This window comes from Hyalella azteca, unplaced genomic scaffold (genome assembly GCF_000764305.2).
Source record: "Hyalella azteca isolate HAZT.00-mixed unplaced genomic scaffold, Hazt_2.0.2 contig4152, whole genome shotgun sequence".
Taxonomy (NCBI): domain Eukaryota; kingdom Metazoa; phylum Arthropoda; class Malacostraca; order Amphipoda; family Hyalellidae; genus Hyalella; species Hyalella azteca.
In genome coordinates, this window is record NW_025934377.1 from 328,785 (window position 1) to 453,534 (window position 124,750).

The following is a 124,750-nucleotide window of genomic DNA, read 5'->3' on the forward strand; positions in this document are numbered from 1 at the left end:
CTTTACTCATGAGGCTAATAGAACTCATAGATGATAATATCGTATAGATATTAGAACTCATAGTTTTTCTCCATGTTGTTATGCTGTCATGTTTTGTAATGCACATTGGTTGACAAAATATTTGCGAAAGTTTCAATAAACAAATGCCTAGTACAAATTCTTGAGAAAAAATCTGTTATCGTAGATCCAAAAAAATACTAAATTTCTGAAAGTTGTCTCTCGCAGATGATTTTCTACAATGGGTTGCAGGTTGACAGAACATTTTAAACGACAACAAACTTATTTCAAGTACTTCCTCCGTTAATAAATTTCGAATTTTGTGAAGGTAAAAAGCCACGGAGGCTTCAATTGACCATGAAATGAGACCGTTGCAGAGGAGTAGGCATGATCTGGAGTCCTCAAGTAATCTGAGTTTACGAAGATTACACTCTGATTAGGTTTCCATCTTCAATTAAATCGTTGCAATTAGCATGCTGGCGCATCATTGACAGAGAATCATACAACGCCTGTACATGATGGCAGAGTAATGAAGCTTCCCTCATGGCCGCCGCTGGTCAGCAATGCTGGTCGGTGTAGGGAGCTTGGGCCGCACCTGAGCATTAGGAGCAATCATGCAAATAAGGCATCCGGAATCAGCCAGCAGCGCACTCAAACAAGTCGTAAGTCGGTCCACAACCGCCTGAGCCGTCCAAACTCTCCCTTGCAAGTGATGCTTCGCCGCTATTGCATTGACTTCTTCTCTGTCCATCCACGGGCAATGCCCAAACTCTCCCCTACACAAATGATGCTTCGCCGCTATTGCATTGACTTCTTCTCTCTCCATCCACAGGCAATGCCCAAACTCTCCTCTTTACAAGTGATGCTCTGCCGATATTGCATTGACTTCTTCTCTGTCCATCCACGGGCAATGCCCAAACTCTCCCCTACAAAAGATGCTTCGCCACTATTGCATTGACATCTTCTCTGTCCATGCACGGACAATGCCCAAACTCTCCCATACAAGTGTTGCTACGCCGCTATTGCATTGACTTCTTCTCTGTCCATCCACAGGCAATTAACTAATACCTTTTACACGCGGCCTGTCGCGAGAATGTGAGCTCGTAAGCTCAGGAGAAAGTTCATTGCAAGCGAGATGCGGGCAAGAATGCTATATGAGAGGCTCGGTAATGGCCCATTAAACACATAGCGCCTGCACAGCTGCGAGTTTCCAATTAAAGCTTTTAATTTGTAGTGTTTTTTGTTCTAGTTTGAGCGCTTTGTTTAGCGACTGTCGGACATTTTTGCTCCTTATAGAAGCTGTCAACAAAGCGCTTTGATTAATATGTTGGTTGTGCTCGACTCATTATTTTCTTGCGCTATCAGATGGTCAATAATTGTGTCTAACAATTCACACTGGCATAGTTCTGATCAGCTCTAAATGGATCGCAAATGATACGATGGCAGCAAAAGACTTAAACTCAAGCAGTCTCACCGGCACGCTTCATTACAGGGCAAGTTCTAAGACGTCAAATTTTCAGCACCTGAGGTAACAATTGGATGGGAACTTTACGGTGTGTCAGACAAGCCTGGCCAATCTTGAAGCATGAAGAATAATAATCAAAGCGAACTGAATTATTCGGTCAGTAAACGCTGCTATTTATATATACCGCTGCGCCTAGTATAATAGGCTGCAAATGATCAAATGTTTGCACATGAATATATGCACTTTTTCAACGATTAATATGCTTGTCCAGGAACTGAAGAAATAAAAAATTGGTCAAAAGTAAGTTACTTTAAAAATTCGAAACAAATAAATATAATTTTAATATTACACTCAATGCTAACATGTAAATGACGATTTAGAAAGCTGCGAAGGCTGCTCCAGGTGGTTTAAAATCATAAAATATTCCATTCTTAGACCGATCGGAATTAAACTACCGAGTAAGAAGCACTCCCATTCCACAAAGAAAATTTATATTTTTCTTATTGGACTTTGACCATCGCAGCTCAACTTATGTCGGGTGTAAATAAGTTCCTTATTAAGGACTTGGATTAGGATGATCGGTAAGCAGAGAAATAAGCGTCATCGAGGTCGTTGACTCTTAATACCAGAATTGTAGCAGTCAACGTAAAAGGTCATAGATTATCACAAGTGCATCGTTGATCTTACGACTCCAACGAAGCTTTAATAACAAAACTCGCCAACCTTCACCTCAATTGCGGGAGGTCTTCATTCCCCTCATCTCAATTTCATTCATCTGCGTACATGTTGTTCAGGAAGGTTTGTTTTATAGTAAGATAACTTGAAACAAATTCTTTTTCTTAGCTCGAGATCGGCGATGCTACCAAATCGCTTTGCAATTCAGTTATGCAAAGAAGAGTTCAGTGATACTATGCATTTGTGTCACCAAATAGGCACGACCGAATTTTCGGTAAAAATGTAATGTCGATGAAATTTCGAAATCGTCATAAGCAAACTACACATTCATAAATAGGACATAAAAGTTATATTTCTCATCTAATGTTGCACGGCATATACTTTTTTTCTTCCTGTGTATCGCATTCATCTCCATAACACATGAAGGCAAACATTTTACGAAGAACGTTACGACTTCCAAGACCGAACGGAGTGTTAACATGACAGGTTGCATTCAGTGTCGTTGTGCACCGGTAGCAAATGAAGTGAGTTATGGTGGGAAGGCTGTCTAGCTACATTATCTGCACGATGAGATATTTCTTGCCAGGGTCGTCGCATACAAATTATGATTTTATACTAAATATAATGAGTATTATCACTATTATAAAGCCAACGGTGTGACACAGCTAAAGCTGGAGGTCAGTGGGTTGGACTCGCACGAGTTTAACGGCACATAAATATCGAATGTCTTGCGCTTGATGATCACAAATGATAATCATCAATCGAAACTCGATGATTACCTCATTGTTCAACAAGTCATATGAATACAAAATATAAGATTAGACGTTACAGCTTGAAATCACTGTGTAAGTTGAGAAGATCTTCAGCCGTCAACTGTTAACGCGGCTATGGACCATGGCTGCAAGAAATTATATCATTATATTCACTTACTATGAAATGAGTCAACAAATTTTTTTATTGAACGAGGGCAAAAACTAGGGGCCCTGAACGGAAGAATCGTCAACATGTGCTGCAGTGATGTATTAATAGCAACAATTATTGAAGAAAGCTGCACCGTTAATTACTCCGTGCACTGCATGCCAGTCGCACGGTGGCCGCTGTTTCAATTAAGATTCAAATGAGAAGGAAAATTAATATTTGCACGACTGTCGTGGCCAGAGAGTGCGAGCAGTTCTTACAACTCTATAGGTTCCTCAAGCGGTCCGTTCTCGGGACGAAGGGCTTTTTAACGCAATAAGAAATACATTGAATTTCTGTTGAAATTTTCGTCTGACGGTAAGATTGTGCATCACCACAAACATGGTTATAAATGCCGTGAGTTGATACCATGCAAGCTTTGCTTGTTTTCGGTACTTTCACATTGCTGATAAATTTAAAGAATAAGATTTGGACGGTATAAGAACACCATGTTCGATGTACAAAAATAATTGAAGTAAGTGTATTGAAGTATTGACAGATAATGCATTCTCAGATTGAAACAATTAGATAACGCTTGCCTGCAAACAATCATTGCATGATATCAAAGACAATCGGTTCACCATTAACGTTATACGAGACAATTACGACAGAAACTGTCATCTGCAGGTGTTTATGTGCTAGTAAATGGGATAAATTTTGAGGCCTTTTATATATTTTACAAACCCTCGTTTGCGATGATAAATACCCTTCCCGTAATTGCAAATTATAAATAAATTCTTATCGTCTTACAGTCAAAGCATTCAGTGGCCATATACTATAGTATGAAAATAATTTTTAAGTTCGGTCACTTTTTCCAATCAAACCTGGAGAATGCGTAGACAAAAATCCACGTTAACGATGAGCCTTATAGGTTATAAATTACAGCCGTCTTTTAGACGGTTAATGGCCTGCAGTCGGCCGGCGCTCTAAGGTTTTAAATTTAAACGAAGCTTGCCATGTAAACGAGCGTTTCATGAACAAAGTCCAATTTCCTGCTTCGGAAATTTATAAATTCGGTGCTAGCGAGCGCGTCAGGCTCATCGGGCACGCCTAGAACTTTGTTCTCTTACCGAGAGTTCAAGAGCAATTAGTTCTTGGCGTTAGGGTAAAAAAGTTACGTGCTCAGCAGACTTACCCCAAAACTAAACTTAGTTCATGCAATTTGTCTTCAATCATTGACTATTATTGTGTCGAAATTTTCCCGATGAGAAGTTAAGGTTCTGAGCAAATTACGTATTATTAAGACACGAACGTTTAAAGTCAGTAAATGGTAGATGTTGTATGTCCATAAACAATGCTGAATTAAAAATAAAAATAAAAAATGACACATGCCATTGTTTAAAATGCATTAACGCAAAAAATAACACGTTTTTTCTGCACAACCAACCTAATATTTTTATGTAATGTGCAGAAAGGCTCACATAAAAGTTAGGCGAAAACATAAAAAATTGAATAAACTCAAACCCCCGAAAAATCCCTGTAAACAGTAAATTTCACTCGACCGTAAACTCGGGAGGCGGCGGCCTGCGAGATCCTTCCTTTGATGTCGCTTCCGGGCGCGGCGAGCGGAGCTGGTCAGAAAATGAATTTATTATAGTGTGCAAATAGTGACACACATTCTGCACGTAACACTAATGTGCCCTTTTGCCATGCCAAAAAAGGCCAGGATATCTCACAAAATGACGAAAATTACATCGCTACTTGTAAAAAGTATCACTCATCTCCCCGAGAGTAAAGGTCTGCGAAGATCGGCTATAAAGGCCCCGATGTTTGCCAACCATTTGGGCTACTCTCATCCCTCGTTCGACCGCAATCTGGGCATCATTTCCTCCCTTGTGTTGAGGGACATTGTCATCAGAAATCACATCCTCTCTCCAGATCAAACTTCCTCAGAATCATAGTTAAGATAACGTGTTTTTTTATCTATAAAGAAAGACGGGAGTCTTGCAACGGCGCCACGCAGGGCCGAGTCGGACGATCACTGATCGAGCACTCTGGGAAATGAGTGAGGCTTTGTCCGAATAGCGAGAAACTTTTTGCCGAGTAGTAGCGAGACACCTTTTTTTAAGAACGTATTACTCAGCCCACTACTCATGCTGCGGGTGAAAAAGTGTCTCACTATTTGAACAATACAAAACAATTATTTTACTGGGAGCGTTTAGATTGCTCGCCATTGGCGCGGCTTCAGTGAGTTTAGGTGAACGAATTATGAGTATAATTGTGTGTCTGCTGCAGGGCTCACACGCGTTACTTTGTTTACAACACTACTTACACTCATTAATATGCTTGCATCAAACTTCGTTCTCTTCCCTGCTTGTGTAATCAATACACACATAAGTAATCATCAATATACACATAAGTATAGGGCACCCATGTCTTTGTATATTTCCTAGCTAACTCTTTATTGTATAATAGGTTTTTTATTCATTTCAGGAGGACATATTGTGATATTTATTCTCTTATAATACGATCAATTTTTTTGTCTTACCGCCATTAATTAAGGTGTTCACTCTACATTGTTTTAACATGTTTTTTTTTCTCTGAGCAATTTGAGCTATAGCATCGACCATATATACTAACCCACCAGGTAACTGACGTTGAAAACGTTTAATAAACGTTGAAGGACGTTGAATAAACGTTCAAACAAGTTCGAATAAACGCTGAAACAACGTCGAATAAACGTTGAAACAACGTTGAATAAATGTTGAAAAAACGTTGACTAGACGTTGAAACAACGTTGAATAAACATAGAAATAACGTCAAACAAATGTAGTTTCAGCGACATTGGCCTGGAACGCATAATAAAATGTTCGTGTCTGGACAGACGTGAGCTACTCAGATGAAGGCCCTTCGTGGTGCAGCAGTGCTCTGTGCTAGCCATGATCCACTCTAGCAATTAAATTATAGGTTTATTGTCCGAATATCAATGTTCTTTTTAACATCGCGTGGGTCATCTTGACCCAGTTTGCTCCTAATAACTTCATAGTATATATCAGTGCATGATAAGTTCTATCTTTGCTCGTGCTGTGTGTAAGAAAGTGTGTTGCTATTTGACCCATTTATTATGTTGAGTGAACTCTCTTGTCGCGGGTTGCCACATGCAGTCCTCGATGTTCACGTACGTCACACTAAATATAATCAAATATTCTATGAAGGCTTGTAATTTTTTAAGTAAAGTTAGGATAGCCTGAAAATATTCAAAGACCGCTTAAAAATTCTGAATATTTTTTCCATCGTTCTGAATCTTTTGCTTTGATTAAAAAAATCTCTCTACAAGAATTAATTTAGTCTGTGCAAAATTATAAGAAACCCTAGAACACCAAACAACAGAGGAGGTTCGTAAAGCAATAAATTTCGACACGGCAGGAACTTTGGACAGCGCAGCGGCTTTACTGCTCTTCTAAATCATGTACATGCACGATTCCTATTTGTGCTACGGTACAGTACACGCAAGCCTTTCTATGGCTTCATGGCAAGTATTTATTTTCTGTAGAGATTTTTGAGCTCAGTGCAAGTAATTTTGATCGATTATTTCCTCCTGTTATATTATTTTCCCCTCGATTATTTCAATCCTGTACCTCACAGTTATATTGTCATATCTCGCTGCCTGGTCATGAGTTTAAATATCGGTATGTAGACAGATTGACCTGCGACTGGGAGATACAGGAGCGATAAACCACAAAACAAAGTAAAGCTATTGTACTACAAACTTCTAAAACTTGAGAAAAACAAGAATGAAATAGTCTGCAAGAGTTACTCTCTGGTCTTCAGCAAAAAATTCATTAAAAAACACCAGCAGAGTTACACCAATTTATTTGGTACATACTTTCGTGAAATTCGAGTAACTGAAACGTCTCACAAATGTCATCCTCCATTGATTTAGGGATATGGAATTTAGAAATAAAATTTGTTGGCTGAACGCAGCAAAATGTTAATATATAGTATATTTACTATGAACAGTTAGAATCTGGAATTACACAGTATTCAAACTGACCACGATCGATGATGATGTGCCTATATACGGGTGAAAGATAATAGAACCTTCTTACGGCCCGTAGCCTAAGTGTGCACCCTCTTACGGCCCGTAGTCTAAGTGTGCACCCTCTTACGGCCCGTAGTCTGAGTGTGCACCCTCTTACGGCCCGTAGTCTAAGTGTGCACCATCTTACGGCCCGTAGTCTAAGTGTGCACCCTCTTACGGCCCGTAGTCTGAGTGTGCACCAAGAATTTAAACATTAAGAACTGATAGTATTCTTTACGTTTTTGAAGCGTTGATGGAGATTGGCTCATAAACACTTTGGATGATTTTTTAAGAGAATTTATTTGGCTTTTTATTTAAATTCTGGTGACTTTGCAATTTAAGCAGACTAATAATATTAGACTGACTGAGGTTTCATTTAACCTATTATATATTAAATCATATACTATATATTATATGTTTATTACGTAAGATCCCGCTGTTTGTATTTCGTTCAAAGAGAATATTTCAAGCAAGATATAAACTTCATTCAGACTTTTTTACCCTAAATATTTTGCTACAAATTCTAACAGTGCCGGGTAAACACTTACTGAGTTAGTATTACAACGTCAAAAGGTGCACGTCTGTACAGAATAATGAGGACGACAGATACAAAAAAAATTTTGTGCTCTCCGCAAACTTAAGATGAAAAATGATGTCAAGTTGAATGTTTCAATTATTTTATGCAGAAAAATTTACCGCTAAATACACGCCAAATTGTCTAACTCAAACATTGATATTTTAACAAAAACATTTCTAAAAATATGGTAGAGGTCTGTTTGTTTATCACAGGCTTTCCTTCTACTCTATTGCATAATTTTTTGTTAATTCGGTTACTCGAAACTTGAACGCAGAGCATTTTCTGTTATCTTGTTACCAACATGACGCTCTGGAATATCAACCTCATGCCCCGGAATACCAACATGATGCTCTGGAATTCCAACATGAATTTCCCGGTATACAAACATGAGTTTCTGGAATATCAACATGATGCCGCGAAAAACCAACATGATGCTCTGGAATACCAACATGATGCCCCGGTATACAAACATGATGTTCTGGAATATCAACATGATGCTGCGGAATGCCAAAATGATGACCCGGAATGCCACATCCGCAATTTTCCTAAATTCACTGTATTCGTCACTCATGACATGTATCCAGCCATTAAGTAAAAATACCAGGAATAAGTTCTGTACGCTGTTGAAAGAGAAGATTTTCACGAGGTATTATGTTCTTTTCATTTTCAATCGCTTTGTACTGAAATAATGTGCTCGATTTGTTGTGTACGATCTAAGTCGGGTGAAACATTCAAGAAACGTAAAAAATATAAAAATATTCGAACTAATGTGTTAAAGTAATTGTCGACTGAAAAAAACGATATTCGTGATCTAGATTTTTCGCAACTATATTTGAAATCGAAAATTTTAATGAAAAAAATGATTATATTGTATAATTATAGCAATGAATTATATTGGAGTCATTAATTAAGGTAAGGTCTTGGCATGTGGCTAGATCCTATGGTCCGCGGACAGTATGTGAGACTGCCACTCCGAGTCTCCGAGTCCGACTCCGACCGTCCGAGTTCCGAGTTCCGATGCTGATCCAGCTTCAGTTGCCTCATAGATGTGGTGGTGGATGTTGTGCGTCGCTCCTCAGTATCTCCGACACTGGTTGTGGAAGGCAATGGTCTAGCACGCTTGTGCTCCTGTGAGTGTGGCCCAAGCCATCAAAAGGATGCTGCCATTCATGTGAAAGTTGTTTGTGTGGCATGCCTCTGTAACCTTTTCCAATTACTCGGGTGGTTATATGAATTCCATGATGTTTGAAGTTTTTCAGGTTAATTGAAAGATTCTGTAGACATCAAATGGAATGCAAGTGGCCATAAATTCCTGAGTGACGGTGATTTGGTGGTGTACCTACTCCTGCTCCTGTATACCGTTCAATTTTACTCATGGAATATTAGCCATTCTAGAGTTTTTTTAACACCGATTACCTTTTCAATGGGTTTTTGTTCTACGTTTATTGACAGCTTACATTGGCGTCGTCAATCAATCCCGTCAAAAATTAGAATAAAAGCTCGTGCTATGTTTTTCAAATGTTAACATTTTTATTGAATATTCCATTGTTTGACCCGGTGTTCTAATTTTGTTAACGTGGCAAAAACCAGTAGATTGCACAAAAAATGATTTTTAATAATATGGTTTCTTTTTTAATTCTATTGCTTGTAATATTTGCAGACGAACGATCTGTTGGTCTCAAATAACGTAATTTTTAAAAATAAATTTAAATAATTCATTGTCAGATCCCAGTATTACACGCATAAATAGCAGCCATACCAATTTTCGTTCATGCACATACCTAAGTAATACTTTACAAATTCAGATCGGTGTGATTAGTGTTGGTGAGGTGCATAATCAGCGTGAATATCATAGGTTGGTGGTGCCAGCAATGCTTCGCGCTGATGCTCTAGAGCGAGATTAGTGATCGCAGCGAGCATGGCGTGCACGCGTGGCTGGTGAGACGAGAATCTGCCGGCACGCAGTGATGCCTAGCACCAAGAAAGCGGCACAATATCTGCTCAGAACTCACGACATGGAGCAAAGTGACCCTGAAAAAATGCTCCCTGTCGGCAGCATGCACGATGCTAAACTAGGGGCTACCTCGCTCAGGGTGTCCCGCTGTGGTGACAATGAAAAAATAAAGACTGAGCGTGCGTCATCCATGTGGCGCTCAACGCTGTGGGTTGTGGTGTTTTGTATAACTGTGACCGCCGTGTACCGACACTTAACACTATATGTGCAGCTAAATAAACTTGAAAGAGACTTGACGCATCTCATCGACAACTTTGAAGCTAAAGTGTACGATGTAGTTCGGAAGAAATACTCCATGCCTTCGTCGGATGGAATGTCCTCTAACTTCGATTCTCGAGAGACGCTGCCCGACTGGAGTGCCACCTCTAGTCGGGAGATCCGACACTCGTTCTTCGACTCCGCCAACGACTCGTCGGCTACGTCGCTGCCCGAGAACCGTACATCGCGGGGACGCTTCGTACGCAGTGCGCCCGTCACGAGCACCGAGCCCTCTGTCTCGACCATGAGCTGCCTCTGCCCCCCAGGTGCGTGGCCTCCATGCTATTTTTTTCTGTATTGCTTCAGTTGGTTTTTGCGTTTTACGTGTATTAATCGTCAAACTTAAAAGATATATGTACATATACCTACGTGTACTAAAAATTGATTAACTTTTTAGTAAACTTGCGATTTAAGCAAACAAGTGACATCAATTACATATAGGTACGTGTAGAAAAATTTTCATTGCCCCACCATGAGCTACCTCTGCCCCCTTCCAAGTGCAGTGCCCCGTGCTCTTTCTTGTGTTTCTTTTTAGCTTTTGTACAGTTTTGAGTTGGTTTATGCGTTGTACGTGTATTAAACAATAAACGTGAATCTTAAAACACCTACGTGTAATAACGCCTCATTGCTCTTGGCATCGTCAGATTGGTGTGTGTATATATGTTTCATCCATACCGCAAGAAACGGGTTTTCAATTCTACTTGTAGAGATCTCCTGTATTACCGCGCTTATGTTGAAAATTTATGCATGTGGTTCTTTATTAATTTATTACAATTTTTGTGATTTTCTGGCGTTAGTTTATGCCGTTTTTACGATTGCTGTTGATTTCTCATCTCTACCAGAACCTGGGGTAGAACTACTACTTCAACCGTCTCAGTCATTTTAAATTAGTGATAATATACCTAATTTTATTTCTGAATTATAATAATAAGCTTAGGTTTAATTGAAATAAAGTTGTAAACACTCTGTGTCTTCGTCTCGTGTCCGTAAATTTGCCTCGTTACATGTGTTTTCTTATTTGAAGAAACATGTATCTACATGTTTATTATTATATTTGCCCCGCTACATATTTATTCTTTCTATCTGTGTTGACTTTCTTTATCACGATGAACTATCCCAACTTGTAAACCATTATTAGTTATTATCACAAACACCACATTTCTCGGACGTGACATGATGAGGTACGATCACACGAGGACTTACGATAGTCGTAAAATTCTCAGAATGACCGGGATCTTAGCCGCTGAAAAAGTTTTGAGAGACTCGCGAAGGTGAAAAGTTCGGTCATTGTAAACTTTGAGACGAGATTTTTTCCATTAAAGATTCTCTTCTTTCTTAACGTCTGATCCTGTGACGCTTGTGCCGACGAGGCGAAATTGCCGCTGATGTGTTTGGCTAGCAATTAAATTAATGTTATACATTTTTACTGGAGTTGATGATATTCCAACAGTCCGCCGTTCTCCCGTAACTTTCTTATCGAGTTAGGCGTTAATGATTTATTTTGGCGCAAAGTAATTTGAACAAGAGTATGAGTGTAAGGACCTTGAATTACAACGAAACATATACCGCATAATCATGCCAAAGCTCTTCTCTTGCTCGAAACAATTAAGTTAGTGTGATTGTGTCTACTGCTGCCTGAGAGGGGAAATAAAATTTCGAAACGCTAAAAAATAGACAAGCGTAGTATTTGCATGTAATTAATAAATTATTTAAAAGAAGCATGCTCTTGAAAAACTTCCGAACTTTATAAAAATTTTACATGGTTAAATTTGAATGAATGTTTCTGTTCACGATCTGCTTTCTGGAGATGGACGAATGACAAGCGGAGATTAGAAGAGGCATCACAACGATGTCTGCAGCGATTATAAGATCATTAACTAAATATCAGCTGGAAGTTGATAGAAATTAGGTGCCACAGTCGTGACACCTAATTGCAACCGTGCACGCGACGGCTGCTGAGTAGCTACATTACTATATTCTTAATTCACTAGATACAACTAGAGCTGCATGCAGCAGCATGAAATGCAAGCTATAACTAAATAATTTAGGAATAAGAATCATGGGAATGCTGCTGTCTGTGCAGCTGCATGCATGAGCACCAGCAATCTTAAGCTACTTCTTCTTCCAGAAGTTAGATGCATGCAGCAGCTGCCGAAAGTTATTGAGCAGCAGCAGCATGCAGCAAGGTACAGTAGACTGCAGCAGCAAGCTGTAGCTATATTCTACAGTTATATGTTAGAATTATACGCCAGAGCAGATGAACGTCTACTCAAGAGGAAGAATGGATGTTCACACAAGCGTGGGCGCAGGGTAGCAGCGATTGATTTATGATGTTTTGTATGCAGCGACTTTTTGTTGCAAATGTCAGGGTGGCTTCTGTGGTGGCGGTCGAGTCTTGGCCCCGTAATGTGAACGAACCTTATACGTCCACACGACTTGCCCCGCGCCAACATCTAAACTCTATCCAGTCCCTGTATTTAAGGCTAGTTTTGTGCTCGTTCCACGAATTTAATATATTTGAGCGGTAGAAGACCCGAATGCTTTTACTTGCAGTTATACCTGAAAATTTCTGTGGGTCTTATCAATCCTGAAAGGTATATGAGAATAATTATCAGTTTTCCTGAAGAATGATAGTTTTTTTGCGTAATTTATCTGTCGAGGCCGACTTAAGACCAGGATTTTGGTGGGGAAGCGACAGAATTTGTTAACACCGAAAGAGAGGCCCACGCGTGCTATTTCAACCATGCCCTAACTTTGATGGCCTCAAAATTACAATAACTGAATTCTAACGTTACCCTAAATAATTTTCATAAGCTCAAGTCTTTGATGTGAACTTCAAAGACGTAGCCAGGCGGACTGCGGCTGGTGCTTCTCTCTCGCCCCAGGCGACCTTTTACCAAGCTTTATCATGCATCGCCTGCGCGCTCTATGGAAAACATACCGCCGCTCAAAAACCTGGCTTTTTTGCCCATTGAGTTCCTCTCGGTTTGTGTTTACGCGCCCCGCTACATCAGGTGGCGCAATGCTGTGTTGAAATTCCAGCAGATTCATGTTCGGTCGCTTGCGCGAGGCGGCGGTAATACGCTTCGAATTTTCGATATGGGATGATCGCTCTCTCACACTGTGTAGGTATGACTCATAAATTTGTCCAGCCTTGATTTTAACATAAGCAGTATTAATGCTGTAACTTGCTTGGCTTGCAATGCGCGCTTTCACTTCAGTTTCATACAAAATTTTGGACACGTGAAAGGATCGAGTTCAGAATGCCCATCTACGATGAAATTACTTAATTTTAATATTACTTGTAGACTATAAGAAACTTGTTATGATTTTAGACAGTTTTTCAATGTTTAGATTTGTTTCGGCTATAACCGGAATATCCTATTTGATCCGGAACGATTTGACACATTTGTTAAAGTATAAATATTAAATATATTTTACGTTACAGTTCTTGATTATACAAGAAAAAATAATAATAAAAATGACAAAAACATCTTCGCGAATGCAACGTACCGTACGTAAAACGCGGTAAGAGAAATGCATTGAATAACAAACGATACCATGCATTCGGATCAGAAGACGGCTCAAGTTGAATCACTGAATCCTAAAATGTTTCATAAGCATTCAGTATTCATCGAGGTTATTTATGCACGAGGCGATTGTAATATTTTCATTGCTGTACCTGTAATTTTCATACTATAACGTAGGCATATTTCTGCCGATTTCGCTCACCTGCTTTTTTGAACATTGATTTTGATGATTGATTTGAACATTTTTATAATAACATTGATGGTCGTCGCGGGATGTAGATTGTAGGTGCTCCAATTAGAAAAAAGAACTTGAGCAAAATGTGACTGAATCGCGATCGCTTCTGAGTCTACCTTCTTCATCTTAACTTTCTACGTCTGCAGTTGAGTAAGAAGATGCCACTTCTTTTTGCGATACTTTTCTCAGTTCTACACAGCGTGACACGATGTTATAACAGGAATTCTAAGTGACTTCTGTTATTCCCTCTTTATTTATTATAAGAAGAAATACATTAACCGAAACTTCCTAATCAAAGAAACTGTCGAGTTTCTAAATGTGAGATACTACACGTAACGCAAACGTTTTCTTCCATTGACTCGATTGAAAATTGAACGCAATTATTTGCGTATTAATGGAATATCCTAATAAAATTTTTTGGCAAGGAATTGCTGAAGCATCGGCTATTTTCGTCGCGTGTCAATGCCTTCAAAAAATGGCCGATTTTTGCCGATGCCGATTCCAATATATCTGGAGTGGTGAAAATTATTTTCGTATTTGCAGTGAACCTGCCAAGCCCAGGCCGGGAAACCACAATTTACGATCGTCCTGTAGAACTCCCGAGGCTTGCACGGAGTAATGCGAGACTTTTTCATATACACCTTTTGCCCTTGTGCCTGTCATCCTGCAGGACTCAGTTTGGCATAAGGGTGTATCTGTGATACGTCCGATCTGCCCGTGCTGTGGGTAAGAAAGTATGTCATTATTTGAACAATTTTAAACTTTATTTTTTCCAGTGTGTTTGTGAGTAATGTCTCCTGTTCGGTGCCGCTCTCGTTTGGTTTGTTTTGAAATTAACTTGTCCATTTTGACGTGATAAGCAATCGCAGCTGCCTGCTGATGGTTTATGGACGGAAGGAAATCCAGCATAATTCCTCCTCCCAGACTGGACCAACCGACCCTCATTCTTGCTCATAAATTTATGACGGGCCGAAATTTCGGCTCTGCGCACATCTTCCTTCATTCTTACCATAAATTAAGGCTTTATTCGGCGCCAATTTTTTGTGTGATATCGAGGCTTCAGGTTGATGGATGGGCCGCGGCGCTTAGCGAAGACTCGATTAAATTGTTGCTGGAATATAGACGAGATAGTAAAAGAACCTGCTTCTTTCTGATCTGATTTCGATCAGCAATTACAGCCGTGCAGACAAGAAGTTTTCATGTTATTAGATTCTAATACATATGATTTAATTTGATTTTAGATTGAAAATATAACGTAACTTATTTCTATTGGATAGTCCTATAGGTATTCAAATATGTCGCCCGTGATAATATGTATCAATAATTGCAGTAAAAAGGCTTTATTGCTGAGTAAGATGCGACTCCCGCGTCTGTTACGTCTGCATAATGAGGGAGCGTTCTTGCCCTGCCTCATTACACGCTAGGGGCGGCGGCCGCGGCCTGATCCCACCGGAAAACAATTTCATGCTACGACCGAGTTTTTGCTCACAAGTGAGCTGCTCCCTCTATGTTTGCTCGGCACTTTTCAGACGATTCTTCAGAGCAATTTCCGCTAATTGTTGACTGGAGTTGCGGTGGTGAAAGTTTGCGCTTTTTTTCCAGCAACCTCCTAACAATACGTTCCTCAATCAAAGCTAGCAACTGGTATGCTTTGCTTCATAAATCTCCGGTTTCGGAAGACCTTGCCTGTTTTTTGACTTGCATTTTTTTCGCGCGAGCCTTGGATTTGTATGCATGATTTTCTCGGGTGGGATCCAGAGCTGCATTTGATTGGCGCTTTCTCGTCTGCAAATGACTGCCGTTGGAATGGAATTTCCCTTATATGACGAGGCTGAATGAAGTTTGGTTTGCGCGAGGCAGGCTTTCGTGATGAGACGAATTTTTTTGTGGAAATTAATTTACGGTTCAGTTTAATTAATTGAGAAATTACTTTGCCGTGAAAGTTCGTGACGGCGTTTATTCGGCTTATAAATAATTTATGACTAAGCTGACCGATGCATATGAGGATATTACACCCAGAAAGGTTGAGCCATGCAATTGTGTCTCACATATTATAATGACAGAAAAAAACATTTATTCATTAGTTATTATTCCTAGGTCGATGGTTGCGCTTTTGCATGGTGCAAATTCCATCCTACGGACTCGTCTACGTTGCTGTTATGGTGATTATTGACAATATTGTAAAGCTGCAGCTCAGGTAGCGAATTTCTACGAAAACAAGTCCTAAAAAATGCTCGCCTCAAAATTTGAGCGATTTTCTAATTTTTTCGCGTATTCTCCAGGGAATGAAATACCGCGCTCATTTTTTTTGTTATATTCCCGCTAGAAAATAGTTGGTGCTTTATTAAAGGACGGGCTGAGATCATGGCGGCTCTTACCCGAGATTGAAAGGCGGCATCAAGAGCTAAGGGCTAATTAGGGTGGCACTTGCGCTAAATGCCCGCCATACAGCGTGCCTAAGTCAAGAATTAGAAGAAAAGGTCTGCTTGCATGTGAAATAACCCAGCCGTGGCTTGTGATTTCAGTAAGCGCTGTCCATCATCGAGTTCATTTTTTATTGCTGGACTTTGACTCAACCTTTTTTTTCTCACCTGCAACTATCATCTTTAATATTATATCATGGTATTTTTTTCTGAAATTCTGCTTTTTCAGCGTCGTCAATGCGGCTAAAAATTTATATCATCTAAAGTGATTTTGGTTGCAACAATTTCAGTTTATGCAGACTTTTCGTTACCAGGCTCCTATTTTATGAGTGAGTAGTGTCTAAACTATATTGCTAAACTTTATGAAGCTAGGCCTCCGCCACAGACAATGCTATATTGCGGCCCCCTTTTTAGGCTCAAGAGCTCGGCACCTGTTAAAATATTTGGCTCATTATCAATGGGCTGAACTGGCGAGCGCGACCATGAAAGGGATGAGACTCATGAGTGTTTACTCAGAACTTGAGAGGTGGAAGAGGGCACGACTTATTGTTCTAGCTGAGGAACCTCTTCGCGTGAGTCAACTCCTCATCCTTGTGTAGCGTTGCACGACTCTATAGCTGCTAAAATACTTCTGTAAATCTTGGTCGGGATATTGCTGGCCGCCCAGACAACGATATTCAGACTACCCTACTAAGGTCTTGGTAGTAAGTGTTACTTTCAATGCTGCTCGAGCTCTTCATCGTGGTGCACTCTAAACATTAAAGCATATCATTGTGCCAGCTGTTCTTTTAGGGAACATAAATATATATGAGTAGGTACCTTCTGCAAAAACAATGCTAAATTGTATTTTTAATGTAAATTAGTGAGAATAACTGGAAAACTTATTTGTTCTTGACGATTTGTGTGCCGAATGAAAGCCAATATTATTTGTGAGAAGGCGGCATTACGATTCTGTACATATTATGCGGCTAATTAAATTTAATGGAGATATTCCTTCCCGCCTCTTGGCTTTTAGCTTTGCATATGCTTACTGTACGTTTTTACCGCGCCATTACAACATTTATTTCCAAATTCATAAATTTTTCTTAGTTACTGCAATAATGCATGGCCCTGATCTTTGAGTGATGTCGCTAATTTCCCCGTTGTAGCGGCAAACACGTTTCTGATGCCGCTATTTGTACCCGGCCCGGCGTCGTATCTTCCTATTAAGATGTAGCGCATTTTGTCATCAAAGACCCGGCGTCATGTCAGGAATATCATATTGTGCTTCTTGCGCGGCGGCCCAAGATTTTAATCAAAGTGTTGACTGAACGACGTTCAGAAGTTAAATTTGAAATTTACGAGCGGCCCTGCTTATATTTTAGGAAATCTTCGCTTCTAATTCTGTGGCCATTAAATGTTTTCAATTGGTCGCCGTTATTCATCCCATTAATATCACCCGTATCGCATAATCTCGCGAAAATACGGAAGCCGACTTTGCAATTTTAAGTTAAAAATGCAATAGAGCTCGGCACTCGGGGATGGGTTACAGTAGTTTTGGAAGAGAAACTTCGTATTATTTCACGCTCCAATCAACGCTGACTCTACAGCCATAACATGAATCATGACCAGCCGAACGTCGGCCCTTGATTTGCCATTTCTCTGCTGTATTTCTTGAGGCGACATGGCCCGGAAGTTACCGTGCCCCGATGATTGGCACCGTATTTGACTTTCGTAATCACTCATTTTATGTCAATTCCAATGTGTGCTTATTGACGCTCTAGTTCATCACACGTAATTTATTTCTCAAGTTTTCATATTTCAGCTGTCTTTTGATTTAAAAAATGAAACTGAAATCTTGAATTTATTCCTTACGTACTCCAAACGAGTTGAAATTCCCCTCAACATGACTGTTGCCCAGTCAAAAGTTCTTGCCCTTACTGAATGGTCGCCATGTACGGACTGAAATTAATCTTCGATTTGCTGCAGCTGAATATTAATGTTGCTCACCGCATCTGTCATTTGATCTTTGGCGGAGCGGATCAGGTTGCGACGGCTCCCATGCTGGCAGCCGAGGGTGTTCTTTTGGACTCCGATGGATCAGATGGGAAGGAGGGTCTCATATGGGCGGTCAGGAGATTGTTAGTGTCGGTCTCTCCCAACGTGTCATGAGTTACTTATTTACGTTCGTCTAGATGTACATGTACATGTGCATCTAGATCTATATCACGCGCATAATGATCTACATCGAGTGCATCTAGATCTATATCACGCGCATGAAGATGCACATCATGTGCATTGAGATCTACATAACGTGCGTAAAGATGCACATCATGCGCATCTAGATCTATATCACGTGCATCTAATCTATATCACGCGCATGAAGATCTACATTCTACATAATGCATGTGCATTGAGATCTACATCACGCGCATAAAAATCTACATCATGTGCATCTGTGCATCAAGATCGACATCATCGCAAATGATTAGTCTCGGTCAGTTCTAAGTACCTGTATTTCCAATGTGTTGAGTCGCGTGTCTCGGGAGTGGGCAGGACTCGAGATCGTGTGTCTCGAGCTTATCATCGAAGAAAGCTTCGGACGTGCTCTGAGGATCAGAGATTTACCACAAAGTGTTACTTGCCACGGAACGAACTGATCGTTTGTATGAAGCCGTTAGATTTGGCATTATATATGCCAAGTGGTGCCACATGCATCTTGTTTTTCCTTGTACATATTTTGTCACTTGTTTCGTGTTCAATAAATTGTTGCTGTTGCGGTCCACGTAAATACAGGAAGTATCTCACACCAGTAAAAGAATCCGAGCAAGCACCAGCTTCTTTACACTGGTCGATATTGATATCTACATTATTTGCATCGAGATCTACATCATGTACGTGCATTCTAACTTGGCAATACCGAAGCATTTGTATCATAATCTGCAGCATTGGCGTCATGCTCTTACCTTTTCAATAAAAATTGTATATTCTTGATTATTTACCAGTGTGGGTTACTGTTTTTCTCTCCCATAATTTTGCAATTGTACGTCCAACTCAATATGCATTAACTGTTTTTTATCGGCTTGGCTTGTGTTAATAATTGCTGAGTCATGACCGAGGGGGCAACGCATTTTGCTGTCCTGGTTTCATCTATCGATTTAAGAGCTTGTTAACCTCATCGATCGCGTGCATGGTTTTCCCAGGGGCGTCGGTCAGATCGAAGGTTGCATTTCCCATCTGAGAATAATAACTGAATCTCCGCCGGCCAACCACTGACCATCCAGTGGCCACCCATATTTAGCCTATTGTGTCGAACTAAGATGTCTGCGCCGCTGCATCATTAAATTTATAACAGTGATAGAGTAGCTCTGTAAGCAGCCATTGCTTGGAAATGCTAACGTTGGAATATTGGCAACACAAGCCTCGTTAAAAGTTCTTTCAATGCTACACCAGCGAGACTGGCATAAAAGCTCGGCCATAAACGGCTTCTGCCATCAGATTACGCGAAGAGAAAGTATCTCTTTTGAGAGAAGACGATGGCATTCAAAGCTAATTTTATTGTAGCTGACAACGCATGGTATCATGACTTTACATCGTTTCCATGATGTTATATTTTGTTTGGTGGTTGCATATCAGATTTCAATACTTGGCGCGTGTGTGTCGTCGAGGATATTTCAAGTGGCCAAGATATCGTCGCGACAATTGCCAGCTTTGACATTTCGTTTCGGGTCTGGTGATTCAGACAGCCTGCACTCGAGTGGAATTCTGAGATGTGGCTTTAGAATGGCATGTGCACCCGAATTACTGCTTGCGTTGGCTGACGTCTAGGAAGCCTTTTGGTCAAATACCGAAGGCGGGACATTTCAAGGAGTCTCGAGGGAGACAAATTTCAGTGAGCCTTTCACTCTGAATAATGGTACATGGATCAAAGTGATATTTGATTTATTTCTGACTAAGATCTAAAAAATCGTATAGACATCATTTTTCTATGATAACGTACGATGGTTGGTTCACGTGAAAAAATACCTAAGACTTTCTTACTTTCTATTTGTAGGTTGAGGAGAGACATCCAAATAGCTTGCCTAGCCCACTCCTCGGATAAAAATCTATCTCTTTGATCCCTACTGAATTTTATTCACTGATTGAATGGTTCCAAGAATGGTAATTGGCCTCAGTGATGCAGGCTGAAATCGGATAAGTACCATCAAAGGGATTTAATGAGCGGGGAATCGAAGTCAGACCAGCAACGGGGCTATACATCGATCGTAACTGTTGGCGGCGAGGCTGCAACCTGAGCGACAGAGTTTGCCTGTGATAGCATTCAATTGTCTGGGCGCTCGAGAATTTCGTTCCAGAAAGCGATCAATTTTACGGTTTTACCCTAGTATTGGTGGTAAGGCGGAATATGATTATGATGTATTTCTGCACAAGATCGCCTTGTGTATTGTAATTTTCTGTGCTAAAAAATTCAGTCTCTCGCTCCAGCTTGTCGTCTTTTTATTATGTGATTTATCACTTTATCACTTAAATAGTTATTTGTTAAACTATTTATTTATCACATAAATAGTTAATTTAAGACAAAAATAATTGTTCATCATATAATTGAGAGTCTGTATTTGAACACTTATTCTTGAGGGAATAGAGTCCCACAAACACAATTTGAATCGATCACAACTTGTTTCTTTATTAAATAATTGCAATTTGTTCGCTCGCTTGCATTTTCAAGGTGATGTTTTATGCTTCTTGCTTTCTACGTTGGATTTTTGTCAATAGTATTTTTGTTGGCTCTTGCTGCGTTACAGTTCTGGCGCTTGTGCAGCGCTAATTCAGTCAGACTGTCGGCCACTCTGCCGGATGGGGTAGCTTCGAAGCAGCTTTCGCGTGGCATCCAAGCATTCAAAAGGTGAACATTGGCAGCTCTTGGCAGGTCATAACACCTGTTTTGTTGTCTTGTCATTGCCCCGGACAGTTGGCAGATCCCTATCGTTAACCAGGTGATCGGTTACGCCCCATCTTTGTCACGTACCAGATCATGCCCGTAGTTTTCAGTTGGCAGTTCATACCTCAGGGTTGACGGGTGATTAGTCATGCCCCGCCGTTGCCAGGGGGTTGGTCATGACCCATCGTTGCCAGGGGGTCAATCATGTCCCATCGTTGTCAGGGGGTTGGTCATGCCCCATCGTTGTCAAGGGGTTGGTCATGCCCCATCGTTGTCAAGGGGTTGGTCATGCCCCATCGTTGTCAGGCGATTGCGAGTGTCAGGAGCTACCTATACTCGCCGATGTTACTTGGACGTCGGATAGTTTTGCCCGTCAGCTGTCCGGTGATCATCGACGTCGCTGTACGTATTTTGATTATTCTACCAATTTATAGGTTGTCGTGCTTCGTGACTCGTGTTTAAAAGTGGATTTTAAATACGTGCGCGTGAGACGATTATACTGAATTATACGTAGATTTTAATATTTTTCCTCTGAAAGTGTGTGCGTTTCAAATATTGATTGTGTGAATGCTTGTCTCTTAGGATACTTTCCTCTTGTTTTTCAATATCAGTGGTTCGAGACGCTCAACGTTGGCTGCTCCGAGCAGACTTCCTGGCAGCGATAACTCCTGGCTAAGAGTTCCATGTTCGGCTTCTCCTCGGACAAGTTAAAGGAAACTTCGGAACAGCTAATGAGCTGCTCCAGATTGCTGCGGTTGATAACATGCAAAATAGCCGCCATTACAGCAGGAAGAAGTTGTAGCCAACGAGTGCATCGACTAATCTCCGTAGTAAAAAGCTAAGCGGCTATAGAAAGACTGGTATCTGGTCACTAAAACATGAGGTGGGTCAAGCCATTCATCTCGACGCAGAAAGTTGCGAGCGATTAGGTGGGTGCGGTATCAGCGTCGCTTCACTAATGGATCTATTTATTGAAATCTTCTATGTGAGATTTAAGTGCTGCTACGAGGAGTATCGTTACGAGGACTACTTTAGTACTTTAAGCATCATGGCCTATTATAATAGAAGTATGGATCAATGCACTGTATGCAGTGTATATATAATATGGCAGCTTGTTTTGTACATGAATGCCATCCTGATATGCGTACACTATTTAATGAGTGCAGCTCTCAGATCTGTGATGTTCGTTTTAATGGAATGCAATTTGAATGCTTGTTTAAAAGGATCAAGTTCTTACACGAGGTAAAAAACACGATCTCGTTTGTTAATCTGCTGTAAGAGACGCAGGGTTCGATGAATGAGGTTATCGATCAGCATCGCTAGTGTCTTCGATTACTTATGACTGGATAATTTAGCCGAGATTACCAATGCCAGAATTAACGTCTCGTTAGACTTTCTATGCCGAATGAATTGAATTGGCCTTGTTCGGCTTCGCCAAATCGGCACGGGCAACCTAAGTCTAACTTCTGGATTACGTTCGGCGTCTTGTCTGTTGTCTTCACATAACTCAATAATAGGCAACTCCTTGTTATGGTTGCATCCATTGATGTGAACGGGACTTCTGTACCATAGTTTTAATAGATAGTGCTGGGCATGCAATTCTTCCTGGAAGCGAATCGAATCCGTATTAATCCGACGGCAAAATTTCCGCATGAGATTAACACCGCAATGTTCGACTTTATTTCTGGTATGTTTAAAATTATTTTTATTTCATAGGACAGTCACCGTTCTTAATTGAGAAACTTCAAGTCCCAAAGCCAGTGCCTCGTACATCTAAGAAGCTGACGAAGCAGCGTAACTACTTAGAATTCTTTTATTCCGATGAGACGTTTAAGTCATGTACATCCCGCAAGATGAGAAACGTTGTGAAGTTTGAGAAAAGACTTTTCCTCGGATCAACATACAGTAAAACAGGAAGACTGGGAGAGGACTATTTAGCATTTCTTGTATTCCTGCATGAACGTTCTAAAATTATTCACCCCGGTACACGAAATGTAGAAAGGAGTTCCTCCTCTGGCCAACATGCAGTAAATCAGAGCAGCGGCGTGAAGTGAAGAGCGAGACAGTCTCACGCGGTTCTCCCCTAGCTCAGGCCATCCATTACCTGGCGGCCGTCGCAGCGATTGTGTTCTGTCTTGCCCGCTCTTTCATCCGCCGACTCCTCGTCGACTTTGGCGCTCTGTATGGGCCTTACTAAGAATCATAAGAGGATTAATGGAGGCCACTTGATGGTCAGCACGCCATGACTCACCAATAGTTTTTTTTTTCTAATGAGACCAGTTATTTGAAGTTGATTTCGTTTCTCAGATAAAACTCTCCAGTTCTAGAGTTGGTTATTATTTGGAACTACGGGCATCAAAAATTCAATTTCTTCTGATTTATATTTTCTGTAATATACTACAATCCTGTAGTAAAGTTCGTTGCTGCATTAATGGCCAATTCTTGTAACCTCTACGCAGGCTTCATTTGTAGACATAACTCTCAACAAGGTCGCCTAATAACTTAAAATGCAGTGGCGACTTTCCGAGAAGTCCTCTAAATGAGAATAAAACCTTGGCTGTAAGTAGGACACGGTGTGCCCAGTTCAAGTGTATTCTATTGAATTGTGCAGAGATTGATGCGACGTTGGCAAACACACCAAATCTATTCACAAAAATCGGGCACGGGTGGTCTGTGTTTAACTACGGCTTTTGTTGCCTCAAATCATCGCTTGAAGTGGGTTTAGCTTGTTGGAAAAGTGCCCGCTTACAGGGTGTCGTTTGTTTGTACAAGCGTCTGTAGACTATTCCCCGTCTTCTTATCTGGGAAATATCAACGCTGCGAGACCTCGTACTCGCCTAGAATTCTGCAAGAGTTTAATCTTTTAGAGAATTTTCGTATTTTGTCGTTTCCCCCCAAGCCCTGAAGCGCCGCGGATTCGTGCACGCATTTACTTACAAAATCTGTAATATTTGGTTTACTTGATCCTAGTTCACATGCTGTTAATATTTCGCCGATTTCTCTGTTTAGTTTTTAATTTAGGTGAGTATGTCTCTGTTTAAAGATGAGTGTTAAAATGCCCTGTAAAATTCTTATCTCGATGAAGATATTGTGGAAGGGGGTTCCAAATTCAATACAAATGCACTTACTGTTTGCTTCGTTGGACTTGAGGTTCTTTTGTTCGGGAACTCACCTCAGAAGAATAGTTTCCTTTTGTTCTATAGACGTCGCTACGCTGCTCGAAAGTTTTCTCGCTTGCTTTGCCGCTTGCGAGTTGATAGCTGGGACGAGATGCAGATCTGCCGCACAATCGAGTTTACTCGCAACTGCTTGTAGTTTGAACTGAAAATTGCTTACGGCGCGCGATGCATGTAGTCTGCTCCACAAAATTGCCTCTCACGCCTCGCTTGGGTGTCTTATATTTTCTGCTCAAGGATCCTCCCGTTCAACAGGAGTTGCTCCGGTTTTTATGTGATAAAGTTGGTACCTAGTTGATGCTTTGCAAATCTCAACTAAATCCGCTATGAAGAAAAATTAATATGATAAGAAGGGAAGTCCTGTTTCAATTATTCAATTCCAGGTTGTTTTTGATGATATTTTTGATAATATACTTGAAATTATTCATTCATCTAATGCGTATTTTTTTAACCAGTTTGTCAAATGATTTTATTGTTTTATCATAAATGGCAAATCTGCTCCATGGCAAATCAAAAATGTCACTAAACAAATGTGCAAGAGTAACAGTGAAGTCTTTCAATGTTTAGATGAGAAATAAGATTTAATTTTTTTCTAATAATCGTGTAGTATATTATCTTTCTTTTTATTTGTGTGAGTGCGTCTTGAAATAAATGAGTCACACTGTTCACATAGTGACACACTTTCTGCAGTTGACACTGATACACCCTTTCAACGGGTCATATTGTATGAGGATGACCCTACATGGACACAAAACACATAGATATTTGAACCAATTATTACTATCTTTCCTGAGGTTAGGATGCAAGCACGCAGCGAAGGTGGGCACTGGCCGGGCAGCGTTCGTTAAACCCATTATTTCGGGTACGTGTGGTTGTCGGACCTTCTTTCTCTTACCGCTCATAATGCGATTTAAGGAGCGGATTTAAATGACTTAAGGTTTCTTCCAGGTCTCATGTGACGGAAAACTCGAATTCATGCAATATTTTTGCCCCGAACGACTGTTCATTTTACAAAAAATACGTTTTTGCAATACTTCTGTCACTATGGGCGGAAACCAAATTTTCAATTGTTTTTGGATTTTGTGGTAAAATTCCATATTGCTCGTCCGCAATCATTTTCAAGGCACCTCAAACATTGTTCTCATTATACCGCGTATGAAAACATATGTTGGGATTCAATACAGCTTGGGAGTGTTGAGACATTGTTCGATTGAATGTTAATGAATGATTTGATTCTTATTTAATTTTCGTTTATAGGACGCATGAAACTATCTAGCCTGGATTTCCATATGATTAGTTCCCATCATAAAAGGAAACTTGTGCCTGAAGATAAAAAATTTGTTTTCAGGGAAATAATAAATAGTGAATTTAATGTTAAAATGAAGCCTGGATGTTGTTAAATTGATTAAACATTTAGAAAAATAGACTATTCAACCTGTGAAAATAATGCCACACTTTGTCCGCGTGGCACTGATGAGCTCGTTTTCTGGGCCAAACTTGGACAGAATTACATACACTGGCGTGCAAAGTGTTTCGCTATTTGGACGAATACTCACTCATTTGTCTGAGTGTAGGGCGTTAATCTGAAGGGAAGAGCAGGAAGGGCGTGTGGCATTCAGCTGTAGGATTAACTGCGCCTGGCCTCCGGACGTCCCGCCACGATCAAGACGTGTAAAGGCGACTCAGTTTTCTCTCTTATTGTTACTGCCTAGTAATATTAACTCGGCGTACATGATGGCTATGCGTAAACTCGCTGGTATTGTATTTGAAATTGTATTTTCATCTCTCAATCGGAAACACATCGATTTTTTGAGCCATAAATAATCGTTAGCCTTAATTTACGTCAAACTATTGTTTATTTGCATTAATTCTAGCATAAATCATTTTGCAGCGCAGCAACAGTGGTCGTCAAAGAGCAAATAGCTCTGCATGATATTTGCACCGCACTTCTTTGTTCTGCACTTTCGTATAAGTTTGTCGCAGCGCTACAAAGGACTTCTCGCGCGAAGTTCGCCGCGAGAATTTCTTAGGAGAACTTGCGTCGCAGGCTCAAGCTCGCATTCGCGCTGTGTTTCGATGCCTGCGCTGAGGGGTAATGTCGCTACCAAACTTCGGCAGGAGACTGTCGTCGTTGTTTATTTTAGCTCACTTGTGTGTATCCTAGATATTCAAGGACATCAAGAGTAACTAAACCTGTGATGTGGGTGTTGAAATGCTCATGGTTTGCGAATGTTTGAGTTTCTTGCATAATTTTAGACGGAATTTGTTCGAGTCTTGACGAATATGATATTTGTCACTACTTGCTTTGGTAAGTTCATTTCTTCAGTTCTTGCATCCTTGACATAAATTGTGAAGGCTTATTCAAAATGTTTCCCGTCTATTTCTCATTATTTGACTCTTATATTTTTTATATTTTTGCGACTTGACGTCTACTTTACACTGTTGAACTATTGAGTGTAAGTCTTCCACTAGACGTGTGCCCCGACGTGGCTTGGACAGCTGGAGGCGAGAAGCGCGTGGCTTTTTCTCTCGCAAGCGCCGGTCTGGTTCAGGAGAAATTACACGAAATATCGGGTATTTTCTTTTAATAACTGTAATTACTGGACCACGCTCGGCAGCTGTTGTGAGCCCGCACCCCGCTACGACTTGCGACCGGGCGATGCCTACGGCTGTCTTCTCTTCAAGAATTAAGCGTTCTTTGCAATGTTTATATTTTGAATGTATCTTATATCTCATCGGTAATATTAATTAGTAATAATATGGTCACTTGATAGTAAACTTTTGATACGTAAGGAAGTATTGGTTGCAACAAGTATTCCTTTCGAGCATCCCTTCACTATGACCCTTGCCCCCGTGTACTGTGCTCTGCTTCATGGAGGATATTGAAAGGATTACCCGGTGCGAATTACCCCCAATCAGTCAGTTTAGGTTTCCAATAGGGCACCTGAATCACCCATGCATGCTCTCGGTGAGTCATATTATCTATATAGGGACTCACTTTCTAAAATTAGAACAGATACACCCTTTTGCCGGGTTAAACTGTGTCAGGATATGTCCCTACAAGGTCACTAATTGCGTATGTATTTGGACAAAGTCTCACTTATTTCTTTGAGTGTGGAAAAAAAAGGAATTGTGAGCGAGTTTTAAAGTTTATTGTGCTTTTCTTATTGCGGAACCGTAGATCTCAGTTAAAAATTAACTCAATATTTCTTAGCGGATCTGAAAATGGTCTTGTGTCTGTGATTCACGGAAATTTTTAAGAATTATCTCCATTTGGAACATTGTTTACCTGCAATTACGATTTAGTTATTTTAGTATCGGCGAAACTGCTACGTTGTATACAGGTAGCCAGCGTCGGTGTTGGGTGCGTCTGCAGTTGCTCTTCCCACGAATGGAAATTAGCGTTTCTGTTCTGCATGTAAACGTCCGCTCATTGTGGCTAATTCTCGGTGATCTTTTAATCTTCAATTGTTGTGGTGGACCTTTATTGATTAAATTTATTTCCGTATCTCGGTACAGTTGTATTATGACCTCATATTACTACAGTCATATTAATTTTGGCCGTACTTTACTACAGTCCTATTACGGCCGTACCTGAGTACAGTCCAGCAGTTCGTTCCAGCCGTCTATATCGCCCGAGCATATGGTGAGCGCATGTCAACTCGATCATAGCGACTCAACAGCTAATTTACTTTACTCTCGCAAGCCTATAAAGACGGACTTAAATTTTTCGTTTCAAGTAAACATTTGTTCAAGTGCTCCTTCAAATGCTTGTTTTACGGTCTCACTCAAAGGTCCTTAATTTCCTTTACAGCAAAACAGAATCAAAGCGAAGAGAAAGTTCAATTATTCGTAATAGATGCTCGAGCCTTGAGTGCCTCATTACATCCATTACTATTATAATAATGGTAATTGCAGCAAACCATAGTATTTTCTTTAGGGTGGAAGGCTAAGTCTGAGTTATATACGAGTAGAAATATGTATAATTGAAATACATCAATACGAAGCGACGTCGTCGCTGGTCCCCTCAGTCAGACCCTCGCAATGTATGCATCTCGATTGCAATGCTGTAGAGAGGGTCAGCGCCCGTAAACATTACAGCTTATAGATAAGTGCTCGGTGTTTGTGAAGCACATGGCTGCTTCTCATCCGCCACTTTCTCCAATGCAGTGCAATTATTCGCAATGTATTGGCGCGCATTGCATCGGTCGCACGCTCTAAATTATATCACAATGCCCGAAGGGGTCATTTCCATTCAATAGACGCTATTATTTATTTGCTCACCTCGACCAGTTATTCGTGAGGTAGTTCTGTGCCGCTTGTCATTTGTTGTAGCTCACGCTTATTGATTAAAGTTGACTGCTGTGCTATACTTTTGGAATTTGAGTCCGGAAATTTATTTGGCTCGATATGTCGTTCAGTGGGAATTTAAAACCCTTCTGCAATGAGTACAATGAATCTCTCGGCATCGTGTCCAGTGTACACTACTATTAAGGGTATTCTGTATTTAACATGAATGTATAGGTTGATTTATAAAATTTGGTTGTTCATCATGTAAATAAAGTGATATCTAACAAAGCTTACCGCGTTATTAATTTCTTAAGCTTTAAATGTTTCTTGATCGCTGAAATTTACGCATCACACCAACGATCGTACGAAATCTTACCTTAAAATTGGTTTATTGAAATATTTGTGGCGACAAAACTTGTTGCAAGCGTTGAAGTTTGTCTTGACGTCATCGGCGACGCGACCTTGGTTCAGGTTTCATTTTGTGAGGACGCAACCACGAATTTGTTAAGGAGATCCATATGGTGTCCGCGCGGTCAACTGGTACAGGCGTTGGACTACGACGCGGAGAACCTGCGTTCGAATCCCGGAGCTTCAGTCGACGTTTGCAGATAGTTCATAGCGGTGAGTAATTTGATGTGTATATATCCTCGATAATTGAATTTGCTAGATTCTAAATTACGTTGCTAAAGTCAATAGGATGAGAATGTCAGTAACCAATGTCAATACAACCTGTCATTGTAAGAGAGAAGTCTAGGTGATCTCAGAGAGAGAAGGAACAAATTTTTTTCAAATCGTTGTTGACAAACGGTGACGCGTAACTGCAGCGTACTCTGCCAGAGCCGCCCCAGAGCAGGCGTTGGGCAGGTTTGAGCAGGCGGTGCTCAGTAAAGGCTGCGTGACGGCAGGACAGAGCACACCTGGGCAGGTACTCAGAAGCTAATTAGCGCTGATACGCGGCTGGCGATATCGTCTCTAAAGCGGACATTTCTGCTCTATCGCTGCTCTGTCGCGTCTCTACGTCGGCTCTGCAGCCGGCGACGGCCTGCTCTATTCCCTGCCCTAAATTTTAACTGGGATTGGCAGGCCCTTCGTGTGCTCCAACGACCAGGGCAGGTCGCGCGCTGTGCCAAGGCGCCGCAATTGCCTTGCTTTGATACCCCGGCCTTCCATGCTTGCTTCAGCCTCTTAACCATTACCTGCTAGGAATATCGTCACTAAATTGTGAGAAAAATTTTCATTTATTCGTCTTGTTCGCGTTCTATTAGGTTAAATTTCTAATTATATGAGCTTGCTCGTGTTTCTGCCGTAACATTGTTCGTCTACAAATAGTTAATTAGTTGCCCGTAACTCAAAATTACCCAATAAAACGCAAACGCTTGGAGGTAATTTTTTTGCGTGGGGAGTGGGAAGGTATGAGGAGGCACTCAATGCTCGTTAAACTGCCCAAAGAGTCTTTCAGCCCGAAAACTTGTTAATTTCGACTGAGGAAAAGATTTAAGAGAACAATTAAACTTTTACGAGTGTCTAAACCTGCTCCTAGAAATTTGTAGGCCATTTCTGCAACGGAGTGAACCCAAGTGCACGCGCACACTACTCGGCGCATCACCACGAAGTCGTTGTTCCACCATCCATAAATTAAGCAAGACCAGTACTGAAAAGCTGGGATAATGAGTTTCCAATAGAGTGGTTGTTTTGATTATTATGAATATAGTAAGTTTGGGCTCGTGTTATTCCTGTTTTCGAGGTTATATACAATGCCCCACGCGAAATTGAATCTGTCATATACTTACGCATGCACGACCAATTCTTTGGTTACGATATCTTGGTACGCAATGGCTGCGTAAGAGTTTACCGATGTTGGAACGATCTCCAGTTGTTAAAGCTGTCGATTTTTTGTACTAAGAAGCCCCTAAATACTCTATCTCAAATGTTTTCATAAAACACCTCGCATTTTCCGAAGTAAATAATTTGTAGAATATGCCGATATATGCTGTCAGACTAAGAGAATTAATGATGCATCACCAATGTGATCAATAATCCATTCACTTCATGCCGGAAGAGGTGAGGATTACAATAAACCGGAAGATGATGGAAAGCTTTCCTTCCATTGTCCTAAAGATGTTATTATAAAACTCCAACTCATTCGTGCTCATAAAACTCGAGAGCGACGATTGTTTTCATAGATTGTTTTTTCATGAAGTGGAAAGGGAAGGGCCGACTTGCGGGATTGGTTTGACTGACGACTTCCGCAGACTTCCTCGAGCACTTCCTTGAGCACTTCCTTCAGCTGTCCCCTTCATAACGGATGCACTCCGCACCGCTGAGTAATTAGTTCCTTTGACCCACTGAAAGCAGCGCCCGTTCCCTCCTTTCCTGCCCTCCCCGCCCGCCATCCTGATGAGGTCATAAATTTGTCGCCGCAAACTCCAATAAATTACGAAATTTTTTCGCTGACCGATGTTATTCGATAACGGCCTCCCTACAATGTCGTCTTTGAGTTGAGTAAAGTTTGAAAATTATTCAACTTCTAGGTTAAACCTTCGAAGCTGTACTAATGGTTCAGAGCTGGAGGGCTTTAGAACCAAAAGAAAAATACTGGATTGATTGATAGACTGTCAATCTTCGGTTATTTTCGATGGAAAAGCTTTTAGGAAACTATTTTTTGTTTATTTCTTAAGATGGCAGATTGTATTTGAAGAGTTGGCAGGCTGGGTGGTACTGAGCTCAGCACAGCCTTATCTCATACCTTGTGCTGCAACCCTACGTAATTTTTCTGCATTACATGCGTCATTTTGCTGCTGTATACGCCATACATCATTTTACTACATTTCTTATGTCATTTTGTTGCATTCAGAACGTCATTTGCTGCGTAAATCTGAGGCCGTACTTCCCTATAGAGGCGTGGCGGGCGTTGCTGCGTTTTCATTAATCAGATCTCTAATGAGAGATGCCCTACGTTTTCTGCATTATGGCCATGATGAAAACCTTGCTGGACCAAATTTTTCTCACTAACTTTATACAGCAACCGCTAGTGAAAAATTCCTTAGTCTGCCGTTTCAGTGAAGCTTCAATCCTCATATGCGAGCTTGATCCGCTCACGCCAGCGAAGCTGCAAATTAAAATTGCACCTCTAGCTGCTGGAAGCCTTTTTGTTCATTATCCCAAATGCTTGCGATTTGACTTCGAAAAATCCAATTAAAGCTCGTGAAGCTCAGCATGGGCCAGAAAATCAAGATCTGACGTCTTTTCAAGCAGACGTGACTTTGATGTGATGTTAATAGCACTTTCATGTGCCCAATTAGAGCTCGATAAAATGGCTTCTGAATTCCATTCCCGAGTGTTAGAATAAAACTTCAATTCCTAATTGATTTTTCGGTCCCTAGTTAACGAGCTGATATTGGAAGCGAGATCAATTTTTCTTTCCAAATAAAAAACTGCATCAATTCTGTGAGGATTTTAGTTCACTATGTTGCTGTCGGGCCTCGTTTCACCTTTGTTCAATCTTAGTAACTGAATTTCTTTTCGGTTTTGAAAAGTCACGTTTTTATGGTTATAGCCTTATTTTGTGATGCAGCTTCAAAATACGGTGTGCATTTGAACTTAGTTAATCGGTTATATCGGTGTTTTTCTGTGTTGAAATTTCGATCTTACATTAAAAACGACATGCGTAAATATTAGAGTGCATAGTTCATTAATTTCATATCTTCTCGGTCTGAAATAAAAACTTATCGCGGGACAGGGACAGGGAACGGAGGCAGCGAGGCGTAAGTGTTATTGCATTGCCCTGTGTCACTGCTAGCCAATCAGCCGCCATGCACTTCTTTCCTGTCCGATTTCAGTTTTTATTCTCACCGCAAAATTGTCGGTTTTGATGAATGTGGAGCGACTTGGTGAGCCCTGCATGGCGTTATCAATTGATGAAGTAGGCGCCACGCGCCCCATGATTCACATCAACAGCCGCATGAGGCGGCCGCGTATTGACCGTCTCGTGTGGATGCCGAATTCACTCCTCAAATATGCAGGTAATGCACCATCGTCGATGACGCCTGAGTCACCGCTCTCTTATGGTAACTATATTTTTTGGCAACACAATAGAATATAAGTTTTCTCGCAACATTCAAACAGATTTAAAATATCCGTTTACTACATGAGCACAAATATTCGTATTTCGGACCAGTGTGAAATGGTTATTATTGGTGGGCGGGTATTACGAGTGCGTTAACCTGGCGACTTATTCGGCATCGACGGTAATATTTTTATTTATATAAAGCTCAACCCGCATTCGTAACACACTTATATATTATTATTTAAAAACCGAATTTTGAGGTACATTATCGATTTGTGCCGTGGTCTCGAGGTCCCTACATATAGGAACGAATTTTTCGTACGGAAATCATGTACTAAAAAATTAACCGTTATCGCAATAATATGCTTCTCCATCCGTAAGTCTGCTTCAGGTAACGCAATTAGCCATTTCTTCACACTATAAATGTGCTTTAATGTTTCCCTATCAAAAATAGCAGCCCATTTATGCTGCTATTTTTGTTTCATGTTCTCGCTGTTACATTTTCTCGTAATTCTCGTAACCTCACGCGCATTCACGAGGTTAACGGGGCAACTAACATAGGCGGGTCAGTGCGACTCATGGCACGGAAGTGCGAAATAAAAATGTACAAGTATGACGAGTCAAGTTATTCGATGGCAACGCCAGACGGAAGCTGGGGTCTGGTCACAAGGGTCGGAGTCTGCCACTAAGTGCCCATTACGTACTGTCGTAATGACCTCAAGTGTCGTCAAGAGGGAGACACATTCGACCAGAGGACCGTTCCTCCTTCATGGCTACTCATGACGACAGTTTATGTTTGCGATGCGCAGTTCCCAATCTTCTTCTTCTCAGTATTGAACAATTCGGGAAGATCAATCGCGTGTGTTCCTGGGGCCTCGAAGTATGCAATTTGTTTTTTGTTGCGTCGGAGATGAACTGAGCATGACGCGACTTTGATCTGTACAAAGGCAGCTTTTAGGCATGCGTTAGAGATGTAGAGTTCCAGGTTTTTTGGTCTTTCGACGAAGATTGCCCCAAATTGCCGTTGCTGCACCTTTTGAAGAATCTCGTGCATGGTCAGGGCGAGATTTGAATACTACGATTTCAACGCATTCTTTCACAGTAGGAATTCTCGAACCAACAAGGAGAGCTTGAAATGAATTTTGATTTAAATGAAAATCAGTTGGACACTACATGGATATAATTAATAGACACACTAACTAAGCATGACTTTTCGTACGTTCTCCTTGGCATGTTGTCTCTTTCTTGGATTTTTTGATTCGCATTTCACTATTATTCGTAGAAAATTAACGAACGGATCATTTCAAAGTTGTCAATTTAGTAAATCACTCCAAGATTGTACGATCGGTCGGAATTCTCGAGCTTGCAGCGTTCACTTATGATGATTAATCATGTTGAAAATGATATTATAAATCGAAAAGCACCTGGTAAAAATTTTAATTAACATAGTCATTGGGATTTGCACAATGTGTGTAAATGGCTGGCATGAAATAAGTTTTGTCACAGAGAAAAATCTGTGTAAAAACAGAGTTGAGTTTGAAAGAAGCCTAACCTTGTGCCCAATTGCTTGCGCGTGAGTCTCGTTCACTTCAAACAAGTGTTGTTAATTTGTGCCTCAACTTGAACTTCTGAAGACGTCGGTTAGTACACACGGTGCGTCTTGAGTGAGCGTGAATAGTTGTGCTGTTATTAGGACATTGCCATGGCCTTCTTATAGGAGCCGTGTTGGCGTCTCTACATTGAGTGGACAAACACTGCCGTCAATGGTGCTTGTTTTGAGAGTGTGTTCGACATGGAACTGTTAGCATATCGTACTGATTCATTGGCCATGGTGAATGTAAGGAGCACTCGGCCGTGCTCTACCAATGCCCTCACTTGACTCGAGAGTGTCTTCTGACAATGATAACTTCATCTCTTTATCTCAATTCCTTGAGGTGCTTTGCTCTGACACGCTTCTCATGTCACCACTTTCATATTCTCCCCATCACAGAGGGCGGGATAACGGGTGACCAACCTAACTTGCTACGAGCTAACACGCTTTTTGTTTTCAGTTGAATTAGTCGTCGGTTAATTATCTCTCTGTGTGAACTTAATTTGATTTAGTGAACTTAATTTGAATGTAATTATTCTCCATGGCTCGGGCATATAGATTTTTGCTTCAAAACAGTTAACGATCTGGTGCTTCAATAAGCCATTATGCCACCAAGTGAGAAGAAAGATCTTGTTGGTGAGGCTTAGTGAGATCAGTTATGTTTATAGTTGTTAGTGTTTTATCTACAATGAAAAGTCAGAGTCGAAATAAATCTTATATATAATAATGTCTATGAGTTCCACTGCCAATACAGGGACTTAACAAAAAAAAAAAAAAAAAAAAACTCTACATGCGCTAGATTGTTGGGATTTTTTGCCAAGGGAAGAGTGAATTACAAGACACTTGCCTCTTGCTGATGCCTCTTTACATTGTTAATTAAAGGCCAACTCCACTCCCTTGGCAAGTTGTGTGGGCTCAGGCAGGCAAAGACGAAAACCCTCCTACTGAGATTTTCTGTGGCAAACTATACACAAAAATTGATGAACTATGTATCAAGGTGCAGATTTTAAATGGGGTAAAAATATTAGGGTTGCAGTCACTTCAAATATTATTACAATTCTGCTTGCAGGTGTCAATTCGTATCTGATCACCAAACAAGGAACTACCTGAAGCTCACGACAAGTAACGAATTGGTCTTGTCCTCTATTCACTTATTCTGGTTTATCTATTTGTGAACGGATACTTATGCTGCCGTCAATGATATTTTTACCTAATGGCCTGGTAACAAGAGATACCGCCAGCAGACTTGGAGATGGCGTAACGAATTGGGCTGACACATGCGGTTGCGTGCCACCACCTTGCTGTCGGAATTAACTGCTTTGGTGTCGTGTTTTTGTTCCAGTTGTAAAATACTGGAAACAGTGTAATTCCATTTTTTTGCAGGATTCTCATTGGAAATTGTCAATGTGTGTGCCGTTACCGAAGTTTCTCAGGTATAGTTCATGAAAAAAGCTAGTGGAATTGTCACTCTTTCAAAGTGGCTCAGTACAGGAGTCATATTTGCGAGTCTTCTAATGTCAGTGTCGATAAAATGAATGATTTGAGGAGAAGTTTTCTGAAACATCTTCATGTATTCACTACCGGGACTTGAATATTGAAGTTGACAACGGCCACCTCGTCTGATGTGTCATCTCCTCGCTGTTCTGGATTTTTGATATTCACTCCAACGGAGGAAGTCTCCGACAAGGCGCATTGTTCTTCGTATTTGTTTGAGTGTGCGTGTGGCCCGTGTGGTGAAAGTTTCATTTTCGCCGTATTGTACATCTTATTTATTTGAGTGCACTTGTGGTAAAAGATTCCTTTTCGCCTCCTTCTTATATACATGTTAGTCACTTCCTGTTGCAATAAAAATATTTTCATATTTTATTGTAGCCACTTTCTTTCAGGATGAATGACTCTAGCGTGGATGTTGTATCCCAGTTGATGATATCCTATTAAAGGCTCCGCTCCGCGCTGAAACTTATCTCACATTACCTGCTGTCTAGAATCACTGTAGATTCCTGCCAACCCCATCTTGCATGTGATTGATTCTAGTATGATAGTTATGAGTCAAGACTATTGATGTATATTATACCGTATGTATTTCAACTTATTTGGGCATGTATCTAAAATATTTCTGAGCAAAAAAAAATAAAATTTTCCCCACATTTTGCGTCTTGCGCCACACCTGTCTTGTCATCGGAGACTTGACGGCACCAAGAATCGCGCGAGTAATCCGGCCCCGGGTTCCTCTAATGGACGGACGTTGTCAGTGCCATAAAGAACAAACCCTTCGACAAAAACTGAAATTTCGTGCTGAAGTAGCGGCAGCTGCAGTGCCAGTGGGTCTTTGGAGCCCTGTTCGCATTTTTCCGTGAAGTCGTCGAGCTGTTATACCAAACCCGTGGAAACTCTTGCCTTTCACCGCTGTCATTCCCTAGTGTGACCTTCAGTTCTTCTTCTTCTTTCTTCAAATTCTTTACCTTCTTCCCGCCTTCTGCCCAAGCGAATATTAAATGAAAAAAGCTTTATAGAAATTTCGCGTTATTCCACTTGAGGTTGATTCGTGGTCTGCGTACTTGGTCGAGTATTCATGAGAAACATGAGATTTCGACGCGAATTTTATCATTTTCAGTATTTTTCATACTATCAATCTGCCCGTTTGACCATTGTCAGCCTGCATAATTTGACAGCGTTTTAACCATACTGAATTTATGCACAATCGTACCTATGTAATCCGGCCAAGATTTAACGACTGTCTGACGTCACTGCTGTTCAAAATCAAATACCATCCATCTTTCCGTCTCTACATTTCGTGTTTGAAATTCCTTTCGTTACCCAGTGTAAAATCACGCCCGGCCTCTGGTGGCCGTTTATCTACCACCAATAATCCTCGCCGATTTTCACCTCCTGAAGACTAGAACGCGTGTCAGACTTTCCGGCCGTGACAAGATCATCTGTTTGCCTTAACTAGACTTGGCCAAATCCCTCACCTGGCAGTCGTTTTTTAGCATTCGCAGTCCGGGTTTTTGGAGGTTTTGTATTTTTGAGATGACCGTATCAGACGTTTTGTTAATCTTGTGCAACGCCCGGCGATGTCTTAAATATCTGTTTTGCTCTCGTGATAAGACTTTATATGTTGGAGACGAATAATTTTTTGGCCTAATGGTGGTGGGTGTGGACAAAAAACGATGGAGCATTGAGTTTGTTTTCATACTCCGATTTTTAGTTATATTAAAGTTATAATCACACCCGGATATATTATGAATTGCGGTAAGTTTATCAATTGTTGCGTGCAGCTCACTAATCTTTTTATTAGGAATATTATCAAATGTTTAATACAGGTTCATTAGATATGTAGAAATTTCTATTTATATCATTTCACTGTATTACAAAACTGATTGTACGTTGTTTCCTGATAATTATGTTGTTATCTCTTACTTTCTAATGGTCTAACTATATATATAAATCTGTTGGGATTATATCCATGCATTGTGTTGATGGATCTTCTTTGCATGGTTCATATCACTTAGTTCGTTGTGATGGATAACTCGTATCACCATATCAGAACAGTCAACAAAAAGTTTTTGTTTATGCCATGGAGATGACATTAGTCAGATCTCGTCCCGCTTACCGGTGCGTACATAGGTATTCTATTCAGTATATTGATTATCACCTTCTTAAATGTCTTAACATACAATAACTGTTTGATCTGAAGTAGACGACGATGTTGCAATTTTGAAGGTACCATCTGCTCTTGAAGGTGAGATATGCTTAGTCAACAGAGACTTGAAAATCTATGGAACAGCGTGGCAGTTTTTTGAAAGATGTTTTCATTTTTAAAACTCATATTTGCGTTCTATAGTCTGTAGTTTTGCTGAACTCTGCGTTGTGCTCACACACGTTTGATTTAGTTAGGTTAGTCATACAAGTTGTCTGTACTATCGCTCGTACTCGATTTGCTCGTAATTCAGAATAATAGTACCTAATCGAGACACAATTACATAAAATGATCAGAACCAATTGGTCGTGCTGGGACGCGCCGAGTTGGATATATTTATGCATTGACGCCATTAGTGTAGCAGGGCTTCACTACCTCTGTAGTGTAGAACATTTCAAATCTTATTCTAAATTTGCCCGATGCACTCGCCTGCTCCATCAAACCGCAGCTCGCTTTTAACTGTGTTAGATTTTACAGGAGTCCGGGGCTTGAATAACGGCAGCGTAGCAGCATCAGCTTGCCATATCTCGCATGCAAATGAGTTGCTACTTAAACTGCTGGTGATATTTAAATTTTACTTCCCTAAGGGGTGACTTTAGAATCCCGACTTGGCGCTCTCAAGAGCCTCGGGTAATGTGTATAATACGTATATATATGTATTCTTGACGAAACTTATGTCTGGAGTATTTCAGGAAAAAGTTCCAGAACCTCAAGAACTTCTCGGTATCTCACTTTGAAACGCCTCCTCAATTCCCTCTGTATGCTGAGCACGCAACTCTGCGTCGGGCTAGCCGCCGCTGCCTCTATTTTTCGCGTATTTTCGCCCCCGAAATTAATGTTATTCCAGTCAAGTTTAGTGGCACTGAAAATCTCATGCTAATTTTCCGTTTGAAATGTGCTGAGTGTATCCAAATGGGGCCTAACGCTCGCTTAATTTACTGGGTATTGCTGGACGGGCGCATTTGAGAGCGCAGGCTTGCCCCAGTAACTGCCTGCAGCTCCGGCTGTACAATATTGCAGAATTGACTCGTCTTTATTGCTTCCTCAGGCTGTACGCTGTGCCTGGTCTTATGTGCTGTGCCATGTGCACCACGCTGTGTTGACTTACTGCAGCTTTCTTGAGTGACTTGCTACCTCGCAAGACACCGTGCTAAATGAATGGGTCAAATTGTTAAAATTGTGATCACTCCCTTTCCTACTCACAGTACGACCCGAGAACGGATATGACATTGCTACTCTCTATTGCCGGGCCAAATTGGGTCAGGATTATCATCACGATGGCAAAAAGTGCATCGCTATTTGGACAAAATCACACTCATTTGTCTGAGTGCAGACACTCCAGTGAGTGTGTTTGCTGAGATTTTCTAAGGGAGCTGCTGGTCTCAAATGCCGAGCCTGGCCGGCGGTGCTCCAGCGTGTTTGGCCTCCACCTTCTTATGCGGTCAAGATATCATGCAGCGTTTTTAAGCTTTCTTACGTTTTTAGGCTTTCTTACGTTCAGGGGAAGCAGGCACTTTTAACCGTTAAAGTTTGCAAGTTTAAAGAAACTCGGGAATATGTTGTTCATTGATACACAATCGAGTAATACATTAATTTAATACGTTCAATGTTAGTCCTAAAATGTTATATCCTTACTAATATAGTAACTCAAGACATAGTTAAACTTCAATTAAAAACATACGAAAACAGCATTCATAAGTTTGAACCATTGATATTAATTATTTCAACAGAACAAATTAGTTCTACTCCTATTTAATTTTTAAATGCTCCTATTACTCCTGAAAAGTAACGTGTTCAAGGAAAACTTTTGTATCATTATTATTAAGCACATCTCTCGGGTATCGTCTGTGACTTAACTTAAAATTAGATCGCTTCCCGCTTCGAGGTTGCGCAGATTATAATAAGCGCTGTGGGGCGGTGCGGCTTATCAAGTTTTACTGCTAATTGCTGTGGCCGTGTCTCTGCGGTGGTGACTCCAGTACAAGTCCCTGAGCAAGTCGATGCGGTGGTGACTCCAGTACAAGTCCCTGAGCAAGTCTCTGCGGTTGGGACTCCAGTACAAGTCTGTGATCGCGGCTGACCGAGAATCAAGGGGAGGTGTTAAAAGATGAGCTCCTAGTTAAAAAACTCAATTAAAACTCTCGCTTTGTCGGCTGTAGCGCCCAAAATGGTGCGTGCGCTGAAGGTGATAGCTTGAGACAAGACTGTGAAAATGCTTGCATTTGCCAGTTCACACTGTATATGAAGTGCGAGGCAAAAATTGCTTTTTTAAGCAGGGAAAATCACTATCTCGTGTTAGTTAAGTGACGAAACACCATATAAATTTTACAATAAGGTTATTCCTGCTATGAGCTAAACAAGTGATCATAATTATATTCTAGCCTGTAATTTGAGGACATTTCATATCCTTAAATAATTTGATTTTGCGACTGTCGTAGTACTTACGATTGCTATAAGCAATTGTGAAAATATACACTTGTGCCCGAAATTATTCATACCCCTTCAGAAATATAATAAAATTCAAATCTTAATGAACAATAGAGATCATTTACAACTTATTCTTCTAGGAAGGGTTGTCATTATTATGTACAACAAATTTAATGCTAGAAAATATGTATATAATAACTTTCGATAGTAATTACTTTGAATTTTGTGAGTAACTAACCGTTCAGAATTAATCGTACCCTTTTATTCCAGATCATTTATTATAATATTTAAGAAGAACTATTAATGAAAATAGTAGTAGATACACAATAATTGTATTACAAAATTTGGTGTTACTAAGCATTGTAATATTTTTTTCTGCAAAGTTTGAAAATATAATTTTTTTCACAATTCAGGAAAAAGCTAAAATTTTGCTAAAAGTTTGAAGATGGCAAAGAAAAAAGAGCTTAGTAATGATCTCGGAAGCAAAATGATAAATTCCCGCAAAGAAGAGATGAGATATAAAGCAATATCTAAGAAGTTTGATGTTCCTACGTCTACAATACAGAACATTATAAAAAAATTCAAGTCATTTATCACGGAGGATAACATGGTTGGTCGAGGAAGGAAAGTACCAATCTCCCCTAGATATGCTAGAAACATAATACGCTCCATTTGCAACAATTATAGGATCACTAGTAGGGAAATTCTATCAAATTTTGGATGATTTTGATATGAAGGTATCAAGACAAAAATTGCAAAGAACAATGCGTCGTAACGGACTGAAGGGTTGTCTTCCCAGGAAAATCCCTTTGCTAACAGAAAAGCATGTGAAAGCACGCCAGAAGTTTCCTAAAACTCCTGTCGATTACCAAACCCCATTTTTATCCAAGATTTTGTGGAGAGATTAGACTAAAATTGAATTATTCGGTCATATGAATGTTGCTTACGCTTGGCGAAAAAAGGTGAGGCTCATAATCCCAAGAAAACAATCCCCACAGCTAAACATGGCGGTGGGAATCTTATCTTTTGGGGTTCATTTTCTGCCAGGGGACCTGGAAGTCTGATCAAAGGAATCGGAATCATGTAAAAAGAACAATATTTTGATATTATCAAAAATAACTTCAAGCATGATGCAGAAAGTTTTTTTCTTGGTCCTGATTAGATTCTTCAGCAGGATAATAATTCGAAGCACACATAGAAAATAGTCAAGAAGTGTTTCGATGATTCTCACATCAATGTCACGGAATGGCCTAGTCAAATTCTCCATCTCAATCCAATTGAGAATTTGTGGCGCGTACTGACAATAGAGATGAAAAAGAGACAACCTAAAAATTTGAAAGAATTGGAACAGTATGCCTTGGAAAAATGGACAAAACTTAGCGTCGATACATGCAGAAACCTTGTTGACCATTACCCAAAGCGTTTAAAACAAGTTAATATCACGATTAAAAAGGCCATGCTATTAACTATTGATTCAGGGTACGAATAAATTTGGTCACGAGTCAGTTTTATGTTTCCTTTGAATATCTTTACAAAACTTAAAAAATAATGTTTTTTTTGGTTTCTAAATACATGTTACATGGTTCATAAATGGTTTAATCTGCTTTAAAGTTTTAGATAATTATTTTTTGGTCTATTTCTCGTAATTTGTAGAAATGACGTTAGGGTATGAATAATTTCGGGCACAAGTGTATACCGCGGGTAAAGGACTTCCTACCGACTTTTTTACTACACAAGTTGAATGGTAATAAGTATACAATATCAAATTAAAAATGAGGTTTCAGGACGATAAGGATGGAGTGTTTACAATGGTCGCAGGATGCAGAGCTTCATATCCCGGTGATGTCTGAACGGATCATGACTCCCATCGTGACATAAGATTGAAATATGTCGTGATACAAATATGGAAGCGAGCATATATCTGGAATATAGTAAGCAGGATATTTTTTGATTGGATACTATTAATGTTAGATTATGAGAGAAAGTTCTGAGATTAAGCCTAAATTTTATTACGAGAATTACATTAAAGCGAACGGATTAGCTGTCTCCTATGCGAAATTAAACAGTACAGTAGGGTAAGTTTGTTGTGCCAAGCTGCGGTCATTTATAGTTTGGTTGTTTGTGGTCACTTGAAGCACGTTTGTAATTTTTATAATATTCATTCTTGGGTCGGGTAAGTGCTTAGACGATTGCAAGAGGGCTATGCAGGGCATAATTCACATGAGCGAGTGGCTCGCCACGTACGATTTACATGTTTAGTTACGGTAAGGTAAGTGCTAGAGTGATATACAATCGCCATACCCATGTACAGACTGGCGGGTTCGTAATGTGTGTGACCTCTCAACCCGTATTGAAGTGCCGATTGCTTGCTCTGTCGTCCACTGAACCGCGGCTCGAAATTATATCCGCACATGAGACGGCCGGCGAATGAGCATCGAACGGCCACCTTCTATTCGTCTGAAGGATTTAATAAGGAATCGTTTCTATGGCTCTTATCTATGCAGTGCATCGAGATTGTGTTCCTGCTAGCGTGCATGTAAATTAGCTCGAAAATCGCTTCTTCTCCTGCAGCCTTAGCGGCTCAACGATAAATGGCAGCCTCGAGGCGTCGAGTCTGCTCATTGTCTCGCCCACTCTGGAAAAAATGATCACATGGCGATGAAATTTGAATAAAATTAGTTTCTAGAGACGGCGTAGCAAGCAGTTAATCCTTGTCTGTTAGCATGATTTTTTCAGTGTCACAATCGCACACAGTGTCGGTACATTTGTACACATACAGTCCGACAAGTTTTAAATGAATAATTTGACTCGATTTGCACACGCAGTTAATTAGTTTGTGTTGTTAACGACGGAAATGTTTAAAGACTTCATTGTTATACTGCTGGTACTGGTGCATTATTTTCCTTCCTCACAAAGATACACTAAAGGGTTTCGATGTGCTATTTATTTGATTACTTTTATATGTAGAGCATTTCAGGTACTCGGGTCTAAATTTCTGCGGGCATTCTAATGAAGAGGTCTGCTGCGTGTTATTAGTAGGTATACTATGGATTTAGGTGGCGCTAGCCAGCATTACGAGACATGCCCGCATAGTTCTACTATATAAGTTTGATTGAACATTCTAAAGTGGGTTTTGTTAATAATATCTTTACTATTCAAACCCATTCTTTGGTCTTCAATAAAACTTGTATATCATAACAATTTCTGACATCCTATACTAGCATAGTTCTACGGCGGGTGACGCTGGTCGGCACTATGGTGCATGCCCCTATATTTCTAGGTATGCCCTGGAGTGGGTGACTTATTAAGCCGGCATGCTAGTCACGTTCTCATTAGGCGCTTAGGATGGCGGGTCCGAAGCCCCGGACCCATACACAAGCGGGCCACCCGCCGGGACCTGCTACACCTGCTTGCTGGGAGCGCTTTAGGTGTATTTCTGGTCTGTCACCTGCTTGCTGGGAGCGCTATAGGTGTATTTCTGGTCTGTCACCTGCTTGCTGGGAGCGCTATAGGTGTATTTCTGGTATGTCACCTGCATCGCTGATTATCCGTCGGCTATCTTTTAATACGGCCATGCACCTGGGATGAGACCTATGATACGTAAGAAATAATTCTCTGCGATATTGTTTTTATGTTTTAACGGTTTAGAATTATTGATCTAGTTAATAATTATTTTAATTAATATTTTATACATTTTTCTTAGAAGTTATCACGTATTATCCACTCGGTCGCTTCGTCCGGTCGCTGGAAGCCGTCGGCCTGCTGCCACTTGAGGACGCTGGCCTGGAAATATTACTTACTGAATCAAGGCCTAATGCCGTGCAGCCCGAGAGATTTGCTGCCTGCCAACGAGGCTGGGCACGTGCTTTAGAGCTTTGCATGTACCTTCAGGGCTCTGCACATACCAGCAAGTCACTGCATATGTGCCACCACGTATGAGTGTATAGCCTGGAAGTCTCTTGATTAGGTAATAATATATACGAGTATGATGAGCCACGACTGATACAGATAAGAAGGCATTGGTTGAGCTTTATTGCCATTGGCTTTGGTGGAGCTCCATTGTCATCCCTCAAAGATTGCTGAGGTCACAGGACTTGTCGCCGCAATTACTTGCCACAAGTTCATCACAAGTAATCCTGACAATGTATGTCCCGAACACTTCTGTCGAGCGTCATGATCTTCGATTCTATAGACCTTTGGTGCCCTAGCAATCGAGTAACACCAAAATGTCTGCTCAAATTAGTACGAAACTTGGGCCAAATTTGATTTTTTATCAATCAAAAATTGGATTTAAATGATCATAATTAGAACGGATGATTTCAAACCAATTACGCTCACAAGCACACACATTTATTCATTTTCATATATTATTACTATAAATTGTTTATTGCTTATTTACTACTGTTATATGCAAATAATTATCACTCGATAAACTTTGATGAAGTTTCAATGAAATGCTCTGAAAGTTCCTTTTCGTCATCTGTATATTATTTATTTCTATTCATATGTTTAAATTGTAAGGTGCGTTCCTTTAATTATTAAGTTGTACACAAAGCGGCCTCGCCGCCTCTGTACGCGTAGCGGCCTTTGTACAATTGTAGCGGCCGATTTCTCATCGTCGTAATTTGCGAGTTTAGCTTGAAATGCAGTCATTAATAGGCTGTCGGAGCAACTAACTCGTAACTATTTTAGATATTACGACCCCTGATGAGTTTATTGCATCAGTGATTGTCTATTTCCGCGTAAGCTTTGCACTCTATCCCACTTGGGATGAGGCGATAACCAATTATTATTATTCAATAAAGCTATTACCGTGGCGTCTGGTTCAACCAAACCTCGAGGTCACGCTACACATAAGTTTGATAGTTAGCAAAAAATAAACAGTTGTCAAGCAATACAGTGGATCACCTCAAGTGAAGGTGGTCGGGTCGACAACCAATTACTACTATTCAACAAAACAATCGTCCAGGCGTCTGGTTCAACAAAATCTCGAGGACACGCTACAAATAAGTTAACAAAAAATAAACAATTGTCAAGCAATACAGTGGATCACCTCATATGGGGGTGGTCGGGTCGCTCTGTTCCCCCAATGCAGTGCGCGGGTATCAAAGAAGCATTAGCTGCACGCGGCAGCTGCTGTAGCCGACGCTTCCATTTGTGCATTGAAATAGAAGGCTTAATTACACTGGGCGAATTGAAATCTGGAACGATGGTTTCACTTAACCCAGGCAGGCTTAAACTGTGATTTTCTGTATTTTAAATGAAGAACAAAGTTATTTTTCCTGCATTTTTTTGGAAATCACGGAAATATATAAATTAGTATCCAAGTTTCCCTTTCCTTTACTGTGCAATTTTTTACTTCATTGTTTGATGATCAGATTAATCATGGTAATGTATTTGTTGTTTGTGGCGGCTAGTGCCACATTTTGTTTACCAAGACTTGAAATTTGATACACCGAAACGTATATTTCTAGGTGTGTACACCATACACCGGCACCTATTATTTGAGGTACAAAAAAGAACCATCATATTATGAGGTGCCGAGTCTCTAAATTTTAGAAACAATTACTTAAATTTGGCGTACTAATACTTGTAAAATGTGGAGTGACGGTGTCGAGATAGATTTTGACGTTGTCCAGTCTACCAGCTGTATAGAAATGTGAATTGTGTGCTAATGCATAAGTTGTTTAAGAGCTTTTCCGATTTGTTATTAAAATGAGCATATAATATTATATTTATTTTTTATACAATATATATTTGGATATTATAAGCGTATTCTATAATTTATTAGCAATATTGTGCGTAGCTCAACGGACCTAATTTGTAAGAATAATTCTCAGATATTAGCCTGCCTTCCATTTAAGTCTCTAGCACAGTCAGTAACTGTCAAGACTGAATTATTGCACGTACTTGATAATTCTTATCTGAAGAACCAGTGTTACCTCTGCCGTATTAACCATTTATGTCTCCAGTACCATCAGGAAATATTATGGTGGAACTAATGCTACTAATTTATTAGTCTTGTCTGAAGGATCAGCGTTACGTCTGTGGGATCGCTTTGCAGTTAACAATTCATGTCTCGACACCATCTGCAATTGTCATGGCTACAAGATTGCATTCGGTCCTGACTCTTTGGCTCGTCAATGAACCTCATTTTGCCACTCCGCTTCGCTCGAATTTCTTCTTCTCGAAGTCGATAAGGAATGCAGGCTGTTCCGATTAATCGGCGGGATCAATTCGCTTACATCCAATCTTGCTGGGCCCTCGACTGATTGGTCGTCCCCGGTAACGCAATTTAGACAGTAGCTGTGTTTTATTATAGGCCATTTCCGCCACAATTGCTAATCAATACCGAAACGTGTGTGCTATTTTGTGCCATTTATTCGCTTTTAGGCTGCGCTTTTTCTTAATGAGCGATCTTGGCTGATAACCGTGACGAAGAATCCTTGCCAGTGACGGGAACTTCGGTCATCGTGAGTTATTATAGTTAACGTATTATTATTTACTAGTGTTATTAAGTTAGCGTATCGTGTTGAGTTACTTTATCGTGTTTATATTGGCACGCTCTGGTGATGCTTTACAAGATCCTTCCTTCTAGTAATTAACCAATGAACCAATCTAATTTCAATCCGAAGCTCCTTTATTTTCATGAATCATTTATATTAGTGATTTAATTTGAATTTTAGTTGAACTTTTTACTTTTGGCTCTGAGTGTATATTGATATGTAATTAGTTTTAGATTACAAAATATGCTGGTTTTATAAGGTACATTGATGACCAGAGAATTCACTCTGTTTCAAATGATTTACATTTAAGCCTAATTTCTTCTTTTAAAAGATAAAATTCTATCAATTATTGAAACCAAACTTCTTTCAACCACTGAAAAGATTAGTCGCCGGGAGCCCGATGAATCGGAATTTTTCAAATGTCTCCTTCACGCTAAATCTCAAAAATCGAACCCTATCTATTTTTTTTTTCATTTTCTATGTAAAGAACGGCTTCTGTGGCAACGTTAATGAAGGTCGGTCGCTCCACTTCCTGCGTAGGTGGGTGGGCATTGGATCTGGACTGAGGACGCTGTTTTTCACGCGAGCGGCCGCTGCTGCGAGACGCGCGCCTGAACTGATCATGATTGCCTCTTGTTTGCCGCTGCCCCTTGAGACGTTCTTCTCAGGTCCTGAGGGCGCTTCACTATAATTATTGTGCAGTCGAGTCGTTCCCATAAAAAATTATTGTGAGATTTGAAATTTTAGCTCAGAAAGTCAGGGTATTGTGGTGAAATTGGAATTATTTAATTCTTTGATATTCATTATTCCCTACATAATATTTTAATCGAGTTCACCTTGGTTGAACTCTTTATGTAAAAATATTTTAAATGATGCTCGGCATTATTTTAATTTATTGAACTCCATTTTATCTACGTTTTTTCATAGTGTCACTGGTAATGTATTTTTTCCGCACAGAAGGTACCAAAATTTTTCGGCCTAGTTAGGTTTCATTCATTTCACAGAGATTTTAATATGAGATTTATTTTGGAAATTTGGAATTTTGTAGGTAAGCGCGTTGCTGCCAGCCCCCACTGAGCTTTGTTTCATTTCAATGGCGTCTGAAGAAGCAGCAGTCGAAGCAGCACCTGCACTGGAAAGCTTTGCTGCTGCCTCCAAACATACCACCAGAGATCAAAAGAAACTTCCCTAGTATTTATGAACGTGCTCTTGGCTGAGCTCCTTTTGTCGGTCCTAACTGTATTGAGCAAATATTTCTGCACTCGATTTCGTCTTCGAAAGAGAAATTCCTTGTTGGACTCTTAAGAAGCGAAGAGTGTTGCTCGAGGTAGTTTTATATTTCTTTTATCCTTTAATGTGATTACTTGGTGTGCTGTTGCCTGAGCTTGTTATGAAGCAGCTTTGCTGCCATTGATGAAGTAACGAACGCTGCGAGCGTCCGGTAGCAACGAAGCAATCAAAAGTCCTGTGATCTACGGTATTGTGGAGAACTGATCTACGGTATTGTGAATAACTGATCTACGGTATTGTGGAGAACTGGTCTACGGTATTGTGGAGGACTGATCTACGGTATTGTGAAGAACTGATCTACGGTATTGTGGAGAACTAATCTACGATATTGTGAAGAACTGATCTACGGTATTGTGAAGAACTGATCTACGGTTTTGTGAAGAACGTCGATCACTGCTGAAAATATATGTTACCTCTTATGTGTTACGTTGTAGGAAAGTTATTACATTTTTCTGATTAATGTGATTACATTTGCAAATAAATCTGCTCTGTAAATAGCGAGACATTTTTTAAATAATTACAGATTGACGTAACGTTTCAAAATAAACGGAGCGACACAGAAGCTCAAATTTAATTTGTATTGCAATTTTTGCCAATTCTACGAGGGAGACTCAAGTATCATGCACTTTGGTGAAACTTATTAAATTCCGCTGAATTTTGTCTGCTTCGAGTCTCTGTCACTGGCGGAAAAAAGAGCGCTCATCCAGAATGCACTAATAGACTTTCGTGTCGTTGCGCTCTTTATAAGCGCTTCTTGTCAGCAATGCACGAAACCAATGTTTTTATAGTATGTAAATCAGAGAGGTAAACATAAAGGCGAAGGAGTTCCGTTTCTCAATAAAAAAACTGACACCATGATAATAACAACAAGGATAAAAAATGCTGTGGCGCAGAACTTTGGCTTCTTAGCAGCTAACTTTATACATATTGAGTGCTCAAGTAAAACTCTAATTTTTCAGTTAGCTATACGCCTGGAACGAAACACAGAACGAAATAAAGAACCGTGAATGGCGGTGTGGACACGTGGTCGATTTTAACTTGACCAACGTTCCTGCTATGATTTATTCTTCAGGTTATGCTGTTAAATTTGTAGATCAAACCACATGCTCTTATAGTGTGAGAGTGAAATAAATAAGTTGCATCGACTATTCTGCTATGGATTTGACCTCTACCTATGAATAAGCTAACCTATACATTTTGCCACCTCATACAATGCCTACTAAATGAACACTCTACCTAGATACTCGACACTCTTGAAGTTACAACTTTTGTAAATTACAAGTTTACAAGTGAGTTGTAACTTGTAAGTTACAACTCAAGTAACTCTTGAAGTTACACCGTTAGATATCAGCCTGATTTATCAACCTGATCATGATCAGGCTATCCTGATATTAAGAATTTAGACCTCTAACGATGGAAGTAAAATTAATCTCTAATAATAATGGTGGGCAATGGCGAAGTACGAGTCATGCTCATTGTAGAGCGGCTTGAATAGCAGCGTCTGAGAGATGGTATCAGTGTCATCATTAGTAGAGCTGCGAGACCTGGTATATATTATATAGCAGAGCTGCGGGACCTGTTATATATTATATAGCAGAGCTGCGGGACCTGTTATATATTATATAGCAGGGCTGCGGGACCTGTTATATATTATATAGCAGAGCTGCGGGACCTGTTATATATTATATAGCAGAGCTGCGGGACCTGTTATATATTACATAGCAGAGCTGGGGGACCTGTTATATATTATATAGCAGGGCTGCGGGACCTGTTATATATTATATAGCAGAGCTGCGGGACCTGTTATATATTATAAGTTATGTTCTCGCGCCGGGTCTGCTATCTCTGGCCCCTCGTACCCACAGGAAAATCTTACATGATTTTTGCTAGGTACGCAATCGCCGAAAGGAAATCTACATTTCTTATTCAGGTAGATAGTTCATGGGGTAGCTAGCATTTAACTTCAAAAGTTCCGTGCTAATAGATAAATGAATGAATAAATACATTATTAGTACATATTATTGACTGTTATTAATTCATGCGTTAATATTCGCACCCTCACTCGCTGATTGTAGGGAATTCACTAAACATTCTTGGTGGGCAATAAATAATCGATGTTTTGCCGGCTCTGCGGCGTATATGTCTATCAATAAGCTTAAGTATCCAAGCTTAGGGCACCGTGCAGGCCATAAGCATTCCGTGTACGGTCAATTTGATCTTGATCGTCGCACTACACCAAATATGCTCAATATTTGTAGCATCAATTGCTCAATGGAAGTGCGGGTAGCCACGGTCTATTGTTAAAACGTTCATTGCGCTTCCCCTATTTCGGTATTAATTTCACTTAATTATAGTTTTAAATTGAGGTTGAGGCCTAATTTAATTAAATGAATAATTCGGCCCTTTTAGCGTTTTAGCGCATTTTCTCATTTATGGAATAAAGGCGCTATTGTGCTCGCCATGTCCGTCTGTCCGTGACTTCACGTTTTCGTCGACGAGAAAATGCGCTCTCTGTCACTCACTGCAGTGAGTACTGAATTTTCTTTTTTTTCTTTTTATGAAATACGTCCCCAACGATATTAAATAACCATTTGGAAATGTTTGCACATTGCGCGGCAGAGGCTCGTCAGGCGCTCTATATCTGAGCCTCATTAAAAGTTCCGAGCAAAGTTACTGAAGTGACAACGTCGTAGAGCGCCTCATATTTATTTCAGAACGCCGGGCGCAAATTTTCCGTGAGCCTCAGTGAACGCCGGGGTTGTGGGAGCCTCAGTGAACGCCGGGGTTGTGGGAGCCTCAGTGAACGCCGGGGTTGTGGGAGCCTCAGTGAACGCCGGGGTTGTGGGAGCCTCGGTGAACGCCGGGGTTGTGTGAGCCTCAGTGAACGCCGGGGTTGTGGGAGCCTCGGTGAACGCCGCGCCGTGGTTGTGTGAGCCTCAGTGAACGCAGTGGTTGTGAGAGCCCCAGTGAACGCAGTGGTTGTGTGAGCCTCAGTGAACGCAGTGGTTGTGTGAGCCTCAGTGAATGCCGTGGTTGTGTGAGCCTCAGTGAACGCCGTGGTTGTGTGAGCCTCAGTAAACGCCGCGCCGGGAGTTGTGTGAGCCTTAGTGAACGCCGCGCCGTGGTTGTGTGAGCCTCAGTGAACGCCGCGTTTTGGTTGTGTGAACCTCAGTGAACGCCGTGCCGGGATTGTGTGCGCCTCAGTGAACGCCCCGCCGTGGTTGTGTGAGCCTCAGTGAACGCCCCGCCGTGGTTGTGTGAGCCTCAGTGAACGCCCCGCCGTGGTTGTGTGAGCCTCAGTGAACGCCGCGCCGTGGTTGTGTGCGCCTCAGTGAACGCCGCGCCGTGGTTGTGTGCGCCTCAGTGAACGCCCCGCCGTGGTTGTGTGCGCCTCATTGAACGCCCCGCCGTGGTTGAGTGCGCCTCAGTGAACGCCGCGCCGTGGCTGTGTGAGCCTCAGTGAACGCCGCGCCGTGGTTGTGTGCGCCTCAGTGAACGCCGCGCCGTGGTTGTGTGCGCATCAGTGAACGCCGCGCCGTGGTTGTGTGAGCCTCAGTGAACGCCGCGCCGTGGTTGTGTGCGCATCAGTGAACGCCGCGCCGTGGTTGTGTGAGCCTCAGTGAACGCCGCGCCGTGGTTGTGTGAGCCTCAGTGAACGCCGCGCCGTGGTTGTGTGCGCATCTGTGAACGCCGCGCCGTGGCTGTGTGAGCCTCAGTGAACGCCGCGCCGTGGTTGTGTGAGCCTCGATGAACGCCGTTCCTCGGTTGTGGTGCGCAAGGCACTTGGTTCTTATGTTTTAAAGCGTCTACTTTTAATTTTGTATGTTGCTCGCTTTTTTATATATTTGTTTTGAGTATTTATATGTCCCCAGTGATTTTTGATCGAAATTCGTTATTAATTTTCATGTGCACGAATTTATCAGAACAAAGTTTTAAGTATTTATAGCATATAATGACATACGTCGAATAGGAAAAAACAATACCTGCAAGATCGCGTAGAATGAAAAGCCAAATAGTTTTTGGAGTTACAAACACGGCTCCCGATCGCCCCACAGCTGTTAAAAAGCGGCATGAACGTAACGTAATCGTTTTAGCCGTTTAACGGCTTTTCCGGACATCGTTCTTCCTCGATGGCCAAAACTGGCACCTCTCCCTCGTGCCCCGTAGCCGGCTTCTTCCTTTCTTCGTGCCTCCTATCCGGCTCCCTCCCCTCTCTCATGCATTCATCTGGCTCCTACTCCTTCCTCGTGCTCCGTAGCCGACTCTTTCCCCTTTCTTGTGCACGCTAGCCAGCTCCTTCTCTCCCCCATTCCCTCTGCCTCCCCTCCCCTTGGGGACTCCAACCAACACCGCCGTTATCGCGCTGCCCTCACAAGACCTTCCCCGCCCAGCCGCAGCCCCAAGCCACATTCCCCAGCCTGCCCTGGGACGCGAGTTAGGCATCACAGCTCCTCCCCCCCCCCACGCCCTTGCTTGTCAGGAATTCAATGTGTGCTGATGAGTCAGTCCCTGCTTCCATATCCCACCAGGCAAAGGGACGTTGAGGCAACGTTAATTCAACCAAACGATGTTTACTTCAACGTTGATTCTACGTCAGATGCCTGGTAAGCAATGCAGACTCCGCCATCCAATCGGCGGTAAAGCGCGAAGTGTTGCGTTGCGTTGCTTTGTCAGCAACCGCATACCTCATTTTTTCACGTTGGTATTCTGAATAATTTTCTTCGGAAAGCAGAAACCGCGTGCCTTGACTCTTTCGTGGTTGTTTATTCTTTTATGTTGTCCTTCGGAATAAGATTTATGGCAAACAAGCGGGCTATAGAGTCTCAGTGTCCTGAGCACTCCATAAGATTTGTTGATGGCTGATGGCCGAGTTAAGATCATTTTTTTTGTGTATTCCTTACCTGACTATACTATGAACTCCGTTAATTTGATAAAAATATACGAAAATTCATTCTAAACAACATTTATGTGAGTAAATCTTAGAACCATTTATAAGTAACTTCATTTTCCTCTATATTAGCTCAGGGCACGTCCAGAGCTATTTACCATGAAGCTTAATGATCATCCATCTCAATCCTCTCTTTCTCTAGCTCTACTCCTCTTTCGTCATGCAATATTTCATCCTTCTCGCTTTCCGCTCCTTCACCATTCAAAATATTGATACCGAGAATGCCGACTTCAGTGTACCTTTTTTACTGGCAAACACTAAAAAACACGGTCATAACACTAAAAAAAGTCGCCTCTCCACCACTGCTGTGCTTATTCCAATATATTTATTATTCTCGTTGTGTATAAATTCATTATGCACAGATATTTTTATAATTAAATATTTTATATTCTATTAGGAAGTTTAATCCAAACGAATATAAGAATATGGAATAAAAGTTTCTATCGAAAATGCTAATTTGACTCTTTGAAACAACTGTTGAGTAACTGTAAGAAAATCGCAAATTTTGCAATGATTCTCACTTTGACAAAGCGCACACACACCGAGAAGGTCAAGATTATCCTGACTGTCGATGCTAGTCACAAATATTAAATTTTTTTTACTGATTTACATGATCACAAGCACGTATTTTTCTTCTTACAACACTTCTCATTAACTTCACTTCTTGTCTTTCTGTCTGTCTGCTACAAATCTTATAATCGAAATTTAACACACAGTTCTACTTATCCTATCGATCTGAAATTTTGCACACTTGTGTGAAGTCGGAGGCAATGCATGAATCAATTGACAGAATAAATAATTATGAAAAAAATGTTTATATATTAAAAAAATTGAACAATTATTTTTTTAATATTCGAAAATAAAATGAGAAATTCATTGTACATCTGTAACATTGGAGACACTGGATTCTTTAGAAGAGTTGTATTTAAAAAGTAATTTTTAAACGTATATTATTTTAGTTTCCAAGTCGCGAACTAAGCTCCCGCCTGGAAGTTTAGGTGGTGATTTACTATAACAACCTTATTGCCTTCCTCCATGCAAAGGTCGTCGAAATAATGTCTATTGCAAGTTGATTTTTTAAAACAACATTTAGAACTTTAATTTACTTCTCCGTCAGATACCTGGTGGGAATTTCATTACATTTCGATCGAAGCTCTCGTTCTCTGTGCGTAGCTAGAAGACGTCTGTGAGTTAGCCACCAATATGGCGCAAGTGATTTGAATGGATATGCTGATGGTATTTTGGAGCAGCTTTTACGAAGAGCTTTTCGTTGAGATTTCTGCAATTATTGCCACCCCAGCGTGATCCTCGGTAGCGGTATTGCACCGAGTATGCACCACTACGAATATATTAAATGCACCAAGTCATTTTATTGTGGTTATTGCATGCTTGATAAAAAAGAGCTATATAGGCATTAGTAGTTAGGTGTCAGCTGGTAGACTGTAATTCGAAGTGTTTCTCCGTAAATCATGTTTCAATTATCAAAAGAAACGGAAAATTTTGATCAATAAAAATATTAAGAAAATATGTAATGTCGGTAAAATGTGATGTGATTGACATAGCTACTGTGCGGGCCTTATCTTTAATTATTACTTATTATTAACAATTGCTACTCATTATTTGAAGGGCACAATGTGTATCAGAGGTCGGATTTTCGGAAATTTTTATAATGATTGCTAATTCTTTGAGGCTCGTTACTTTTGAAAAACTTGAAATTAGTATGAAACTTCTTATATCAACACTTAATAGTACGATTTCGCAATTTTTTACCGCAAATCTCGCACCCGCAGATCAGGTCGGCAGGAGCGTATCCGTGCTACCGAGCAACACCAAAGATCGAGCAGTCGTGACCTGACTCTGCCTTGGAAGGTTTCGTTCTACAGGACTTATCTGCGCCTGCCTTTCTGTTTGATTTGAGCTCTGCCAGGTCCTTTTGTAGCTTTCGCCCAGACTGATCGCTGGCGTCGTTCTTTACTGCTGGCATGAGGTGAATTTTCAACTGGTTGCCATATAAGAACTGTGATTAATGGTGTAAAAATGATGCTGGTAAAATGAGGCGGATAAAATGTCAAGTGAGTTTAGCTTTAAATTTATTTCTGATATTTTAGTTACGCTAAGAAGATATTTTTCATGTCATTGCTATTAAAAAAGACATTCGAATTATTATTCAAGTATCTTCGAGATTTCCGTATTGCCTAAAACTGAACTACTGCAGCAAGAACGTCATAATGCCGTTTTATCGTTCATTGAAGCTGTGGTAATAAGCCTCGAGAGTTGAACTATACTGATCAGATCTTAAGTGGTCAAGATCAACTCTGGCTTGTATTGCCCAGACGTGTTAGTACGCCTTCACAATTTATTTAACGAATGTATGACCATTTCTGGCGGTGCGAACATAACCAAAAACTGGACAAGTCTGAATGGATCGCGTCTGCGTATCTCTGATACCGAGGAGCACTTTTTACAGCTTCTATTTTATAGCATGGGATTGAGTCATAAAGGTGCTGCTTAATCGCCGGTGCAGCGTGGTTGGTGCAGCGACATTTTAACCTGGATGTAATCACATGCCATTTATGGGGCCAGATTATCCCGACCGTTTAATGGAGTTGACCTGGGCACGATATGGCGTCGCATCGCGATCCCTACCAGTACTAAACTTTCAAAGTATTCAAGTTCTTTGAGAAAATGGAGGCTGCACGAGTTTTTGATATGCTTTAGACGTTGTTGTGGGCACTCTAACGGGATTAAATAATGTAAATAGTCAACCATTAATGTTTTTTTCTCGATGTGATAGATTGATAGAGCTTATTGTTTTGTGCTGTACACAAACATGTTTTCGCCAGCGGTATTCGGTCATTAAAACGATGGTCCGTTCATCGTCATTTTAAAGTCATCATCGTCTTGCAGCACATGACGACGAAAGCCTTTCGATATCGCCCCTTGGAGCGCCTCCAGCCAATGTAATCCCCCGTTATCGCCTTGATCTTCATCATGAGCTCTTTCATGACGTCCAACAACGCGGAACTTCTAGCTGAAGACGAGAAGCTACGACAGGCGCTGGCACAAGGAGGCTACGACAGGCTCGGGCGCCAGCACAAGGCGGCTACGACAGGCCCGGCGCCGGCACAACGCAACTACGACTGGCCCGGGCGTCGGCACAAGGCGGCTACGACTGGCCCGGGCGCCGGCACAAGGCGGCTACGACAGGCCCGGGCGTCGGCACAAGGCGGCTACGACAGGCCCGGGCGTCGGCACAAGGCGGCTACAACAGGCCCGGGCGCCGACACAAGGCGGTTACGACAGGCCCGTAGGCCGGCACTAGGCGGTTGCGACAGGCCCGTAGGCCGGCACAAGGCGGTTGCGACAGGCCCGTAGGCCGGCACAAGGCGGATACGACAGGCCCGTAGGCCGGCACAAGGCGGATACGACAGGCCCGTAGGCCAGCACAAGGCGGTTACGACAGGCCCGTAGGCCAGCACAAGGCGGTTGCGACAGGCCCGTAGGCCGGCACAAGGCGGTTGCGACAGGCCCGTAGGCCGGCACAAGGCGGTTGCGACAGGCCCGTAGGCCGGCACAAGGCGGTTGCGACAGACAACGAGGTCGAGCAGCTGAGTAGACGAGTTGCTTGCGGGTTGGCTGCAGAGAGAAGACTAGTGTAGGTAGTGAACGAGGCCACGAATAAGGTTCTTATACAGTCGGTTGTACACTTGTTCTAGTTATGAAGTTTCAAAGTGCGTTCGGATCCAGTCGTTTGGTTGTTGATGTTCTCAATAAAACTGGCATTATTTTTAACCAAACATGTATAAATGAAGGGCTCTTCCCTAAATATACAAATCTTGAGAATATATAAATAAAAATGACGAAAAGAAAAATCTTCTTGAACGGCTTTCTGGTGCGACTTGCGTTGTTGCCTTTTTATCAGCATCAAACTCACTGTTGTTCTGTGCTTCGTGTTCATATTTGTTCATTTGTGCGAGATTTTCACACTGTTCGTTCATGTACGAAATTTATTTATTAACTTCAAACTTGAATGACCCCGATTACATTATCGACCTTGTTTGATTAAACTGTTTCACTTGGTTACACCTACCTACTCTATCATTCTAACTTTTACATCCTAGCGTGATAAATCACATATATATCGAGACCTCACGAAAATACATCGAGACCTCATAAATACCTCCAGACCTTCGAAATACCTCGAGACCTAATAAATTCCTTGAGACCTCATAAATATCCCAAGACCTCATAAATATCTCGAGACCTCATAAATAGATTGAGACCTTATAATTAATTCGAGACCTTATAAATACCTCTAGAACTCGTAAATACCTCGAGACCTCATAAATACATAGTGAACTCATAAATACATCGAGACCTCATAAAAACATAGAACCCTCATAAATACATAGAGACCTCATTAATACGTAGAGCCCTCATAAATACCTAGACACCTCATACATAGAGCTGGCCTGCTGTGGACCCAGCTTCGCTCTTCTGATAAATACTGCCGAGCGCCCCGTGAGCGCTCCTTAGTTGGCGCGGGCGATTCAATTTGTTGACCACGCAGACGTGTGCGAGACTCGACCGCCGTACAGCTCTTACCCGCGACCGACGCCTGGTTCATGATCTTCACCATGTCTCATGATCTTCACCATGTCTCATGATCTTCACCATGTATTATCATAATCAAAGAAATCTCAACAAAAAGCCCCTCTATAGCTGCTCCCCATATACATAGTTAAAATCACTGGCGGCCTATAGTCGGGCAAACCTCACACTTCTTTTTAAAAGCTAGGTTAACCTATTACTGGAAAACAGTTTTGTACGCATAGTTGCTGCCGGGTTATTATGGCCATACCTTAAATGTTGACTCGCAACTAATGGAGTAACGTTTATCCAGGCGTATTTGATATCTGCTTGGCTGCATTACGAGCCGCTATACACTTGGTATTATTTAATTCAATTAATCTTGCATGATAAATTATAGAATGGAGGTGTAAATTTTCAAACAACCAAAATCATGATCGTATGTTTTTCGATCGTAAAAATTTGATTTGTGCCATTGACTGACTTTTGTTTAGATAATTCAATAGAGAGTTCTTGCCGAATAAAAAACATTTCCGGAATTTTAGGAACAAATGAGCAGAAGGCTGCGACGTGAAGCTTTGAGCAGCATTGTTGCGGTAGCCTTCTTTTGTGCGACGCGAGGATGGAGAGCGTCGCACCAGGGCACTTGCCTGGGCAGCGAAGAGCCCTCAGGTGCTGCCCTCACTTTGTTCTTTACGCGGCAAGTTTTGGCAGCAATATTGCCCTGACGCGGCGTCTTCCAGAGGTCTTGGTGCCTCGGCCTATACACGTGCTGCTTCTCTGCAGCCTCTCAGGCTGATGTTCTTCGATGCGCGAGGAGGCTGTAGCTGAAATGTATTTCAACATGTTTCTTGCTTCTTCGTCGTTGTTAGTTGTTTAGTTTGTAGTAGTTCATAGTTGTTTAGCCGTGGTTTTTGTTTTGTCGTAATTTTGTTTTTGTCTTAGTTTTTGCTATGCCGTATTTTTGGTTTTGCCGTTGCTTTTGTTTTCTAGTAGTTTTTCTTTTGTCACAGTTTCTATTTTGTCGTGGTTTTGTTTTGTCGTAGTTTTTCTTGTTGCTTTGGCATTTTGTTTTCGTGTAATACTCACGTGAAAATTGATCAATGAAATAAATGCGTTCAGAAATTATTCCGTTGTCACGTTAGTTAGTGGAAAACTATACTCATACTCTACAACTAATACTGTTACAGTTATTTTATCTTGCTTTGTCTATGTTAGCTGTTCATAATTGAAACTTTTTTCGCTGGAACGAATTTACAACCTTTAAACAACATTTAACCTCAGTTTCATTAAACCTCAGCTGCTATCATGACTTCAAGTTTCATTTATTGCAAGTATCAGCTTATCTTAGTCGCGTTTTTAAAAATGTTGTCTTCAAAGCTAGCCGTTCATGGCAAACAATTTGTTGCGCTGCGCAAATTGCGTGACTCTTCTTATGAATTGTTAGCGAGCTCCTGCATGGTTAAGCTGAGAACTGTCACTGCACGGAAAAAGTTTTATACGTCGGCGCATTTTAGGTGCCGCTGCTTGCGCGGTCAGTCCAAGATATACGCCGCTCTTCCTGGCTATTGTGGTGGACTCTGATGAAGGATTGAGTTATTAGAATGATAGTTAATTATCCTGCTCCTCCATCGTGAGCAGGATAATTGAGTGGGCATCGTGATCAGGATAATTGAGTGGACATCGTGAGCAGGATAATTGAGTGGACATCGTGAGCAGGATAATTGAGTGGACATCGTGAGCAGGATAATTGAGTGGACATCGTTTGAATGCTATAATCGCTGATGAAGGTAAATGTGTTATGTGTGTGTCATGTTAACTCATTTGGGTTTGACAGTAGGAATCTATATGATGCTTGTTCGCACACATTACTTCGTGTTTATTTCAGTACGATCATAATATGAAGTCAAAACTCTAATATAATCTACTGGATGATGATGCTGATACCTTCGTTAGCTGGCAAGAGGGTCATGATAAGTTTAGAATTTATCGTTCTATAACAACGTTTAATATTATATACAATTTTTTATTTGTTTATTTTTTCATGGAGCACCAAAATAAGCCAGGATTTGCGCGATTCAACCTGCTAGTTTACTTGTTCATAAACGAGTCGGTCATAAGCGCTCAACTTTGATGCGCTCGATATACGCGCTCTAAAATCGAAAATTTTTGTAGGAGTTTTGCAACGCGAGTTTTGCTGTCCTCTGATCCGATTAGCGCTGCTGGACATTCGTTATCTTCGGAAAATTTCTCCAAATTTTCCCATTTTTGCTTCAGTTTTCTTTTTATTCAGGCAGTGTATAGGAGACCCTTGAATGAGCTACCGTTGTGCAGGTGTCGAAACGACCAATAGGATGGATGGTGAATAGCTGTGAATTTTTGCTTCCTACTCCCAATTTATCCAAATTAATCTTCTGTTCTACGCAATTTCAAATCTCTTTCTCAATTTCGCCGCCAATGCAAAAAAATCATGACAACTTATTTATTCTTCGCTTATTTCCAACATTGCTAAGCGTAGGCCGTTGAAACGAAGTTTGACGTATACTCGTCGCCTAATAGCGGCGTGTCGCTGTGTGCAGTTAATGCTAATTATTGGGAGGCTTACGGAGGCTCTCAAAGTTATATAGCATGTCTATGTGTTATAGCATTGTCTATGTGTTACACCATTATTTGTCTCCATCAGTTTTGAAAGTAAAATAAAATTTGTCACAGTTACGTTATTATTCTTGGTTGCTGATAAAGCTTCTTAATACATTCATTTGTATCCGTTTCTAGGGTCCTACTCGCTGAATGGAGTTATGTTAAATATTGAATGTAGGTAATATAGGCCTGTTGATTTACCTGTGAATTTTTGCGATCACTCATTAAATAAGTGGTTTGTTTTCGTTCTCAACTTGGAAATTGAGTTGATTAAACTGCTTTGTAAATTTGCGTGACTAAAACAGTTTGTTGTAGTCGCCGATATGTTTGTCTAGTTGTTATATATATTTCACTTTCTCTACTATTTATTGGCGCCCTAACTCTTATTTAACTTCCAAAAAAAATTTTACGTCCTATGCATATAAATCGCTTTTTTGATAAATTATCAAGAAAAAAGTATAATTGAAATTAAAATCTGTTTGCAAAGTGTGCAAAGCTCATATATTTCTGTATGGCTTTGCAAATACAGAATTATGCTCAACTACACGTGTAATAATCTTCCAAGGAATATTAAATACGGAAAGAACACGTGAGTAGAATCAGCCTATGCCTACCTCGCCCCACAGCTCTGAAGATGCCGCGCGTGCAGTACGTAGTGGCTCGAACTTTAGATAAAATCATGGGCGGTTTATAGCCGGCCAGTTATTGTCTGACCGGTTTCTAACATTAATATTGTATTGTTTTTACAATTTTATAAAATGTCATTGTGGTGACTTACTCATCACTAACTACTGTCAACAGTGTTGACTTACTTGTGTGCAAAAATTGTGTTATGAGTGGACCTGATTTAATTGCCTCTCTCTGCTCCCAAGAAAAAAATATAAATTTTACCTGTTGAAGTTTGTTATCAGTTCTTAAAGAGTCCGATTACGATTGAAGACCGCAAGTTTGAGGGTCATTTTGTTTCATCCAGTTTCTTGAAACACGTTAAAAGTAGAATGTTCGAACTATAAAATAAAACGTTTTCTTAGCCCTGTCGAGAAAACACCTTCACAGTGGGCGAAACTTCATCCTATTTTTGTTGGAAATTGTGAGCGGGGGAGACGGAAAATCGCATGTGAGGCCATCTTTCGTATTGAAGGGACATGATTTAATGCAGGGATATTCTATGGCTGGGGTGCGTGGAGATCTAAGAGGCTCCTGCTGCTGAGAAATTGAAGCGTGGTCATGACAGACGGCTTGCTGGTCGCGACGTTCCAAGCTATATCGGTATTTTCTCTACTTCAAATACCGGATTAATACGAGAAATTCTGGAACGGCCGAGGATTTTTCTGTGGTGCTGTGCAAAGCGAACTGCATGGATGATAATGTTATTCAATAAGAGACGTATAGATATATTATATATGTGTAGAGTCTAATTGGTTTCAGTCATTCGGTTGACGCGTCGCAATTAGCTGGAGGGGAGATATTACAGTGTGTTTTTTATCTAGTGACTGATTAAAATATATGTAACCAACAAAAAGTTGAACAATCGCAATTCGTTCTCACGAAGTAGACGAGTGATTTTATTTACAAGCCTTGCAAATACCCTTAAATTACTTAACATTTTTTTTAAGGATTTTCGGTTTACTTTGCAGCACGAAAGATATGACGAACGTCCTAAGGCGTTATTCTGCAACACAAATTTTAAGTTTAACCGGCAGCACCTTGTATGTATTTCTTAGCATAAATAAATGTATTTCTTAGCATAAAATATTCCGTCGATACTTTTCAGCCCTTCGTCTTCTGGTGCAAACTATAAACCATGCAAAAGAGATCTGAAGATCAAGAATAGAAAGAGCGATGAAGACTACGAGGGGAGAGATCGTGGTGCAGACTACGAGGGGAGAGATAGTGCTAAAGACTACAAGGGAGAGATAGTGCTGAAGACTACGAGGGAGAGATAGTGCTGAAGACTACGAGGGAGAGATAGTGCTGAAGACTACGAAGGGAGAGATAGTGCTGAAGACTACGAGGGAGAGATAGTGCTGAAGACTACGAGGGAGAGATAGTGCTGAAGACTACGAGGGGAGAGATTGTGTTGCAGACTACGAAGAGATAGACAGTTCTGAAAACTACGAGTTGAGAGATAGTGCTGAAGACAACAAGATTACGTGGCCTGAAGACCCAGGTTCGCATTTGTCTGTAACAGTGAGCAGAATTACATAGCATTGCAGGGGTGCTGCCCAGCCCCCAAGTTATGGTCTAAGACCACCTAATAGAGGGACGGCTGTCAGCGCCATATTTGCAGGCGCGTCGAGACGGTCGACTTCAGATCCTTATTCGTTGTCGCTCTGAGCAACCTGTTTGCCTTCCATATTTGCCGACTTCATTTGCGGTGCTATGTGCGTTGCGCTTTCTCCTGCAGTTGTGTTCATTCTTATTTGATTGATGAATTTAATTATTCAATTTAATTGGTGATTATATTACTATCTGGGTGAATTTCCGGCGTTTTATAAATACAGTACAAGTGAAAAGTTTTCTCTAAGTGGATAAATTCTTGCCATAGTTTTATTTTGAGTTTTGTTAAAAATTTATACTCGTCTTCATGGCCTTGTGGTATGCACTAACCAAAACTATAGATTACTGTTTAAATGAAAATTCAATGAAATGACAGCAAAGTTTACAAAATTATTCAAGAAAAATGCACTTTAGATGTGTTACAAGTTAATGTTCATCTCTCATATGACGTCACCAGCGTGATCGATGAGACGCTGTCGCAATCTCTGCAATCTGTTCTAGAATTATGAGGTAGTCTTGCATTGTATAGCTTCATTTAGTATTCATTGCGAGTTATAACTTTTAAGACGCTGAATTCTGCTCGGTAAATTTGAACAACCCCGCGCCAGAACATAGTCTTGATTTTCCTCACCTCGTTGCTCGCCTTACAGGATCAACGATGTTAAACTTTCTTCGTTGTCATGATAACATGAAAATTTTATCGTTGAACTTATGATTTCATATCAATTTAAGTTCCGCTTTGAAGACTTGTTTATGTCGTTAGATGCTTCACTATTTGCGTACACTCGTTTAATTGGACCAAAGTTATTCTTTATTTACTTTTCACTCTCTGACCCTAGATTCTCTCTTGCCCACTTGTCAGTTATATATTCTTATCAATGGTGTCATCTTTTCGCAATTTTACAGGAACAGTATTTGGCCCGCGTAGTCATATGAAATTTAATTGTCTCTAAAAGTTTCTTGCTTATGTTGCGGCGTTAATTATATACATTGGTTTGCTGCTGCGCGTATATTGGTTCAATGTCCCTGTCTTTATTTGCTAGCTTACGCTCTGCTTTAGAATTATTTCTGGTCGCGCTGCTTCTAAGCTATCGGTGTTAAGTGCGGCCTTCCCTGCACTCAGAGAAATAAGAGAGGCCTTGCCACAAATTTTTAAACTATGCAGTTTTTGCCCTTGTGTGGGCATCCTGATTGGCTCATATCAGTGTTACGTACGCTCTTATTTCGTGCGCTGCGTAAGAAAGTGGGTCACTATTTGGACGATCTGACCCATAAATTTGTCTAAGTGCAGTGCGAGTTACTCGCTCGCTTCTTGCGACTTTTGTCCTGAGTATAAAGTTAATGCTTGCAAGGCATGCATGCCGTGCCTGTGGTTATCAGTTACTGCAGTTGAGCTTCGCAGTCTTTATTGAGCTCTGAAAAGTAAAATGCTTAGCAAGTTTTCGATGTCATATTGTATACTATAGCTGCCGATGAAGGTTTTATATCTTCTATTTTACGTGTCACTTCGTGTTTTGTACAGCTGATTACATTCGCTGGCGTGCGCAATAATGTGTATCAACTCTCTTTCTGACCCTAAATGATTTTTTAAATCGTTCTATAATTGTTTTCATTTAATAAATATGTATCCTATGTATACTAGAATCACAGAAATTCTACTGTGAATGCTGACTGCAAGAAGATGATTTCCTGTTCGGATATATAACATCGACCTTTTTTTGCCAGGAATATAGTGCAGGCGCGTAAAGTAGGCCGGCGTGCGCCTAAACGAGGTTTGTTTGTGACAGTGTGACCGTGAAATGTTGGCGCTGCCTTACAAGAAATGACACGCTCTTGGCAGGACACTCGAGACCTCCAGGAGTGATGGCTGCCAGTCACGCTACAGCGTTGCCCAACAAATCCAGGGCCAATGGCCTAACTGGTGGAATTACCAAGGGCTTGGCTAACAATTAGCTTGCTTGACTTGAGCTTGAGTGCCTTGCTTGAGTATCTCAGGAAGAACTTATCACTGAACAGGCAACGCAGCTATTAAATATTGAAGTAAAAGAAGTACGAAAAGAAGCAAGGATTTATATAGGTTTGAGTTGAATATTGAGAGTGGAACTGATATGTAGTTTAATAAGTGGCCTAAATGATATGTAGTATACTAGGTGACCTAATTGAAACAGAAAACTTGACAGGATTCATCCCCAACCCCACTTACGATTGATTTTTTTCGTTAGTTTTACCATTATTTTTTTTTAATCTTGTAGTTTATGTTCTATTAAGTAAAACCATAATAATCCTCAATAAATGCTCACAGTTTCTAATTAAATATTTCATATTTCACATCCATCGCTGGTGAATATTTTGGCGTGGCAGAGCGGAGGTAAGGCAATAGGCGAGGTCGGCAGAGACGTGCAGGTCCATGCGAGGGCGTCCATCATTTCATGGTCCTGCTCCCTCTCTCTCAGAACAGGAAGAGCTCTTATAAAGAATGAACTTATTGCAGGGTCTCGATAATAGGGATAAAATTCGAGCCCACAGGCTCAATCTGAGCAGGTTTAGCGCTGCAAAAACTGGCGGGTCGAGGCATAGGCTGCCGGTCAGACCCTGGGCTTGGCCGCCGTGGTCTATGAGACGCGTCGAGCTCTTGCCACGAAACTAGTGGTATACGCGAAGCATAAAGTATGTTGTTGTTTTTTTTTTTTTGTTCCTTTTCCTGCTGCCACAAAAGTTGTTAATTTACTTCAATATTCATCTCGGAAGCGTGTCATACACTTGAAGTGAATCTTCGAGTGGAGAGCGCCTCCCCGTTCTTGTTAGGTTTAGGAAGAATTTGTTTGCAGGCTGAATATTCACTTATTATCTTTGTACTTAAATTTAAATACTCATTTATTATATTTGTACTTAAGTCTGAGGTCGATGATGCGTAGCCTAATCGTGGAGTGCCTAATGTTAAGGATTACTGTTACTGTTTTTAAATTAATTCGACCATGATCTATACTACTCCATTCCAATGTAACGGAGTTAAGATTTTGTGTGGTCCAAATTAAGTGGGGTCCGGTGAATCAAATACGCACAGCTTTTCCCAAGTTTCGCTCCAACGAGCTCCAACTAAATTAGTTTGATTGACTTCGCATTTTGTCAGGCCTTGTTTCACAACTTGTTTGAATAACTTTTGAGTACACATGATCAGGAAAATCTTGTAATATTTATTACTATCCAACTGACGGCGTTACATACATTGAATTATGATCTGTGCAGTTTGTGTTAACAGCTTACATGTTGAGATTTATTTATTTAGATAATATTAGTTAAAATTCGCCCTGTTCCTAGAGGCTGGGAGTGGCAAGACCATTACAGGATACCGGTAATTTATCGCGGTCTTAATGATTTGGTCGTCTGCTGGAGACAGGATCTCATTAATGACGGATTATTGTTTGATGAAGCTATCTCCTTGTCCTGCCTGGTAATTAGGACGTCGCCATCTTCTAAGACTACCAAGCGTATAACGTTATGGCGGTGCTACTCAATCATCGCTTGTGATCGCTTCTACATGTGCTTGAAAGCTGGCCTCAGCTGGAAACCTATTTAGTTGTGTAATGGCTTTGTTGCATCGATCATTAGCAGCCAGCTGTTATGGGACCACCAACGGCAAGCCAGATAGCTTTGCTAACTCTATTAAACTGTGTGCTTAGCTTGCTCAGTCAAACTGGGTGCTTCGCTTGCTCAGTCAAACTGGGTGCTTCGCTCGCTCAGTCAAACTGGGTGCTTCGCTTGCTCAATCAAACTTGAAGCTTCGCTTGCTCAGTCAAACTGGGTGCTTCGCTTGCTCAGTCAAACTGGGTGCTTCGCTCACTCATTAAAGTTGATGCTCGGGATGTGAAGCTCATTTAATAGCTGAATTTACATTTTGATAAACAAATGGACAAGACTAAAAAGATATTTTAGGGTCGTGCATGCTCGCGAAAAATGTTACAATTTACCGTGGATTATGCCAGGCTACTAACTAGTGGATTATAAATACTAACGTCTTATTTTGCTATTTGTTAGCTGACAGTTGAAATGAGCCGGTCGAACAAAAAAGGAATCATGCATGTTTATGCCCAAAGACTCTATCTGTCCTTTCGAATTTCTCTGATAATTTTGCAGGATCGATGCTGCTCTTTTCTTCAACCAATTCGTTCAGGTATTAATATGTTAGTGATTCAAAATGATCAAATGTATATATATTTTTAATATACTCTGTACGAATAAGAGAACTTCTGAAGAACGATATATCAATATCACGGAAGTGCTTTCACGATCACTATCACAACAATTTTTCCTCGTCTACGTGCCGACATAAATCTTTGTTAGCCATCCTGAAGCTGCCGTATGGTAGACGCATGAACTAAAGGAGCTTTTCAGTTCATGGTGTTGGTGGTTACATGAAGAAATGTGGCGGTAATTCATGCAGGCCTTTGCTCGGCAAGATGAAGATGTCTGCACCGCATGGCACCCAATTGAGTTTAGGGCCTCGTTCGTCATAAGCGTTCCTCGCGAGGAGGCGAAGTGAGCGGTCACCGTCACCCTCCGCCTGATGCCGAGTTTTGCCATCCCACTGTCAACATTGTAGACTGATTATATGCATTCTTGGTCTAATTGAGTAGTGCCTTTGCATAACACGAGCGTTACATAGCTGATAATGATAGGAATCAAATATCATCATAGGCGCGATATGTTATCATGTTATTGCACATTCAGCAGTTATGATGTCGCATTGAAAAGCTCACTTCGAATGATTTCTGATTTCTTTCAAGCACTTGCTCAGTATACTTCTTTCCATTGAAGTTGAAGCAATAATCTAGGTTAAATAGAAGAAATACAACGACTTCTATATAATATTCTGCACATTATAAGGGCGGCAGCTTCTCTTGAGTGAGGCGAGACGCTCATCTGTCGGCGGGAAGTGGTTCTCATCAGCGCCTAAGTGGGAGGGCAGCTCTGGTGATCTCTTAATTACGCCCGCTAGAGTTCAGAGGGTCTCTTATTCCCGAGTCCTCCGCGTAGCTGCTTCTGTCCCTGGTCAATTTATTAATATGAGACATGTGGTTCCTTCCAACCGAACATTGGGCGACATCGCCTCCCATGTCCGGCAATTGAATATTGGGCGACATTACCTCCCATACTCTTAACCGAACAGTGGGCGACATCACCTCTCTTGCCCTCAACCTAATTTATGTGAACTAACAGTACCAGAAAATGTATTAATTAATTTATGCTTTATTGGCTAAACTATGCCCTATCTGGGGTGTTCTTCATGCCAAGATAGGGCATGAAGAACATGATATTTTTTTACCTTCAAATGTTAGGGCATATAAATTAAAACCGATGGAACATTGAACAATTTGTACTCGAGTGAATTATATCTCGGTCTTTTTCACAATAGATGGAATTTCGTGCTCACAAATCGTTTCTTACTGAATTGTTCATCCCACCTTGTGTGTTCAAGGTCTTTGCTAACAATAACCCCCTCTTATTTTCTTTAGAACTCTTCTTGTTTATCAGAATAAATTTACAGCACCCGTTGCATATCAGGACATTGCTTTTGAATGTTGATACCGGCGCTGCAGCGCAATTGCGCACTACGATATCGCCCATAGTGATGCATTGCTTCTGCTATTGCTGCAAGGCGCGATCTCGGAATTGCCTGCCGAGGCACATTATTGCAAAACATAAGGTTGTTGACATAATACGAGTGCGGGGCGGCCCCTGTTGAGGTAGACTCCACGCGTGACCAGCGAGAGGTGGGCGGGCATGGCTCGTTCTCGGGGGCAGTTTTAGGGCCCTTGCCACTTATACCCATGCAAGCAGTGACTTTTTACCCTCGTCATGACTAATTGACGCTCGCAGCGAACATCATGATGAACTAATTGAAGGGAACATCATGACTAACGACTGAGTTCTCAATTATTAATGCCAGAGATTTTGAAATTTTGTTCGCTGCTCATACACATGTTAACCTATTTTGTGTGCAAAATAAATATTATCTGTGCAAAGATATATTATCGTTGTCTGGCACATTATTGTCAGACACCGAAGGTCTATGTAATCCTAACTTTGGACTTAATTTCTTATGTAGCAGTGTCTCTTTAATCATGTCAAGTTCTCGTGTAGTAGCTTGAACAATAACTAGAGTATATAGGCAAAGTCACCGTGGCAGGAGTGGAACTCTAGCCGCATCGAGTCCCGCATCCCATTGGCGCTGTCGGTCGCGACCAAAATAGTTACGATGTAACAAGACTTTATGATCTCTGAAGGCTCTGTCGACCGTAAGTTTTAACGAGCCAGTGCTGTAAAAGAGCACTTTTGCTCCCCTCAAATCTCCGTTGAATGACTCAAGCGAAGTCGTTCAGGACCATCGAAGCGACGGTCGGCGATGCCGCGTATGGCACCGCAAGAGCACTGCGGTCTTGTAGAGATTTGCCGCGCGATAACAGTGTGATTGATCAGCATACGCTACATACCTGGGCGATCTCGCTCTGCACTTATGCTTCATTTTCTTCGGTGTGCTGCTGCACTGAACAGTTTGATCTCCATGTTTGATCTGGAGCATGGCTGCGAAATTGAAATTGCGATATTACTTTTTTTAGAGAATAGTTCCTAGTTAATAGATTTTCTTGTATCGCTTTGTGTAAATGCTGGTGTTTTTTACAGGTTGGTTCCAGAGTGTGACTGCTATCGACTGCCTAATGTGAAGCGAGGAACTTACGCAAGTATGAACGTATTTGTTCTATAAAATGAAAGTGAAGTCAACTTCTAAATAGCATCAATTTAGAAGTTGACTTCATAAATAGCAGGCTCTGCTAAATGGACATTTACATGATATTGTCGTTAATCTTTATAACTTGAAAGGTGTATTCGACTAAACTTTTCCGTTCCTCTACATTTAAGTATTGGCCAATTATTCGCTTGCACTTAGTCCCATGTACGTAATAATGAACGCAGGAAGATATTTTTGCTCTCTCGAATTAACTGATTTCTGTCCGCCTTTAGCGATAAGCTCATTATTATTTCGGCATAGAATATCCAGGCTCATCTTATTTCGGTAACACACTGATTTTACCTGCTTTTAGTGATAAGCTCATTATTATTTTTGCATGTAATATCCAGGCTTATCTTATTCCGGTAACACACTAATATCTATCTGCCGTTAGTCGGAGGTACTTCATAATCTTTCGGTGGAGTTCATAATCGGAGGTATTTCATAAAATATTCTGGCTCAACTTATTTTTAGAACACATTAATTTACATTCGATTGAGGAAAACCCGCTGTATCTTCTGTCACGGCCGTTTTTGAAATTCTTTATCATCTACATCGGACAATAATTGATCTAATACTAGAAAAAGCATTAGCGCGCAGGTTTGCACTACGATGGGCAATCAAACTTATTGACGTAACAAATTGTTTAAATAACACCGACATTCATTCTTGATGCCATTCATACTGAGATTCATAATAGACATAATAACTATGGCCTTTATGTGATCCTAAGATAGCATCCTAAAGCCTTTGATTTATAATACATAACTTGTAAACTAAATTCACTGTTCACTCTCGACGTCGAGCAATATTTGGTTCTCCCTACAAGCTCTGGCCTAATTGTAGAGTGACCGATATTTTATTCAAAAGTACACGAATAACCAGAGCGTAAAACATGGTATTTTTTATGTCAAATTGCAAGACATTTTCTGCTCTGCATTACACTGGTAAAGAGAATTGTTGAGAGCTGCGCCGCACCATGGGTGGTGAGGGGTGATTATGCTTGACAAGAGGTGATAGGCATGCAGTATGACAGGGTGATTATGCTTGGCGAAAGGTGATAGGCACGCATGATGTCAGGGTGATTATGCTTGACGAAAGGTGATAGGCACGCAGGATGACAGGGTGATTATGCTTGACGAAAGGTGATAGGCACGCAGTATGACAGGGTGATTATGCTTGACGAAAGGTGATAGGCACGCAGGATGTCAGGGTGATTATGCTTGACGAAAGGTGATAGGCACGCAGGATGTCAGGGTGATTATGCTTGACAAAAGGTGATAGGCACGCATGATGTCAGGGTGATTATGCTTGGCAAGAGGTGATAGGCATGCGGAATGACTGGGTGATTATGTTGGGTGGTAGGTGATAGGGCCTTTTTGGGACGGTAGGGTGATTATACTGGCGGGAGGTGGCAGGCACACGGGATGGTAGGGTGATTATGCTAGGCGGGAGGTGATGGATATACGCGGGATGGCGTAGTGATTATGCTGGGAGAGAGGTAATAAGCGCACTGGATGGCTGGGTAATTATGCTTGGCGGGATATGATAGACACGCGGGATGGTAGGTGATTATGCTTGGCGGGAGGTGATAGGTACTCGAAATGCTGGAGTGATTATGCTGGGCGGGAAGTGTATAGGTACCGTACGCGGAATGGCGAGGTGATTATGCATGGCTAGAGGAGATAGGCATGCAGGATAGTGAGGTGATTATACTTGGCGAGAGGTAATTAAATAACATGTTTCCTTTATTTCCGAATCCAAGCTAATGTCGTCTATGAGAGCGTTCATATGTCGCACTTGTGGCCATGGTAGACATGCTTGTTTAGATGTCTGTGTCTTGCCTACGTCGCTCTCCACCTGCCTGCTTGCCATCCTGCCGGTCTGCGAGTTGTCTGCATAGCTACAGAGCTACCTGGAAATAGATGTAAATCTCTCACGACCCACCACACCGTCATGGGCGCAGTGTGGGCGCTCTCGTACACCCGCACTACCCATATTGCGGGGACATCGCAGTGTACTGGGATATTCTTTTGGGGATATTGCCGCGAGGACATCAAGGGAAATTTCTGTGGGATATCCCATTATCGCGGGGAAATCGCCGTGGGGACATCCCGTTTCGTGGGGAAATCGCCGTAGGGACATCCCGTTATCGCGGGGACATCGCCGTTGGGACATCCCGTTATTGCCAGGGACATCGCCGTGGGGACATCCCTTTATCGCGGGGAAATCACCGTGGGGATATCCCATTGTCGCTGGGACATCGTCGTGGGGCCATCCCGTTATCGCCCGGGACATCGCCGTGGGGACATTCTGTTATCGCGGGGACATCGCCGTGGTGACAATATAGTGAGCTATGGCGCATTGTCAGGCTCCTGTATATAAGCCCGGCAAGTGCTATATTGTCTCGTGCTATTGTCTCGCTGACCCAGCAAGCGTAGTTTGCTGACTAAGAATCCTTACGTGGAATTATGTTTGGTCTTTTACACGGTGATCCTGAGTTCGACGATTGCCGTGGGTCATACGTGAGCTCTCTGACTATCATGGTTACACGGTGATCGTGAGTTCTCTGTCTAACAAGGTTAATGCAACGGAAGATGATCTACGGATAACAACGGCAATAATCTACGGAAGACCAAAGTTGTACAGTATTCTGTACTCTGTGGACATCTACAGTAAATTTTGTTGGCGATTATAGCTATGTGACGGCCAAGGTTTTTTAAAAACCCCGATGGTTGTCCGTGCCAATATAGAAGGCTAAAACTAGCGTCTCATTCTTTTGTTAAGTTAGATTTAGTTAAATAGCATATAATCCCTGTCTTTGCAATAGGCAAAAGAACTTCCATTGGAATTAATCAAGCTAGTCGTTATAATTTGTTGTTTATTCGCCCCGTCTGAGTATTTATGTGCTACAATGTTTTCACAACAACTTTCCACCTTTATTTCTGAATCCATTTCCCCGTCGCAGAAAATCCTGAATGCCGCGTGAATGTGAGGGATTGTTTCTTTTAGGCAGCGGTCCGTCCGTTTGATTTATATGGAGCTGCTGCGGCGACCTCATCTGTCATGATGGCATCCTCACCCTGGTTGTTGTGATGGCAGGTCGTGGCCTGCCACGGCCTACGTTGCCTACCATCTGATGCAGGCTAACAGTGGACGACCACGGTCTACCTGGCCTTTTATTTGATGCAGGTTGACAATGGGCGACCACGGGCTGCCTTGCCTATTATTTGATGAAGGCTGGCAATGAGATATAACGGCCTGCTTGGCCTACCATGTGATGTCTGCGCAGGCTTTCTCCTGACCCAGGATCATCATTTCAAGAGCCTTTGTAGGAACGTTGTTGCGGAATTTATGTACAACTACAACTGGTGACTTTTTTATGTGAATAAATTATTATTTAATTCAAATGAACAACGCAGCCTGGCAAGCAGCTGGTTTTTGACTAGTATTTTTGACTCGGGATTATTAAACGGACGATTGTGATTGGTGACGTAACCCCTTTTTGACGGATTAGTGTCATTGATTATTTTACTTTAGCAACAGTAATCTGAGTGAAGGAACTCGATTGTTCGATTCTTTTATAGAAGAAATAATATTTAAACAGTTACTTGTGGCGGTTCGATATGAATAATAAAATAGGGTTGTTTTACCTAAATTATTGAAAAATTCTAGAGTTGCATTACGGGAAGCGTTGTTATGGCATCGATACATATCAGACGCCGCGGCACTCAAGTAGAGCCCTAGGCTGTTGCTCTAATAGGAGAAGCTCAGTCAATAAGCCCAGACACTGGAGCAAATATCGCAAATGACGCAAGAACGCAACGTTTATGCCGCCACCCAATTTGCCGGCGCAATTTCTGCTCAAGCCTAAACACAATCAGAAGGCTGGCGAAAGCCCTAAGACATACACGCTGCTTGCGGGGCACGCGTTACTTGACGCCTGTGAATGGTGCGATAATGTCGGCAATGTTGCGTGCGTGTTGACTATAGGCCTCAGCGAGCTTTTTAATTAGGATATCAAATTTAGATTTCGACGAATTTAAGTGATGCTGTAACCAAATATCAGGTTGTGTTCATGAAAGTTGCCAGTATGAACTCTGGTACTGAGAATCACACCGCTTTCCTGGGGGGAGGTTTTTTTGCTACCAAAGCACAATTTTCTCATAATATCACCCACGTTGTTCATAATGATTCACAAGAGTTTCATTCGCTTCTATAGCTTTGAATGAATTCATCGTTTTGGCAGAACTCTACATTTTATGTTTGCTTCCAAACATCATACAAAACTTGAGACTTCTACACTGAATATAAAACGCGAGCCGGAGCAGATATCTTGGAAGCAGTTATGTAGTGCGCATTCTTGTAGTGCGCATTCTTGTAGTGCGCATTCATGTAGTGCGTACATTAAGTGGGAACTGTCCGTAAATATCAGGTGCGATGTCGAGGCTCATACGCCTCTGAGGCTCTGGTGCACTCTGAAAAACATTTTCTTATTGAAGAACTTGCCCGCTATTGCATTGAAAGAGTCCCCTCAGGGGGGACTTCTGACGTGTGTCGGTGTTCGTCAGAAGTCCTACTGTCCTAGGGATTTCGCGCTTCCTAGCACTGAGCGCCCCACCGCTGAGCTCGCGGTGCCTGACTGCAGGTCTCAGTTGTGGGGTTAAGTTATTATGTAGGTAGGATTCCTTACATTAAGTTATTATGTAGGTAGGATTTCTTACAATAAGTTATTATGTAGGTAGGATTCCTTACATTAAGTTATTATGTAGGTAGGATTCCTTACATTAAGTTATTATGTAGGTAGGATTTCTTACATTAAGTTATTATGTAGGTAGGATTCATTACATTTCCCTTCTCTGTCTCTTTCGCGCGGGCGGCCGACGTCCCGTGTAAGCGACCTCTTGTTCGAGTGTATTAGTTTCTGTTGCTTTTCACCTGTCCCTCCTTGTCACTTCGTCTCTTTGAGATGCTAACGCTGCTTCTTTCGAGCTAGCTTCAGCGGGCTGGACAATTGAGACCTTCCGCCCCTTGTGGGTGATGATTAATTTGAGATTTTGAACAATTGAGGCCTTCCGCCTCGCTGGCGATGTTATATTTTGACCTTCGGTGCGAAATAGCTTGATAGCTGAAGCGCTAGAAAACCATTATACTACTACTACTACAACAACATTGAAGGAGTTGTTTGGAAACGAAGGAGTGGAGCGGAAAGTATGCATCTTATAATTGGGCAGGAAATTATTGAACATTGCGATGTTGATTATGTCACTTCACGTTGGCGGGTAGAAGGCTACCATGCATCCTACATGGACAGTAATGTATCAAATATATGCGCGATGTTGATTATGTCACTTCACTTTGGCAGGCAGAAGGCTACAACGCATCCTACATGGACAGTAATGTATCAAACATGCGCGATGTTGATCCTGTCACATCACGTTGGCAGGCTGAAGGCTACAATTAACGGATACTACATGGACAGTAATGTATCAAATATGCGCGATGTTGATTATGTCGCTTCACGTTGGCAGGCTGAAGGCTACAACGGATACAACATGGTCAGTAATGTAAAAAAAATGCGCGATGTTGATTATGTCGCTTCACGTTGGCATGCTGAAGGCTACAACGGATCTTACATGGACAGTATTCTATCAAACATGCTCGATGTTGATTATGTCACTCCACGTTGGCAGGCAGAAGGCATGCAAGCAGAGCCGCTTGTCAGCTGCTCAATAAAGACCGTCATAGCCACTCACTCACTGGGATACAGCACAATTCTCACCGGGAAACATCCAATTTACGGCCAATGCTGTATAGACGTGGTATATTGTCGCTCTCGGAAAAACCTTTAAGATGGTAGCATGAAAAAACTAAAACACACCTAAGTTAATGAAATTAAGATATAATTTCGTTTGGTTATTTGGCTCTCAGGTACAAAATTTATTTTTTCTCATGGAATGTCACGCGAAGTTTTTGTCTAAAAATAATTTTTTAAAAGAACTTAACTTTATGTGAAGGCGAACGCAACTTTGCCATGATATGTTTATCACTCAGTAAATGCCGCGGCATTACACAATCACCACTCGGAGATGGATGTTGTTTGTGTGCAGAAACCATTGTGGATTCCCAATAGATCGTGACGCTGCATCGAACTAGGAAGAAAATTCAACTAAAGAATTTTACTACGGTACGTACAAACGCGACCATTACGTAAGTTAAGGGCATCAGATATTTAAGAAAAAATTGCAATATTTTTCTCATTTACGGTTGAAAGAGTTTTTTGTGTGCCTTGGTGAATACTGGAGCCGTGAGAGGACGAAGGCTCAACAGCCGATGTGGGTACGATAAAGGGAAAAGATAGACTGGTAAAGGAGTTCATGAGACGGGACAATACATACAAGCTGGTCACAATAGCTCACACTCCGGGACAATGAGGGCCGTGGGACCACGACAAAGACCACAATAAACGCACCAGAGCGCTGGGTACACTGGCGCTTCACACACAATAGCTCGAGCTGATCGCTGCAAGGAACAACTATACAAGGGTATACAACATCCACAATTTGGCTTGTGGACGAGTTCGATACAATCGAGGCTCTTAAACATTCTCGTCTGCCCTAATACCCTCCAACAATTTTGGTTACCGCAACAGGGTTTGGTATCCTGTATATCCGGCAATAGGTATAAACTCTTGACGCTGAAAACCTATCGCAGAAACTGACACCGATTTGCTGAATGGCTTAGCGATCATAAACGCATTACGCGGATCTCTGGCCCCAGCGTCTGGAATTTCGTTACAAAAGGCGTTGATCATGGTCGAATATCCATTAATTCCCTTCATTTGTTGAATTTTCAATGGGATTATGCTGTCATTTGACATGTACTGCAGGCATAATTGAATGCTCTATCGTTTTTAAAGCCGATGCGACTTTTTTCATGCAGTGTTTATTTATATGGTTAAAATAACCTTGTGCAGATTGTAATTTAGCTTGGAAAAATCAATAACGAAACCGTATCAGGATGCAAGAACAAAGAGGAATTCAGTCGACGACATTTCATTTGCGTTGCTCAATCATCTGCGTGGATGCTTCTGAATTCCAGCTCAGCGGTGAGCAAGGGACAGGCTATACCTGCTGCGGCTGCCGGCATCGCTGGAAACATCAAAGAATATTTTGGTTACGAGTGCATTCATGAATAATGATTCCTGTAGCCACGATACTTGCAAAAACCCCTCAAGTTCTGGGGAAAACTATAAATGTTCACTACTTGAGATCAGCGTCCGCTTCATCACTTGAGATCAGCGTCCGCTTCATTACTTGAGATCAGCGTCCGCTTCATTACTTGAGTTCAGCGCCCGCTTCATCACTTGAGATCAGCGCCCGCTTCATTACTTGAGAGCAGCGCCCGCTTCATTACTTGAGAGCAGCGCCCGCTTCTTTACTTGAGACCAGCGCCCGCTTCACTATTTGAGATCAGCGCCCGCTTCATTACTTGAGATCATCGCCCGCTTCATTACTTGAGATCAGCGCCCGCTTCACTATTTGAGATCAGCGCCCGCTTCTTTACTTGAGATCAGCGCCCGCTTCATTACTTGAGATCAGCGCCCGCTTCATTACTTGAGATCAGCGCCCGCATCATTACTTGAGACCAGCGCCCGCTTCATTACTTGAGATCAGCGCCCGCTTCATTACTTGAGATCAGCGCCCGCATCATTACTTGAGATCAGCGCCCGCTTCATTACCTGAGATCAGCGCCCGCTTCATTTTTTGAGATCAGCGCCCGCTTCATTTTTTGAGATCAGCGCCCGCTTCATTTTTTGAGATTAGCGCCCGCTTCATTATTCGAGATAATCGCCCGCTTCATTATTCGAGATAATCGCCCGCTTCATTATTCGAGATAATCGCCCGCTTCATTATTCGAGATAATCGCCCGCTTCATTATTCGAGATAATCGCCCGCTTCATTATTCGAGATAATCGCCCGCTTCATTATTCGAGATAATCGCCCGCTTCATTATTCGAGATAATCGCCCGCTTCATTATTCGAGATAATTGCCCGCTTCATTATTCGAGATAATCGCCCGCTTCATTATTCGAGATAATCGCCCGCTTCATTATTTGAGATTAGCACCCGCTTCATTATTTGAAATCATCACCCGCTTCATTATTTGAGATCAGCGCCCGCTTCACTATTTGAGACCAGCGCCCGGTTCATTACTTGAGACCAGCGCCCGCTTCATTACTTGAGAACAGCGCCCGCTTCATTTTTTGAGATCAGCGCCCGCTTCATTTTTGAGATCAGCGCCCGCTTCATTACTTGAGATCATCGCCCGCTTCATTACTTGAGATCAGCGCCCGCTTCATTATTTGAGATCAGCACCCGCTTCATTATTTGATATCACAGCACTCGCTTCATTGTTTGAGATATTTGCCCGCTTCGTTATTTGAGATCAGCACCTCGCCCGCTTCATTACTTGAGATCAGCGCCCGCTTCATTATTTGAGATCAGCACCCGCTTCATTATTTGATATCACAGCACTCGCTTCATTGTTTGAGATATTTGCCCGCTTCGTTATTTGAGATCAGCACCCGCTTCATTATTTAAGATCAGCGTCCGCTTCATTATTTGAGATCATCACCCGCTTCATTATATGAGATTAGCGCCCACTTCATTATTCGAGATTAGCGCCCGCGTCATTACTTGAGATCAGCGCCCGCTTCATTACTTGAGATCAGCGTCCGCTTCATTACTCGAGACCAGCGCCCGCTTCATTACTTGAGACCAGCGCCCGCTTCATTATTTGAGATCAGCTAGTGCCCGCTTCATTATTTGAGATCAGCGCCCGCTTCATTATTTGAAATCAGCGCCCGCTTCATCATTTGAGACTAGCGCCCGCTTCATTGTTCGAGATCAGCGCCCGCTTCATTATTCGAGATCAGCGCCCGCTTCACTATTTGAGATCAGCGCCCGCTGCATGCCGCTATTTGCCTTGTTGTCCAGTATTCTCCCGATAGAATCAGACGACGTGCATCTGAGTCTAAGTTAATTACTTGACTCAAGAAAGAACTGATTGAGAGTGATAATCCCGCAGAGCCGAAGAAAGTTGATACTCTGATAGGACGTGCTCTTCTTCATCTTTTTCGTCCCCTGCCATTGTAGTTTGATCAGAAGCCTATCACAGATAATTTCAGATCCTAAACAAAAATGATAAATATTCGTTTGCAATATGTGGTCTTATTATGCATAACTTTAGTGACAACCTTCGGCTTGCATCAGACGTGGATGAAACTCACTCGCACAGTAAATAATTTGTCAAGGGATTGCAACCAGAACCATTTTGTGCGCTTCTTGAACATAGGTATATCAAATTGTCATGTTAATAATTAAATAAAAGTCATGTTAGTATGTAAATATTTTCAGCGATATTCTTCTCGTATTTTTGTTAGTTTTCAACAGCACTAGGTAGGAATATATACATTCCAGTCAATATTTTAGTGTCATTTTTCATCTTAAACAATTCATCCTCGGGTGCATTTGGCATTTCTGTTGAAAGGACCGAGTACCGAGTCAGACTCACCCTCGTGCAGAGCGGCGACCGACTCTCCCTCGTGCAGAACGGCGACCGACTCACCCTCGTGCAGAGCGGCGATCGACTCCCCTCGTGCAGAGCTGCGACCGACTCACCCTCGTGCAGAGCGGCGATCGACTCTCCCTCGTGCAGAGCGGCGACCGACTCACCTCGTGCAGAGCGGCGACCGACTCCCCTCGTGCAGAGCGGCGGCCGACTCTCCCTCGTGCAGATGGCTGGTGCTTGTGATCTTTCGTTTGCCGGCCTCTTGAAGTGCATTAGTGTGTGCCGAGTCGAGCATTTCTTTTCCCTCAAGGCTAATGGCGAACTCGCTTGCATACACTGTGTGTCGGGGCAATGCTTTCTTTACACGTCCGCCCTGAATTTCCTGTATGTGTGATTTGTATACATGGTTTCCTCTACACTGATGCCAGGGATATTTTTTTAGTTCGATGCATATTTTTTAAATCTGAAGCACATTAGCTTGTTTACTCTAGCTGTGTATAGAAAATGCAGGAGTGATTTCTTCAGAAGCTCACTGTGTGAAGAGTTTTAGTTTGCGAACAAAATGGAAGTGTTACATTCGGGACTTTGTCTTATGGGAGCTCCATATATTTTTACCCGTATTTGCGAATTTAACATAATATTCACGTACACGAATAAAGAATATGTGGTTCAGTCATTGCTTAGAGTTGCAGGCGCTGATGTTTTCATTGGTGACTTATGGACCTCAGCGTAATGCTCTCGTTCCTGTTCGGGCTTCAGTTGTTTTTTTTGTGCAAGAGTTGTCTGTTAATGTGTTAATTTTTTTAATTCGTATGAATTTCTTTGCCGGCAACTGCACGCCCAATAAGGCTATGAAGCAAATGAAAAAATGAACGCTTGAGCTTAGCACACTCCATCGCGGCTGGATAATTCCGTGCAATTGTGGACTCGCTGCGACATCTTGCATTCATAATTTTTCTTCAATACTAATTTTCATGCGTTAGAAAGTGACGCTCCCCAGTTATTAATTGGAGTAGAAGGGTTGGTGGCCAATGGTTGGCCACCGATGTACCTGCTAAGATTCTTACCTGCTCCCATCGGCTGTACGTGCCTCAGAATAATCGGCTGCCGTCCCTGCGTTGCGCCAGCCATGTTGGACCGTCTCGTACTCAACCATACTTACGGTGACCGTATTAGGCGATAGCTAGGATTCTCAATGGTAATAACTCCGATCGTACTTTCAATGATACTTATGATGATAATAGTTTCCTTCGGAGATATATACAAACCTGATGGTTGGTTTGTATCGAAACTTATTTTTTGTGATGTGTGAAATATTGAAGAGAGCACTATTATTGTTCTAATATGCCTCGGTCCGCAGTAAACGGCAGAAACAAAAATGCGGTGAAGTTTTAATATGCAGCCATTGAAATGACTACATTTATCATAATAACATGGAACGTTGGTGCACAAATTTATTTATTCATGTAGTTGTGTCGAAGTGTTGGTTTTTCACTCCGTCATGACAGCGAGCGCGGGGCGAAAACAATTGTTTCTAATATGCATGGACGGTAACAGAAAGAGAGACATCACAACGTAATGTGAGGAATTGGTATTATAAAATAATTGAAATGACATGGTTGTATTAACTTGAATTTACCTGGTAATATAATTCGAAGCTGGATGGCAGCAAGCTCTCGATTTACTAATAGCGCGGCTCAGGTCGAAAATGCAAACTAGCTCTCAGCGTGATAATTCGCATTTAAATCGAGTTAGAATTTAACCGCTGTTGGCATCGCGTGAAAATTTTTGTTTGACACGAAAGATTTAATCTACTTTTTTATACGTTTAATGTAAAATATCCCATGATGAAGAGCAAATAAATACCGCAAGTAGCAGTGTTATTTGTTGCTAAAATGCACATAAAATTATCGAAATAAATTTTGCGTTGAAATTAGTTGCTTCAATCACCTTATAATAGCGGGAGGTCATCTTTAATCCCTGCATCTTTAATCCCTTGTCTACGGATACACCTTCTGCTGTCCGTATATATGTACCTGGTAACGAGAGCTATCGTAGGTAGATTAAGGGTTAACCCTTATCCACGGCTTCATTAATCTTCGTTAATGCTATCCGTGTTGATATGCCCGGTAACGAATTATAATGTCCGTAGACAGAGGGTCAACTCTTTTCCAACGGATTCAATGACTCACAAATGTTATCTATGTATCTGGTAATGATCGAGAGTTACTAACCCACTGTCAGCAGACATCGGGTTAGTCGCGTTAAACAATGTCACACTGCGTTAAAGAAAGACGTTATTTATTAACACGTTGTCTACTGACAACGGGTTAAAAAATGCATTTCTTTAACGCAGCGTGACATGAGTGACGACTGAAGCTGTCATGTTAGTTAACGAGGCCACGGGTTGAGGTCTGTTGCATTAGGCTTCTCCTCTGGGAGCGCTTCTTGCCGAACAAAGCCATTACTGCGGATTGCGTTCTGATGTCTCGAGAATTTTAATTGTCTCAAATTCAGAGCACAAAGTATTGGTGGCTAGTTCATACACGAACAAGAAGATGCCAGTTATTAAAGTATAACTTCTCAGCCTGTGAGATGCATCCGGAAATTCCTGACTTAAATTTTAGTTTTGTGACGGTATAAATAGGTCTCTTGTTCAGATTTTAACGTATTTCTGCAGGTTTTCCGTAGTTTTTCTAAATCCTTGTGTTCGTTGATTCAGGAACGCTTAGACACTGACTCAAGTGGCTACTATCCTTTTGATGGTCGTTTTCCGTACATTTTATGTCCGCGAACTGCATTTCAGGTGGCAAAGCAGCGCTACACGAGTCTCTGCTCAATTCAAGTGACGTTTTTATGTGCTCTCTACCGAACTGAGTCAGCAATTGTGCAAGTTGCCTTGGCCTGCCATTGCCAGTTTACGCGCGTCATTCCCGGGAAGTTGGAGACTGCGGCCTGAGTTCCAAATGACGGCAAATGAGCGACGTCATATTTCAGGATGTCCTCAAGGGTCCGGGATTTGTTCGCCTCATTGTTCCGAAATTTAGGGAATCGGAGAGCCATTACCCACGCCGTTAAGAGGGTGCGTAATGAGCTGGCATTAATTTGATCAGGCGGTTGTTCGATTTTTTTTTTCCAGACTTCTATGCTGTTTGCGGCGATCAGCATCGAAGTTTTTTCTAATATAATTTTGCGATTGAATCGCTGAGTTATTTGTGACAATTATTAAAAAATAAAAAATAATGCAATTAAAAATCTGGTGGATTGTAATTAAATAACATTAAATTTTTCGGCATGTTTTGAGCATTATTTGTCGCGTATTTCAATAAATTCATCCAAGACAGCCGCTATTTTTAACACGTTTTTAACACGTTTTTCTTAGCTTAGCTTCGCGTTTGTTTGTTTGTTTGTTTGTTTGTTTGTTGTTATTAACACGTTTTTCTTAGCTTAGCTTCGCGTTTGTTTGTTTGTTTGTTTGTTTGTTTGTTGTTAACATTGACAACGAAAATTAGCCCACTTCTGATTGTTCTAGAGATCTGAAATTCGGTATGCAGGCTATTTTCGCCTAACAATTTCAGATACAATCATAAAAACAAGTAATTAGAGACCGCAATTAGTTTAATTGAGTAAAGTATATATATACTATATACGTATATAGTATGACGTGCGGGCGCTCACGTTATAGACGAGCAGGCGCTGACGCTGCGTATCATCGATACGTACGTCAAGTCATACTTAATCAAGTCTTAATCGTTTTTCTTGTGGACTAAAAAGTAGAAAATAGAATACTTAAAAAAACTTTTTAAAAAAACACGTTTTTCTTGTGGACTAAAAAGTAGAAAATAAATTATGGTTCGCCCAAAAAAAACGTGGGTCGGTTTGTACGTTCACCATCAAATTTCCAAAATTTAAGTGTTGTGTGCTTTTCGCTTTAATCATAAATCTGCCCGACACACGTTTTTTTGGGGCGAACCATAATTTATTTTCTACTTTTTAGTCCACAAGAAAAACGTGTTTTAGTTTTTCTTGTGGACTAAAAAGTAGAAAATAAATTATGGTTCGCCCCAAAAAAACGTGGGTCGGGCTGCACGTTCACCATCAAATTTCAAAAATTTAAGTGTAGTGTGCTTTTCGCTTTAATCATAAATCTGCCCGACACACGTTTTTTTGGGGCGAACCATAATTTATTTTCTACTTTTTAGTCCACAAGAAAAACGTGTTTTTTTAAGTTTTTTTAAGTATTTTATTACAACACTTCTCTTTAACTTCACTTCTTGTTTGTTTGTTTGTCTGCTACAAATCTAATAATCAATATTTAACACACTTCTACCTGTCCAATCGATCTAAAGTTTTGCACACTTGTGTTAAGTCGGAGACAATGCATGAATCAATTGATAGAATATATAATTTTAAAAACTTAATTTTTTTCATATATCAATATTAAAAAATTAACAATAAATTATTTTAATATATGAAAATGAAATTAGAGATTCAATATAGATGTGTAACATCGGAGACTCTGTATTCTTTAGAAGTGTTGTCTTTGAAAAGTAATTTTTAAACACATATTATTCTGCTCACTGAACAGACAAATGGAACGGGCCCTGCCATATCGAGTAAGATCTGTCGGATAAATCACTATATCGTGACCACTACATCATTATTGCATCATGACCATAACATCATGAAAACTTCATCATGACCATTACCTTAGACCATGCAAGTTATGATATTGTTGGTGTTCTTCTGTCGCAAGACTTTCAACAGTTTTCATTCGTGGGTTTTTGAAAGGAAGGGTCAAATTTTTTCCACGAATGAAATTTTAATTCATTTCAGTAAACCAGTGAAGGATCAAAGAATGTTGGAACATTTGATGGTGGGGGTGTTGGATATCAAATTCGATTCGAACATCACACTGATTACGACAAATAACCACAGTTCAAAAGCCTGCATGGTTTCCACTGCTAAGTTTGCACTATATCACGCGCACTTGTGGCGTAATGAAAGTTTTGGCGTCGCAGCCCTTGCAACGAAGCGTCCACATGCGCGTTGTCTCAAGAACTTTATTAACTCCTTTGACTCCCTGAGGAGCTGCTCGGCTCGTACAAACTCTTGCGCATGAGAATTATGTGACATTTCACTAACGTTTATTGGTGAGCGTTAGTGGCAGTGACTTGCCTCTATAGCAACGCTTCTTGAGCGCCTTGCCAAGTTGCACACTACGCAACCGCTTCATTAGTTTTTATACGAACATTGGTGGGGTCGTTAATTTTGTGCACCATCCACAGGTGCCGCAAGCAATCATTTGGAACAATTCGAACAATTTCTTCTCGTGAACACATCTTCTCTGTACCTATTGCCATTGTAATGAGATGTCTAAAACGATGCAGCCTATGTTCATAGGACGTGACCACATACAGCGGCGTAGGCGAGGTCGCTCCTTCATCTTCATTTGTGTTGCTGAAGTCAGCCTAGCCGGTCACGATTTCGCTCCCTTCCTTACATTTGGAAACTTTAGTTTAAGTGAGTATATTTGACTATATTTAACCTTGAAATTTGAACCTCAATAAATGGATTTAAGTATAATTACATATTTAATGGGAACAGCACAATACAATTTGATCATGTGTCTGATCGCGACGATTTATATGGTCTCTTTCCATTTACAAACAACAACCTGTTCACATATATTTTATAACTATCCATTTCAAGCTTTTCCGTTCATATTCGAGCCACCGATTTTGTGGCATTATACTTCGCTTGGCGTCCTGTCATCCGATAATCCGACTTCTGTCGTCCTGTCATCCGACGTCTGTCATCCGACTTTTGTCGTCCTGTCATCCGACGTCTGTCATCCGGTCATCCGACTTTTGTCGTCCTGTCATCCGACGTCTGTCATCCGGTCATACGACTTCTGTCATCTGATAATCCGACGTCTGTCGTCCTGTCATCCGACGTCTGTCGTCCTGTCATCCGACGTCTGTCGTCCTGTCATCCAACGTCTGTCGTCCTGTCATCCAACGTCTGTCGTCCTGTCATCCGACGTCTGTCGTCCGGTCATACGACGTCTGTCGTCCTGTCATCCGACGTCTGTCGTCCAGCCATCCGACGTCTATTCGGTCATCCGACGTCTGTCTGTCGTCATGTCATCCGACGTCTGTCGTCCGGTCATACGACGTCTGTCGTCCGGTCATCCGACGTCTGTCATCCGGTCATACGACTTCTGTCATCTGATAATCCGATTTCTGTCGTCCTGTCATCCGACGTTTGTCGTCCGGTCATCCGAGGTTTGTCGTCCTATCAAAATGTCAATTTCAAATGTCATCCTACATCTGTCGTAATATTTCTCATATCAAAAACAAAGATAGCGTGCATTTCGATTTTTAGCATTGACTAACTAGGATTTTGAATAAAGTCTAGGTTATTTGCCTTCACTTCATTAGCCCTACTGACTTCCTGCATTGACAGTTGACACTTAAATTGCATGCAGATTTGGCATGAGAACAATCAGATAACTTTCACCGACTAGCGTGACCGACCATGGAATTTGAGTTGCGTTTTTGAAGTAGCCGTGTACGAGTATATGCAGTGCAGCTTTTGGCACATCAAGAAAGGAGAAACTTGCCATTTTTGTGGCGGCAGTGAAGGGGCAAGACGCCCATTGTTTGGGGGAGATATTGGCCTGCCTCTTACAGGCTTCCCTTTTGTGCATCTTTCAAAGAAGGTATTGGCATCTCCTGAAGACGGTGAAGGCGCGCTTCTGTAGCACAGATACCACCGGCCCAAAAATTAAAAAGGTTGATTTAATTTGTTATACAGGGTAATTGACGGAAACTTTCTAATTTAAAAACTCAATAACAAAAAGAACTAGTAAAGATATCATTATAATATATAATTTAGTGATGAAGACATTACCTGAATTTTTGTATCACTTATTTTCAAAGATGACATCGGACAAATGACGGCCCTGCCCTCATTGTCAATTCATTCAGTTAGTCGATTTTTGAAGTTCCGTTCAACTCGCTGAAGCATATAGACTGGTATGTTGGAGATGGCTTGGCGTATGTTGTTTTTCAAATGAGGTAGGGTCCTTGGACAGTCCTTGTAAACAATTGATTTAAGATAACCCCATAAGAAAATCGCGCGGAGCCAAATTGGGGGATCGGGCAGGCCAAAGAAGGTCACCTCTCAAGGAGGTGAGGCGCTCTGTAAAATGTCTCAGAAGACCCATTGAATATCGCGCTGTGGGGGTCGTGGCTCTATCCGGTTTCAACCAGACATCCCTGATAATTTTTTCAGCCAGTTTTAGCAAAAAAGGCGTCAATCATTTGCGCGTACCGATCAGCAGTCATTGTTCCTTTGTTTTCCTCAAAGAAATAATGGCCAATTATTCCGACTGTTGACACCGCACACCATACAGTTACGCGTTCACAATAAAGTGACCGCTGATGGAGTTCACGCGGATTGTTATCACTCCAATAACGCACGTTATGCTTGTTTACGCGTGCCGTTGTTTACGGTTATGCTGCATTGTGAGGCAAATTATCAAGAAGCGCTTCATATGCATTTCGGCGAGCAATTGAATCGTTTTCGCTGGGTTATTAATTGTGCCATAGACAATTTGTAAAGATGAAATTGCAGTTTTTTGTGGAGTGTTAGTAACACACGGCTATTCGTCAGCCCCAGAATAGCATCGTGTTTGTGGCAGTCCGTACGTTGACCTCCAGACCCTCTTGCATGCATTCACACTTCCACTTGCCCCAAATTTGTTCACCCACGTAAAAATCTTTTTCCGATCCGGAACCCGACTCGAAGGACGAAGTAAGTAAGTCCGAGTAAATGATGCTTGTTGATTAGCGTTAATTGAACGGCCATTAGAAAAGTGCGCCACGACAGCAAACGCACGCTACTCACTTGTCCAATGCATAGTGGCAACTGACTAGGCGGGACAGAAAATTTCATGACCTTTACTTTCATATGAAATAGTCGCCGCCCTTTTCCTACAACACGTGACTGCTTTGCGCGAAATACACAACAGGAATCAAGTTTCCATTAATCACCCTGGATCAGGTCAGATATATAAATTTCGAACTTAAATCATATAACTCATATTCTCTTCATAATTCATGATCGCAATTTCGATGATGTTGATAATTTTTATATTTAACAATGAAAAAATCGCCGAGCAGTACGTTGACCTAACCCTTCTGGCAAAAAATCATTGATTACGAGTTCATTTTGCGCGAACAACGTTTGAAAAAACATCATTCGAACGTCAGAAATAACAGTAAATTGCTTGGTTGTAAAGATCGCTTCGTGAGCCGCCCACTTCTTCAGGTCTTCCCTTGATATTGGCGCGTCGTGCCCAAACTGCTGACTCGGCGCCTTTGGCCGCGTCACCAAAGGCTTCTGGTATTGACGCTGATCAAATGGACGGCCGCGAGGAGATTTTTCAATCAGTAACTCTGAACTTGAGCGTGTGAAGTTCAACAAATGAGAAATTGATTTCGATGGGATAGAATAGCTCTCGCCTTTCATGTGCTTCATCTGAGCCCTTATAGAATGTCTTTTTACTCATCTCATTGAAGTCTAGGCTGCAGACGATGACAATTTTGACGTCTCTGCGCCTGCACCTTCAGTAGAGAAACGGAATAACATTTCTAGTAAAAGCGTTTTTCTACGGTCGTCTGTTGTTAAATAAGAATGGACATTGAAATTGATGGCTTTTTCGATTTTAAGAATTTTTTTTTCATGTGAGAATATATTGGTCTGTTTGAATATTATACGGTATATTAGATCGGGAGTCAAAACGGTAATATAATTCACTGTTCAAATATTTCTGCACTTCTTGTTTATAAATATTTCCACACATTATATCTGTCGCTTCAAAGATATCGTGATATTTGAGATATGAAATTGCTGGTTAATTCTTACCCATTCGGAATTAAAGACTTGATTTAGCATGTATAAGGACACTGATACCCAGTTTTCCACTCTATTCATTATTCGTTTAATACTTACTGAATTTTACTTGCTCGGTCCTCAGTTTCTTTCACCCGTACCCGAATTAAATATTTTTATTTTATTACACGTTCAATACACGAGTTAATCTACAATGGGCCAAAAAGTGCAATGCGTCATGGTGGCACGCGCGGTCATGCATAATTTAGAACAAGACGAAGCTTTCCTCCTTGACGTTACCCTACATATCTAGCAACATAGCAACTTTACCTACATATACCCTAGCTGCCATGGGTAGGTGCGATGCCGCATCATCAAATACCTAAATACTTCACTAATTGCTCTTCTGATCATCAGCTGTATTCCTGAGCTTATCACGTTCTCGATAAGAGTTTAATGATAAAAATCCATCAATTTTATGATGATATTTGAACGTTTTCTTACGTCGAGTTATTGTCTTTTTGTGGGTCCGTTTGTCTCGCCAGCCTTTTGAGCATAATTTTCGGAACTCGCGATTAAATTACAAAATTTAATTTTTTGTTAGCAGAACATAATTCTTCAGTACACGAGTTGAATCATCCTCTACAGTGAATATAATCCAATTAATTTCACACTGCACTATGTTCCAACAGTCATATTGCAGTCGGGCGACAACTTTGATGTATCAATCTCCAATACGGCCGTTTTCTTTCAGCAGCATTTAATTTTTCGCCCCCCCCCCCCAAATTCTGCCTTGCTGATACGTTTTGTAGAGTTTGATCTCTACTTAAAAATTGACTTGCATGTGTAAAACACTGCACTAGCGACACGATCCTTCGCAGGGACGCTTGTCAGCGCCACCGAAATATTATGCCTGAAAAGTTATCAAGCTGAGATCCGTTGTACCTCTATACGCTTGCTGTCCCTGGCTGCATAGAATTCGTAGACGGTCCAGCAATGGCCGTCAAAAAGCTGCCGATAATATCTATTTATTCGCTATTGCGTTGCTGTACTGTCTTGCATTATTGAATGCGCTTCATGAGGGGCGAACGATGTGTGCTGCCGGAGCTTGTAAAATTGTACAGATATGTCCGACAAGAGAACGTAACACCAGACCCTGCCTGTAATGTACTCTATTTTTACTGATTTTAAAATTAAATTTATACAGGTGAAATAATTGAATATTTTGAACAATTATGCAGTCATTTCATGAACTAAATCTAAAATTGGTTACCTCAGTCACGTATCCCCGGCAGTTACTCTTAAATTAAGTTCTTAAATTTATGTATCTGAAAATAAATCGTGTAATTTTCCCAAAAATGTGAACAAATCGACATAAATTTGACTCCACTATTTGGTCGACACCTGGCGCTTTTTTCGACTCGATGTTTTATGTTATCGTTTGAAATTAAACTTAAACCAACGTATTTATTTGTTTCAACGGCAGTAGACCAGCCCGCTATTTAAATTACTTCAGATATTGGAGCGGCGGTGTAAGTGGCATGTCAGCTACGCTTGCTCTCGCAGTGCCTTACTGATCTATTATTAAGAAGAGGAAAATCGGCCTGCTGACTTGAATTGAACTTCTTGGGCTTGCGTGGTGTGCACACTAGAGGCCTTATGTAAATGTAAGTGGTTTTATAATTCCGTGGCTTAACTGGCTTAGGTTGACGTGGCTTTAACATCATGCCTCTTATGAGTGAAAGCCAGGCAGGCTTTGTCAGGTCACGTGGCGTGAGATGTGAAGGACAAACTTCTTATGTATTTATATCTACTCACTGCCTCATAATTTTCACTACTTTCAAGAATGGATAGAAATCATGTCATGGATTAATAGATTACACGATTCATTGCTATCCAACAAGAAGACAAAAAATGCTAATAATTGATAATAACATTTATTTGAGTAAAATTATTCATCTTTAATGTTAACGCTGACTTTTGGCGGCAAGTGTATGAGAATATAATTTTCCCTGCCCATCCGTATCCAAGAAGCAGTTAATTACGTGCCACTAAAAACTGATAATAAACGCGTGCCCCGGTGATGCCTGGGCCTTAAATTTGTCGTCGAGCGCGAGGCGCGTAAAACGCTTTCTTCTAAGCAGATAATTAAGGACATTTCTGGCGGCGGGTCGAGCTCGTCAGAGGCAGGAAATTGGATAATCTAACGAGCGACCTGCTGCTCATTTTTATGCTGAAAATACAAGGTAATTTACTTGGGTGTTTGATGCTATGGTCGCTCCGCAACTCTCGGTCGCTGCTGGCAGGCTGAGTTCCGGCCCTGAATTACGATCAGTTTATTATTGTCTTTATGTTACTCATCGTGTGGTCGATTCATGGCTTCATCTAATTTTATTACCGCCCGTATTTTTTGTCTTCGTTCACTTTATTTTCGACGCACCTTTCATTTTTAGGGCGCACTTTAGTGTCAATGATAACTTCATTTTTCGTTTCACGTTATTTTCAATGCTCGGTTTATCTTCAATTATCACTTTATTTTTGACGCTCACATTTTTTTCAATATTAATTTTAGTCTATAATTATTAATTAATTTTTAGCACTTAATTTTTTTCTCGACTCCCAATCTATTTTCGGCGCCCCTTTCTCCGCTACCGGTACGTACGCTAAATTTGTTGCGCGATCAAGCCAGATTTATTTCTGGTGCTCCGATTATTTCTTGCTAATTTCGTGCAGCCTGTGGTCAATTAAAAACAAGAAGTCGTTTCTATTTATATATTTTATTCTAATTTTAGTTATTCCTAAGCCAATTTGAAACTCTCTTGTCTGGAATTAATTCAATGTCTTTTTATAAGCCGGCAACTCTTTTTTTTTATTTCGTAGAATAATTTATCAGCTAATCTTATTTCAATTTTCAAATCATCTTCGATATTGTTTGCCAGGATCCCAATGAATTATATGTACATTTCTGCTTAAAATCGAGCATAAATTTCTGCTCTATTAAGGACCAACAATTAATAATCACAATTCTTGCTCTCCTGGGCTATATAATTCTTCTTGCTCTCCGGGTGTGCCTGATTTGTAGACTTAATTACTCGTTAAGGATACATGAAAACTCGTGGCAAAATACTCTTGCGACAACCAATACTAAAGATTTGTATATTCATTTTGCGTCCTGAAATCGATTCACATTTCTTTTGATTCACCTTTTTTCAAACTATTATTGATGTTAATCTATTTTTTTATCGAAATCCACGAGAAACAATTTTTCGACTGGAAGAAATTTTCTCGTCGAGCATCGTGCTCTATTACCTCAATGTATAAGAATTGTTGAATTATCATTTAATTTAGTTTCATATATTATCAAAAATGAAGAGTTTTTTATGATGATCTTAAATCCCTTTATCATTTTTATTCTAATTTGTGTTATGATGTGTTTGATCAGCAAGAATAATTATTCACCCATTTTTAAATGTAAAGGACTTACTGCTGAAAGTGATTGGTAACGCGTTGGCATTTGAAGCTCTTGAAACCCTCTCATCAACGGTGCATCTCTGTGAGCACTCGAAATATCTCGCTGCTGTCAATTAAGTTTTTCTGCTCTTATGCGTTGCAGGATGGCTTGGCCTAAATAACAAACTATTGCTTACAACCTATCGACTTGATTCTCATCTCAAATTTTTTATTCCAATGCCAAATGGGGCTCCTCTTTGTGTGGACGCATAGATGGTTGCATACGTGCTGCCCTGCAACATTTGGCTGTCAAGGCGAATTAAAGCATCTTATATTTTAATTGTGTGCGCGGTCATCAAGAAATACGCGACAAGAAGAATTGCGAGACAGAAGTAAGGGTCGCATGTATTGCACTCAACTGTATTTAAGAGATCACTTTCACTGCGAGACTTGATGTTGATGCAAGGCTGAGATGAAGCGATACGCTGCTGTGCCGTGTCGCGGCGACCGAGCAATGCAGTCGCGATACAAATCTCTGCCATAAGTCACCGCGTGGTCTGGTCAGACCTGCTTCTTTAATTGAACTGATCATCGCGTTTGATAAGATCAACGGGCTTGTGCTGAGCCTTGGCATCAGCTTTTGAAGCATCCCTCACTGCGGTGCGAGTTCAGCGCTTCCATTGAGTATATTTTACTCGCTGCGCACTTGCCAACTTTTGGCAGGTCGTCAAGATTTTGTCTCGGCAGGAGGCTGGAGTTGCGATCTCACCGCTTCACTAAAGGTGTCAATGCCTCGTTTGCTGAAGAGGTCTCTCCTTCATGAGTAATTTTTCTATCTCATTTATTATATTTTTTATATTGATAGTTAATTGAGAAAGTGTAATTCGAAATTTTGTCCGTAGTGCGTTATTTTGATTGCAGCTGATTGATAAATTTTGCTTGATCTGCTCTTATTTATTCATGACAATTATTAAAAAAATCAATTTCCAAGTGAAAACATTCAATCTATATTTTATGGATGTTCATCCTAATTGAGCAAAGTTCAAGACAACTTTTTATGACTGTGGATTTGATTACATCATTTATTTTATTTAAATTGCGCTTGGGCTGATCCTCAATAACTGCTGGATCTATACTGTGTAGCATTTTGGCATTCTTGAGTTTTTCTTTTAGACGTGACGCTGAAATTTTTCATTTTTGCAGCAATGTCGGTAAAAGAAAAGAACGAATTCGTTATATTCACTCGATCTTCATAGAATTTACTTCGACTCGATCATAGATACCGACCATATTCCATACAATACTCGGTATTAAATAAGACGCTATTTTATCCCTGTATTTTGCAGCCTCTCATTTATGTAGCGCTGATATTCAGTTACAGCAAAAGCCACGTATCTCGTGTAATGCGCCCGGCCGTCTCATGAATAATCCATGTATGACAGCACCGCTGGCCTCAGCCGCGCCGCTACTTTATTTACTGCGAGCTTTCAGTGTCGATAAGTTGATGCGTTATCTCAGGTATTAGAACGTGTCACATTCTTCGTAAATTTCATTGGCGACTGCACTCCAGACATACGGGCAAATTTTTCTAATTTACATAATTTTAATTAAGTTAAAGTGCAATAACTATTGATATTTGCTTAACTTTGTAAATAAAAGTCTTGTTAGGTACATATTCGTCTGATCTACTTGTCTCGACAGCCCCGCATATTAATGATATTTTTGTTTGAGATTAAACTGCAGTTAACATGTTATTTTTTCGATCCAATTCAGTTCCGTTTCAATATTCTGACAAAAAATTCTTCTCTACTCAGCCAACGCTTGGCTCGTACAGCTTATTAAATTACCCAATAATTCATTTTAAATCAATGGAAATCCTCATTTCTTCGTACTTTACACTGTCTCTGCAGCTCACCAATGTGGGCACCATGGTCTGGCAACGCCATTGGAAACATTGTGCCGCGCTTGGCAAACTTAGATTGTCAATCGAACGAAGGGAAATGGTTTACCCGGCACTATCGCTGCAATCCGCCGCTTTGCAGTCCTGCCCAGCTGCTGCACTTGCTTCAATAAACTGTATTGTAATTTTAAACTTACTCCGAAGAAAGTGTCCCGTACAGCCACACTGCAGCGTTATAGAGAGACGGAGATCCTTTGAAAACTCTTATCGCTTTTACTTGCCGATAAAGCTGGAGAACTGTTCAGAAGATTTTTATAAATGTTTCGTGTACTCTTAAATGATTATGCTGATTATTTAAATTGAAAAAGTTGTTAATTTAGCTGAAATCTTTTTTGCTGCTCATCGTTGGAAGCTCATGCGTCCGTCTGTCCTAAAAGGCTGATTCATTCCTTAATATTTTTGCGAAAAAGAAATGGACGGCGGCTGACGAAGCTCGTGAGCGGAACAAGACGTCCGAGCTTATGAGGAACTCTTGTGAGGCTGTAATCGCGTTCATTAAAGCTTAACTCGACTTGCCCTCCTTAACTTTTTGAGCGCTCGTTTCATTAGAGGGTGGCTCCATGTCGCCGTGCTTCACCTTAATGTTGCGCTCGGGGCCGGAGGAGGGGGCGGCGTCCGTAAATCAACGAAAATTACTCGCGTTAAACAGAAAATAACACTCGTGTGATAATTATTTCGGTGTCCTAGGCGAACAAATTATAGTATATGAAAATAGTAAAGATTTTAGATAAGCAGACAAAAAAGGTTGATAAAAGAGGAGTCGGATGGCTATAGAAAAATAGCCGTCGCTTGTCTGGCAATTCAACCTAGTCCCTCAGCATCGCTGGTTTTCTGTTCACTTATTTGTAAAATTCTACGCTCTTACATTGTTTATTATCGGTAAATGAGCATGAATCTGTAACTGACAATTTCGATGACCGTATCGTTTCTAAATTTCACGAAGATCCGCGCCTCGACTAAAATGTAGCTGAAAACTCTAATTTCGCTGTGTATAAGACATACAGATGAAGTGAGCATGCCATGAGCCTGAACCCTGAGATGAAGCGCTGGAAGAGCACATCGAGCGCACAAATACGAAAGCGGGAGCGGAGATCATCTCTCCTGCTCATGAAGGAGGTTTTCGACAGAGGACGCGCTTGTCTCCCCCAAACACTTGATTGCCGTAATGGGTCCTCTAATATCCGTGGCAAATTGCGTCTTTGTCGACTCTTCTCTTCGGCTCTTGGCTTCCTTCCTCTGCGCTTGACGACTCTTGCCCGCCGGCACAATTGCTGAGTTATGGAGCAGAGCCCCGCGTCATCGTGCGACATGCACTCCACATTCGCTGTTTACAAACTCAAGTACGGAATTTCCTTAACTCGTAAATAATACATGACATGCGCGAGATACTTTTGTATTTCTTCAATATTTTTATTAGTTTACCGCTTAGAAAGACCATGTTTATATTCCATATCTACTTTTGTGGTAGCGTTACGTGACAATGGTTTGTGTGTTAAAGTAATGTTGCTTTCTATCATTGTTCTTAGAACGTTTCTCATAGCGATGTTCATTGTTAATGCTGTAGTAGAACATCTCGCTCTGTTGTGCGTCGCGCCTGCAGTACGAATGTCCCCAAGAACATTCAATTAGACGCCTTGCAATCACGCAGCCGCGCGCTAATTGCGGTGATTCGGCGCTGCTAAATGCTTGACTGCTCCTCCCTGACATTCCTTCAATTGCGCCCCTCTGTTGCCTGCCAGATTTGTGGACATCTTCCTCGTCGTACGTTTAAAGCTTCAGTGAAACATCTGGCCTAAAACTGCTTGTGTGAGGCACAGCTCGCTTCCAGTGACGTGTTTCTGTGAAAATTATTTGTAACAAACACGCAAACGCGTAGTCCATTGCTGAATTGACTTCATTAAATGAATAAACGTTTTTTCAAGGAATACTAATTATTTTGCTTGATTCGATGGTTTATGTGAGGGATATTAGTAGACATAACTGTGCGGAAAATTAGAGAGTTTTAGTTTTGTCTGTACTGGCGTGCTCGGGTCTTGGTAATCCTAGTATCAAACGGGGGGACTTAGACTGTTTTGACATTTAAGAAAAGAAAACACTACACTAGTGAAGTTCTTGCCATAGAAAAGATGTGTTGATGATCCTTGAAATACCATGAGATAACCCAGACGCGTGCAATTACATTCAGCCACAACAAATATCAGCATTTCTATCGACATTGATAATATCTCTCAAATCGCAAGCTTACGCATCCTTTCAACCATAGCTAAATTATCCATCGATTTGTGCGTACGCCATTTTCTTTTGTCTGAAATAAGGAGATCAGAGCTCAGGAAGCACTGAAGATTTGTAGTCGTGAGCCGCAACGCCACTGCAACGTCAATCCCAAATCAGGACTGCACGCCTAACTTTTTGCCGTTGGTTTCCGATAAGAAAACTCGCGCAAGTTCCTCTCAAAGTTACCGCTAGCGAGCAAAGTAGACACTTTGCTTCTCCGTTTCCGACGACGCACTGGGAGTCGATGGGTGCGTTCGAAGCGATTTCTCCAAATGGGTTCTTGAGAAGAAATTGCACGGCTATTAATTTAACATGGATGTTGGGCGACGAAAACGTGTTGTCGCAGAAAAGCAATTAAGTTGAAATATCTTACATTTTTCTCCTGAATGTCCGGCAATAGAAGTGCCAGTCATTTTTGGTGATTATTTACGAGAGCATTCATTTGTTTTATGTATCGTCCTATGATTGTTCTCTCCTCGTTTAAACGAGTTAATTGCCTCTATTCTTAGGAAAATTTGTTATATCTCAAGCGAGACAAAAATTAATAAAAATCCACGCATTTTCTTGTCGAACATTAACCCCATCGAGAATTTCGATCTGTACTCGGAATAAGCCCTCTGAAAATATAGCCGTTCCAACCTTGCATGGGTTAAGAGTTCATGAATACATTATTTGTTAAATAATTCATTGAATCGGCAATAAAGTAATTATTTTTAGTTTACTAATGAATGAATTTTTAATCCACTCTTGAATGTTATTAGTGTCATTATTTCTACTCCAAAGGCACTCATCCATGTTACTTTACGCCAACTATTTTATTTCAACCGCTGTTTCAAATGCAAAGGCGAAGACGAGTTTGTTATGAGGAAGGTACCCGTTTAAGATATTGTTGCCAAAGACTTCCAACTGTCGTTTATTTTTCGACCTGCCTATTCGGGCAAAAGAGGTTATTTTGATCCTGTCCGCCGTTTACTTTTGCTGGAGGTCGAACATATCCGCAGTTTCAGGAACGAGGTTCGCCATCGAACTGATGGAGTCAATTCTCGCGAGACTCGAGGATTCAAGACGAAAACTTAAGCGAGAGTTTACTCGGAAATGTTGAAATGCTTTCCTCTCGAGGTGAAGATCAGCCTGGTCTTCATTTCTTTACATTCATTATTTGAGCTTCGATGAACATGACTCGGTAGTATTTTATTAGTTTTAAATTCATCATAATTAATAGATTATAAAATGATGCAACAATTAGAAAAATGTGAAATGTTTTAATTTTATGTAATATTAGAGTGGAAATAAAGAAGCAAAGCTTCCGTGTTTCTGGCTCAATATTTTTTATTCCGCTTCTGATTAATTATGTCTGAAACAAAGTAGGCAAATACCATGAACGGGGCTTTAAGTACATTAATTTCACGTATAAGCACAACTCGCTCTGTCTCATCTCAATTCGTTCAGTGTATCGAATAAAGGCATAGTAATTTGGTACCTTCAATATTCTTGCTTCCTTGCTCTTACTAAGTTGCTCGGAAACTAGTTTTGTTTTATCTCCTAAATGCATTTATCATCGTTTTTGCATGGCGCGATAAAACATCAGTTGAATGATGTATGTTCAATCAAAATCTATAATTCGGGTTTACCGCTCCATCATTCATTATAAATGTATATTTCTGCACTTTGTATCAATGCTACCATATTTGATCAACTGTTCAGCGCTAGGAGGTTCCAATTTGATGGCTAGGCTATTTTCTGCTTGAATTTGTCTAAAATTAGGAGCTAATGACAACGTAGCCTTGCAGTGTGACTGCGTTTTGCTCTTAGCGAGGTAACCTTCACTATAATCGTAATCACGATGTTGGGGATCCGACCAATCTCTTGCTACCAATCCTTCCATCGCTATGAAGTGTCACAATCTCCTTCGTACAGATTATACATTAATTGCTACTTGAGACTTGAATCACATCCAGAATCCTGGTTTTAATTACCACTACAACGCGCACTGTATGTTGTCTACAACCTTGCGTCGTCTGCAATTCTTACACTCATATCAATTGTGCGAGTGTTAGTCGTACAAATTGACATTCTTTGATGTCAAAACATAACGTGTGTTAACCTCGAAGTCATCACAACGTGTGAATATCTTGCCGTCATCACAACGTGTGAATATCTTGCCGTCATCACAGCGTGTGATGATCTTTAACCAAAACATGACAGCGTTACATGGCTTCGTTGTTGCTTTGCAAGCGTGACGAATCGCATGTTTGATATCGTGCAATTTGAACCCAATTAATTAGCTACCTTGAATTCACGCACTATTTCAACTGCATAATCTTCATCAAATTCTCAAGTGCTTACATCAAATAAGTTGGTTACCGTTTACCGGAAATTTGACACAAGTTACCAAGTTTCCTTTGTAAGGTTCAAAATATTTTCAAAATTCTTATTTTCTTAATTTTGATACACAACATACAGAAGGTCACCAATTTTTTAGTACCGTCAAGTGCTGTTTTTTGGATTTTCTTTGAAGGCCTCCTCATAGCCCTTCGAGAACTCGTTTGTTTCCTAGCCGTTAGCATTCAAGGCCTGTGCTCCTAGCGACCTCGGCTTTGCTGTGTCAGCATTTGAACACAGTAAGAACTTGCGCTCTGCTCTTTGAATGTACATAACTCGGATATTGGCTTTACTTGAACAAAGAGAAATGCAAATTGCTTTGTTTCGAGATGCTCTGATGTCCTATTAGTATAACAGCATTTTGATGAGGGTTTTACTGTGCGTTTCTCTTGCGTTCATTTGATATTGTCGCCGAAACATTGACTTAGATCCACTTAAGTTCATAAGAACGCGTTTTCAATGAGTTTTGGCATAGTTGTTACCTACAAGAATAGGATTGACTCGTTTTAAGGTACACATGCAAAATTGACGCTCATGTGAGGCAATGGTTGTCAAAGCGTCCGTCACTTTTGTCGGTACTGATTTTTTCTTGGAAATTTAGTCCTCGGCTCTGCATATTTATCGGTCCTTTTTTTCGTAAAACTTCTATCGTACTTTTGTTCATCGACAACTTCCGACTCTAGTTTCGACAAAATTTTTACTTTTTGTCGAAGTTTGGGCGTGTCCCGTCGGCGACGACGCCATTGTAGTCGTTAGCGAGGATGAGATCTGATCGAGGGGCGTTAATTCAAGGAAAATTTTCCTAAAAACATCACGCAGAGGCAGCGGTCACATTAGAACGGCCTAAACTATTTGCATAACTTGATTGTGCTCGTGATATGACTGCTCCGAATCTCCATACCGATCAGCATGGGCTTTGGCTGTCCTCCATCCCGGGCTGCTCCATATCGTGCAAAATACTCATTGAGAAGTTGTTTGTTTGAGTAAATTGCGTTTACACGCGCGTGAAGAACAAATGCGTTTTCGATAACATAACACGTGTGGAGTACAAACACTAACGGAAAGTATCTTCGTATGGATAAGTTGGATAACAAACACAAATTGATAACAAAAACGTGTGGAGAATAAACGCGTGTGAAGACGAATGCTTGTTAGAACAAACATCCGCGAAGAACGCATGTGGAGCACAAACATATCTGAAGCACTTACACGTTCGTACCTAATTCGCACGTTCGTAACTACACGCACGTTCGTAACTAATCGCAAAATTATCAAATTTGTATGCTACGATTTTTTTTCTGAATCCTGTACCGAGAGTTTCATCCTTTACCTATTTTTACTCGTTAGCGTGGATCATGATGCAGATTCCGCACTGTACACTGACTGAATGTACTGAGTTCAGTTTCCTCATAGTACACTGACTGAATGTACTGAGTTCAGATTCCTCATAGTACACTGACTGAATGTACTGAGTTCAGATTCCTCATAGTACACTGACTGAATGTACTGAGTTCAGATTCCTCACTGTACACTGACTGAATGTACTGAGTTCAGATTCCTCATAGTACACTGACTGAAAGCACTAAGTTCATGTCCCTCATTGTACACTCACTGAATATACTAAGTTCAGATTCTTCATTGTACACTGACTTGCAGTGCCTTATATAGAGGCTTGCGGGAGTCAGAATATGGAATACACAGGTTCGAACTTTTCGAGAAAGCATTATCAAGTAATAGATTGTGATTACTTCAGACGCAGAAATACCGGAATGTTCAGTAAGCCTGAGCTGTATAACTCACGCTTGTGTTAGATATGTGCAATACAGTCAAGATATCCACGTACAGGCTGCGTAAAGAGGATGTCCGCGCTGTACGTGTGACCTACATACGAGGCAGAATCTCTTGCTATTGTTGTTATTAATATATTATGATTATCTTTATATTTACTTGTATTAAAATTTGCTGGTGTAGTTGCAGTGGGTGTAGTTCATTGCTGCTGTTTTAATATGATTAATATTTGTATGTTTGTATTTTAATAATTCGATGTTGCTGCCGCTGGTTAAATTTTTTTCGCTGATGTTATTGACTTAGATGTTGTATGCTTTCGTTTGTTTACTTCGTTTTATTCATTATTTGTGTCGCTGATTGCTGTTTTATTTATTATTGATTTTTCACGTTTCATGTTCTTATTATTATCATCACCAGTTGTCATCGTTTTATTGATTTTGTTGTACCGCTACACAGATAAACTCCTGATAACCTTTTATTATAGAAATATTCTAGCGTTTTTTTATGTGCGGGTTGGTATACTGATGCAGACGTTAGCTTATGAATAAGTTAATCCATGTATGAGTACACTGAAGAATGTATGGGTACACTGGAGAATGTATGGGTACACTGAAGACTGTATTAATCCATGTATGGGTACACTGAAGCATTTATTAATCCATGTATGGGTACACTGAATGCTGTATTAATCCATGTATGGGTACACTGAAGCATGTATTAATCCATGTATGGGTACACTGAATGCTGTATTAATCCATGTATGGTACACTGAAGGCCTTGTTTGTGCGCAGGTCCTCCGGGGCGACGTGGCAAGCGCGGCCGCAAAGGCGACCTCGGGGAGCCCGGCGTGATGGTGAGGTGGCGTCTGGGATATAATGTCACGCTCATTATCACTAACTTGACCTGCATTCATGCTCATTATCACTAACTCCGCTTGCCTTCATGCTCATTATCACTAACTTGACCTGCATTCATGCTCATTATCACTGACTTGACCTGCCTTCACGCTCATTATCACTAACTTGACTTGCCTTCACGCTCATTATCACTAACTTCACTTGCCTTCATGCTCATTATCACTAACTTCACTTGCCTTCACGCTCATTATCACTAACTTCACTTGCCATCATGCTCATTATCACTAGCTTCACTTGCCTTCACGCTCATTATCACTAACTTCACTTGCCTTCACGCTCATTAGCACTAACTTCACTTGCCTTCATGCTCATTAGCACTAACTTCACTTGCCTTCACGCTCATTATCACTAATATCACTTGCCTTCACGCTCATTATCACTAACTTGACTTGCCTTCACGCTCATTATCACTAACTTGACTTACCTTCACGCTCATTATCACTAACTCCACTTACTTTCATGCTCGTAATCACTAACTTCACTTACCTTCATACTCATTATCACTAACTTGACTTGCCTTCACGCTCATTATCACTAACTTGACTTACCTTCACGCTCATTATCACTAACTTCACTTACTTTCATGCTCGTAATCACTAACTTCACTTACCTTCACGCTCATTATCACAAACTTCACTTGCCTTCACGCTCATTATCACAAACTTCACTAACTTGAACAAATTGTGGGAGTTTGGTATACTCATAAACGATGTACTGCAATGGCGCTGCTAGAGCTATATTCTATTGAGCAAATATGTGAACCGGTAGATAAAATATAGAAAATGATATAATTTTACTTGTTCTGGTTTTCCTGGAGGATCTTGAGCTGTTGAAACATGAAGAATATGACGAGTTCTACATTAGTATATTTGCATTGAAATGACCCATATACATAACAATATGCAATATTGACAATTTGCTTAAACTGTTTTGATTGTGAAATTTTACCTCATATGCTGCTATGTAAAATTTTTATAATCATTAATATCTGTTCAATGAATTATATTACCTATACGTGATTATCAACTTTATTGGATGATCAACTTTATTCGAGTGAAATAAATTTATTCGTTGTACTGATTTCTCTGTATTTGTGCGAACACTAATTATAACCTTTGTGTAAGTGAATAGTCAACTTTATTCGAGCTAACTAAACCAATTTGTTGCACTAATCCTCTTGGTTTTGTGCTGCATTTGCCTGCATCTCTCAGGGGCCTAGTGGACCTCCGGGGAAAAACGGGTTTCCGGTACGAATCCCTGCATGATACTAAGTGCTATTTCATTCCTTAATTGCATGCACGCTTTGCATCATTTCTCGCTTGAAGAAATTTAGTACAATTTTTATAAATATATTTGTTTATCTAACAAAATTAATGGAAGTTTGTTTCTCCGCTGTGGCGCTCAATTTTGGAACGGCTTCGTTCTGTGGAACATATATTTTTTACACGAATTTGGTGCATGGCTTCAGAGCTTTCATTGATTATTGCTCAGTCCTTCTATATTTTCATCCGCGTGTTCGTGGGCGCAATATCTTTATTGACTCCTGACGTTTGTTGTTCCGATTTATTTTTTCGCTGTCAAATTGAAAACTTTTATTCAACGATTTTGAGAGCCAGCCAGCTCACTCGGCAGGGATGGGGCAGTAAGAGATAATATTCTTTCTATTTATGTCTTATCGAGCTACAAAAATTGAAAGGACAATTGATGATTGGCTTGTGATAATTAGCTGGTGAATTAGTGACCTGATAGGTTAAACTCGTATTTTGCTTACTTGTTAATCTATGACGATTGGCCGTCGAACAATTGGCTGCCGAACGCTAGGCCAGTGAATGATTTGCTGCCCAACGCTAGGCCAGTGAATCATCGACAGTCGAATGATTGGCTGGTGAATCATTGACTGTCGAATGATTGTCTGGTGAATGATCGAATGGTGATTAGCCCCCGATTGGCCAGCAAGCGCAGAACTGCCCCTATATATGTAGTGCTGGACTGGATGTGGCGGCGTCCATCGTGTGGATGAGGAATTAATTGGCGGTCGGTGCGGAAAAAAAGATTACCTGGAAATTAGTATGTTCAGACAGATGCGTTTTGTCAGAGATTTTTATCTCTGAGTAATTGGGCGGTGCCACTCAATTGCGCCCGAGAACATGATTGCTAGGGCGACCAGAGTGGATTTTAGGTCGTCATATTCACCATATCCGAAATACATTTTCTTGCCCGGAGTACTGCATGGCGTTTGTTTTGTGGGCCTTAGAATGTGAGCCAAAATAGATAATAATTTTCTTCGTCTTGCTCTTAGTTTTACGTAATTTCGAATTGATTGAGAACGAAATTTATATTGTGAAGTCTCTGGTTTTATTGTAGAATTTTGTTGAACTTCAGTCACTTTTCAGCTCATTGACGAGGTCTTGTTACCTTGAGAAATTTAGAAATTTATCTTGAGAAATTTCACTTTTTAATCCCCCGATAAAGCAAATTAAATTTGTGTTTTTAGATTATCTATTTCCTGTATGCGCTTTTTCGTCTTTGAATTAGATGTTCATTTTGCAAAAATGTAAGTCCTCTTTGTTGTATCGATGTCTGTTTCAACTATCAACATGTCGCTAGGACTTTAATTTATTGTTATATCTGTGTGTTGATTTTTGCATGGAAACATTTAGATATTAACACTCCGCGCTATCAGTGATTCCAAATCGCCATGCAGCTTTTTGCCCATGTGTGGATAATACAGACCCAATCAGGCTGGCAAAAGGGCGTATCAGTATCACGGGCTGAAATTTCGATACTTTTTTAGAAAGTATGACCTATACATTTTTCAGAGTGATTAGAGATTCCCTGTCATCAAATTTATGCATTATTTTCATTTCTATATATATTGGCTGACACTCATCTAGCATATCAATGTCTAATAGCGAACTAATCTTCTCATTTATTTGGTTCATTTACCAATCTTATCATCAATTAATGATGGCATTACATCAATTAGTTATGTTCATCTGCCATGAACTTTGTTTTATTATCATTCCAATTTCATCTTCATGCTGCAGGGCCCCATCGGCTTGGACGGTCCCAAAGGCGAACCCGTGAGTATTTACGCGACTACTAAACTAAAATTTATAATAAAATTGTAATTATTTCTTATTTTATTGGAGAATGATCAAAATTAGATTATCTTTTACTCCAAACTTCGAACACCCACCAGTATCTTCTAACTGACTACACTGATGATTGGAGTAATCTAAATGCTGGCACTATTTACCCTAGATTTAACTGTAGAAATGTTGCCCATTATTTACTCTGAATTTAAAGCGGCAATTGTTACACATTGATTACCTTAAATTCAAGTCAATAATTATAACCTACTGATAACCCTGTATTTTTGACAAGAATTGTAACGGTTGTCGTTGTAGTTTTTTTTTTGGTATGCTTACATTGATGTAAGTCGCAAAATATATGGAAGATTCCAATACTTGTTCACTCAGTTTCGTAACTTGGGTATTCTCAGCATTCGGTATTGCGTATACCCGATTAAAGTTTCTCGATTTTTTCGTGTATCTTGTGAATCTCGTAAATCATCATTCACGATGATAAAATTATTATTTTTGTAATGACATACATATAATGAAGTTCTTGCTTGAATGAATGGCAAGATTTCTGGCAAGGTGCATAGTGTCCCACAATAATGTCTCCGGCTCCCTAATGGATTCTACGTCGTATCTTTGCTTGCAATTTAGACAATTACAGTTTCTGCGTTCTTTATTCTGTCGTTTGGCACCCAAGACTCTTTTTGTGAAAAAACATACATTGCGTAAAGAAATTAAAACTAAACTTGTTAATTTGAAGCGGATATATAATGGATTAGAAGGGGATATTATTGTAGGAGACCCTACGTATTTATTCTTAGAGCATAATGCTGTGCAGGGTGAGCCTGGTCCTAAAGGCGCCAAGGGTGACCCTGGCTCTGGCTATGAACTCATCTCAAAGTCGAAGGTGAGTGACTCATGAGGGATACAAGTTTTCTTATAATTCTTATGATTTGAAATTTCGTTTTCATTTACATTGAATGCTATGACAAGCTATGAAAATTAAGCAAAACAGTGACATTTTCTAAGAGAGAAACACGGTTCTTGTTTACTGAGTAAGCTTGAAACTGTATATTTCTTCAATATCTTAAAAGATCGGATAAATTTTACCGAAAAATATTTTTGTCAAAGCCGTTAAGTAAACGGCTGTTTCAAAGAATTTTACAAATGATTCTCCTTTAAGCTCGTTTAATGTGATTGCTCATTGATCTAAACGCCCAAGGACTCTTGGAAACTTCGAAGATGTTGACGCAATTGGTGAAACTTAGAGGAGGAAGTGCAAGACTTGAGCGGCTCAAAGGCGTAGCGTTGGAAGCGCCTAGCTGCTATTAAGTGTTGGTGGACAATTGGTCGATTTCTTGAACTTAGTGGCGCCAGGTCATTGCTGTAATTTTTATTCACTAGTATTGTTATTTTACTTATTTATACAAAAAATCAACGTACTATTGATGAAATAATTTATGTGCAACTAAGACAGATTTTTTACTTCATGGAAGAACGAAATGACTCGATCAAACTTGAAAACTTTCGGCTGCACTTGTGTGCGTATGATTTCATTGCTCGTTTCTGTAACATAAGCGATATCTGCTATACGACGCTGGTCATGAATGGACTGCTGAGATGTCGTTATGGTCTCCCACGAAACTGGAACTTCTTGAACCCTATAGAACTTTTAGAACCTCGGGTAAGCCATATTGGGCTTAACATTACTTAAACTGAATTGAGAATTTCTCAATGTAGTTGTCGCTCGTGATGCTCACAAAGCTAGGACGCTGCGTTGGCCTATGTCTACAAATGGGATATTTTTCAGTGTAATCGTCGCGAAAGATAGTCATAAAGTTGGGATACTGCATCGTCCCAGCGCAAAAATAGCCAGTGTCTCTGTCGTAGTGTAGGTGTGATATATTGATGCTCAGAAAGCAAGAATGCTGCTTCGGCCTAGTGCAACAACAGAGTTTCTTCAGTGTAGTTGCAGCTGTCAATGTTCAAAAAGTTAGGACACTGCGTTGGACAATTGCCACCACGAGGTTTCCTAGCTCAGTGTAGCAGCTCACGCAATAAAAACATTGCGTTGCCTTCCGTCCTGGTGCGGCAGTTTCCTCTTTCTTTTCGGTGCTCCAAGTTCGGTGCTTGAGCTTCTCTTAACGGCACCGCAGGCAACAAGTTGCTTTGCAGGTCTTACGAGCTTCTTGATGAACGACCAACTCGAGGAAAAACTTTTGTCTGGGCTGCCACTTGGTAGCTTTGCACTAACTTTTCGCCATTAACCTTTGCTACAAATATTGCCACTGTATCACAACCATTTCCTCTGAACCATTTATTGTTACTTATTTTCATGTGTCATATATGATGTCAACATCTCAACTGTACAGTTATTTTTACATGGAACTAATTTTTCAAAATGGGTAATCATTCACATACAAAGGCTATGATTTCAGGCTTAATTCATTCAATATATGTAATAGCTGGGAAATGATCTGTGGCTGCCCTCAAATTGAGGCCAGAGACAAAAGTTTACAATTTTATCCTTTTCTTTTTGGTGAAGAAAATTAACATTATTTCCTGGCATCCAGCAGCTTTTCTTGGCTCATATTTCGATGTGTGATTCAAACTTTTAACTTAGTGGCATATCCTGTTAAAAAAACAATTTGTTTCCACTCATCCTTCGAAATTTTTGGCGCACTCATTTCTTTTGAAGATGATTGATATTTAATTTCCGAATACTTCACTCAACTTCCGTCATGCATTGCTACATGATTCATTTAATTCTTGCGCGCCACATTTACCAACGTTTATACACTGTTACCTCTGTAATGAGCCTGCCTTGTGCGCCTCAGGGCGTGAAGCGCTCCATCACGACGCTCGAGGGCGGCGCGCTCGGCTATGCGGAGATCATCGCTATAAAGGTACCCGCCATACGACTGTCTCTTGTTACTTTAAAATGCATGATACTTCTGTAGTTCTATACAGTACAGTTGCTAAATTATGTGTGTAGGCTTCATTATTTGAACAATGAACCTTCACAGGTGAAACAGTGGAGTCTTCACTTCGCCACGTGGAGGAAAAAGCGGCCATGAGCTTAAGTTTTATCTTAGACCTTAGCTTCCGATTATATCCTCCATTAATTTATTAGCGGCTATTTCTTCTACTTGAGTCACATAATTTTGTATGAACAAGATTTCAAGGCTTCATGAGCACAGGACGGTTATTACGCATGTTATTCCTACGAGACATCCTTGTGCCACTTGATCCTTCAGTACAATCCTGCATTGCACGAGTCTCCCATGTGCTTGGTAAAACAAGTCCTTTTACAAGCATGCTCATACTTTGCTTCTACGCTCCCTTCTTAAGTGAATGAAAATATTATTTTCCGACAAGTTACGAGCTAGAGGATAATTTTGCCCATTCTACATAGTCACATGTATTTCATTATCCCGATATTTATTTTGGTTATGCATACGCGAGAGCAGGCGACTGTGTCTTGTGACACGCACGCTGAGTGCTGTGACACGCACGCCTAGTGTTGTGACACGCACGCTGAGTGTTGTGACACGCACACTGAGTGTTGTGACACGCACGCTGAGTGTTGTGACACGCACGCTGAGTGTTGTGACACGCACAGTGATTGTTGTGACACGCACGCTGAGTGTTGTGACACGCACGCTGTGTTGTGACACGCACACTGAGTGTTGTGACACGCACGCTGAGTGTTGTGACACGCACACTGTGTTGTGACACGCACACTGAGTGTTGTGACACGCACACTGAGTGTTGTGACACGCACACTGAGTGTTGTGACACGCACACTGAGTGTTGTGACACGCTCACTGAGTGTTGTGTGCGCAAATTTTGGCTGAAATCTTTTCGATATCTGGGAATGACTTTTTTTGTTTTACATTTGAACGCGACTTAGATCGAGTCATAGTACATTCGCCTCGTATTTTTTATCTATTATTTTTACATTTTGTATTTTGTTTTGTTCTGTTTTCTTGTTTCAGGGAGACTCGCCCGAGTCTTGGCGGTATCCTGATGCTAGTAAATTAGTTCTTATCAAAGTAAGTGTCATGCATCTTGTCTCCGTAGATCCTGCTGTGCCGTTGCTTGCTTTATAGTCTTATATGTAAATCAGTAGTTTTAAGTAATAAATAGATACAATAATACACATGAACTTTGTGTGGTTAAGATTTCCATGTTATTGATGTCTCATGTTGTAATTCAATGCCTGCTTATACGCGTTTCTTAAGAAAATTCTGAAAATAAAGCAGAAATATCAATTATGTCAATTTTTCGAACAGTTTAGTGTTTCTTCATCTACTATACTTTTATGTCTGCCAAGCGTGCATTGAAGACGCATTAAATAGCGTAATTGAGTGGATTTATTCTTTCTACAATATAATTGAAATAGTTTTTAACAAATTCTAAATGATCTGATTATCTGTTTGGACTAACACTAACTTTCGATAGATAATTTGATTGACATAATATATTTAATAAATAATCTGATTACATAGTGTTTTTGCTGCTTATCCTACAGTCGATCGCATGGAAATAAGTCTTCTAACTAACACCGCCTAACTCTTGTATTTTGTCCATAATTGCCAAGTAGCTCATCAGCAAATAACTATAAATTAGTTGGCGTAGTTGGAACTTCAATTAATCTGCGTTTCGTCCGAACCCAACTTTGCATATAATTATTATCTATTTTGTTCGCAGTTTTTTAATCCTGCTTACTTGACAGGGAGACCCGGGTCCCCCTGGACCCCCGGGCCCCATGGGACCCCCCGCGAAAGACGGTCTGCCGGGACTAGACGGGCGGGACGGCTACCCTGGGGAGCCGGGAAGTCCCGGGCCAGCGGGACCTGAGGGACCGCCTGGGCCCGTGGGACCGCCGGGACCCAAAGGAGATGTGGTGAGCAGGCCTGATCACGGCACAGACATTCAGGAGAAAAAAGCTCGGGAATTTTCTGTTAAATTTTCTCATGAATATCTTTTACGTTTACGGCGTTAAAAATGCCGTATATTTTTATGGATCCTTAGCCGCGTTCACATGACCGCTTCTGTTATAAATTGCTATTCATTTCCTGCCCTTCGATGATCATTGCAAGCTCCATAACTTATATATTCATGTGATGAATGTATCATCGTCTAGACTCGAACGATATGATACAATCGCTTTGCTACAATGATTGACTGGTACCCATAGTAGTACCATAGTCCCTTGGATGGCAAAGACTTGGCATGCTAGTATGCGGCTTGTCATAATATTCTGTGTCCGACTTGAGCTTTTCTTGGTTCTTTTCGCGTTCGCAAGACAAACTAGTTTTGTTGTCTCTATCGAATTGCCATCGGCATGGCAATACTCCGGCACGGCAATCCCGTCAACAAACTTGGAAAAAAACAAACAAGTCAACAGTTGACGGCAAAACGGAATATCCGACGTTCCTGCGTTTGGGCGTGGAGCTAAAGATCACCGTCGCTGGTCCACTTATTATTATTATTATTTGTTTTATTATAGCATTATTTTTAGTGCTGCGTTTTGCAATGTTCATTATAGTATTAAGATATTTGTCTCGTGATCTGTTGTCGTTTCCCTCAAACCTGTTTATCTATTCACATATTGTTGCGACTAATTCTTGCGTAAATTTGATCTGAAAATCATAAAAAATGAAAATAAGAAAATTACACTTCATTTTCATTCCCAATAATCGTATACTCTAGCTTGACTTCAACTTTTTGAATACTCAAACACTCAAACAAATCAATGCACCCACTATTTGAACGTTCGTCTACGGTAACAGCAGCCGGAATCAATGGCACCCGTAACTGCAGGCCTGGTGACGAGCGTTACCTTCACAGGGGGTTAAAACTTCTCATTTAATACTGAATTAATGTCCGTGTCCCTTACATATTGGCGCCGAGAGGCGGTAAACAAAAGGTATAAACCTAAATGCTAATCCCTTGATCCTGAAGTTCATACCTCCTACGCAGGGTCGTCGCGGGGTGCACGGGCGTGTTGCAAAGCGCGGCAAGCCCGGCCTCAACGGACCGAAGGGAGAGACCGGCGAGCGCGGACTGCCTGGCGAGAAAGGTGCGATCTTATTACATGAGGGAAATATCCATGTGAATATTTAAATATTAATGTGACAAGCTGCATTTGGCTAGCTTCTAAAACCAAGTTCTTTTAACTCTTATCAGACTGCATTGTGCAGAATTTTACGTTATAATTATACCGAGTTTGGTTTCAGTTGTACCTATGCAGTCCTAGAGTTAAAACACATATTATTATATGCTTGGCATAAGAGACTCATGTTCAATACGTGTAAAAATATTGAAATGATCTGCATTCACTGCGCTTGTAACACGTAGTAGTATATTTAAAACATAGATATGCTGGGCGTATAATAAACATGTTCAATATGAGAGTTGAAATGGAATACATCTGCCTTGGAATTGTACTTGAATGAAAATCCAAGTATTTTTTAAGTCTCTCAACAAAAGTTAATAAATCAAGTAGAAACTGCATGTCTTTCAGGTATTAAAGAAAATAATAACAACTTTACCATACTGTATCAAAAGCTTGTTGTTATGATCTGCATCAGATTTAATCTGAGAAAAGCTATACATGCAATGCGAGACAAATTTATTTCTCAGTTCTGAAACTAAAGCTAAACGTGGAGCTTTTTGAAAGTTAAAAATTAAACGAAACAATTTACTGTATCAAGTCTAGAGTTTCAGTTTTAAGATAAAGTATATTTTACAGGCGAGAAAGGTAGTTTAGGGGCGATTGGCCCCAAAGGGAACCCCGGCATCCGGGGCCCGCCCGGTATCGATGGTATGCACGGGGAATCTGGGCCTCAGGGCCCGCCTGGCCTGCCCGGCATGCTGGGGCCCAAAGGAGAGAAGGGCGACTACGGGGACATCGGGCCTCCCGGCCTCATGGGACCACCGGGCCTCCCTGGGCCTCCGGTAAGACTTGGTTTTACTTTTAACTTTTGTTTGAAAATCATTATTGTTTTAGCTTTTCGTTTCTTCGCAAGTTTGTATCGATATTTTTTGTTTGTTATTTTTTTTTTGGGGGGGGGGGATTTTTCCGAAAATTTCTCGTAAATTTATCATAGGTTGACATCTTATTTTGATGAATCTGATTCAAAAAGAAAAAATATTCCTACTCAGCTGGTCCGTTGAGGCATTTTTCACTTGTTTCCTCGAGTATTTGATCTGGCAAATTCGAATAATTTTGTCTTGTAATCTTATATACCATGAATTAATTTTTTTAATAATTTCGTTCCAAATTTTCGGTGCCCTCGTGTGTCTATGTTAATATTGATCATATATTAATTTGTCGGCATTGAAAATTTTAAAATTGTCTTTTAAAATTGGCAATTTTAAAATTGTCTAAAATTGTCTTTCATTTAAAATTTTAAAATTGTCTTATTTTCTCGCAGGGACTGCCAGGTCTGCAAGGCGACAAGGGCGACAAAGGAGACTCGGTACGAATGCAATCGTTTTAATTTCGGTTAAGCTTTATCCAATGTGACGTTTAAATTAAATGTTTGAAATATATTTCTGAACTTAGCGTTGAATATGATGATACTTACAGTCAAGAGTATTGAATATACAAGAATTGCTGAAATATTTCTTGGATATATTTTATTGCTTGTATTGCGACAAGGGCGTGTTCATTTCATGTTTCATAGTTTCACATCATTACATGAAATTTTAAAGCCATACTGTATAGTTTTTTGTGTGTTGATGCTTTAAATTTTCATATTAAGTGATAATAAAGTTGTTCATTGTTACATTTTGTCCAGAACTTAGGGCTACATGCAAAATGTTAGTACTTCGACCGTAATGGCATTTGAAATTTTGAAATTTATTCTAATTTTATTCCGGCATAACTTCTACTACTTGAGAAAGTGAACAGCCAGGCTTAATAACTCATTGACAATAAAAAAATTTGATTTGAAGACGAAACTCTTGTTTTTTCTGTAGGCGAGAAAACTCAACTCTAGTTTCGAAGCCAGATTTAACCGTAACTTTTATTATCGGTTGAATTGAAATGAAGCTGTTCAGTAAGATAAATGTATCAAATACAAAATTTATACCAGTCATGACAATTTAAAAATCAAATTATTCCAAGATTTATCCAGAATAATGCATATATAAGATATACCAGCTATTAATATGTTAGCGAAGGCACGCATTCCATTGATATTTTCTGCTGTAACTGCTGTAAATGTGATGTAAAAAATGTGATGTAAAATGTTGGCGTTACTGGCAATTTGGCTCCCTCATCCCCCCTGCCTCAAGGACGCTCCCGTCGCGCGGTCTGTGGCCGCTCGGCCAACTAGAGGGCGCTTTGTAAGTGTGTCCCGCCCCCTCCCCCTCCTGCTTAAGTCAACTAGTATCATGACTATGCATCTACTTAACTTCCGGAGGAGTCATGCTCTCCCCCGCCCTACTTAACTTGACTAGTACCATGACTATACGTCTACTTACTTTAGGACGCTTCATGCTCTCCCCCGTCTTACTCAACTTGACTAGTACCCTGACTATGCACCTACTAATCTTACACCAAAATAGGTATGAGTATAGGAGATTGTGGAGGGTTTACCGACGCCTCCGCTAACTTAGCGTGCCTCGTACCCCGACTATCTGCTCGCTTATTTTCTATCAAAATAAGTAACTGCAACCCCGGCAGTGGCGAGCCTTGCCATTTCCCGACAGTTTTATGCTGAATACTTGACGACTTTCCTTCTCTTATGCAGAGCCTCAATATTAGCTTGGTGACGTAAATAAGCAGCGCTTTATAAATTCCTGTAAAAGCAAAAACTAAAATTTAATAATTACCGCGAACAAAGTTTTTCGTTTTTTTTTTTGTCACAATAGCTTCTAAACTTAACCTTCATTCAGTCCATTCTGCGTAGCCTAAACGAGGATTGTTACAATTCTTAATTATTTTCAATTTAATATTTATCTATTGACACAAATTCGTAAATCCTCTCAAATTTTCAGTGGTATTCAAATAGTTCTCAACATCATTTGCATATTTTAACGTAAATCGCTGCTTTCAAACGAAGACATGACGACTTCACGACGGAACCCAACGGCTCTCACTAAACTCCCTCGGACGCCCGCCAGATTTCTAAAATATTCTTCTATGTAGATGGATAAGTTTGATGTTGTGGCTGCATGTTGACATAATACTTTGCTTTCTTGGGGTCTCTCCACCGTCGTGGCGGCCTCCTTCTCTCTTACAGAAATTGAAAAAGATTCGCAGAAGACAGGTACGTGAGCTGTGATTTTGATGGGTGTGCATCAGACAGCTGACGTTGAAATGACGTTGAATTTCAATGATGTTGTTTAACGAAACGTTGATTACGTTGATTTCAACCAAATCGACTACTGTTTCATGAAACGTTTATTACGTTGTTTTCAACGAAATCAACCGTTGTTTAACAAAACGTTGATTAATTGGTTTCAACGAAATCAACTGCTGTTTAACGAAATTTGATTACGCTGTTTCAGCGAAATCAATTGTTGTTTAATAAAACGTTGATTAATTGGTTTCAACGAAATCGACTGCTGTTTAACGAAACGTTGATTACGTTGTTTCAGCGAAATCAATTGTTGTTTAATAAAACGTTGATTACGTTGTTTCAGCGAAATCAATTGTTGTTTAATAAAACGTTGATTAATTGATTTCGACGAAATAAACTGTTTAACGAAGCGTTGAATACGTTGTCAACGAAATCAACTTATAATCAACGTCGTTTCATCGTCATTTGCCTGGAGGGTGACTTCTGATGTGGCGCGTGCGGTATGGAACGGTTACAGAAACACTTATTCATACATCATATTTTAAAATTCCTAAATATTGCTACGTATTTCTGACGGGGGCTGAAGTACAAGACTAGATTAATTTTGAGTGTTATTATTTGTAATTGTTTTTGATGAGGCTTGAGAAATAGATTAGTTATCATTTCATTATTCTGCTATGAAAGTTTTGTTGAAACATTTTTACATTTATCATGTTGCTGGTGAATTTTGTGAGATTTTATTGTTGAAATATTGAAATTTTATTCATTACTTAGCTTGTCTCTTAATTTATGCTAAACATTTCTAAATATTTTTATAACTTGATATTTCAGGGAACAGCGAACTCCTGGCAGGTTGAAGAAGTGGTGAGTCGATGGAATATATGAGTTTTTGAATCTTTTGAACAAATTATATTTCCTCTCCGTAATTAGAACTTTAAATTCGCATAATTTTCTCACATTATTGCATCATTTCTAGCTACAACTTTACGGTCATTTCGCCTGGCATTTTGATCAGTAATTTTTGTTGAAAATATTGCTGTGCTTATTCGTAAATTTTTATTCACAATAACTCGCATAGATTATATTACTATGTTCGTTCGAAATTCCTGTTATTTATTTTAGAATAATTATTTATGCTGAAGATATTATTGCTCAATTAAGCAAAATATTGTGCCTTTCAGGTGTCTGGCCCTCCCGGCCCCCCAGGTGTGCCCGGTCTGCCCGGTCTACAAGGCCCCCCCGGCATCAAAGGAGACCGTGGTCTGGACGGTCTAAAGGGAGAGATGGTGAGTCTTGCATGAATTAATTATAATTATGATTATTATATTTGTGGATACTATTTAAATTGTTTTTAAATTGGGTAATATATTTGCTCGAGGCCTAATTGTTAACAAATATGGATTTATTTATTTCATTTGTAATGTGTAAAGTGCAGAAGACTTACTATGCCTTTCATGCAAATGACTTCACAACAACCTTTAATCAACGATATTTCAACATCAGATATGGGAAAGACCATGGAAAGTTTGCTTCACATCGTTGTTTCTGTGGGTAAATTCACGACGGTTTGAGTTTATCGATGATTTATTGCTTTGTGTTCATGTGGAAATCTGAGTATTTGAAAAAAAATTAATTACCAAGTTTAAAATTTGAATTTCCTTATCATTATTTATTTTTATTTATATTTATCTATTTATTTATTTTATTCTTTATTTATTCAAATCATTATTTATTTTTATTTATTCATTTTTATTTTGTTATTTTATTTTATTGTTTATTTTATTACTTGTTTAATTGGGTTTATTTTTTACCATTTTCATATTATTTTTTATTAAATTATTCCTAGTATTGCTTAGTGCTTTTTGAATTGGTTTGTTACTTTCAATTAACATTCGTTTTTGTGTCCCCTGCTGCAGGGTCTGCCTGGAGAGAAGGGTGACCCTGGCCCCATGGGTCTACCTGGCCCCATGGGGCTACGGGGGGAAAGCGGTAGGCCTGGGGACCCCGGCAAAATAGGCCCCGAGGTGAGCAGAAAATACTGAATCTAAAAAATGAATGAATTCATAGTTAGTATCATTCCCTAGATTCTCAATTGATATTCAAGGCAGCGTTCCTCGATATTTTTTGGCCCTCTCTTTGTATTCGATATCCTGTGTCTTTATCAGTGCCTTTGCTCGCGAGCTTCTTGTATTTTCAAAGAATTTTGGTTTGTGATTCGTTAAATTTTTCTAAAAAATCTAACTAATGTTAAAATAAATCATGTATTGAAGATATCGATTTTATTAACCACACTCACATCCCCTCTTTTTTCCCTAAATTTGTAGGGGCCACCAGGACTCGACGGCTTCAAGGTGCGTTCGTAATGTGATAAGTTACGATTGTTTATCTCTTGCTAATTGCATTGACTATTTATAACGCTTTTAAAATTAGTGTTTGATCCATTTATATTTTGTGTGCGAATCAAAAATGGCAATCAATTAATCATCATCGCTCACGTCATTTGATGGATGAGCAGCGTTATAAACAACGAGTTTTTTAGATCTTTAAATCATCATTCCTGCGTACAGTTTGCACTTTTTTTTAAATGTTTATGGTAATCGCTATTATTCGATCTAATCAGTGAATGATCACGACCAAGATCTGAATCTATTTTTGCCAGAATCTCATGTATTTATAATATTTATTTTTGTTTGTACTTCATTTATCATATGTAATTTGCAAACACGTTACGTACAAAACTAACATTACATGCGTTCATGCGTACAGGGAGCGCGCGGGGACCCCGGCAAGAAGGGAGAGAGGGGCGACGTGGGACTGCGGGTAAGACTTGCCAATACAGTACTGAGTTTACATGAAAATAATTGTCATATTACTCTTCGCTTTCAATCAAACTTATTTTCATACTATTCTTCGTCTAATTCCCTTCGTCAAATTCCCTTCGTCAATGCTATTCGTACGAGAGCTGGCGTCGATAGGCAGAGGGTGAAGTGTTCGATTCACAATCATGTTGAGTTAGGCTACAATGTTGCAAATGATTGTATGTAATGCTGTAAATTATTGTATGTCATGCTGCAAACAATAGTTTGTAATGCTGTAAATGATGGCAGATGATGTTTAAAATGATTATACGTAATTCTGTAAATTATTAATGTTGATGTCATGCTGCAAACTATTGTATGTAAGGGTGCCGAATTATTGTCTGTATTTCTGATTATTATAATTATAATTCAATCACAACTAATTTCTGACGCTTGACAGGGACCGAAGGGGGAGAAGGGCATGAAAGGGGGGCGGGGGCGGCGAGGCAAGAGGGGGGAGGTGGGCATGAAGGGGGAGATGGGACTGCCGGGGCTCGATGCCCCCTGTCCCACGGGTCCCGACGGCCTCCCCCTGCCGGGATGCGGATGGCGGGTCCCGCAGGTGAGGCGGGCCTGGTCCCCTTGGGCTCGTTTTTTCTCAGTTTTCATTTTTTTCTCAGTTTTTCCTCAGTTTTTCTTAAGTTTTTCTTCAATTTTCCTCAGTTTTTAAGGGTTTATCTTCGCGTTTAAATGTTTTCTTCGCGTTCAAGGACGTATTTTCTTTTTAAGGATTATCCTGTACGATTAATGTTTACCCACGTGCTAAGGTGTACTCATGTTCTAAGGTATACATTCATATTTAAAGTATTAACTTCTCGAGATTAAATTTTGTACTAACTCATCGCCTCCTAACGCTAATCTGTTGGTCTCAGGGCCTCAAGTTTACTGCTAACATTTGCGCTCTTGTCTATGTCTGCAATATATATTTATAATGCTTCTTGCCAGCGTTTGTTCTATGACTAAGCTTCGCTTTTAATTAAAGATCCATTGCAGGATCGCCTTTCCCAGTTTAGAATCCACAAGATATATTTTTCACTGATTGGAGACAAGATTTTGTTGTTCACTTTTATTTATGAATGGAAATGTTTATGTAAATATATATTAACAAATTTGGCCATGCAATACCAAAAGTGATTACCAACCTGACATATATTCAGTTTACTGTTCATACAATCATACTGCTTTACTCTGGGATAATCTGTTCAATTATGGTCGTGAAATTGATGCTCCTACATGGCAAATGCTCTAATTTCTTGACTGTTCTTATGGGTCATATTAAAGCCCTAATATGTCTGCTGTTCCTAAGCTCTCATTATTAGTCATTAATCTACCTTCCATATGCACCCTATTGAATCTCAAGTTAGTGTAACGTCCATATGCACCCTATTGAAGCCCATGCCAGTTTACCGTCTACATGGACCCTATTGCAGTCCAAGTTAGTCTACCCTAAAGAAGCCCTAATTTGTACATGATCACACGAGCATTCCTTCACACTCGCCGACTATTCGCGTCAAAAACGTGGTCCTTTTTTTCTACCCGCATCATCTCACTGTTGCTGCGTCTAACGCTAAATTTTCTTCATCGACTCCTTATATTTATATTGCTTGTCTTCAGGTATGCCTCTGACCTCATTTGGCTTTATTTATTCGGTTTATTCTTCATATTGAGCTTCTTTTTCGCTTCAATAAGTCAGCTAAACAAGGTGCATAATGAACTTTGCCATTAATTATGCTTCATAATGTCCGAAATATACGTACGTACCTTATTTTGCCCAATGACAAACTTTATTGCGGCCAGAAATACACTTCAAAATTATTAAAATACTTCATTATGGCTAATAACCTACTTCTGAATGCCAAAAAATCATACATAATAATGGCCAAGACTACAAATGTAATGAAATCAATGCTCGCGACTAATGAACGCAACGCCCCGCCATGAGCAGGCTGGTGGGCGGGGCGTCGAGGGACGCGTTGTTGTGCCGCACCCGCCACACCATCAGTCGTCTGCTGCTAACATCCTCGCGCCTGACCCTTATAGCGACCAGCCTGAAGCTTATAGCGACTCGCCTGATGCTTATAGCTACTCGTCTGATGCTTATAACAGCAGCACGCCTGAGCCTAACAACAGCAACACGCCTGATACTAACAGCAGCTCGTCTGCAGACAATACTAACAGCCTCCACTCTCCTGTTAACCCATCTTCTCCGGCTGCTCTGCGCCGTACCCAAGACTAAGGTCTGTTGCGAGCTGCTCAACAGGTGCGCATTCATCCTGATATTTTCTTCTACTTTAAGACGATACAATGTTGGCATATTCAATCCTTAGATTTCGGTAATTTTTCGTCGTGATGATACGTGTTTTTTCTCTTGCTTTTCAGAGCCATGATAACATCTTCCATAATCCGTGAAGAGGTCAACAGTCAAAGGCTTCAACGCAAATCTCATCGTCTTGTACATAATATTCTAAGAATCTTATAATTTTCAACAACCAACTCCACCTACGAAGAGATCAAATTTTCTGAGTAGATTTCATCAATGATGCGAAAGTGATCTCGGATTATTAGTATAAGAAAGACGAGCCAAAGCTACTGCTCGAAAATACAAACGGGCGAAATCCATTGGACTTCCAAAAATTCTTCCCTCGATCCGGAATCATCGATGTCAATTTTATATAAATTTAGTAATGCTAGAATCTTAACGTATTCCAATTTCTTGGAAATTTTGTTTTCATTGGTGGTTTTTACTGGCCTCGGAAGTGCTTGGTATAGTAAACGGTTCAGTCAAGTGTTGTGAATAAAATTTATAAGGTCACGATATTGCATATTTTGTTATATTATTCATCATTCGATTCTCCAAAGCAATAACTGCAGGCTACGACCGGTTTGAATTCTTTGTGCGGGTCTCTTGTATGGTTGATTTAAGATCATTTCTTGCAGTATGTTCGCGCCCAAATCTAGTTGCGCGAATAGCTAGTTGTTAGCATTCTGCATTAAATATAAAATCATCAATCTTTACGTTCCTGTTTCAAACTAACTCTTGATTTTTATGATAAATTATGCACGGACCGGTTACTTTACCACGTGATTGTTCACTTTGAACAAGTGAATAATGGGTTAAACTCTACGTCTTGTATCATTTTGTTAATATTGTTGTGTCAGTCGCCTTTCTTTTGTGGAGTGCCATTACTGCCGTCTGTGACTAGGTTCATTCATTAATGTGCTCAGAAACTAATAGGTAACCGGGGAAAGTAAATTGAGATTGTATTTTATAGTATGCGAACTGCCTTTTGTGTTCACGTCTGTCCTATGTAAATACCCAGTCAGGCCGTTGAAAAGTTCTCCCTGTGGCTTGATATGCTCTGTGTATATTAATTTTGCGCGAACCTTTTATTCTGCTTGGCGCTCTGCGATGTTGTTTGGAAACACATGAGCGCTGGTCAATGAAAATCTTGGATCGTGCAAACTTGTATTTTGGGTAAGGAAAATTCAGGACTGTTTTTTTTAATCACCTATGTACATATTGTACAGACAGCTGTAGCGTGTACGTAGATATTAAGATTTCGTTACATTTGACTTGAAATGAGACGTCGTGCCACGTTGTAGTAGCTTCCTGTGTTGAGTGTAAGTTGCTCTGTTGATGCTCGCATTAGAACTTCAGGATAATTTTAACTCTCTCTTTTCTTCGTGATTACAAAATTCAAATTCGGAGAAAAAACTGGCTAGGGTAATTATTGTGTCTACCTGTACAATATTAGTGATAAGCGCGTCCATTTACAAGGTAAACTATATCGTTCTAGGCTACTTTTACGAAACTTTTTGATATTTCTAAATTTAAGAAAAATTGCTCCAAGTTTAAAGTTAGGAATTTGCTTCCACTCAAGTCCTATGTTGGCAGCTGTCCATGGTAATTTTTCCAGAACCAATATTTTATTATTTTTAGAAATAAATCCATCACTGGTGAAATTTTACAACTCGATCGAATTAAGTATTGAAGGAACTATTGTGAATTGTAATTTTTATGCTACATTTTTTCGATCCCTCGTTCCGCAAATTCACCGCAATTAAATATAATTATCACATGAATTGTCAGTATTCACTTAAAATATTCATTTATTTCTTATGCTACGTGGCTCGGGGTCAGTGTAAAAGTGTAAAGATATTACAGCCAAAGAAAGCTCCGAGCTGGCCTGCAGACCGTAATTGGGATATTGATGAATAAATTACATCCGTCCTAACATTTGTTTGTACATATACGGCAGTGCTTGAAGCTACCTCAGTCGTCTGCTTTCGGTCGTAACTTCTTGATGTCTTGGTTGTAACTTTGCGATATAGATTTTGTTGTGTTGCGTTGTGAGTGTCGGCCATTTGCATCTACTTTTTGGCTGGCCTACAAAGCTTTCTGTTTCAAAAATGATTTCGACTCGGAGGCATTCGTTCCCTCTGGGTATTTCACCGAACTTTTTTTTTACTAATCACGTGTAGCTTTATCTAGGTAATGACTCCCATGTTGCAATTTGTTTTTTTCCTGATGCGTTTTCATAGGCATTCTAATCAATTAATCGAAACGTATACTAGTATTCGGTCCATGTGCAAAAATTCGAATAAGAAATCCCTTACCTGTGCAGCCGTGGGTCATAAATTCAACTCTTAAAATAAGCCTTGGATTCACGACCAGCAGACAATAACACACTACTCTGGAACATTGCTATTCTGACCAGTAACACACCACTTGAAGCTGACAGCGCCGAAGGCCTTCAGTTTACGGTTGAGCATGCTCGCTCATAAGCAGGCAGTTCTGCATCCGGTCTCGCCTACTCCGGCGTACCCTCTTCTGGCCTAACCTATTCACGCTGCTCGACTTAAAACCTTGCAGCCAAGCTCTACCTGCTCACTTGTCTGACTAGAGCCTAATTAAAGGTTAGGTCCGCTCAGGTTTATTGTGGGTTTAAAAATGTTGCAAGGAGAGTAAGTTAGGCCAATTGCAGTATGACCATGCTTACTTTGAGCACGCTAAAACAGTGTCGCAGACATACGACACCGTGGCTTCAACTTTAAGCACAAAACCGATATGCCCTCTAGCGTGCATGAACGCGGAAAGGAATGTAAACTTGAGTGTTAGTTGTGCTAAACTTGCCTGGCATACGTCCCAACTATAATAGACCTTTTTTATAATTTTATCAGTAACGGTACTATATTTGCATGATTGTAAAGCTGAAGCGTTGTAGGGCGATAATTTATTTGTTAAAGACTGATTTTAAAATCTTAGCTCTCTTTACCTGTGTCCGGCCCCTATTTAATAAATGTCGTACTTCTACACCGATATTATTTCTTAATTGCAAAGCTGGTAGATTTACGAATTTTACACATTTTTCAGTAGTCTGGTACTATCATTTTTTGAGTATGCGGAACCTCTGCGCTATGTCAAATAAATGTATATCATATCTTCGGTAATATACTTTTCCTTAATTTTGACCGTCCTTTAACTTTAAGTAAGTTGAACATTTTAACTCGTTTCGGGATCAGTCAAGTTGGCACAGGAGAGGTCCTTCAAGAAAGTCACTTGATACGTGTCCGTCCATCGCGAGTCCTGCGGTGACGCTTGTTAGCGTCGCGAGTTGCATAACTTGCATTAACGTCTCCTTCACCCTGGTATATGACGTCACTCACGTCAGTGTTGCCAGATGGGCCTTTTTCAGGCCAAATTTCGCAAATGTGACCTTTTTCTAAATGCATTGGCCTGAAAATTTTCATTTGGCCTTTTTGTCAGTTTTGGGCCTTTTTTATGAAAAATGTAACTCTCGTTTTTTTATGGTAATTTGGTCCTTCAATTTTATCGAAGACGAGTGCACCCAAATTCAGTTTTGCAAAAGACGAGTACACTCAAATTTTGACACGAAACTGTGTCAACACTCCGGTTTAGGTGGCAACACTAGCGAGTGCCGCCTAATCTGGGCAACACTTTGGTTGAACCATGGTTGAATTAATATACCATGTACCATACCATATAATATACCATATATTCAACCATGGGTTGAACCATGGGACTATACCCAATTGCCGACTCGTATTAATTAAGAACCATGGACGGCAGAGCTGACAGAGCGTATAATCGAGTATAGTTTATTAGTTATTTACATTAACAACATTAGCACTATTTTTTGAGGTTACAGCACAGCTTCTCGATGTATTCAGCCTTCTGGTGTGAGTCACTTCAAGATATCACTTTGAACAAATAAAATTTATTTCCTTTGCAAGTAATGATAGGCAATATATTATTTTCCTGCGCATTCGAAAGTTGTGATAAATTCATAGGATTGACTTTTAATATTTAGATTAGTCTTGCAAGGACCACATCATATCTATACCGCAGAAATGAGTTTAAATTTTTTCATCTTCCGAGTATAAATATTCTACCGTCAATGCCAACATGTCAAAAACTTCGCCATATGGGTCGCCTGCCGAAGACCACTACTGCCCTGGATGTAATGGACCATCATGATTCCTGCCTTCCGCAACGTCGCCTTCATCACTTGAAGCCGTCCGTATCTAGGCCGTAGCTAGGTCGAACCAGCCCTCGGTCGAATGGCTACTTGTCGAAAGACGATAAATTTTGGAACAGAACTATGCTATCTGAAACCAAATCTCAGATGCGGTGAACTTAAAAGTACGCAATTTAACGATGCCCGGAAGTCAGATTCTATCCGCGGCCTGGTGGTGCACGGCAGGTTCTATGCGAGGCTGGAGGAAGACGCCGAGTGGTTCACGGCTGATTGGTGGATGTCCGGAGATATCCAAGGCGTTCGATTCAGGCTTATTGGTGCACAAAATTGGTGGTGCACGGCTGCGCTCCCCGCCAACATCACTTATGTCGCCTACCACTTTACTATCTATTTTGTTAGCAAAGTAGCAAAACTGAGCCCAAACTCTCTAACGCGAACGAAAAGCTTTATGGTTGTTAGGTGGCAATTGAATCCTCAATATCATGTAATATACGGTTTTATTTACGGTCGGCGAGTAACGTGCAATTCGCTGCATGCTGGCGGCTTATGTAGCATTGACGGTAATTCAGCTCATACACGTGATAAAATTGGTGTATTTTTTGCTGTCTGAAAGCCTTGAGAGTAAATGCATGCACTGCAAATGGTTAGAACTACCTTAAATTTTAAAATTTCTATTAATTTCAAATGGGGCCTTTTGGGGCCTTTTTTGTGAGTCAAATTGGCCTTTTTCCCTTGGCTCCATCGCGCAAACCCTGTACAGAAAGCAGCTCATGCATTAACCGAGGTATCAGATCATCAGATGAGGCCGTGATGAGCAGGGAGGACAAGGTGAGAGAGATAAGAGTGGCAGTCCGGAGAGCTTGGGAGGAAGGATGGCGACAGAGGGCAGCAATTACTAACACTGGGCACCACCTTTTGAAAATTAGAGACCGAGTGGGTCAGTGGGATATTGGCCTTGGTCATCCATCAGGGAGAGAACCATTGAAACCGCATTGGCGAAATTCAGATTAGGGCATGTGGGACTTGGGGAGCACTTGTTCAGGTTTAATATGACTAACACAGACCTTTGTTTATGTGGGAGAGTTGAAACAATCCAGCACTTCTTCTTGCAATGCCCATTATTTACTGACAGTCGCTCAGATTTGCTGACCCAACTGCACTCAATTGGAGTTCCAGTTACATTAAAATGCATATTAGGTGGAGGAGAATATCCTCATAAAATCCAAGCACAAATTATGCAAAGTGTATCACTTTTCTTAGCCTCAACGAGTCTCGCAATAACGGCTCGCATTCTTAGCATTCTTAACATCTACGCATAATACATGTTCAATATTACCTATGTTCAATATTACCTACTTTATTCAAATGTTAGTGCATCACCTGTAAGGGGGAGTTGCTGGAGGTTGTCTCACTGTCCTTAAGATTAGTCTTTGGACCAAGAAATTATTCTTTTTTGCCCCCATACCCGGACTGTAGTAGTGGTAAAGTATGTGTAGTAGGGTCCGTGGTATGCTCGTAAATATCTAGTCACTTCCCCCTGAGAACAAATTGAATTCTCCAGGCTGCGCCAGCCCAGGCTGGACCATTTTGGCCCTATGAATCCTTGTGTCCAAATGACAAGATTAGTGCTAGGTAAGGGTTACTAACTGGTAGACTAATCAGATGCACTATTTAACGCTCATAAGACACAATTATTTTGCCTAATAGCCTTATTTATTACAGATTGGCTTGCCAGACGAGGGAGCCTTTTGAGCCGTGAGGTGTATGGAGGACGACTCCACTTCCTCAAGAAGCAGACAAAACAACAACAACAACAACCCTGTACAGTGTACAGTGACGTCAGACGTGCGAGTCTGCACGTCACCCGCTGAGGGGTAGCCGCAAACGGCGTGCGGGCATGGCCGTTATGCGTTAGGTGTCATTATAGCTTTAAAGTAATTGAATTTACACCTGTTTTTGCTCACTTCGCTGTAGGTATCCTTATTGGAGCCTACCGCTGATAAAGCCTACCACTACCTGTGGGCTGTGACTACGGTACTGACTAAAACCCGGACCCGGACTGGTCCGCCGGACCCGGACCGAGTGACTAAAACCCGGACCCGGACCGGTCCGGCGGACCAGTTTCAAAAAAATAAAAGGCTGCAAATCATCTGAAACGTCGAGAAAACTTTTAATTTCACATATAAAATTTTTATATTTACTTCGTCGCACCAACATATTCGGGTCACAGAAAAGTTCATTTCTCGATCAAACTAATCGATAGAGAATCTTCTGAAACGTCCAGAAAACATAAAAAGTTGGTATCGAATTTTCGAAAATTTACTTAGAAAAATTTCACTTCAGGTCCGGGGAGCCCCGGACCAAGCGAGTAAAACCCGGACCC

General features: G+C 40.6%; 1 protein-coding gene across 8 annotated transcripts; it reads left to right on the plus strand.

The window, feature by feature from the left end:
• The first annotated feature begins 8,752 nt into the window (after positions 1–8,752).
• Positions 8,753–121,310, plus strand: LOC108673101 (collagen alpha-1(XXIII) chain). 8 transcript variants are annotated; one of them, XM_047879891.1, is made up of 21 exons: positions 8,753–8,822; positions 9,353–10,230; positions 100,481–100,542; positions 101,818–101,853; positions 103,654–103,689; positions 104,528–104,596; positions 106,527–106,595; positions 107,688–107,744; positions 108,428–108,598; positions 109,678–109,777; positions 110,450–110,655; positions 111,135–111,179; positions 112,000–112,050; positions 113,841–113,873; positions 114,191–114,295; positions 114,926–115,033; positions 115,334–115,360; positions 115,776–115,829; positions 116,268–116,429; positions 117,813–118,127; positions 118,247–121,310. In XM_047879891.1, exons 2-20 carry the CDS (start codon positions 9,660–9,662, stop codon positions 118,101–118,103), a joined length of 2,253 nt encoding a protein of 750 aa, XP_047735847.1. In that variant the 5' UTR covers positions 8,753–8,822; positions 9,353–9,659; the 3' UTR covers positions 118,104–118,127; positions 118,247–121,310. The 8 variants fall into 8 exon arrangements, with proteins under 8 accessions (XP_047735847.1, XP_047735846.1, XP_047735848.1 ...); XM_047879890.1 differs by lacking the exon at positions 8,753–8,822 and having other exon boundaries at positions 8,829–10,230; XM_047879892.1 differs by lacking the exon at positions 8,753–8,822 and having other exon boundaries at positions 8,829–10,230; positions 117,813–118,104.
• Positions 121,311–124,750: the final 3,440 nt, after the last annotated feature.

What these genes read in the sequence shown, in the direction of transcription:
- LOC108673101 (XM_047879891.1), top strand. Translation starts at nt 9,660, where the DNA reads ATGCCTAGCACCAAGAAAGCGGCACAATATCTGCTCAGAACTCACGAC. An exon ending in GAGCTGCCTCTGCCCCCCAG is followed by an intron (nt 10,231 to 100,480) that starts GTGCGTGGCCTC and finishes GTTTGTGCGCAG; the next exon opens with GTCCTCCGGGGCGACGTGGC. An exon ending in CGGGACCCAAAGGAGATGTG is followed by an intron (nt 108,599 to 109,677) that starts GTGAGCAGGCCT and finishes CCTCCTACGCAG; the next exon opens with GGTCGTCGCGGGGTGCACGG.